The 112,030-nt window shown below is 49.6% G+C and overlaps 12 protein-coding genes and 2 long non-coding RNA genes across 27 annotated transcripts; 5 read left to right on the top strand and 9 right to left on the bottom strand.

The window, feature by feature from the left end:
• Positions 1-23,826: 23,826 nt before the first annotated feature.
• On the bottom strand, positions 23,827-30,670 carry cdk13 (cyclin dependent kinase 13). Its single transcript, XM_011620033.2, is given in 15 exon segments — positions 23,827-25,074; positions 25,196-25,711; positions 25,811-26,007; positions 26,101-26,232; positions 26,304-26,420; positions 26,504-26,581; positions 26,666-26,767; positions 26,853-26,909; positions 26,986-27,175; positions 27,253-27,423; positions 27,501-27,640; positions 27,718-27,876; positions 27,943-27,980; positions 27,982-28,492; positions 28,582-30,670. Coding segments are annotated over 15 exon segments (4,230 nt in total). The 5' UTR covers positions 29,727-30,670; the 3' UTR covers positions 23,827-24,397.
• Positions 30,671-31,285: 615 nt separating this feature from the next.
• On the bottom strand, positions 31,286-35,399 carry ralaa (v-ral simian leukemia viral oncogene homolog Aa (ras related)). Of its 2 annotated transcripts, none has more exons than XM_003978669.3 (6): positions 34,958-35,399; positions 33,809-33,926; positions 33,527-33,735; positions 33,288-33,462; positions 33,086-33,210; positions 31,286-32,994 (listed from the first exon to the last, which is right to left on the bottom strand). In XM_003978669.3, exons 2-5 carry the CDS (start codon positions 33,920-33,922, stop codon positions 33,088-33,090), a joined length of 621 nt encoding a protein of 206 aa, XP_003978718.1. In that variant the 5' UTR covers positions 33,923-33,926; positions 34,958-35,399; the 3' UTR covers positions 31,286-32,994; positions 33,086-33,087. The 2 variants fall into 2 exon arrangements, with proteins under 2 accessions (XP_003978718.1, XP_011618337.1); XM_011620035.2 differs by lacking the exon at positions 34,958-35,399 and adding an exon at positions 34,761-34,904.
• A 1,921-nt stretch (positions 35,400-37,320) lies between these two features.
• On the top strand, positions 37,321-41,139 carry med1l (mediator complex subunit 1-like). 3 transcript variants are annotated; one of them, XR_003889761.1, is made up of 17 exons: positions 37,321-37,562; positions 37,663-37,754; positions 38,326-38,392; positions 38,463-38,517; positions 38,582-38,708; positions 38,768-38,796; positions 38,884-38,955; positions 39,025-39,099; positions 39,194-39,270; positions 39,330-39,392; positions 39,472-39,571; positions 39,642-39,766; positions 39,840-39,946; positions 40,039-40,210; positions 40,328-40,529; positions 40,656-40,758; positions 40,824-40,844. XR_003889761.1 is itself a non-coding variant. In XM_011620038.2 (17 exons), exons 2-17 carry the CDS (start codon positions 37,665-37,667, stop codon positions 40,870-40,872), a joined length of 1,404 nt encoding a protein of 467 aa, XP_011618340.2. In that variant the 5' UTR covers positions 37,337-37,562; positions 37,663-37,664; the 3' UTR covers positions 40,873-41,139. The 3 variants fall into 3 exon arrangements, 2 of the variants coding, with proteins under 2 accessions (XP_011618340.2, XP_029698485.1); XM_011620038.2 differs by having other exon boundaries at positions 37,337-37,562; positions 40,328-40,420; positions 40,824-41,139; XM_029842625.1 differs by lacking the exon at positions 37,663-37,754 and having other exon boundaries at positions 37,338-37,562; positions 40,328-40,420; positions 40,824-41,139.
• Positions 41,140-42,210: 1,071 nt separating this feature from the next.
• LOC101064071 (F-box/LRR-repeat protein 7-like) lies at positions 42,211-56,983 on the top strand. The gene is made up of 4 exons (XM_003978670.3): positions 42,211-42,632; positions 45,358-45,447; positions 54,520-55,140; positions 55,802-56,983. The coding sequence occupies exons 1-4, from the start codon at positions 42,596-42,598 to the stop codon at positions 56,536-56,538; spliced, it is 1,485 nt and encodes a 494-aa protein (XP_003978719.1). The 5' UTR covers positions 42,211-42,595; the 3' UTR covers positions 56,539-56,983.
• On the bottom strand, positions 42,887-44,918 carry LOC115251199 (uncharacterized). The gene is made up of 3 exons (XR_003889762.1): positions 44,387-44,918; positions 44,035-44,169; positions 42,887-42,905 (listed from the first exon to the last, which is right to left on the bottom strand). It is a non-coding gene; the product is annotated as an uncharacterized lncRNA (long non-coding RNA).
• A 462-nt stretch (positions 56,984-57,445) lies between the features above and the next one.
• Positions 57,446-60,714, bottom strand: LOC105418900 (TNFAIP3-interacting protein 3-like). Of its 3 annotated transcripts, none has more exons than XM_029842626.1 (9): positions 60,339-60,709; positions 59,833-59,907; positions 59,516-59,575; positions 59,372-59,437; positions 58,720-58,839; positions 58,534-58,641; positions 58,383-58,451; positions 58,007-58,132; positions 57,446-57,929 (listed from the first exon to the last, which is right to left on the bottom strand). In XM_029842626.1, the coding sequence occupies exons 1-9, from the start codon at positions 60,417-60,419 to the stop codon at positions 57,813-57,815; spliced, it is 822 nt and encodes a 273-aa protein (XP_029698486.1). In that variant the 5' UTR covers positions 60,420-60,709; the 3' UTR covers positions 57,446-57,812. The 3 variants fall into 3 exon arrangements, with proteins under 3 accessions (XP_029698486.1, XP_011618342.1, XP_029698487.1); XM_011620040.2 differs by having other exon boundaries at positions 59,773-59,907; positions 60,339-60,706; XM_029842627.1 differs by having other exon boundaries at positions 57,446-58,132; positions 59,773-59,907; positions 60,339-60,714.
• A 2,781-nt stretch (positions 60,715-63,495) lies between these two features.
• LOC101075059 (ADP-ribosyl cyclase/cyclic ADP-ribose hydrolase 1-like) lies at positions 63,496-66,566 on the bottom strand. Its single transcript, XM_029842992.1, has 8 exons — positions 66,190-66,566; positions 65,804-65,930; positions 65,573-65,708; positions 65,144-65,226; positions 64,218-64,291; positions 64,058-64,144; positions 63,885-63,968; positions 63,496-63,812 (listed from the first exon to the last, which is right to left on the bottom strand). Exons 1-8 carry the CDS (start codon positions 66,345-66,347, stop codon positions 63,758-63,760), a joined length of 804 nt encoding a protein of 267 aa, XP_029698852.1. The 5' UTR covers positions 66,348-66,566; the 3' UTR covers positions 63,496-63,757.
• A 141-nt stretch (positions 66,567-66,707) lies between these two features.
• On the bottom strand, positions 66,708-72,109 carry LOC101074837 (ADP-ribosyl cyclase/cyclic ADP-ribose hydrolase 1-like). 4 transcript variants are annotated; one of them, XR_003889858.1, is made up of 12 exons: positions 72,025-72,082; positions 71,335-71,513; positions 71,207-71,236; positions 70,988-71,111; positions 69,986-70,118; positions 69,760-69,895; positions 69,347-69,429; positions 69,201-69,274; positions 69,046-69,138; positions 68,817-68,903; positions 67,201-67,371; positions 66,708-67,052 (listed from the first exon to the last, which is right to left on the bottom strand). XR_003889858.1 is itself a non-coding variant. In XM_029842989.1 (11 exons), the coding sequence occupies exons 3-11, from the start codon at positions 71,220-71,222 to the stop codon at positions 67,269-67,271; spliced, it is 849 nt and encodes a 282-aa protein (XP_029698849.1). In that variant the 5' UTR covers positions 71,223-71,236; positions 71,335-71,513; positions 72,051-72,106; the 3' UTR covers positions 66,708-67,268. The 4 variants fall into 4 exon arrangements, 3 of the variants coding, with proteins under 3 accessions (XP_029698849.1, XP_029698848.1, XP_003979462.3); XM_029842989.1 differs by having other exon boundaries at positions 66,708-67,371; positions 72,051-72,106; XM_029842988.1 differs by having other exon boundaries at positions 66,708-67,371.
• Positions 72,110-72,360: 251 nt separating this feature from the next.
• On the top strand, positions 72,361-79,308 carry LOC115251287 (uncharacterized). 2 transcript variants are annotated; one of them, XR_003889860.1, is made up of 3 exons: positions 72,361-72,532; positions 72,865-72,947; positions 78,795-79,308. It is a non-coding gene; the product is annotated as an uncharacterized lncRNA (long non-coding RNA). The 2 variants fall into 2 exon arrangements; XR_003889859.1 differs by having other exon boundaries at positions 72,839-72,947.
• Positions 73,674-76,649, bottom strand: LOC105418447 (ADP-ribosyl cyclase/cyclic ADP-ribose hydrolase 1-like). Its single transcript, XM_029842991.1, has 8 exons — positions 75,886-76,649; positions 75,500-75,626; positions 75,269-75,404; positions 74,838-74,929; positions 74,385-74,458; positions 74,225-74,311; positions 74,052-74,135; positions 73,674-73,979 (listed from the first exon to the last, which is right to left on the bottom strand). Exons 1-8 carry the CDS (start codon positions 76,041-76,043, stop codon positions 73,922-73,924), a joined length of 816 nt encoding a protein of 271 aa, XP_029698851.1. The 5' UTR covers positions 76,044-76,649; the 3' UTR covers positions 73,674-73,921.
• Positions 78,997-100,974, bottom strand: LOC115251286 (uncharacterized). Of its 2 annotated transcripts, XM_029842984.1 has the most exons (14): positions 100,841-100,974; positions 92,795-92,868; positions 92,635-92,721; positions 92,464-92,548; positions 88,765-88,838; positions 88,605-88,691; positions 88,434-88,518; positions 84,720-84,793; positions 84,560-84,646; positions 84,389-84,473; positions 80,675-80,748; positions 80,515-80,601; positions 80,344-80,428; positions 78,997-79,125 (listed from the first exon to the last, which is right to left on the bottom strand). In XM_029842984.1, exons 1-14 carry the CDS (start codon positions 100,841-100,843, stop codon positions 79,120-79,122), a joined length of 993 nt encoding a protein of 330 aa, XP_029698844.1. In that variant the 5' UTR covers positions 100,844-100,974; the 3' UTR covers positions 78,997-79,119. The 2 variants fall into 2 exon arrangements, with proteins under 2 accessions (XP_029698844.1, XP_029698843.1); XM_029842983.1 differs by lacking the exon at positions 78,997-79,125 and having other exon boundaries at positions 79,527-80,428.
• On the bottom strand, positions 97,724-98,879 carry tbcc (tubulin folding cofactor C). Its single transcript, XM_003976883.3, has one exon. The coding sequence runs from the start codon at positions 98,862-98,864 to the stop codon at positions 97,791-97,793; it is 1,074 nt and encodes a 357-aa protein (XP_003976932.3). The 5' UTR covers positions 98,865-98,879; the 3' UTR covers positions 97,724-97,790.
• On the top strand, positions 99,048-101,984 carry LOC101071990 (inositol monophosphatase 1-like). 4 transcript variants are annotated; one of them, XM_003976884.3, is made up of 9 exons: positions 99,048-99,170; positions 99,430-99,500; positions 99,838-99,971; positions 100,082-100,186; positions 100,390-100,435; positions 100,526-100,634; positions 100,747-100,855; positions 100,974-101,125; positions 101,329-101,983. In XM_003976884.3, the coding sequence occupies exons 2-9, from the start codon at positions 99,438-99,440 to the stop codon at positions 101,448-101,450; spliced, it is 840 nt and encodes a 279-aa protein (XP_003976933.2). In that variant the 5' UTR covers positions 99,048-99,170; positions 99,430-99,437; the 3' UTR covers positions 101,451-101,983. The 4 variants fall into 4 exon arrangements, with proteins under 4 accessions (XP_003976933.2, XP_029698845.1, XP_029698847.1 ...); XM_029842985.1 differs by having other exon boundaries at positions 99,752-99,971; XM_029842987.1 differs by having other exon boundaries at positions 99,161-99,264; positions 101,329-101,984.
• A 1,234-nt stretch (positions 101,985-103,218) lies between these two features.
• Positions 103,219-105,587, top strand: LOC101071543 (inositol monophosphatase 1-like). Its single transcript, XM_003976882.3, has 9 exons — positions 103,219-103,371; positions 103,832-103,925; positions 103,998-104,137; positions 104,215-104,319; positions 104,405-104,450; positions 104,523-104,631; positions 104,980-105,088; positions 105,193-105,344; positions 105,423-105,587. Exons 2-9 carry the CDS (start codon positions 103,863-103,865, stop codon positions 105,545-105,547), a joined length of 849 nt encoding a protein of 282 aa, XP_003976931.1. The 5' UTR covers positions 103,219-103,371; positions 103,832-103,862; the 3' UTR covers positions 105,548-105,587.
• Positions 105,588-112,030: the final 6,443 nt, after the last annotated feature.

Here is a 112,030-nt window from a genome sequence, read left to right as displayed (position 1 = left end):
AGCTTCCGGCTTCGTTTTTTTGAAGCGCGAGGTCGGGCAAGGTCACGGGAGCGCCAGCCTTTGGAGTTGTCTAATTGGTAGTCGAGGGGGGAACGCCGCATAGACAAACGGCCGTTTTCCTCATTATGCAGTTTCCTCCCGGCTGCAGACGGTTTCGCCAGCTCCGCGTTTGGTTCCGGGTCCAACCGAACGCGTCGGATCAATGGACCGCGAACGCCGCGTCCACGTGCGGCACAAACAAAGCAGCTCCTTCAACTCCTTCCAGATGGAATTCTACATTGTGACACCGGAAAAGGGGAACCGATGGCGAGCGCTGCCTTCCGGGGATTTCCTGTTTCCAAACGCTGGTGAATCAGGAGTTTGCTGACATCAATCTTTAATCAATCTTTATTTATATAGCGTCTTATACAATCAAAATTGTTTCAAGGCGCTTTCCAGAATCCCAGGGCCTGACCCCAGACAAGCAACAGTGGCAAGGAAAAACTCCCCTTTAACAGGAAGAAACCTTGAGCAGGACCAGGCTCATGTAGGGGGACCCTCCTGCTGATGGCCGGCTGGGTAAAGAGAGAGGAGAGGAGGGAGGACAGGTAGAGGATAGAATAGGTAGGAGAGGAGAGGGGTAGAGGAGAGGAGAGGTAGAGTGAAGGGGAGGTAGAGGAGAGGAGAAGGAGGAGGAGGGGAGAGAGGAGAGGAAAGAAGAGGAGAGGGAGAGGAGAGGAGAGGAGAGGAGAGGAGAGGAGAGGAGAGGAGAGGAGAGGAGAGGGAGAGGAGAGGCACAGAGCACAGAAACACACACAAAAAATATACACAATCGCTTCAACGGGGCCGGCGGTCATTATGCAGCTCCGATGGCAGTGATACCTGCAAATAGATAGAGGGGGGGGGGGGGGGGAGAAGAAGCAGAAAAACTACACAAGAATCAGCATAACTAGTCTGCTTGATGAGGAGAGGAAAGGAGAGGAAAGGAGAGGAAACCATGACCCAGTGGAGTGACAGAGGCCTGTCAGGTGATCATGTTTCCGGACCCCCATTCTACTCCTAGAAACTCTGGGAACCACAAGTAGACCAGCATTCTGAGAGCGGAGCGGTCTATTGGGCTGATAGGGTATCACTAGCTCCTCCAGGTAGGATGGAGCTAGGCCTCTGAGGACCTTGTAGGTCAGAAGAAGGGTTTTAAAAGTTATTCTAAATTTAACGGGCAGCCAATGAAGCGACGCCAGTACAGGACTTATGTGATCTCTTTTGTCAATACCTGTCAGAACTCTGGCTGCAGCATTTTGGATCAACTGGAGGCTTCTTAAAGAGTTGTTTGGACACCCTGATAATAAAGAATTACAGTAGTCCAGCCTGGAAGTAACAAATGCATGGACTAACTTTTCAGCATCAGGCTGCATCAGTAGCTTCCTGATCTTTGAGATGTTCCTCAAATGAAAAAAGGCACTTCTAGAGACTAATTTAATGTGTGAGTTGAAGGAGAGATTTTGATCAAAAGTTACTCCTAGATTCCTCACAGAGAGACTAGATGTTAATGAGATACCATCTAGAGTGATCATGTGATCTAATCTATCCCTGAGAGGTTCAGGACCAAACACCATGACCTCAGTTTTTCCTGGGTTAAGGAGGAGGAAATTTGAAGACATCCAGGACTTTATGTCTTTAAGACAGGTCTGGAGCTTCACTAACTTCTCTGTCTCCTCGGGTTTCATGGATAAATAGAGCTGAGTGTCATCAGCATAACAATGAAAATTTATCCCATGCTGCCGAATAATGTTCCCTAAGGGAAGCATGTACAATGTGAAGAGGATTGGTCCGAGTACGGAACCTTGAGGAACTCCATGGCTAACCCTACTGTATGAGGAGGGAACGCCGTGGACATGGGCAAACTGGTATCTATCAGATAAGTATGATCTAAACCAGTCTAGTGCTGTCCCTTTAATCCCAATCACATGTTCCAGTCTCTGTAACAGGATGCTGTGATCAACTGTATCAAAAGCAGCACTGAGGTCCAGCAGAACCAGCATAGAGACCAGTCCATGATCGGAAGCTATGAGAAGATCATTAGTGACTTTAAGAAGTGCTGTTTCTGTGCTGTGGTGAGCTCTAAAGCCTGACTGAAACATCTCAAACAGACTGTTCCTCTGCAGGTGCTCCAGTAACTGAGTCACCACCACCTTCTCTAGAACTTTAGAGATAAAAGGAAGGTTGGATATTGGCCTATAATTTGCCAAGACATCAGGATCCAGTGATGGTTTTTTAAGCAACGGCTTAATCACTGCCACCTTGTAGGACCGGGGTACATAACCTGACACTAAAGAACCATTGATCTGGTCCAGGATAGAACTGCCTATCAGTGGTAGAACATCCTTCAACAGGTGTGTTGGGATGGGATCTAAAAGACACGTAGTGGTCTTGGATTTCTGAATTAGCGATGACGCCTCAGAAAAATATATAGGGCTGAAGGAGCTTAAGGGCTCGTTGGAGACCCTGCATGTTCCCACAGTCGGCACATCTGGTGATGGTCCAGTTGTAGGGATGGCCTGGTTAGCTTTCTCTCTGATAGCTAGAACTTTATCAGTGAAGAAGCTCATGAAGTCTTCACCACTAAGGGAAGAAGGGATACGTGGATCTAAAACACTGTGACTCTTGGTTAATTTGGCCACAGTGCTGAAGAGAAACCTGGGGTTGTTCTTATTTTCCTCAATCAAAGAAGAAAAATAAGCTGTTCTAGCCTTGCGAAGGGCCTTTTTGTATACTAATAGACAGTCTTTCCAGGCTACATGATAGCTGTCTATCTTACAAGAGTGCCACTTCCTTTCCAGTCTTCGCACTTTCTGCTTGAGGGTCCTGATATGTGAATTATACCAGGGGGCACACCTCCTCTGATTTACTATTTTCTTTTTCAGGGGGGCAACAGAATCAAGCGTGATTCTCAGTGAGGTTGCTGCACCTTCAGCAATAGAGTCAACCTCAGCAGGGCTAAGATTATAATGATTGATCCCTGGGGAAACACGCGGTGGTCCTGGGATCAGCACAGGGATCACTTCCTTAAACTTAGCTACAGCATTATCTGAAAGACATCTGCTATAGTAAGACTTTGTTCTGAGCATAGAAGAATCCTTAATCATAAATGTAAAAGTGATCAAAGAGTGGTCTGACAGGACTGGGTTCTGAGGGAACACTGACACATGTTCTACCTCAACACCATAAGTCAGAACTAGATCTAGGGTGTGGTTAAAGCTGTGAGTTGGTTGGTTTATCTGCTGGAGGAAACCAACTGACTCAAGTAATGAAATGAAGCCATTTCTAAAGCTGTCGTTTATAACGTCCATATGGATGTTAAAGTCTCCAATGATAATGACTTTTTCCGTTCTAAGGACCAAGTCAGATAAGAAGTCAGAGAACTCAGACAGGAACTCTGAATGTGGCCCAGCAGGGGGCCGATATACAACTGCAAACAGAAGTGGCTTTTCTGTCCTCCAGTTCAGATGAGTGATGCCAAGAGTCAGGCTTTCAAATGAACTGAAGCTATGTTTTGGTCTGGGATTAATTAATAACTTGGAGTGATAGATTGCTGCCACTCCCCCTCCTCGACCAGTAACCCGTGGAATATGATAATTAAGATGGGTAGGAGGAGTAGATTAATTTAAGCTCACATACTCCTCCTCCTGAAGCCAGGTCTCAGTAAGACAAAATAAATCGATGTGATGATCCGCTATCAGGTCGTGCACTAACAGGGATTTACACAAAAGAGATCTAATATTTAACAGTCCACACTTAATTGTGATATTAGTTTCTCCAACTTGTGCTTCAGTATTAATTTTAATAAGATTTTGGTGATTGACCGCTCCCCTGCTCTGTGCTTGGTGAATTTTTAACCGTGGAACAGAGACTACCTCTATAGTGTTAAATATGTTATTGTTGGTGGGTGAGGGTTCTAAGGAAGCAGCAGAGAGGTGTGTAAGACTACAACTCTGCATCCTGGTCTGGACCCTGGATTGTCAGGTCACTTTGGGTCTAATAAAATTAGCCAGATTACTAGAAATGAGAGAAGCGCCATCTCGAGTGGGATGGACGCCGTCTCTCCTAATCAGACCAGGTTTTCCCCAGAAGGTGCTCCAATTGTCTATAAAGGCCACCTGGTTATCGGGGCACCACCGTGACAGCCAGCGACGAAGCGATGACATGCGGCTAAACATCTCATCGCTGGCCAGATTGGGGAGGGGACCAGAGAATGCTACGGAGTCCGACATCGTTTTTGCGTAGTTACACACCGACTTCAAGTTAATTTTAGTGACCTCCGACTGACGAAGCCGGGTGTCGTTGGCTCCGACGTGAATAATAACTTTACCAAATTTACGATTACGTCTCGCCAGCAGCCATAAATTTGCTTCTATGTCGCCCGCTCTGGCCCCCGGAATGCACTTAACTATGGTCGCTGGAGTCGGCTTCACGTAGCGCAAAACAGAGTCGCCAATTACCAGGGTCGGTTTCTCGGCGGGTGTGTCGCCGAGTGGGGAAAAGCGGTTAGCCACGGGAAGCGGTTGGTGGTGCACCGTGGGCCTTTGTTTTGGGCTACGCTTCCTACGAACCGTCACCCAGCCGCCCTGGCTAGCCGGCTGCTCGGCTGCTGCCGGGGGACCGCTAGCTGTAGCTACGCTAGGCGGCTCCGCAGCAGCTAGCTTACCCTGGCTACATGACGCAACTCCAGCTAACTCCAAGCTGCGGAACCGCGTCTCAAGCTCGCTAAGTCTCGCCTCCATAGCCATAAATAAACTACACTTCTTGCACCTATTCCCTTCACTAAGGGAGGCAGAGGAGTAACTAAACATTTCACACTCTGAACAGACAAAGACACCGGGTGAAACAGACGGTGAGGCCATGCTAACGCTAGTGATCGGCGAAGCCCTGTATTTGTTTAATATGGGTTGTTTCTTACTGTTGATATCAGGTGACTAGAATGTCTCAAGTGTTCAAAATTTTAAGTAAAGTGAATACAACACACCAAGTGTTCAATATTAAGTGAATACAACACACCAAGTGTTCAATATTAAGTGAATACGGCACCCCGTGCACAATGCAACCAACGAACGATAGAAGGGACAGGAAGTGACGCAATACTCACTCACCCAACAATCGAGTGCTGAAGAACTCGGCGCGGTCGGTTTGTAGAAGGAAGGTTTGGAATTATTTCCAGGAATCCAACAACATTCCTAACACAGACGTGTGGAGACCCAGCCCGGGACCCTGCCGGGTTTTCTGACCTATCAGATAGACAGCGTTCCATTTGTACTCAGAGTTCTGAGTTCTTTCCGACAGTGCGGAGGTTCCTGAAATATTCCGGGTTTTAAGACTCCTGACTAGTTATTGTCGGAACACAGACTCCTCATTCCCAGCTACGACTCCCGACCTCTGAGGTAAATGGAACGCAGCATTTCATCCGGGGTTCCCACAGTTTTCTTGCCCGGAAGGGCGGAAATCCCGGCTGGCTGCGGGGCCCTTGAGGACTGGATTCCACCAGGCTGCTGGCTGGAGTTGATGCTACTCAGTTTTCATACGTTGACGCGGAATCGTGTCTAACGAACCCTGAATGCGCCAGATTGAAAAAAGCCAACCGGAAAATGAGGTTTGTGTCGGAATTCTTGATCAGGACAGGAATGACGAGGATCAGACAAATTTGCAACGTTTTCCGGAACCTACTTGATGACTTTTTTTTATAGAAAGGAAAAGAAAAGCGTCTATTTATCAAAAATGCAGATCAGATGGGAGCCGGGCTGACTGGGCAAAGATTAATTCAAGAAGAATCGCCCAGAATTCCCTGGTGCAGCGAGCAGATGGAGGAAATAATCAGGGGTGTGAGCTGACTGATGCTGAGCACTTTGGAAAAAAAGAGAAAAGACGCGACCGTCTGGCAGGGTTATCGGCTTCGATGAGTGAGGGGAGGGGAGGCGGAGCTTAGGGATCCATAGGTGAGGGGAGGCGGAGCTTAGGGATCCGTAGGTGAGGGGAGGCGGAGCTTGGCGATCCGTATTTGAGGGGAGGCGGAGCTTAGCGATCCGTAGGTGAGGGAAGGCGGAGCTTAGCGATCCGTAGGTGAGGGGAGGCGGAGCTTTGCGATCCGTAGGTGCGGGGAGGCGGAGCTTAGCGATCCGTAGGTGAGGGGAGGCGGAGCTTTGCGATCCGTAGGTGCGGGGAGGCGGAGCTTAGGGATCCGTAGGTGAGGGGAGGCGGAGCTTTGCGATCCGTAGGTGAGGGGAGGCCGAGCTTAGGGATCCGTAGGTGAGGGGAGGCGGAGCTTAGGGATCCATAGGTGAGGGGAGGCGGAGCTTAGGGATCCGTAGGTGAGGGGAGGCGGAGCTTAGCGATCCGCAGGTGAGCGGACTGATGACGTCATTGACCTCCCGCTGGCCGCTGTTTATTCTCAGCACAGCCGTCAAATATCGGCACCATTTTCAAAAGATCCTGAGAGTTTTTCCTCTTGAAAGAAGCCGGAAAAACGTTCTCGTTCCACCACAAAGACACAACAAACATGTGACAGTGGTTCCAGGCTAGATGCTAAACACGCATCTCGTGATCCAGAACCGACCTCAACCATCACGGACGTGCGTCCCCCCTCCGGCTGCTCTTCCGGCCCCCACATTTATCCGACCCGCCATGCAAATGAGCCGTTTGCTCCGTTCCCAAACTTTAAAATGATAAATAAATCAGGACACGAGGCTTCCTCGCCTCTTTATACACATATTTTATCTTCTGGTGCCATCAAGCGTGATTACGGGCGCTTGTTGCGAGCATAAACAACAACGGCGGCGACATTAGCGCAGAAATAATGTTGGTGTTCGGCTGCTCTTAACAAACACAGTTACTCAAGCGGCGCCGGTGTAGTTATGACGGTGTCAGGCGCTCGCCGCCGCCCACAGCGCCGGCAGCAAATCTCTCTGCGATTGTATCTGCGGCGTCTCCCGCTCGCCTGTTTCCGGCCGTAGATTTAATTAAACTGTCATTGTTCCACAAGCTATCGCCACGCCATCTCGGTCCCGCCCCACACTTTTAGAAGACCCAAATTCCCGGATCAAAGTCGTTTTCATGCGAGCGGGAGCAGGAGAATCTTCCTACCTTCCTTTCTTTGCTTTAACGGTTTTTTTTTTTACCCGTGAACACGCTGGTTCCGGGTCCAGCTGGGAGGATCTGGGGTGATCCAGCAGGCGACGGATCAGGACCGCGGCCTCTGAATTAGCGGCGCGGCTGCCCAGCGCCAGCTAAAGGTCAGAGTTCAAACAACAGGCTTCAGACATTTATCTGCCAGTGAAGCGGCTCAATAATCTTCCGGAACAACCAGAAATTTCTCTCAAATCTCCCAGAATTCAAAAATGCAGCATGGAAATAATGAAGTTGCTTTCAGAGGCTCTCAGAGGCCGAACGCCGACCCCCTCCTCACAAATGGTACGCTCCGTTAATGTGCGCGGGGACAAAGCGCTGAGTTCCATTTCCTGCTGTTATCACCTGGCTTCGGTTCACCTTCCTTCCTGTTACCATGGCAGCAGCAAAAGGAATCAGCTCGATAACAGTTCCTTTATCAGCTGGGAAAAAAAGAAACCCGTCCGTCATTTAAGCGGCGTCGGCAGATACGACGCGCTGGCTTCACCCCCGGTCGACGCGCATCAGCAGCCATGTTGAAGTGAAATGTTCTGTAATTGATGGCGTCAGTCAGCTGATCTGGATCCCGCCAGATGTCGCCGCGCTAAACTGTTGTTTGGTGAAGATTATCTCCAAAAAAGGCCGCAAATAACCGGGCCAAACAAGAAAAAGGTGCAGTGGGAACTGATTATCTGGATAAATGACAGAAATGTGGTCATTTTTAATATTAAATTGAAGATTTCAATCTGTTTCTATATGGAAACGCACAGCGCTACATGCTAGCTCCAGCCCATACTCTGAGTTTTCACATTAGCTGTTTGCTAACTGCTATTGCATCTATTATTGTTATGATGTCTCAATAGAAAAATAAAAGAAGGAACAAAAATACACAGATAGACGGAGTTTGGCGCCCGAGGACGCCCAACCTAATTTATGTTTAATTTAATTAATCGTGTAGAACATGAAAATCACGGGTGTTAAGCTAAATGATCATTGAGTATTAGACGCTGATTAATTGTGCCATGACTTAGCTTATGGGCATTTTTTTTTTTTTGGTCACAGCAGGGGTGGACAAGTGTTGTGTGTGTGTGTGTGTTTATTTTTCTACACATGTGGGGTCCGACTACATAAAACTCCAAATAGTCAAATGAACTCGTTGGAAGAATGTCTGCAGGAACTATAACTACTGTTGAATCCTGAATTGGTTTCAAGAAAACTCTCCGGGAGGCACTGACATTTTGATTTCCACAAACAGATTTGTGAGACTTGATTTAAAGGTTGGATTTAAATGTTGTGCACCTGGAGCTCCTCGTGGAATCGGCGTGGTAGCTAGAACCAGTAAGGCTGGGAGAATTAAGGGAATTCTGCTCCAGGAGAAGGTCAGAGCTTCTTACCTGAACCCGTTTGACCCCAACGGCATCTGTGGACGCCCTCATCTGCATTCACAGCTGGATCGTTGGTTTATTATTGTTTCTCCCTAAACACGTAAATTCTTTATGCTGACGGATGAGAGCTGGGCGACGTCTCCTGATTTACATCTCCAGGCTGAAGGGACGAGACCATCTCACGCCGGCGTCCCTCCAGTCTTTGACATTTCATGATTTGTGGCCTCCAGCTGGGCGGCTGCTGAAGCTGCGTGGCTGTAAACGCGTCACTTAGCTGTAAATTCGCCCTCCAATCTCCAACCTGAGACGTTTTATCAGATTTCCGGACATTTTCGTCTCTCGTCTCATCTTCGTGACCACTTTATCCGTCGCTTTATCACAGGGAGGGGGGCACATATGGGCAAAGGCTGCGTCCACCCCTGGATGAGCTGCCAGGTCATCGCAGGGTCCTATATGAGCATTTGTGGGTTTGTTACCTTGCTCAAGGGTACCTCGGCAGTGCTCAGCCCAGTTCGCAACAGACTGAGCTCCCACCGCCCATTTTATTGTCTACGATTTAATGTTACATCCTCAAAACCTGTTCAGAAGACCCCATCAGAGCTAGCACGTTCGCTAGCGATTCCGTTTTCACAGTGGCCCTTTACGAAGGATTAGCATCAGCGAGCGTAAGGAAAACCGCCTGTTTCCGTAACTCGGTGGGATCCCTGTCCGTTCAGAGTCCAGCCTCCCCCGATCAACATTTTTATCCAGTTAGCGCTGCGCAGTCGGTGCGTTTGCTAAATAAGCCGATAAACTCAAACGTTTCAATACAGAAAAGAAAACAAAACGCTTTAGCTGCGGCGGCGTGGAAGCGGGTTTTTGTCTGACGGCCATTATCCCGGCCCGATTCAGCCATCCATTATCATTTCTGTCATGTTACAATTCAGTTGATCCTGAATAATTCAGCGCCCGGTGAGGCGCAGCGCACTCGTCAGGAAGATGGAGACAGGCGTCAAACAACGACACGTTTCAGCGCAAACAGTCCGAACAGGTGGACGGAGCGCCTCAGACAGTCGCCTTTGTTGCGTTCTTTGTTATTGCCGCTGTTATTTGGTCTGGAGGCGCTGATGTCGGCGCCCATGTGATCTAAATATGGTGAGAGTCCTTTAAAATACCAGGTTCCGCTCCCTTGATGGTGCATTCGCCTGAGAGACGGGTGCTCTCAAACACTGTAATTACCCACATCATCTCCAACCAGGGGTGTGTGTGTGTGTGTGTGTGTGTGTGTGTGTGTGTGTGTGTGTGTGTGTGTGTTGGGGGGGGGGCTTTGTCGAAATGAGACTCTTCTGTTTCATCTACAAATGGAGACGGGTGTTTGTCCTAACCTACAGCTGGTGGCTCTGTTCTCTCGGAGGTTCCTTTGAAGCGGGAACGCTGGTTTGCTGACCTCGCTCCGGAGTCGCCTTCTGATCTGTAAATGACGTCCTCTCGGCTGAAGGGAGCCCCGGATCTGACAAAAAGGGCCCAGGATATTAGGGTTTTTGATGAATCCAACCATGGCATGTTGAAACTAAACTGTAGAAACACCCAAGAATAAAAAGAAACAACTCTTTCAGGCCTGTTTGTCCTTTCTGGGACAGAAAATGGGCCAAAATCGTGCTGATTAAACAGAAATTGTGTTAAAAAAAAGAGACCAAAATGGGCTACGAGTGAGCCCCAACCCCCTCCTGACCTTTCTGCATCACCTCATCCTCACGTCCAAGCGTCAGAACGGACCCGGCCACCACGTTCCGGTCCACCCAAATCTGGTTAAACTCCTGTAAAGTGGAACGGGCAGAGCTGCCATCGCGACATCACGCCAGGGTGTCAGAAAAAATAAGCAGGAGTCACCGCCGGCAAGGTCTGTCGGCGCCGCCGGGGCTGTGACGGCGGCTAAAACGGGACAACGCGGCAAATGTTTCGCCAGCTCTTCCTGCCAGAACAGAGGGAAGGCGCCACAGGCAGAGCACAGCAGCACAGATGTGGTATTCCATGGAACGTCACAGGCGAACGTTGCCTCTTTTACCCTTGACAGCATAGTAGCTTAGCGACATATCGCTCATACCGTCGCCCAGATGACCTGTACGAACGTAGTCGCAGGTGTTGGAACCAAGTTTGAGGTTCTCGAAACTTGCTCCCTCTTTAAAACAACCGCCGATGGTCTGCGGGCGCGACACATTAGCATTTACGAGCATCACCTGTTCCCCGGAGCCACGAGTCCACGTGAAACTCATTGCCTCTCCTCCCCAGGCCCCGTGCGCAGGTGACAAGCTAAAATGAGGGATAGCTCCATTTTCTTGCTATAGCTAATTGGATTAGCGCTCAAGGCGCTACAATAACGGCTGAATTTTGAGAGGCAGGTCAAAGAAAATGTGGGGTTGTGGAGCTGAGTGGTGGAGCCAATTTTCCAGTGAAATGAGCTTTGCTCCAGGTAAAGAGGGAACTCTCGCCGAGCACGAGCGTGGATGCGTACTGGCTGCTTTTACCGCCAGGCGTGGCGGCATCGGCTGGTGCGTTACGGTGAGCAGAAGTCGTAAACGAGGCGTTTGTGGGGACGGCGGGGGGCAGCCGGTTAATTAGGCGCCGCAGCAGGAGGCGACTCCGTCCTTTTATGTGACGGTCACAAGGAGACGGCGGCTAACTGGTTTATTTATGATGGCGGCGGAAAAATGCTACATCCTCATCAGAAGGAAACGAGCAATCAAAGATGTTCGCTAAGTATCTTTCACGCTTTTACTGAAGCTAAAACCGCTAATGTTGACGTTCCAGAGAGTCGGCGTTGGAAGGCGAGCAGTTAGTGGGCCCAGGTCATAGCGAGCGCTATCTTGACGACGTCGTCCCTTTGAAGCTGGAGTAGATGGAGGACTTCAAGGGCTTTAGTCGCTTTATGTGCCAACACGCCACAGCAGGAGCTGGCGGCAAAACCCTGCCCAAATCCCAGATTCCACGCCTCTCGATCCCCCGAACACGTCCAGCGCGTACGTTCGCTCTCCAATGGCCGTCGATGCTGCGGTGTCCTCCCTCGAACGGCGATCAATGAGCGACAGCGCGGATCAGACGTCCAATGGATTTTTCCTCCGCTCATATCCGGACGTATCGTGGCCTTTTGGGGAGAGGACGGAGAGCCGTAAACAAATGCTAAAGTCGCTATCAGGAAATGGGAAGGTTTATATGAGCGAAACAGAAGACCGCTGAGATGCGCCGATTTGTGGAAGCTCTTCACGCCGGTCTGCTCCGGTCAATACGGACGTCAGCGGCGCTGCCATAAATTCCAGTCAGACGTTCATTACGCAGTAAAGTTCAGCAGATTTGGGGGTGTTGGTGCGGTCGGTGTGTGTTTGTTTGTGCGTCTCCGAGCACGCGTGAGTTCATCTGTCTGAAGCAGCTGCCAATAAACGCCGAGGCCACGAGGCTTTTATGAGCCGCGCTGGTTTGATCAAGCGGAGCCGCACTCTCCTCTCCACGCTCTCGCCGCCCTCGACAAACCTTTATACCTTCACTTTGGGAGAGTTAAAACTTTTCGGTTATTGTCAAACTGATTCCACAATAATCTCAGACACAGTTAATATTTGTTGACTGGTCGGTCCCCATAAGGAAACTGGGTCCCTGTGATGGCAGTAATATGAGATTGCAAACACACACACACACACACACACACACACACACACACACACACATGGAATCGGACCATTAGACCAAAGTCTCCTTTCAGTCCCCATCTGGAGGTGCCGGTCTCTCGTTGTCCACTGTAATAAATCCTAAATAGTGTTGCAGTCCAGGAGGAACACGAGGTGTTTTTTTTAGTCCACGACGGGGGCATCAGAGGGCAGAAAAAGCAATAAAAGAAGTGTGTCTATCCATCAGCACACCACTGAGCACCAAAAATGATCCCAGTCTCAGGTGGACTGGACTTCTGGCAGAGGCCCTCTTAAAGCCGCATGGCTGCCATCTTATTTCCTGGATGACTGGACACTTTGAGTGTGTTAGAACAACTTGAAGAGACTCCAGTCACGTTCGTGTGTTGTTGGTTTTGCACTTGACAGAAATTCTCAGTTTAAAATTGTCTTTATTTATATATTTATATATATATAAATATATAAATATATACATATATATATATATATATATATATATATAATGGAGTGTGTGGCTCCGTTCGATTGGCTAAAATGTGGCTGGTTTTACTTGGCTTATAAAGTTCGTATTTCTGTAACCTGTTGGGTTGTTTCGCGCCTCACTCCGCCGCCTACTGGTCGGTCTCTGCCACTGCAACTACATTTTGTGCCATTATCGATTGGAAATTCCTGGAGAAGTCTCAAATATTTTTTTTGTCTTTAGATTGATGTAACGTGAGTTCGTGAATTATTTAAACCAAAAAAAAAAAATCTTCAACCAGCTGAGGGAAACGTTCCCGTTAATCTTATCTCCCCACTCAGATCCACAACTGTCGTCACCAGGAGTCCGGCCACTCCTGTCGGAACATTCTGGAGTTGCGTGGTTGGCCGAGGAGAGCAGCACGTCCGGCGTAATTAGGGTTTTGCTTGGCAGCGTCTCTGAGGCTCGTCGCCCATGAAGATAATCCGAACAGGCTGCGACACAATGAGCCACAGGGAGGAACTGAGGCCTGATCCTGGAAGCTGGAGGCAATGAATGAACACCCACGTCCACAACATAGCAGACGTCAAGAAAGAGAAGGCTAAGAAAAAAACAGCGACAACAGTTTGTTGTGCCGGGTTCAACGCCGTTCCTCTGTCACCGGAGTGGGAATTCTGTTCCCAACGACGTCCTGCTTTAGCATGTTTTGGCACGACATGTTTAAATCCAGCGCGGCGATTTACAAAAGCGGGACAAAATATCGTTTTTCTGTGATCATCTCCATAAACAAACCCACAGTTGTTCAAGAAATACAGGAAAGCAGTTCAAATCCTAAACAGAGCTAGCTAGCTAGCTTGTTTGACTTCTGACGTTGAGGCCTCGTTTCTAAGATGAATCAGAAATTCATAAATTCTGACTGGTTAATTATTTATTGCAATAGTTCGATTTGAACTTGTAGGACCTCTGAAGACCACGGTGTTTACCCTCCACCTTCCCCTCATTAGTTATCCTTTATATTCCCTCTCCTTTGTTCTTCTCTGCTAAAAATAAAAAATAAAAATCTCATTCCTGCTTCTGCAATTCAGATGTTCTGCATAAATCAGCAGCCGGCACATATAAAGGCAGAGAACCTGTAAGGACTCATCCATTAGAGACGAAACACCCGGCACTTGCCAGCCCAAAAAGTAGTATTTTTCCACCACCCCGAATGCCCCCCTCCCAAAACAAGGATGTTTCACTTGAGATGGACACACTTCCTGCAGTAAACCTGGTGCTCGTGTGCCGTGAACGGGCATATCGTCCAATCCTCCCCCAATATGTTCAGCAGACCCGAGTGTGGGCCTGGCCTAATGGAATCCAGTCGGCGCCACTGATACCATCACCGAGTCGCGCTGCCGAGCCTCGATAACACCGGGCTCCTCCGCCACGGGGCCGTGGCGAGGGTCCTGGAGAGCCCTGCAGGGTTCTACATATTAATACTTCCTGACATTTACTGCTGGATAAGCAGCCCTGGAATAAATATTGCTTCTTCTTTTTTTTTTTTTAATGAAACCACTTCTGCAGAGATTCTTTATAAAAGCTAATCTTTGGTTGCCGCCTCAACACCATGAAAACCAGCGGGTATCTGCTGGTTTTCCGAGGATGAAATCCACCCACCAAGGCTGCAGCCCTCAGCTTTGGAAATACAACGTGTGTGGAGAAATCTCAGGCTTGAATAAGTGTGACTTAAAAAACGATATCTGCCCCCCCTCAATAAGGGGGAAAAAATGGTCCGTTACCATGACAACCTCCCTCAGTTGGCTGAAGTTGCTGCTGCTTTTAGCTAGCGGGCAACAAATCACTATAATCGGCCCAAAATGCATAATTATACCAAATATAGTCGGAGAAAAGTTGAGAGGATGTTGCTCCATAGCAACCAGAACGGGGCTGAGCTCTGTCGCCCCCTGTAACATGTGACCCCCCCCCCCCCCCTTTGGAGAGCTCTCCGCTTTCGCGCCACTTACACACTCGATTGTTTCTGGCGTTTCGGGCTCTCGGATCATGTGGCGCCGAGCCCTGCAGACGCTGGCGACAGACATATGTGTGAGCCTTGCTCAGTCCCTGCATGATTCAGAGCCAACTGTGACACGCCGTGCGAGATGAACGCACGCCAGGCTGATGCCCCCCCCCCCCCCTCGCCCGATGAAAAATTCATGGCGCATCCAATGAGAAACGCAGCGCCGGAGATGCGGAGGTCACAGCTGTCAAGTTCCTAAACGCCGTTGATTCACTGTCTTTTACGTGAAAAACAACCCGATGGTCCGATATTGACTTAAACGTTGACGTGAGGCTGATGTGTTCAAACGTGTGCTAGCGCGCCGCCACGCGAGCTACGAGTCGGGCTGATCGCTTGTCACGGGCTGGCGTAAGAGAACGTGGCATGTGTCGTATCCTGTTTCACAGCCTGACACGGCGTGTTTGTGGGGATGGCTCCTCCCCCTCCGGCTGTGGCGGGTTCCCGCCTGATGCCGTGACGTTGCCTCAATGGAGGTCACCAGGAGGAGGCGCCGCTCGCATCGCTTACCATCCTTCCCAGCATGCACTTTAACCCTCGGCAGGCCACGGATACGCTAGCAGAGCCCCTTACATGTCCGAGTCCTCGGGGCTCCAGAAGCCCGTCGTCACCTAAATAAAAGAAGTCGTAATGAAGGTTTTCTTGGTGCGTTCCGCCGGAGGCTTCAAATAATCAAAACACGTTAATTATTCATCACAGAGAAAAGATTCCTCATCCCTCGTGTGCATCGATGGGATGTCTCACACTTTCCCAGACTCCTTCCAGATTCAGCAGAGCTTCACTTCTTGTCTTTCAGCGGGTGTTTTTTTTTTTTTTTTTTTACTTGTTAAAGAAAAATCGGAAGAGTTGCCCGATCATCAAGTGTGTCTCAGGTTGTTTAAGTGTCGAACTGGAAGACGGAATGGGAATATTTCCGAACCAACGTTGAGTTGTAAGGATTCGCTAAAATCAACAGTTATTTAAAACAGGTGGCTCATATTGGAGGCTAAACCTGTACGTATTTTTGCATAATTTAGGTCTTATCGTGGCTGTGTTGAGAAAGGGCAGAGGTCAACCTTCATCTTAGTCGTGTCACTAATTCAAAACTTTATTTGTTGTATAACAGAGTGAGGACGTGACCGTTTGAGCCGCCGCCGCGGCTTTGCTATGGCTCGGGCGCATGAACAACAGCCAGATAATCAGTTAGGAGAAACGAGGAAGGAGATTTTTAATCCGTCTTCTGCCCCTCTTTTAATGATCGTTCCCTCATTCCAGATGACCGCGTGTCAATTTTCCCGCCATTTAGAGCTCCGTTCTACTGCATCGCAGGCTAGTATCCGTGCAGTTTTGCATCTCTGAGTCAATTTGCAGTCATTTACGCGTCCCACGCGGCGGCGGCGGCGGCAGGATCGGTCACTCCGCTGCCGTCTTGGTGACAGATTTCCTCCCGCCTGTATCCATCTTTCTTACCAGCTTAGGCCACATGGCTTCAGAACCAGGAAGGAAAGGTCACAGCGTTAATGCACAAAGTGACAGCAGATCCATCAACTAAATCTATGGTGACTTTTGCCGATACGATCCCTCTCCACCGCCACCGCCACCGCCACCACGTTCTCCAGTTTCCTGCTGCTCTCTTCTCGTCATGTTAGTGTCCTCAAAAAAACTTCTTTAAAGGGCAGTTAAAGACGTGAACGGTGAGACACTTTGGGTTAATCCTTCCATCCAAAACAAATAACTTTAATTAATTGAATCAAATTTTCCTCTTTTTAAAAAAAAAAAAAAAAAAGACAATTAAAAAAATCCCCTCGGTGGGTTTAACAAGAAAAACAACTTCTCTAGTCTCTAAGAGCTTTACAGTTCAATATCCATAATAATTAAAAAAGATCACAAATTGGGCTGTAAACATTTATCTTCAAATGCAGGAGGATTGATTATTTAATTTTTATTAACCCATCAAGCTAACATTGTAGCTTCTGGACAGTGGGGTCTTAAGGGGGTAGAGTCAATTAATGAAGAGCTTGTTGGATACACGTTGGATTCCAGTGAAAACCAAGAGGGAAACTTGTATGTCGTGAATCGTGCATGTTACAGTAGAGCTAGCTTAAAGCTAATGGATTAGCTGCTTTATCCTCTTTTGGGGTCACAGGGAGGGGCATATATGGGCAAAGATAGGTCCTCCCTTGGATGAGTCTCCAGTTCATCGCAGGGCCCTATGTGAGCATTTGTGGGTTCAGTTCCTGCTCAAGGGTACCTCGGCAGTGCTCTGAAGGTGTTCTGGCACCTTCTCCTACTACCAGAACACCTTTCATGTTTTGTCTGCAAAGGGGCTCAAACCAAGAACCCTCCGCTTCTCGGCACAAACCCCAACAGACGGAGCTGCTACTGCCTATAAAATAGTCAAATAAATAAAACCTGAAATGCCGGCCGAGAAAAGTGACATTTGAAAAGTTGTTAAATATACGGAGAGGCGACTCCGGTGAGCTGGAGCTAATAATAGAAAAAGCAGGGTTCCTGGTTGACCGGCTCCCAGGGCTTTGACGGTAATCAGGAGAATTTCGGCAAGCAGTATGAAGCACCAGATTTCCTTGTCAACAACAAGGAAATCTTCCACATCCACCTTTCCATTTCTTTTGAAGGAAATTCCACTCATGAAACAAAGTTTTCGGAGCATACGCTTGTGTTGCATGACTGACTTTGGGCGGTTTTCCGGCACTTTAAGTCCCCCAAAATTACTGTCATGAGTCACTGAGTGGTCCTTGCAGCAAAGGTGCCAATTTGGGATTGATTTTATGTCATCACGCTTTATTTTACTCGTATCCCTCAAATCAAAGCATGCAGCTTTGATTTGCCGCTGGTGGTGACTGACAGCTGAATATTCATCTCAGAAAAAGATTAAAACGAGGAGTTGGAGGACTCCAGCGGAGCATGGGCGCCTTTGGCGTTCCCAAACGGGCGCGTTTTTGCCGAGTTTTCTGGGAACGTTCAAAACTACGATGCCACTCTGCACTCTGTGATTGATGGCAGCATTCGTGTTTACTCTGGCAGGTTGACGGTGAACGAGGCCGAGGGGCAAACGCCGATTTCTGCTTTTTTTAAACTTGAAGTGTGGAGAAAAATATCTGCCAGGGGGTTGTCCCTGTTCCAGGGGATTCTGAGAGGCCTCCTGGAAGAAAATCCCATGTTCTGTTGTTTTAGTCTCTCCACGAAACTGGATTTTATGTCGACAAAAACAGACATTTTTTATCTTGTGTCCTTTTCCTCTTCCTGAGTGTCCTGATTCCTCATGTGGGCCCCATCTACCCTCACCTGGACCCCCTTTACCCTCACCTAGAATCCTACTACCCTCACCTGGGCCCCCTCTACCCTCACGTGGACCCCCTCTACCCTCACCTGGACCCCCTCTACCCTCACCTGGACCCCCTCTACCCTCAGCTGGACCACCTCTACCCTCAGCTGGACCCCCTTTACCCTCACCTGGGCCCCCACTACCCTCATGTGGACTCCCTTTACCCTCACCTAGGCCCCCCTTACCCTCACCTGGGCCCCCACTACCCTCACCTGGTTCCCCACTACCGTCACCTGGACCCCCTCTACCCTCACCTGGGCCCCCACTACCCTCACCTGGTTCCCCACTACCGTCACCTGGACCCCCTCTACCCTCACCTGGACCCCCTCTACCCACAGCTGGACCACCTCTACCCTCAGCTGGACCCCTACTACCCTCACCTGGACCCCCTCTACCCTCAGCTGGACCCCTACTACCCTCACCTGGTTCCCCTCTACCCTCACCTGGACCCCCTCTACCCTCAACTGGACCCCCTCTACCCTCACCTGGACCCCCTCTACCCTCACGTGGTTCCCCACTACCGTCACCTGGACCCCCTCTACCCTCAGCTGGACCACCTCTACCCTCACCTGGACCCCCCTCTACCCTCAGCTGGACCCCCTCTACCCTCAGCTGGACCACCTCCACCCTCACCTGGACCCCCACTACCCTCACCTGGTTCCCCAATACCCTCACCTGGACCCCCTCTACCCTCAACTGGACCCCCTCCACCCTCACCTGGGCCCCCTCTACACTCACCTGTATATTTATGTGCATGACTGTCTGCTGTGAGTTTACATCTTTGTTGAGCTGTGTTTTGTTTTTCAACTTCAACTTTATTTTTATTCTTTTTCGGGGGATGGGCTGTTTTTCACAAGTGTTGGTCTGAACTGTCAAAAAAAAAATCTTGAAACGGGCCAAATATCCAAATACAAGATGCTCCACCAGAGCAGTCAACCGGTGTTTTACTGGCTGAGACCCTCCGGACCCTCCGGTCAGCCTGAACAGAGGAAGACCAGAACCTTTGTAGTTGTGCCTTGTGAAGCTCTGCAGCTAAAGAAGATAATTGGCTGTTTCCAACTTTGTGTTTCTCGCTAAACTTCGGAACTAAAGATTGTAGAACCGACGAAAAGGAAGAAATTGGGTTTTTTTTTTACATTTTCCGTAGCAAAGTCCTAGCTATTAAATTGGACCCCCAGAGAATCTCTCATCCTTCGTATTTTAAGACCCCTCAATCTTGCACCTACGGGCATGCAAGAGATGCTGCTCACCCCCCCCCCCCACGGATGAAAATCTGTTGTGTTTTTATGTGGATGATCCAATTTAATCATCAGGAGGGGGGAATATCGAAATTCTGGAGATTCCAGGTTGTCGAAGCCAACTGTCCATTGTCTTCTGGACACAGAAAGACGGACCAAAACTCCAGTCGTTGGGGGCAGCTTTTTGGTTTTTTAAGCTTTTTTTAGCTTTGACGCTGGTGCAAGCGGGCGACCACCAGCTCCGAGACCTCCTGGTCATCCCTCTCATTTTGGGTTGACCTATCCAGTGATGTCACTTACTGGCCTATCAGTGTCCTTGGGTGGGCCCGCTTGCCCGTCTTCTTGCTCATTAATCACGGCCGGAGACTCGGCCGACACCTAAATATACAGTTTGTCCTCTCAGCAGTCTGAACAAACTGCTGCTACAGCAGGAAGCCCAGCGGAGACGAGTCGAACGCTGACAGTTTGCTCCTTTATTTTATTATTTTAACCCGGTTACAGAGAAGAGCTGACAAAAGGCTGACTTCTGTTTTTTTTTTTAAATTCTAAACCTTGGAAAGCAGGAGCATCTTCAGGGTCTTACCATCGTGTTTCCAAGGTATGGTTTTCTTTTTTGCCAGGGTTCAGCAAGGTTCTCCTGGTCTGGACGACGAAAACGCTAAACTTTAAATAAGTTAAACTTTCACCTGGGTTTGATGCATGTGGTGTTATCGTCTCTCATCTCTGCCCGGGGCCGGCGGCACACAACGACGGGCGCTAAATCCCCAGGCTGCACAAATGAGAAGCAGGAGACGATTTGAGCTGCCGAGACTCGAGTTTAAACGTCAATTTACAGCATGATAACAAGCTAGTCGAGTAAAATATAAAGTTTAACAGACAGCTGACATCTATTCATCTTAATGCTACACCTAGACTAACTATTCGCTAAGCCCCATCCCGATCTTTAGTGTGCGTTTTCTATACCCTGCTGGGGTTGTGGCTAAATTAGCATGGTGCTACTATCTCTACCAAGAGCTCAGAGCTGGTCACACAATCAACTTCAAAACCTGTGAATGACTAAAGCTTTTCACCTCCTGTTTTATTGTGTCTGAAAAGGAAAGATTAGTGTTGTTTGCAACGACGCTACCTCTTTGGAGTTGAGCTGCACAAGCTCCGGCTTTATAAACGCTCCACTGACAGAACGCTAAAAGCGATAATGACTGACTGCAAACAGCTTTTGCAGGCCTCAGAATAGCAACAGGGCTCTGTCTGTCGCGTGAGGGAGGAGTGCGAGGTAATGTGGCGACGGCATAATCTTTGTCACGCTTGTGAGATTAGATCACAACAGCAGCTGTGATCAGGTTATCAGCGGGCGGAAGAGGAGCTAACGCGAGACAGATTTGAGTCCTGTAACACTGGAACAGTCGGCGATAATGTTGAATGTTTATCGCCGTTCCTGACAGGAGGAAAATGATGCTACTTCCGTCGGAATGCCGATGTTAACAGTTTGTTTGTTTGCAAAGTAGCAGTTATTTGGCGTCGCCCAGGGCTGATATCAGATTCAACATAAAGCCACTGGGGTTGAAGGACTTGCTTAATATGCTAACATCTAATGTTAGCATGCAGCATCTGAGCACAGCGAGCCCTGACGTGCGAGTTCCGTCTTGAACTCACGCGCATGTGCACATCTCTGAGCAGTGCACTGGAAGGACAGTCCTCTGAAGGAGTGGGAAGGGAACACCGTCATGAGAGAATTGTTATGTTCAAAACAGTTACGACCTACTTTTCTTTCTCAAGTCTCTGCGATTTTTAAGCCCAAAAGACCCTGGATCGCAACTACTCGCAGAGCAGAACGTAAATTAGGGCAGAACCCTGCGTTTTTCAGAGTGAAATGGACCCGGCAACACATAAGTCAGCTAATTATTCGGACATGTTGTGTAAAATGTGCGATTGCAGCTGCTGCCCACCTGCCTGCCCGTCATCGTGAGGTAGCGTACCAGTCACGGCCTGCGTGCCCCAGGTTTCCAACCCCTGGGCTCAATGCACGTCAACACGCCTGCAAAAACAGAGCTAATTAGTTAGCTTTGACACATTTCTTAAAACTAAAACAGAAATTTCCGGACCTGAACACTAGAAAAAAAAAACAACCACCAGTTAATGCCTGAAAAGTAAATATACCCGTTGAACAACGGCACCGCAGGAGCTGCATTAATTGGAAAAGGGATGCATTTTTAATGATCCATCCTGGTCTCCAAGGAGGAGAGGAGAATGCGAAGACTTTCCAGCGGAAAATCTGGATCGTGCTTCTCAGAGGAGCAGAAGAAGAGCTGGTTGCAACAGTGGTGGGGAATCCTACAGCGTACCGAAGCTATTTATGAATAAATCACTGAACAAATAAGCTTCTGCTGCGGTGTGTGGAGCTAACATCTCCGACTGACTGCCTCCGAGCGCCTCAGTTCAATTCAACTTTATTTACACAGCGTCCGTCACAATCAAGGTCGATTTGGTTGCCTACCGAAGCCCGGAGCCAGACCCCGGGGCAAGCAAGGAGAAACCTGGACCGAGACCCTTCTTACTTCTTCTGCTGGATGCACACATGCAGGAACATCTTCAAACTCTGCAGAAGCAGGAGAGGAAGCAGCTCCACCTTCCCTTCTGGTGTGAACATAAATATCTGGCCCGGCTGCCAGAGCTGCAGCAGCGGAGGAGACAGAACTGCTGAGCGTGGAGGCTACAGTGTTGGAGTTAGGCCCGATCTATGGAGCAGGCAATGAATCATAAACAAGATGTCTTATTGACTTATCAGCATTTGTACTGGCTGCCCTCTGCCTGCCACACACACACACACACACACACACACCGATGGCTCTGGAGGTCCAGTTGCTATGGCTCGGACAGACCACAGGAAGTTTCCTTCATATAAGGGATGTCAACTCATCCATCTCAGTTTTACCGCAGAGGCCGGATTTTCGGGGAGGAATTAGGGTCGTGATCCTGCTGGAATTATCGTAGACAGGGGTCGATCCACCGAAGTCATTGTTTTGGTCTCTTAAGCTCCCGTTTGGGTCGTTCCTTCAGGGGGTCTCTCTTCGTAATCCCGACAGAGGAGGTAATTAAACACCCAACAACTCCTCCACACTTCCTGCTCGTCTGGAGCCGTCGGTTTTGCCAGCGTGGAAAGTTTTTTGCCAGGCAACACTGTTCCACTTTGACATTTCCCATTTTTAATTAACTGTGACGGCACCCGGAGAGGGGAGGCGGGAGACGTTGAAAAAATAAGATAGAATGTTTAAAAAACACCAGTCTGACGCTTCCGCCGTCTTTCCCTCCATCCGTGAGAGCAAAACAAGTCTCACCGGCGGCCATTAAGCAGCCATTAATTTTCCTGACCGGCCTCTTCAAAGGGCCGCGCGGCCCAGGGCGCCGATGCGCCGGGCGGGGTCACGTGATGGTTCAGCTGCTGCAAAATTCTCAGAGGTTAATTCAAAGTCAGAGCGTTAATTCTTCAGTATTTCAGCCCGAAGTCCCCCCAATTAAATCCCCACCTATTCTGGCAGCAGTCGGAGCAGGTGGCTGCTTCTTCCTGCCCCCCCCCCCGATCAGCCACACGTGGTCGGCTGGTGAATAATGACGGCGGGAGCCCACTTAAGAACCACAGCAGCGAAGCTTCAGTCCAACCCTCATCTAAGTGCGTTTAGAGACGATGTTTGAGAGGAAGACACTTCATCTGGCTCTCTTTTCGTCGCCAGTTGAGCCGCTGAGGACGCCGCTTTTTCACCGTCCTCGGTCCTGCAGCGCCCCGCTGTGGCCGAACGTGGAGGTGCAGGCGAGAGTGGGGCGTTGATGTGGAAAATAAATCTATTTCCACTGGAAATGTCACTTTCTTTTACATTGTGAAAAGTCTGAATTGTGAAGGGGGGTTTCAAAAAACATCCCTGAAACAAATACCCCTAAATTCCTGCCATATCTGGGTCGTAGTTGGCCGCTTCGTGTGTTACATATTGTTTTTATAGATGTGCTGTGTCACATTCTATTGTATTGTGTTGAGGGAACATATCTGTTAATGTGTGTTGCTGCTGTGCTGTGCACTGTTGTGGTGTCAACAGCACAAGCATCCTGCTGTGCACGGAGGCCTGATTTTGTTTATTTTTCGCAGCCGTTTTATCTTTTTTTTTTGCCAATTTTCCTGTCACCCTCGTTGATCCATCCATTCCGCCTTAGTTATCTCTGACACTTTTTTTTTTTTTTCCTGGAGCAGCTTTTAAAAACGCAGACAAAAACAGGGGCAGTTGCACCCATCCCATTTCAGCTCCCATATCACGTTTTTTTTCCCTGACCTCTATTTATTCAACTTCAGAAGAGTTCTTGTGACTTTAAAGTTTGACATGGGATCACCCGACTACACGAGACGTGTTCAGAATAAGGTGGATGTTGGTTTGAAAATGCCGTGTATGTCCAACCGTCCATCATCCACGCCTGGACTGGCTGGGGTCCACCTTCCCCAGTACATCCCAGCAACCTTTGCAGCTTTTGTTAAATAGACAACACCGCCCCCTGGTGGCCAACGCGCAGAACGTCATCGACCGTAAACTTGGACTCATCTTTGTTTGCATTTCTTTAATAAACACTTGCCAAAGGGGGAAAGGGGACAAATCAGTTTAGTACAAAAAAAGACACGGTCTCCTTTTTGTTACATGAGTATCTGTTTTGTTGATCATTTTACAACACCTACGGGTGAAGAGGCGCCTGGAATTCATGGTGCGGACGGCCTCTCGGCACCGAGCGGGGCCCAGTCGGAGCTGAAGGTCAGTCTTATGCCTACGAGCTGAACCGAGGCCATTAAAAAGGAAAAAAAAAAGACGATTCATTTCTGGTCGTAATCCATCCACTGTCACATATCTAAAAATAGTTTACACCTTGTCCCGTCAGTGCAAACGTGAATACTCGTCGCCCTGGAGCGACTGCAGGGAGGCGGAACGTCAGAGGTTTAAAATGTACCCAGCCTGATTAATGTACACTCAAAAAAGGTAAAAGTTTAATTTAAAAGACAGCAAAATAGTTTACAAAAAATATGAAAATGGTACGAGCCATAAAAGCTCCTGTGGCCTGATTCAGCTGTTCCAGACGGAGGATCCCGAAGCTCCGCGGACCTCCACCACGCCCACTTCCTGTCTCAGAAAGGCAGGCCCCGCCCTCTGATTGTAGCCGCCGAGTTCACGTGGGGGACAAAGCCGAGGGGTAGAGGGGGAGCCCCGACCTGAGAGGGGGAGCCCCAGGGCTGGCCCGGAGCGGGGATGGGTGGCGGCCCGCCCTCCTTCTGAGGCAGGCCGTGGTTGTACATGTGGATGGCGCTGGGGTTCGGCTGCCCCTCCACAGGTAGGCTGTGATTGTACTTAAACCGGTGGTCCTTGTCCCCGGAGAACACCATGCTGGGCCCGGAGGCCCCGGCAACCTGAGGGAAGAGATCTGGCTGGGGGGGGGCCAGGACCCCCGCCGCCGACGTCGCTGCAGCCGCCGCCGCCGTGTGGCCTGGTCCGCTAAACACTTCGTTGAGGGCGTGCGGCGGCAGACCCCCGCCCATCATGTGACCCATGTAGCCGTCACTGAACCCTGCGGGGGTGAAGGGCGGAGGAGGGGGGTGATTGTAGTCGCCGCCGTAGCCCTCTGCAGAGGGGAGGGGGGGGTAGTCTGGCTCCGGGGGTCTGCCTCCGTCACCGCCGCCTGCAGACGGCATAGGAGGGGCGTGGCCGGTCTTGGGTTCAGGTGGAGGCTGGCGGTAGTCCAGGTCAGCGTGTGGGGGGGGCTCTGGAGGCTCAGGGGGCCTCTTGTCTGGGGGCAGAATGGTACCAACTTCAGACACAGACAGAAATCAGTCAGTCAGTCAGTCCGTCCGTCCGTCAGTTTTTTTTATTTTAAGAATAAAACCTACTTAAAGCAGAATAAAGGAGTTCTGCCGAACCGATCCGGTTACCTGGCGATATGGGGCTGGGCTCTGGTGGCTGTTTGGCCTCTGGGGGCGGAGGCTGACCCCCTCCTGCCCCTGCTGCGTTCGCGCCGTCCCCCGCGTCCACGCCGTCGGGCCGGTCTGACCTCTGACCCTGCTGGGCCTGGAGGAGCTGGGCCAGCAGCATCGTCATGGCCGTCTGGGTGGCCACCGCGGCCTCGCCTTCGGGGATACCCGGCGGCGCGGACGCCGGCGGCGAGGGGGGCTTTGGCATGGGGGGAGTCCGGGGGACGCCCGAGGGGGCGGCGGGCTGGGGGGGCTTGCTGGGTGTCGACTGAGGAGGGGGGGGAGGAGGAGGAGGGAGGGGATCGGCGGGGTCGGCGGCGGGGGGGTTCTTGAGCTGCGGCGGCGGCTCCTGGGTGACCTTGGCGCTGATGGACTGGACGTACTGGGCCGTGCTGACGGCGCTGGAGGGCTGCCCCAGGAAGTTGAGGAGGACGGCCAGCTGCTCCTGGGTCAGCTGCGAGCTGGAAGCCTTCGGGTCTGTTGGGACAACGCATTCGTTACCACAACACTGATCCAAAACCCCGGGGGGGGGCGTCGATGCACCTCAGCACCAGCAACAGGTGTGAGCAGCTTTACCCAGTAACGCCGGCGCCGCCGCGTTCGGGGCCTTGGCGCCTGTGGCGGGAGGGAAGCCCTGGGGGGTGTTGCTGCGGCTGTCGTCCAGGCCCAGCTCCTTACGCGGCGCCTTGGGGGCCGCCAGCTCCTCGGGGATCTGCTTCTGGCGCCGCCGCTTCTTACTCCACAGCTCGTGGCAGTCCTGCCACAGCGGGAGGCTGCAGGGACAGGAAGTGGAGGTGGCGAGAGGACGTTAAAAGGGTTAATCCACCGTTTCCGACATATAAATAAAACAAAGAGGAGAATCTCACTCTGGCGGGGGCATCTTGTCCGGGTTGACGTCTCGGAGGAACTCGCTGTTGAGGGCCTGCTCGGCCGCGCAGCGTTTGCTGGGGTCCAGGTTCAACATGTGGTCGAAAAGGTCGAGGGCCGACGGAGGGATGCTGGGGGGGGGACAGGAAGGAGTCAGTGCGACGCCCGACGCCCGTTCACGCCCAAAAAAAAGCTCACTCACAAGGCGAACTCCTCCCTCAGGCGCCTCCGGTACTGTTTCTTTGGTTTCATGGTGTGGAAGAAGGGCAGCTTTATCACGTCGGGCCAGACGGCGGGACAGGGGCTCCCACAGATCCGGCTGGGGGGCAGAAACGAGTCGGTTTACGCAGGAAATGAGGTTTACAGTGTATCCTGTGTGGGAGGGGCTTATGGAGATCCCACCTGATGAGCTCCAGCTGGGCCAGCTCCTGGTTGGCTTGAAATATGGGCCTCTTTGTGAACAGCTCTCCCAGAATGCACCTGTGACGCAGGAAACAAGTGAAAAAACTCAACCGGCTGCCTGAAGTGGAACCGACCCGACGAGGCTTCCATCAGGGACCGTACCCGCAGCTCCACACGTCGATGGCGGGCGTGTACCTCTCTTCGCCCAGAAGCAGCTCTGGTGGGCGGTACCACAGCGTGATGACCTTATTAGTGTACGGTCGACTTAGGGGAGACAAAAGGGCAGGGTTGTTAGCGTTAGCATTAGCGCTGGCTCCGGCGAGGCTAATGCGAGATGGCGGCTCCTCACCTCTCCTCAGAGTTATACAGCCGAGCCAGACCAAAGTCTGCCAGCTTTATCTGCCCCCTGAGCGGGAGGAAAAACCAAAGCGGGTCAGGATCGCGTGCTGGAGCGCCTCCAGGTGCGACGCTAGCGCACTCACCTGTTGTTGAGCAGAATGTTGGAGCACTTGATGTCGCGGTGCAGGAAGTTCTTCTTGTGGCAGTAGTCCAGACCCTCCAGCAGCTGCCGCATGAACGACCGGATGTGGTTCTCGTTGAAGTGGACCAGGCCGGACTCCAGCAGCCCCATCAGGTCGTGGTCCATGTACTCAAACACCAGGTAGAAGGCGCCTGCGGAGGAGGAGGGGGGCGAGAAAAGGGTCAGAGAGAGGTCAGAGGGGGGGCCGGTGGAGGGAGGCGGGACGGACCTTTGTCGTTCTTGAAGTCCAGAGCGTCCTCTTTGTCCGTGACGATCTCCTTCATGTTGATGATGCTCTTGTGGTTGAGTTGTCTCAGGATCTTGATCTCTCTGATGGCGGTGATGGGGAAGCCCTCCTTCTCGTTGTCCAGTCGCACCTTCTTCAGCGCCACCATTTCACCTGGACAAGAACCAAGCGGAACCGTTACAGGAACCCTCCCAACGCACCGCCGGCCTTGATGTCCCGTCTCCGCCCACCAGTGTCCTTGTCCTTGGCTTTGTACACCTGCCCGTAGGTGCCTTCGCCCGTGATCCCAATGATCTCAAACTTGTCCACGCATCTTTTGCCCCAGTCGATCTCGGTTTCTTTGAACTCTCCGTACCTCGGGCCGCAGATTCTGGTAAAAAAAAAAAAAGACAGGTAAAAATCGGAGGACGAGCAGAGGCGCCGAATCGGTTGCGCGTCAGGACTCACTTTGGTCTCCTGCGGGCCGCCTGAGTCCTCTTGTCCTCCAGCGGGCTGTGGGGGGAGGACGTGCTGGCGGAGAAGTCGGGGGGCAGAGGCAGGTCGGAGAGGAGCTGACGAGGCTTCCTCTCCGGCTTCTTCTTCCCCGAGAGGTAAGTGTCCTTCAAACTGAGACACACAGAGACAGTTAGGACTCACCAGCGAGGTGCGAGAAGGTAAAGGACCCGTCTGCACCTGTCTCCTTTGTCCACGTGCTCCAGCAGGGTGGGGGGGCAGCGGCAGGGACATCACAGAGTTCTGTGGACCGGCAGGACGCTCCTTGTCTTTCGTCTGTCCGGCTGCAGAGGGTTTCTTGTTGACCGCGTCCTCCTTCACTTTCCCTTCTCTGTCCTTGGAGCTCTGGGGGTCGGAGGTCTTCTTGGACGTCCTGTCAGAGGGGGACTGGGGCTGGCTGCTGGTGGGAGTCTTCGGCCCTCTCTCCGGCGGCGGAGACGGGGGGCGACCTTTCCTCAGGCTGTTGTTCTTTGGGCTGGGCTGAGGAGCAGACGAGGAGCCCTTGGTGGGGGTGGACGTGTTGCTGGACGTCTTGGCCTTGGCGGCGGCCTCGGCGGCCTTGGCCTTCTTCTGCTTGCTGAGCTCTGCCGCCAGGCTGGACTTGAAGGTCAGCGTGCTGGGGGAGAGGCTGGAGGGGCGGCTGCGGGAGCGGGAGTGGCGGTGGCGGCTGCGGGAACGAGAATGTCTGGAGGACGAATACGGACTCCTGCTGCGCGACCTGACGGTTCGCCTGGAATGAAAACGGCGGTTAGTTCGGCGAACATCTCCGTTAACGTAACACGACGGTTGTGGGTGAAAACCCCCAGCAGCAACACTCACCTGACATCCGGGCTGGGGCTCAGCGACTTCCTGTACGGGCTCCTGGACCTCCGCCGGTTCCCGTAGGGACTGGACCCAAAGTCGCCCTGCTCGTACGGGCTGTGGCGGCCGTAGCTCGGAGAGCGGCGCCAGTTGGCTGGGCTGGTGGGCGAGCGCTTCCTCTTGTTGCTGGAGTACGAGCCGGGCGACTTTGGCGCTCCGTACGCCCCGTACACGTCCAGGTCCCGGCTGTAGTAGGTGGTGCTGGGGGACAGTCTCTTGCTCCCGTAGGTGGGGCTTCTCCTGGAGGCGAGCTGGTTGTACCCGGCGGGCGACTGGTAGCTGTAGGAATAGGACGTCCCATAGGGACTTTCACCTTTGAATCCAGGACTTCTCCTGTACGCCCTGAGGTCTTCGCGGTCGTCCCTGTAAGACTGGGGGGCGTCCCTGTACGCCGACGGGGGCTCCTTCTCCGATCTGGTTTTACTCCGGTGCCTCTTTGAGTCCCTTTTCTCGGCGGGCTGCGAGGACTGAGCCGACGGCCGTTTGCCGTTCCCGTCGTTGCTCCTGCTAGTTTCTCTGTGGTTTTTCGGAGCGCTTAAGCTGCTCCTGCTTCTCGGCCTGGAGGAGTCCCTCTCTCGGCTCGGGCGTTCCTTCTTCTTGCCCAACTCCTTCCCTGGCTTGCTTCGCTCCGAATGACCTCTGGCCGGTTCCTTTTTGTTAATGCACGCTTCCTCCCGACCTCTGGGGTGGCTCCTTTCTGGCGAGGATGGTCCGTTATACTCGCCCAGGTCCACGTCGCTGAGCTGGTCGACGGACAGCCTGTCAAGGTGGGGGTCCAGCCGGGGAGAGGGGCTGCCGGAGAAGCGCTCCGACTGGGAGCTCACGTCATCGTACTCCACCAGTGTCCGAAGTTCAGCCTCGTTTTCAAAAGTGCTTTTTCGGTTATTGTCGTGGTCCCCCGCGGCGCCGCTTGGCCACACGCTCCTCTCCTTGGCTCGGCGGCGTTTTCTCCTCCGAGACACCGACGAGCGTCTCTTCTCACGCTGTCTATCCCGCGGAGCGGCCCCGCTCCCCGGTTTGCTACGCCTGTCCTGCCTGTTAGCATTTCTCTGTGCAGAGGGGCTCCGTCCCCGACCTTCGCGAAGCACATCTGAATTAGGCATTTACAAACTTAACGCCACAACCACGTTAAGAATAATTTATAATCGTATTTACGTGTCCCTAAGCCGCTTCCTGGGGTACTGTGGAACAAAACATTGGGTTGTCCCTGTCTCAGGCTAGTTCGCTAACGCAACAGCAAAATCTTAGCAATGACACGGCCGGCCAGCTAGCGAGCTAGCTAGCCAGCTACCTCACAAACACAACACTAGCATGATAAATCTAGCGTCTCTGACGATTAAAAGCGACTAACTCTAAGTGACACTTGGTGCCTACGAGTTCTCTGAGATAAACCCCATCGTGTGGTGTGTTTTTTTTTTTCCTTTTATGAATAACGCGTCTGTCCCGGGATGGACATCTGAAGGCTCTGCTAACAGACGACAGTTGGTTTAGCCAGCTTAGCCCCCAGTAGCTAACTGCCTCCAAGTAGACATTCTATTTCAATACGAAGCACAGGCCCAAGGTGCCGTTAAAAAACAAAATCCAGCTGTGGAGAAACCTCCGTAGTTTGTGCAATCGCGTCGGACCGTCACCCGGATAGTGTTAGAATAGAAGTCAGGCAAATCGGCCGCCCTCTCAAAAACTTCTTCTCACCTTCCATCACACTCCACTGGTGCAACAAGGAAATGAATAGCACGGCCGGATAGCTTTAGCCAGCTAGCTCCCCTTTCTCCTTCCGTTGAGCTCAATGGAACTCAGTCAGGTTGCAAATAGAGCGGCCGAATCAGAAACGGCGCCCGCTTCCTCCGCTTGACCGGCCGAGGGGCCGCCCCATCTCACCGCGTCACGGTTCCGATGCCGCCGGCGAGACCAGCGCGGCGGTTCTTCGATTTTTTTTAATCCCAAATCGCAGCAACTTTGCTCGCAATGTGGCTACTGGTCCGGGCCCCGACGGCGCTCGAGCTGCAGGCCCCGTGCGTGGCCTGCGTGATCCCGTTACGTCACCGCCGAGGGAACCCCCCGCCTTCAGAATAAAACAGCCGTTATCGGGAAACGTCTTCGAACTGCTTTAACCTTGTTCCCCAACGTTGATTTCGTACGTTCGGACGGTTTAACAGAAGGGAAAAGAATTAACAGAAAAACTGATTTTTTTTGGATTTTTTTTTTTAAACTCCGTAGTTCCGGAAATTAACGCGATGTTTACTTCAGGTGCTCGATCTTCAGCTGGGAATTTACAGAATTATGAACTCCCACTTTTCTGCATTTTGGATGTAAATATTACTTGGGGGGGAGAACAGAATTAGTTGATTTATCTTGTGTGTTTTTTTTTAATAGGAAATAAAGGATGGAAGTAGTTTAAAACTGCTCATTGTTTTTTGTTTAAGGGAACTTTACTGTAAAAACTAAAGAGACTAAAAAAGGAAATGCCATCAGATTTATAGTAGTAGTGTTGGTAGTGGTGACCTTTGATTCAGTCGGGAGACCTTTTTTATGCATTACCCTCCCCAACCAACGGCATCTCATCTAGTTAATCTGCATTAAACCACTTCCAGTTTTTGAATCCAACTCGAAGCTGCGGAACAAAACGAGCGTTTGGAAAAAAGAAAGCTGGGAGCATTCGGAGAACGTTATTAGTAATTTCCACTTTATTTGCCATTTCCCCAAGAACCACAAAAATGAAATGTGAGCGTCGCCTCTTGCATTCACACGGACCGGCTACATAATTGGTCATGATCAAAACGAGTAAACAGGAAGTAAACATGTAAATCGATGGCAAATGTACAACCAGAGATCTACTTTTGATTATTACACGGATATTAATGTATAAAAAAAAGGCAAAACAAGTCATAGAGCCGACACACTGTCTGTTTCTGTGTCACCTCTGTTGAACATTTGGGGGCTAGTCGAAGACAAAACCCATAAATAAAATCCACAAATCAAGATGACAACATGTTGAGCAACAGCAGAGAGACTTAACGCATCAGCAATATGGTTCGATCCTGCACGCGCGCGTCCAGCAGGTTTACATTTGTAGCTACTTCCTGTGGCGTTTCAATCACGCGCTAGTCAACAGGAAGTTAGCCCTTAACCACGTTAGCGTTCGCATACTTTTGTAATGTGAGCTCGCAACCTTTGACATTTGCATAGACTCTGGAGTCAGCTGAGGGGACCCTACAGTCAAATAAGCTGCTTTAAATAAGTGCTGGAAACATTTAGCCTATTTTATTGGGGTGGGGGGGGCAGATGTCACATCCTAGTCAATAAATCATCGCTAGCTTTCCGCATTTTGGATGAAACAACGGCGTTACGGTAGCTTTTTAGGAGCGGGCAGCTCGACAGAGAAAGCACACAGAGCGCGAGAGACCTCTAAACACGTTATGGCAGCTGGGGGGGGGGGGGGGCTCACATTCAGCATGGACAGAGAGGCAACAGTGATGAGTTGTACAATGAACGACCACATGAACTCGTTAGGTTCTCCTCCCGCCACCGTCTGATGGTGTCGCTGCCTTTGCTGAGAATCGGCACTTGTTTGAACTAGCTAGCTCGTTTCTTTGGTGACTGAAAGCAACCTTTGCGCGCAGGTGCTACACCCCCCCCCTTCCCCAAAAGCCTGCTTTACATCCTTAAATTCATCGATCTCCACTTTCACCCCAATTGAAACATTTTTTTAAAAGGGTAAAAATTAAGTTAAATTAGGCGGAAAACGCAGTGGAAGATGCTAACGTAGTGTTATGTATCGCTCAGGGCACCGGCAGGTGCTTTAGCTGGGCAATAAAAGGCAAAAGAAGCCTGATAAATGAGGTAAAACTCTTAAAATGATGAAGCGGAGAAATGGAAAAAAAATATTCAAGTGTTCTAAAATCTTTGTGCATTTAAGACGATCTGAAGGGGGGAGCAAAGATCCAGATTAGTGCTTTAATGGTGGCTGAGAAAGAGCTGACAGGTATCAGGTAGAAGAGCCCAAACGGGTCAATTTCCAGGTCAGGTTTGGTCAGATGAAATGCTTCAGAGATGCACCAGTGCAGGAACAACCCTCCTGGGGGGCACCGAGGCAATCTGGGCTCCGGTTCCTGCCTCCGTTCCTGCCCTGAACCTTCCGGTTGCGCAGTAAACCCAACAAATTCGTACACATCGAACTTCACGACGACACGTTTCGCGACGCTCCGAGGGTCGTTTCTGGAGCTCGGGCCTAAATTAAAAAACGGATTATTACGGTCTGTCACGTTGTCAGTGGAGAGGAGAAGTACATAAATTATCTGGAGTGTCAGCATGTAAAAAGATAAGAGCTAGAGGTGGTGTCAGGAGGGCCTCCGCACCACCGCCTGACACGTCCTGTTGGCCGGGAACAGAAAGTCACGGTCAGGAATGGGCACAAAACCAATGTCTGAAATGTGCACGTGCGTCAGCAGCTGCCCGCTCTTACCACTATAAAATACAGCATCGCTCTCTAATCCGCTTGGCCAGACTTTTGCTCTTCTTCTTCCCGTTCTTCTCTTTGCTGTCCTCCATCTTCCTCGCCCGGATCTCTCGCATCAGATCGAAGAACACCTGCGAGCGACGGGAGAAGAGGTTCGTGCTTCTGTTGGATCCACGCCCCGGCGGGGAGGACGTGTCTCGGAACGCACCTTGTCCACGTTGGCGCGGGTCTTGGCCGACGTCTCCACGTAGCACACGCCCCACTGCTCGGCGCGCGCCTTCGCCTCGTCCGCGCTGACCTGCCGCCGGTCGTCCAGGTCCGACTTGTTGCCCACCAGGAGGAAGGGCACGTTCTCGTCCTCCTTCACCCTCAGGATCTGCTCTCTGGACACCAGGAGACATCGTCAAACGGGACAACTTCTCAGGCGGCCTCGGGCAGAAACGCTACCTGAAGTCCATCGTCGCCGCGAACGACTCCAGTTCTGTGATGGAGAAGACGCAGAGGAAGCCCTCGCCGCTGCGGAAGTAGTTGTCTCGTATGGCCGCGTAGTCCTCCTGTCCCGCCGTGTCCAGGATGTCGATCTGGACCTCCTCGCCGTCCAGCACCACCTTCTTCCTGTAACTGTCGGCTTTGGTGGGCTCGTAGTCCTCCACGAACTGCGGGGAGGAGAAACACATGAACCAAACGCAGCAACACGCTCAACCCCGGCCGCGGCGTGACGTGTCCCACCTCGTCATACATGAACTGGAGCGTGAGGGCCGACTTCCCCACCCCTCCGCTGCCCACCATGATCACTTTGTGCAGGGCCAGAGAGTTCTGGCCTTTCGGCTTCGCGGCTGCCATGGCTCTGCAGACGGACAGACAGACAGACGTGAGCGTCAGGAAAGATTCCAGCATAAAGAACATCCTGGATTCATGACAGACTGAAGATTAAGTCTCCGTTTCTGCAGCTGCATTACGTCATCAAACAGCTAGTTCTTATTTTAATCACTCTTTGATCAGACAACATGAAAGAAGGTGGCTAAAAAGTTTATATCCAATAAGGAGGCTGGAACCACAGCGTGCACGGCATCATGTTACCAGGTGAACAGAAGGCAGATGCACCTGATCCTGGAGGATCAGGACCGTTTTTTGGGGGGTAGGGGGGGATTGTTTCAAATAAAAGATGTTCAGAAGCTTCTGCATCCATCAGGAGATGCTGGAGCTTTTTGGTGCTCAGTTTTGAATCTCCGTGTCCTTAACAGGTCCACAAACACCACAGAGATCAGGGCTGAAGGTGGAGAACCGGCACCACACATACCGACGACGGAAGGGCTGATTTGGGATCTTCACACGTTAGATTCACGAGTCCGACGGATCGTGTGTGTTAATCACGGCGATGATCCGCCTGACAGGCTGATATGATGGTGATCACCGACAGATTATAACCGACAGCCTCGGCCAGTCCCTGGAACAGCCCGCTGACAACGCAAACAGAACCGGGCGTGACGATGAGATAATAACGTCGATTTACGATGGGTTCCACATCCAGGTGAACTAAGCTAGCAGGTTAATCACCTCGGGCGCTTGCGGCTAACAAGCTACCAACCACACCGAACAAGTTAACGTCACCTGGGCGTTAATTAGGAGACGGACCGGTCAAAAACGCCGGAATGGACAGAAAAGAGACACGAAAAACCACCTCGATCCCAGCAACAGATGTTCGCTCGATCCTTCCAAACTCAGCTTCTTCGTTAGCCAGCTAGGCGGCTAGTCACACTGGCAAGAAACGGCTGGCAATGGATAACAAGCTACTAACTACCCTCTGATGCCGCATTAATTTATAACACGACCGGTAAATACGTCCGGAGCAGCAGCAGTTGGAATAAAAACACTCACCCCTGAATTAAACAGTGCTCGCCTCGAAACGACGTTTGACAGAGGTTGAAAATGGGGGGGGCAAATAAGGGCTGCGCTAGGCGCTCGTTAGCTCATGGCTAGCTCCGCGGCTAACTCCACAGACCGGGCTGGTGGCTGTCAGCGGGCGGACTGGACGTCCTGTGGGCTTGGCTGGCAACGCCCGCCCGGGAGAACAAACACGGCGCTTGTATGAGTCAAACCAAGATCCGTACAGTTTAGAGAGTTACACCCACAAATGTCTGGGTTTTCTCTTCTTGATTATTAAATAAACGTAGGACGCGCCGGTTAATTGACTCATTAGCTGATCTGATTAAATGTTGATCAGTTGATTCGTTTGTGGAGTGATGGTGATTCCAAAGTATCTTTAAACACAAGATAATATTTGATGTCCGCTCATTAGCTGAACACTTTTTAGGATGAACGCAACCTTCATTAGCTACTAATAATTTTTAACTATTATTATTTAACTCCAGTTAACGGTCCCTGGCGGTTACGCATGGATAGTTTTTGGTTGCCCCGTGGTTGCAGGTGATGTTATTTTTGGTTCTTTATTTGTTTAATTGGCATTCCCACAAACCTCACAAATAGTTATCTTGATATTTAAAAGTAATTACTGGTAGCTGTCTGCACATGAGCTTGCCACTAAGTGAAGAGGCACATTCTTGCAGGACCTTTTTTTTTTTTAGTGCTAATGCATTACATAGAGAAAAAAAAAAGTAAAACACAAACTAAAACTAAGATGCAACAAAAGACACTTTGAAGCCACACTTTTTTGATGCAGTGGGTGCCTTCATTCTTTCTTAGCTGGCATACAAAGAACAAGATGAATACCACACCTAATTGACTCAATGTATTCCAAAATATTTAGTCCTTGCTATGTCTTTACTTTGTGACTCTCTAAACTGTTCATATCTTCAATTGACGACTGACTAGAACATTCTTTGTCATAAGCTCTGCTTACTGCTCAAAAACAAGATATCAGTCAAGGACAAGGTCAGGTCAGGGTAGCAGAGTCCGTACCGGAAGTTCATATAAAGTAACAAACGCTAGCACAGGATGCTTCACAAATTGTGCTACATACAAGTTTTCCCTTACAGTCACATCATTTTTACCCTTACAAAGTCAAAGTTGAACACAAACATCAGAGCGTCAGATAAGGTCCTCATAAAACTGTTGCAATCACCACTTGCCTCATTTTTAATCAGTAAAATGTAGTTCAATGTGGCATATGGCGAATGGTTGCCCCAATATTTGCACTGTCTACTGTGCCAAGAAATATAATTATACCATGGAGATGAATGGGGAGAGCTTATACAAGCAGTTATGAGATTTTACTTTAATGTCCTCCTGCAGAACAGCCTGAGGATGTCCTTGCTGTGACAGGCAACCTCCAACGCAACAATCCACCTCATTAGGCAGGGGAGGTGTGCTCCAATGATGACGGGACATAAGGGTGATTGAGCAATTCAAAGAGCCTTTTGGCCTCTGGAATTAAAGGTCTTCTTCCACATCCAGGTATTCAAAGGTTTCTGCTTCATCTGTTAAATGGAGCAGGGCATTAGTCTCAATGAGCCGCTGCCGTACAGCTCTGCCGCATTCATAACAAAATTCACCATCAAACTGCGGTCTAGCTGTGCGCCACAATGGGAGAAACCAAAATAGTGCAACACTGAAAGCCACAAAATGCTGATATAGTGGCTTGGACAGAATGTCCTTTAGCACAGTTTCTGCCTGTACTCTTTCTTCTACCTGTCCTCCCCCCTCTCCTCTCTCTCAACCCAGCCGGCCATCAGCAGGAGCCCCCCCAAGCCTGGTCCTGCTCAAGGTTTCTTCCTGTTAGAGGGGAGTTTTTTCTTTTTTTCATCCCAGGCCCTGGGATGATTTTGATTGTACCAGATGCTATATAAATACAGTATGGATGGATGGATGGATGGATGGATGGATGGATGGATGGATGGATGGATGGATGGATGGATGGATCTCGTCTTCCTTCACTCTCAGGATCTGCTCTCTGGACACCAGATAGGCGGCTAATAGCATATGCAAGACATGGCTAGGATAGCAAGCTACTAACTACCAGCTGATGCAGCATTAATGAGTCAATATGACCAATATAGATCTGGAACAACAGCAGCTGGAATAAAACCACTTACCTTTAAAATGTATTAATGTACGTGCTCTCAAACATAGTTCTGGACATGTTTTTGTGTTTGTAAATATTGTTTTCTTATTTCGTCGTCACGTTGTCGTGCGGTCACGTGACCTGCTGATTGACAGGTGCGTTTTAAAAGGCCACGTCGTCGATTGTTTTTGGGTTCAATTGTTTGACGACTGTCGTCGGAATTCAACAGTGTTCGCTTCGAAACGACGTTTGACAGAGGTTTAAAATGGGGGAATAAAGTCGGTGTTCGGTCCCCGTTAGCTCCCGGCTAGCTCCGCGGCTAACGCCCGTGAGCACAAACACGGCGCTTAAAACACGGTTAAAATAAACGCGGGGCGTTGAATGCGCCGGTTAATTGATTAATTATCTAATCTGCTTCAATGTTGATTCGTTTGTGGGGCGAAGCGGAGTCTTAACAACCAGGTAATGGTGATTCTGAAGCATCTTTAAACCCCAAATATTCAGTTTTGTCCGTTGTTATTTAACCGAGCCCGTTTTTTTTGTGTTTGTTTTAACGCTTCAGGGATGAACGCAAACTTAATTCTCGAGAATCTGCATCTAAAGTTTGCTAATAAAACCTGGAATGAAACGTTTAATCTTGTCCGAACTTGCACGGTAAGGCAACAACAAACCCCCTCCCTGTCCATCCTTTCATGCAGGGTTTATTAGAGAAAAGAGTGAAATTATTTTTGGCTAGCTCCGTTCGGTGTAAATTAATCATGCTGCTGTCCTCAGAAGTGGCCTCATTGTGCAGCTTCTGAGCAGGAGCTGGTGGTGATGAGCAGGGAATGAGCTCACCTCTGCTGGAACACACCAGCCTTTGTTGAGGAATAAGCGTGGATTCTCCTCAAGTGATGTTTCGGTTGTTTGGTGGCTGCACAATCTGGCAGGGGGCCCGGGTTGCATCAGACATGTGCAGCAGTCACCCGGCCAGAATCTGCCTCCATTCTTTGGATGGATGTCGGTTATCCTGCAGATGTGAATCACTACGATTCATGATGGTTTCAAAGTGTCCCTCAGCTGCTTCGGTCCCTCTGGACTGAGGCAGCCAGGACCACCGGTCTTTGTCCCTCAGCTCTACTGAGGAGAACCTTCAGGTGTGAGGGTGTGTGTCCCCCCCCCCCCCCCCCCCCCCCAGTAGAGCCGGCATCCCAGCTGCACACTCACTCCATTTGTCTCCCTGTAGGAAAAACCCATGGAATGGTCCAAGCCCTTGTGCAGCGCATTGGAAAGGCTCCAGGAAGTGCTGAATGGTAAACAGATGTTAATGGTGGCCTTCCTGCACTGGTTGTTGGTTTAACTCCGTCTGTCTGTACGGTTCAGCCTCCTCCACCGACCTTATAAGGCATCACCTGCAACGGATGGCCAGACAACAAGGGTACGTCTTGATTGTCGCCCCCCCATCCCACAGCAGCTGGATTCCTGTGTTCTATCCTCTCCAGGATGGACTTCCACATCAGCGAGGCGACCTGCTGCTTGACGGCCGACCTGTTCCGCCTGGAGGTGGCGCTGCTGCCGTGCGGCGGGGTGGAGAATGTGAAGCTGACCCCGCACGCCGGATTTCCTATTGTATGTAAATGCACCGTTCACGGCTTCAGCTCAGGTAGTAATCAGAGACTCTGTTGCAGCACTGCGAGTCGCTCCTGCAGCTGCTCAGGTAAGAAGGTGAAGGACGACACCGACGTCGGCGCTATCAAACGCTGACCAGGCCTTTTATTTTTTCTTTTTTTTTACGTCCCCAAAGGGCGGAAAACTTCTCCGAGTTCTCCGCGAAGTTGACAGACTTGTTGAGCCAGTACAACATCCCCGGAGACAAGTAACATCCCGGCAGCTTTTAGTCTTTCTCTTATTTTAACGTCTTTGACTCATTTATGTTTGATTTCAGAGAGACCAAGCTCAGATTGTTTGAATCTCTACAGCTGCTTTCACAGGACCTGCAGTGCATGTCCAGTTTGCCCAGGTGAGATGATGGACGTGGTTGAACTGGTCTGATCTTCAGCTGGGTGGGTTGTAGCCTACTAGCATGAAGGCTAATCCACATAGTCGTTTTCCAGGGTGCAGCTGGACTCTGAAGCCCAGATACAGCTGATTAATGACGGCTTGATGGGCTGCCTGAAGGCTGCTAATGCAGGTACCAAACACACCGTCGGCTAAATCTGGCATCGTTTCTTTGGCTGTTTGTGGTTCCAGATCACCCGCTGACCATCCAGTTCTACTCCGTCCCCGCTCCAGGATCAAATGCCTCAGACTTGTGTAAGACTACCACCGAGGTTTGGGTGTGATTGTGTCCCATCGAGGCAGTTTTTTCTTTCTTTCTTAAACAAATTCACAGTTGTCCAGGGAGCTCAGGTGACCATCGGCGCCAGCGATGCGATGCACAAGCTCCAGTTAGCATCTGCGCTCATAGAGCCTGCAGTGACGGAGGACCAGCGGTATGTAGCATCCTATAATGGGCATCAATTGAAGAGTCTTGTCCTCATTTATCTCTTTTTATGCAATCAGAACCCCTGTTTTCCTGCCTCTGAGCGAGGTGCCGCACCAGAGTCTGCCGGGCTGTTTTCTCCTTCGACTGCAGCCGCCGATGCCGCTCATCTTGTCTTTTATCACAAAAATCAGCAGTATAACAGGTTAGTTTGCATCTCCTTTTAAATCTTGAGGGTGTTTTATTTTCAGACTCACATTATCGTCTGCGTCACATAGGTGTCCTACCGGATGTTGACCTGCAGGGGGAGCCGTTGCCCAAAGTTCTAACATCAGGGTACGCAAAGAGCCATAAAGAAGATGAGAAGGACGCTGTTTTTTCTGAGGTTTGTGTATTTTACTGTAACATGAGCACAAAAGTGTGTCTGGGTTGAGGAAAACGGACGTAAGGTTTTGTCTTGATGCCGGTGCGACGCAGGGTTTCATCCTCCCCGGAGCTGCGTGGGACGTGCCGGCCCAGAGGGCCGCTGTGGTGGACCACATTCCCTTCACCCACCCCTCTCACGTCCCAGCCCTGCTGGAGATCCTGCGCCATCAGAGCGCCATCAACGCCCTGCTGAGGAGCTGTGTGGCGAAGGCAGCGGCCGAATGTGATTCACGATTTACGTTCTCTGCTGCTCGAAACATCAGAAAATCGACTTTTGCCGCACAGTTTCAGTTTGTTTGCGTACCAAACGTGGGCAGAATCCTTCTTTGGTTGCTTCCAGATCCCGTTTCTGATCTCTACGAGCTGCTGCCGGAGTCGGAGACCAGCTTCTCCGTGACGTTCCAGCGCCGCGACGCCGACTCGCTGGCCGTCTGTGAGCGTTTCCATCAAAAACTTTACAAAACCAAAGCATCTCTGAGCTGTCGGAGCCTGAGGGCCTCGACATGAGAACAATTACAACCTTTTTGGGAGCAGCAACAATGGTCTATATTTATCGAATTTGGTCTGGGCTCTTTTTTTAGTTGTGGGCTGTATAATTTTAAGATAATGACATAGAAACTCGTATGACTTGTGGTGTGGGTTTTTTTTTGTTGTTTTTTATGCCGCAGTGCTGGTGAATATAACCGATTCTCGTCAGATCAGCTGTAAGTTGTTCGGAGCAGGAACTCGGGATCCCTCTTTGGTTGAAATGCTTTCCTCTGTCCTGACGCGGTAAGACAATGGGTCTGGGACTGATCTATTTTAGCGTTACTTCACTGATGTTTGCATCCCCTCAGGTCCATGTCAGTTCCTCTCACCCTGATGGCCTTACACAGCCAGCGGTAGAAGCTCCCCCAACATAGGCCACTGAGTTCCAGATCGTCCAGCCAACGGCACGCCGTCCTCCCAGAGTGCGTTTGTTCCAGAGGACTGATTCACTGTTTCAAGTCCAGCCTCCTGAATCAGCTTCTTCCTGAGATAAAAACCTCCATTCAGCTTTACCCTGGATGGCCAATAACAGCCACATGTTGTAAACTAGCATGAAACTTACCCTAGTCAAGAGTTTTGTCTTGTTTTTAATGAAAAAATGAATAAATGTTGAGGGGGAAAAAAGGGCGGCCCTCTGGTCATTTGTTGTAAATACTGAGGCGGGGTCCCCCTCCATGGAGGTGGGCTTGTTTCTATGGTAACCCGGAAGGGGAAAACTTTTTTGCAACGCTTTAATTGTGCTGGTTTGAATCAAATCTGTGTTTTACAACTAAAGGTGCTAATCAATATTCGAGGAACCAAGTTAAAGGGAATCTATCATGACAGAATAGTGTTTGAATATCACCAGAACCTTAAATCCAGTCCTGCTACGTCCCTCTGACAAAGTCGGGATTTGGTAAACGCCGTATAATCAGGTCTGCTCCAGCATGGCAGCGACTGTTGGCTGCAGCCCGCTGAGGTTTGGCCTGTGATAGCCGTGAACCCAGTTGATTGGTACCGTGCGAGCCAAGTACACGATGGCTTCTGCAGGGAGCAAAGCAGAGCGCTACAGACCCGCCACAGACCCGCAGGTCTGTAGTGGCGACAACTGTGATGCTTAATGGTCCCTCTGACTGGAAGCACCAGAGCGCCTGCGACCCGCAGGTGGAACAGTGTTTGGAAAAGGCATTTCAGTCCATTATGGGTCAGCAGCCATCGTCTGGCTTTACCCCGCGTCTTTTTTAGGAGGTGTCTAGTGACCTGAATGTCTGCTATTCATAGAAACGTTCCAGCATGTGCTGCTAAACCTGCTTTCAGTGCCTCTTTGATGGAGCTCATGTGTCTTTAAGTGTCTGGACGCCTTCAGGTTCTTGCAGAAATGTTCAAGCTTGATGCAAACACTCGCAGGGAAAATACAAACTTTTGAACTACATCGAGTTTAAATCGCATGGGGAGGCATCACTAGTCGTCTCCATGGTCCTGCTCGTGGTTTCTTCCTGTTAAAAGGCCGTTTCTTCTGCCTGTTGCACGATTCTCTGGCTTTTCCTCGATTGTAACAGATGCTTGATAAATAAATTTAAAAAAAAAAAAAGAGTATCCCCACAATGACAGTAACATTAAGCCTAATTTCTATTTCTAATGGCGGTATGAGGATTTGGGGGGCGGCTGGTCGGGCTTTGTTTTGAATTTTGGAGGTTTCCTCTCTGGTCTGCGGTCTCTTTAAATCCAGAACCTGGTCCGAGAGCCGCCGCCGCTGCGCCCTGTCGAACTTCCCCGGCCCACACTGGCCCCGACGACCAGCTGCTCGCCCTTCACGCCACTAAAACTGCTGCTCCAAACTCCTCCGAGCGGGGTTTTCGGCCCTTTTTCTGCGTGTTTGTGCGTGTGAGCGCCGGGCCGGCTGGGTGGGGGAGACCCAGACAATCTGCACCGCTGGAGGCTGGAGTCCGGAGCTCGGGCGTGCGCTCCTCAACATCTGGATTAACTATTTGGAGTCGGAGCTAACGGGCCGAGCTTTCTTCATGGAAACGGACCTTTTCCTGCGGAATTTAACTCCTTTTGATGAAAGCGAGCCCCGCGCGTAGATTATGTATTCTTTAAAATGGGTGCGAACAATGGAAAACTGTATGGAAGCGAGGGTAAGTGGCTTTTTAGAACACTTTTAAACGACTAATATTTGAACTCTGCTCGGAGGGAGGAGGTTTTTTTCTCCGTCTGGTCCCCTCTGTCGTCAAATGTCCCTCATTTAAAGCCCAAATCATCGGAGGGTTTTAAAAAATGCCAGTTTCCTTGACTTTGAGCTAGCTCCAAATTAGCATTATAACTGTAAATCTTTCATGATGGACGCCAACCTTCTCATGCCTGCGTGGAATTATGTGCTCAGTTATCCCTCTGTAAGATTTGGAATGCACCTAAACAGAGATAAAAACAGAAAGTCGCCTTTAAAAATCGATTTTAGACTTATTTCTGGCGTCCAGCATCTGTATCTTTATACATCTATGAGAGAGTGACGCCTGGTGGTCAGATTTTAACCCTTAAATGATTCAAATCAACAGATAACTGCTCCCTTAAATCATTCGGTGCTATTTTTATAGTTATATCCCTTCATATGCGATGAATACCAGCCATACAGGAAGGTTAAATGACATATAGTCGTAAATAACATCCATCAAACACAGAATCGCTCAATTTATGACAGATTTAGGGGTGTATTTTAACAGATTTAGCACAAATAAGTCAAAGGATACAATACTGGGACGTTCTTAACTTCCAGAGGGTCACTTTTGTCCTGAACCTGCTATTGTTTGACCATTTTTACATCCATTAATCAAACGTGACGCTGAGCCACATCAGGACAATGATACAGGAAGCGCTGATCCAGCCTCTGGAGGGAATCTCGCCATGTCCAACCAATGCTCCAGACAACTCAAGGTCCTAGCCCTGGTTAAAACCAGTTCCCAGTAGTGTTGCATCCTGCTGGGGGAACCACCGCCATGCTGGGGGCAGGAGGAAGTTTACCCCCAAACAATGCTTGGAGAGGGTACTTCCAGGTCAGATAACATCCAGATGAAGCACAGCAGGATGCCGGGCTGCAGGATCATCTGTTCTACCCACTTCCACTGTCAGTGGCGTGAGGGATCGGTGCGCGACCCTCGTGTAAACAGACGCAGGCTGAAAGCAGCCTCCCTTCAGATGCTTCATGGAGGCTGACACATGAAACGTTCTAATTATCTGATCTCTATTGAATCATCTGAGGCTGATGTTGTCTTGGGGTGGAGTCGAAGATGTGTCCCTTCACAGCAGAGGTTCTGGTCATAACCCGCCTCCGTATCGATGCTTTAGCGACGTGCAGCTAGCATTAAACATGTCGTAATATCAGCCCTCTTCCCGACTGTGGGATCAAGACTCCTTATTACATCTGTCTCTGGAGCGACGGTGTTTGTATAAATAACATTCCAATCTGCTCTCTTCCCAAGTCAATAACGGCAGGAAAAAGATTGGAACTCGTGATGTTAAAAATAACAAATGGACCAGCTCCACCTCGGATTCCAGCCCGCCGAGCAGATCGTATCACAGAGTCCTCCCTGAGACGTGTCAGCTCTTTATTCAGCCCTGTAGACCACGTTTAAACTTCGGGACGTGCCGTCATCAAACCCGCCTCCATCTGACCTCCTCCTGATCAGAACCATTGACAGAAACAGAACACATTATTTGACCGCACTAGAACCTCAGGAGTCGTATTAAGCTAACAAATTACAGCACAGGAACAATCAAAATGGGTTATTCTAATGCTGTTGAGTCGATTGGCCCACCAGAAAACATGCAAGATCCTCAAGATGGTAGTAAATCTAGAAGATCCAGTCCAATATCAGCAATACATCTCAAATCAAACCTGTCTTTCTGATCACATATGTCTCTTTGGGCCCCTCTCAAAGACCCCTTTCAATGGACAGATGGCAAATGCTTGAAATATTTTGAGTTACAGGCCCAAATGTGCATACTCGATCCTGATTTCCAGTAAAGAATCCTTGTAAAACAGGGTTGGATTCCTTCAGAATCGTATTGAATCGTTGCTGCTTTTGATGTTCATGGACTACATGAACATCAAAGCAGTTTCAGATGAAAGCAGAGCTGCAGTTTCTAGATTTTGACCTCTAAATTAGGAAGTAAAGAGGTCTAATTCCTCTGGGATTACTATCGCTGATGTTTGAAGCATCAAACATTTGACTATTTATTCAGTTTTTGCACAGCATATTTCTTCTCTGCGTCATGGCCGATGGCGTCCAGCGCCCGTATTCGGTTACTAGTGTAGGACTCTGCAGTCGCTCCGTCCACATCTGTCCTCAAAGGGCGACTCGGCGATGAAATACACGGTGGTCGCGGGTCCATCCGGGTGGCCGGAGAGCTTTCGGAAAAGTTGTTTTCCCACCAAAGCAGCGGATTGAGCGGGAAGAGAATGCCGATATGAAAGAGGCTTCGGGGGATGGGTTTTCCCTCTGGACACGTGCATCTCAGCGCCCCCCATGAGATCACTTTTGGGGACGGGAGGACCAGATGTGCTCGGTGATGTCACCATAACATCATCGTGGTGCAGGAGCCGCATCAGTTTATGTGCACAAGTTCGTCTCGCAGGTGCACGGGGACCTACTCCCAGGCACGTTTAGGTGGCCCTGACTGGGCCGGCGTCGTTAGCCTGAGGACGGCCACATTTATGACCTGAGATGCCACAAACAGGCAGTCCGGGGCCGCCTCCACGCCCGCGGTGGCGGCGGCGCCGGCCGCTGGCGACACCCTTACATGGCCGCAGATCTTTGTAAAGACGTCTTAAATATAAACCTGCTTTCCTTCCCGCTCCCCCTGCAGGTAAAGGCAGCTCCAGCATCTCCTCTGACATAAGTTCAAGCACAGATCACACACCAACCAGAGCTCCAAAGAATGTGGCTACCAGCGAAGGTAAGGCATCTGGTGCTCATTACCCACAGTCCCCTCCTCTTCCCCCCCCTTCCCACCCTTCCCTCTCTTCCCTCCACATCTTCTCTCTGCCTATTTTTGGAGAGAGACCTGCGTGTTCCGGGGATAACCCTAAATTGAAAACAAACCCGCGGCCCGGCATCAGGATCCACAAACCCAAAGCATTTCTGGGCTCTTTGTTTGAGAAGAGAGGGAGGGGAAAACACCCACTTCTGGTTTGTCATTGTGGAAGAATGCTTATCTAAACTGTGGCGGTATCAGGCTCAGAGCGTTGCTAGGGAGGGAGGGAAGGAGGTGCGTGTGTTGTTGGAGGTGCCAGAGCTTCACCTTCCGCTCCTTCCAGCCTCCCAAACCTCCTTCTCCCAGACCATCCATCACCGCCCCCCCCCCAGAACCTCCTGCATGTGTCAGGAGTATGAACCGTATGTTCCACCTAATGGTACAGAAATACTCTGCAGCTGACAGATGCCGTTGATCTCCTGTCAACAGCCGTCTCTTCCATTTTTAGCAATCTGTCAATTCCTGCTAGCTTAAACGGCGGCTAAGTGCTAGCGTCCATCTCCAGGGTCTTTTAAATGTGCTAAATCTTGTACTCCCCAAGAATGTGACTTGTTTTCCATCACTTTCTTGAACCGGAGAATATACAAATCAGTCCAGCTTTATTTATGTAGTGTCTGTTATGGTCAAAACTGTCTCTAGGAGCTTTAGAGAAACCCAGAGCAAGATCCCCAAAACCTCCCTTTAACAGGGAGAAACCCTGAGTAGGACCAGGCTCATGTCGGGGGCCATGCTGGTGGGTAAAAGAGGGGGGGGGGGGGGATAGAAGCAGAACAGACACATAAACCATACATGCAGGTACAGTAACGATACAGAACATCCTGAACGACAGTGGAGTGGATCAGTGGGGTCAGAGGTCAGCAGGTCAGGGGTCGCGTCGCCACCTCTGACAGGAAGTGGTGGGTCTCCCCGAGCTTCTACCCAGGAAGAATAAAAAAAATTCTGTTTATTCAACCACTGAGCCCCGGCCCGATGGGAGAGTCACCAGAACACTGCGGGGGGGCAGGGTGCGAGGAGGGGGGTGGGGGGGGGGGGGGGGGCACACGTGACACATACTCGATATCGGCCCTTCGACAACCGTTTAACAGTCACGGGAGGTTTAAGAGTGTCGACCCGGATAATGAATCAGCCACGCGGTTCAGCTCTGATGGAGGTGCTGACACGGTTGGGTCGGTCCATTAAGGGGCCGGAAGAAAAAAGGGTAATTGTCTTTAAAGTACCCCTGAGAATGAACCTGAATGGGCAGGAACACGAGGAGGACGTGCCCAGAAGCTCCTCGCCCATATCTCTCCTGTGTTATGACTGAGGTTATTATTACTCTCCTCCACGCTAAGTGGGTGTAATTACACAGTGTGGAACCACTGAGGCCACAGACCCCCCCCCCACACACACACACATATGTTCTGCAGTGGCAGATCACGCCATCGTCCGGCCCACTAAGCTAATCAGGAAGTAGTCTGGGCTGCTTCCACCGCCACACACTGGGAGCATTCATATCACCGACCAACTGGATCCTGTGTGACGTCGCTGCCGCATTAATAACGTTAGCTTAACTGGATCAGCTCCCCCACGACATGGACCAAACGTGGCGTACGCGTGACGCAGCTCCTCGCTGGTTATTATTGGGACGGTTACGTTATTATTGAGACGGATGCGTTATTATTGGGACGGTAGCGTTATTATTGAGACGTTTGCTTTATTATTGAGACAGTTGCGATATTATTGGGACGGTTGCGTTATTATTGAGACGGTTGCGTTATTATTGGGACGGTTGCATTATTATTGGGACGGTTGCGTTATTATTGGGACGGTAGCGTTATTATTGAGACGGTTGTGTTATTATTGGGACGGTTGCATTATTATTGGGACGGTAGCGTTATTATTGAGACGGTTGCGTTATTATTGGGACGGTTGCGTTATTATTGGGACGGTAGTGTTATTATCAAGACGGCTGCGTTATTATTGGGACGGTTGCGTTATTATTAAGGCGGTTGCGTTATTATTGGGACGGTTGCGTTGTTATTGGGACGGTTGCGTGTTATTAAGACGGTTGCGTTATTATTGGGACGGTTGCGTTATTATTAAGGCGGTTGCGTTATTATTGAGACGGTTGCGTTATTATTGAGGCGGTTGCGTTATTATTGAGACGGTTGCGTTATTATTGGGACGGTTGCGTTGTTATTGGGACGGTTGCGTGTTATTAAGACGGTTGCGTTATTATTGGGACGGTTGCGTTATTATTGAGACGGTTGCGTTATTATTGAGACGGTTGCGTTATTATTGGGACGGTTGCGTTATTATTGGGACGGTAGCGTTATTATTGAGATGGTTGCGTTATTATTACGACGGTTGCGTTATTATTGGGACGGTTGCGTTATTATTGGGACGGTAGCGTTATTATTGAGACGGTTGCGTTATTATTGAGATGGATGCGTTATTATTGAGATGGTTGCGTTATTATTACGACGGTTGCGTTATTATTGGGATGGTTGCGTTATTATTACGACGGTTGCGTTATTATTGAGACGGTTGCGTGTTATTGGGACGGTTGCGTTATTATTGAGATGGATGCGTTATTATTGAGATGGTTGCGTTATTATTACGACGGTTGCGTTATTATTGGGATGGTTGCGTTATTATTACGACGGTTGCGTTATTATTGAGACGGTTGCGTGTTATTGGGACGGTTGCGTGTTATTGAGACGGTTGCGTTATTATTGGGACGGTAGCGTTATTATTGAGACGGTTGCGTTATTATTGAGACGGTTGCGTTATTATTGAGACGGTTGCGTTATTATTGAGGCAGTTGCGTTATTATTGAGGCGGTTGCGTTATTATTGGGACGGTTGCGTTATTATCAAGACGGTTGCGTTATTATCGAGACGGTTGCATTATTATTAAGGCGGTTGCGTTATTATTGAGACAGTTGCGTTATTATTAAGGCGGTTGCGTTAATATTGAGACGGTTGCGTTATTATTGAGACGGTTGCGTTATTATTAAGGCGGTTGCGTTATTATTGAGACGGTTGCGTTATTATTAAGGCGGTTGCGTTATTATTGGGACGGTTGCGTGTTATTGGGCGGGATAAACCCAAACACGTGCTGGGATCGGCGGCATTAATCACTTGTCTCCTCAGTTGTGGTGTAACTTGACCGTACAGCGGCATTAAAAACCGCCGCAGCATTTTTGCGATGAAAGCGCGAGCAGATGTTGGGAATAACAGTAGCCGGACTCCTAAGCGCGGCTGAAGACAAATTCCGCCGATTCTGACTGCGATTTGTGCGATTCTGCGGAAGGAATGTGCAGATAAACGCTGGCGAGGCGTCAGAATTCGTCAGAATTCCACTCTGGCTCTGTAAGGTTGCGCTGCTAAACGTCTCGGAACGTCTCCGGAGGCTTCACGCCGTTTGAAACCCATGAAGTCAAGTGCTTAATTCATGGTCCGGCTCATCTTCCAGCGGGCTCCAGCCAGCCGTTCTCCTGATTCTGGCAGGTCCCGGAGACCCGTCGCTGTTTTCATTTATCATCTGCTTGCTGTGGTCTGACCCAGTTCGGCTGCTTATTAAGTGCAGACTGGGAGGCACAGGGCAGCCAGCCACTGAGCAGTAAATCCTTCCTGTGGGATGAAACTCAGTATCTCCCAGCAGGGGTTACGCCTCGACCCCGTCTGAGCCTCCGGGGTTTGCTTTGGCCCGGCCCGGACTCGGCGTACCTCTGGAATGCGATCCCGGACTCTACAGGAGCGGCACTAACGGCGCCCTGAGACGTTCCGTCTCTGCGTCGCAGCTCCAACGGGCCAGTTGGATCCCACAACCTGCTGCCGCCGATGTAACAGACCCGTGTGGGCGTCGGTTCCGTCAGAGCCGGCGTTCTTTGCGGTCCGGTCCTTCGGCCTTTTATGATGGCAGCGGGCTAACAGGGAACGGTGGGAACGAGGAGCATGCCGACTTCCTTTCTGACGGACCAAACAAACTGTGATAAGAGTCGGGAACGTCTCTGCTCAGCCTCAGCAGACGCAGTGTAAATACTTCCCGTCCTGAATATATATGTTTTCCAGGATCTCTGAGTGATTTATGCTTTTTATTTTTTTTTCCTGGAGATGTTTTCACTGTGCAAGGAGCTAATGTTAGCATTAGACCACACACCATCAGGCCTAATATGGTTCCACCAGGAGCGCCCAAGAACTTTTCTCTTCCTGTGATATTTTGCATGTACAGATAGCTCTATAACAGCGATTAGCATAATGGCATGTTGGATGCTAGGCTAATTCAGGCTAATTGCACCATCTTTTTTTTTTTGGCTTGATTAAAGTAATGGGACCCTTCGGGGCCTTTCTCCTCTGACTGATGTGGTGACGGAGTGTATAGTTTAACTGAATTTGTTCCTATTCAGAGAGCCTGTTCTGTTGTGGTCAGAACCAGACCCTGCTGCAGGTCTAACCGCACCCAGCTGATGATGTCACAGCGCTCATGCATGTGCGCGTCACTTTGATTGAAGCGGATTAGTCTGCATTCCATCTTTTTTCTGCTAGCGCGCGGCTAACGCTAGCCCAAAAGAAAGCTCCGCTTCTCTGCAACGACTGGCGTCAGGTTTGGACGCAGACCGGGCTGACCGGGCCCAGGTCAGCTGTGCAGTCTAAACACTCCCCTAGAAAGCTTCTGTCTCCAACATGTTCATATTTTCACTCTCCAAAAGGCAACAAATCCCTCACACTCCATCTGTAAACCAACCCAAACGGAGACCCATTTACTCCTGTTTACACAGGCAGATATATCACGTTACACTGATATTTCTTGAGGATGAGAAAGGCCGCGAATGTGCAGTAAATGTCACTCTCCCGCAGCTGTGGCTGCGGCGTATCTTTAAAAAAACCAAACAAGCGGGGACAAATCGCGACACGGCGCCTCAGACGCGTCCCTCTGAGAGGCCCGACCGTCTGTGCTGCGTTTACGCGGCGCCTCCAGCTGTGTTGGAAGTCCTCAGACATCAGTTTAGACAAAGAAGCGTCTGTTCTTGGGAGCGTTGGGCATCTGATTGACCCTGTAAGTGTCCAAAACCTGAACCCAGATTGGTTAAAATCCTACAAAACTCAGGAGGGGAAGCAGAGAGAAGTCAGAACCCTCCTCCCCGGCCTGTTGTCCTGAAGCCTGGATCACATTCTGCAGCCTCCACCACGGGTGCGTGTTTGACAGCAGTTGGGAGAGGCGCCACCTGGCTGGGACCCTGGCCTGCTTCCTGTAAGAGTTTAGCCCGCGAGGGATGATTTTACAGCGCCACACCTGGGCCTACTGCGTCCATATGGGTCGGGGTTAGCCCAACCCTCTCCAAACTGACACATCATCCCCTCTCCAGACTGCGGTTTGGGTCATGACGTCAGCTCTGAAGCAGCAGCGGCAGGAACGAGCCTTTGACGGATGAGTCCGTCCGTGTTTTGGTACACGAAGAACAGCAAAATTACTTTGCGGTCCAGCATTCCCCCCGCTTTCATAGGGAGGAAGGAGATCTTAGAGGTTTCCATGGGTGGAGAAACCGTTCCATCTTCGGTTTTTGAGCCGTTTGGATCCTGGAAGTGGATCACAGGAACTTTTAGAGTCCAGGCAGCCATTAAAAAAGTGAGATTTCAGAACCGCAGGGCAGATATTAAAGGAGGCATGTGAAAAATGTCAACAGCTGTAGCTTAGCATTGTGTAGCTAAGGTGGTGCTGGCTATTTCTGACACTCATTATTGGATGGTCTGAGTCAGTAAATTAAAAGTAAAACCTCATTGAGAAGGAACGATCGGACGTCAGAGCCCAAACAGGAAGGCGGGAATTGTTTCAAGCTAAATTTAATAATTTAAACTCTTTTTGTGCTAGCTGCACTAGCTACACCTCTCTGTGGGTTCAGCCCTGGGAGGTCATCACAGCCGAGCTGCGTACGTAGCAGCTAGCCTGCTGGGTAATCCCACGTGAGCGTCCCTGCACCTGAACGACCTGTCACGCCGCCACCAAGAGAGACGGAGGACCTAAGCGTTCTGCAAAATGTGACATCTTGAATTCCACTCAAGATTTGGCGGCGAACTGAAGCGTCGGCCGCGGCTGCACGCTCGGCGGCCTTTTATTGTCTTTGAGACGTGGCGGAGGAGGACGTGTAAAGTGAAAGGCGGCAGAAAAACAAGGAGACATTTGTGGAAATATCAGCGCGGCGAAGCCGCTCGCGCCGTGTGAGAAGGCTGTGGTTCCTGGCACGTGATTGGCTGAACAGAAACAGCTCCAGTCCAGGGTTGGGGCAGCTGCAGGGGGGTTGTAGGGCCATTTCCTGCCCAAGTGGAAGAGTCCTTTGTCTCCAGTGACGTAGGACCTTCCTGTAATGAAGGTTTCTCTGATAGTTTTGGCCGCTCCGCTCTTCACACTAATATCAACTTCCACAAATTCATCAAAAACAGATTGTTTTCGTATTATTGGGACGGATATTAGAGCAAATGAATCCAAACTGCTGGTTAACGCTGCGATTCAGCGTTTCCTGCTGTGCGAGGACCACGAGGAAGCTCCTGAAGGATGGTGATCCATTAGTGATCCATTAGTGATCAACTCCTAATGTTCAATAGTCGCGTCTCTTTGCTTCGGAGCGGTACCTGATGCCAGAGGACGTCTGCGTGCGCACCTGAGCTGCGGCTCCGCGGAAGCATTTAGGAAGTGTTTCAGCAGAAACGCCGTTAACTCAAGCAGCTGCTGCGTCCTGTTTTATATTTCGGTCCGACTGCAGCGCCGTCATTAACAGGACAAACACCGAGCAGCTGTAGAAGCGCTCGCGGCGGCGGCGGCGGCGGCGCAGATGGTAGAGAAGTCAGCCCGCTTCAGGAAATCAAAGGAGAAACGGTGGAACATCTGGCTCGAGGCTCGCGCTTTCGGAGCGCGCCCGCGCCCGCGGCCACAGCGGGGCGCGCTTGGCTCCGTTCATTCGCCGCTAATCGCCGACTCTGCGCAGCAGGAAGTGATTAAAGACCAGCTCGCACATCTGGAGCCAGACTCCAAAGAGGGCAATCAATCGAAGTGATCGCCGACGAGATGAGAGTAATAAAGTTTGGATGGCGAAAAAACGGATTCCGCTGGATGAATCGGGGCTTCGGGATCACGTCTGAGACCCTGAGCATGCGTGGCTAATGCTAATGCTAGTGCTGCTTCCTGCAAAGTCTGACAGGTGTTTTTCACCTGTTTCTGACAAAAGAACCCATTAAAGTGGGTGATTAGACAAAAAATGTCCACTAGGCAGGTTTTTTTTTATGGAATTGTGGCATCACGTGCTTCATTTTTAGGTGTGCGGATGCATGTTTACAGAGCAAATGTGATCTAGATTTGAAGGAGCGTTTCTGTCCCTCGCTGGGCTGCAGAAGTGCGGCCTTTTCTGATGCCTGGCAGAGTTTTTTCCATTTATATTTTTACACGCCACAGCTCTTTTTTAAAGCGTCTGGTCCTCACACACGCACGCACGGAGCTTCAAAACCATCTGCTTGTTTCACAAAAACAGGGAAGTGACACACAGTTGGAAACCATCACGGTTTCCAGGAGCGACCGTTGAATATTCTGGCCCGTGCTGGATCCAACACTGGGAGTTCGGATCCTGGTCTCGGCTGGACGACAAATGAACGAATGGAAGTCTGACAGAGGGAGCAGGAAGGGCTGGACCAGTGTAACCAGTGCGCCGTGACCTGGATGAGTTCTGGAAGAGACAGAAACGTCTGATTCATCCCCCAAAACATCTGGAGCCACATTTACTGAGAGAACGGAGCTGTTGGAAACATGCTGGTTTCCACTTGTTTGTCTAGTTCAAGTGCTCGGTATTAGCGCAGGAATCCGGCAATATTTGCAGCGGACTGGAATCGGTGCGGATCCTGCGCAGCACTGTTGTGGTGTTTACACAGGTGGGCGAAATCTGAAGGAGACGGGGTGTTTAAATCCATGGAATAAAGCTAAAGAGCGCAGGGCGGACCACCCAACGGAAGGTCAACTGGATCCCAGTGAAAGATCCAACAAACTGAGATAACTGAGCCTTTAAGGGCGAAAATGGTGGAAGATCTGGGCTCAGCTGCCCGTAGCAGGCCGCCGGTTAGCAGTCGGAGAGGGACATTGGCTAACAGCTAGCGTAGCAACCGAAACTTGATAAGGAGACTGGGGCAGCTTTCCGTGATCCTGGCGTAAAAACTGAGATGTGAGTGAGTCCAAACGCTCCAGTGGATCCGACAGTGTGTGTGTGTGTGTGTGTGCGTGCGTGCGTGTGTTGGACGGTAACAGGCTTCATACTGCCTGTTGAGGGTATTGATGAAACGTTCTGTCTGGCTAATCCCAATAACGGGCCGTGATTCATCACGATTAACCGGATTCAGTTTGACCTCGTTTGTAGATTCGCATTAGAAGATCCAGTGACGGTGAAAAACCTTCCACGGGCGACTTATTCCCAGATTTTCCTTCATCTCTGTTTTGAAAGATGATATTCCCTCATATTTTGGCCGACATCTGGAAGTGACATCATCCTCTTGACTCCTGACCAGCGATCGTTATCACGAGGAGACCACGATAGCATCGGGGACGAGCGTCCCCGTGCGGCGGGTCACGGTCCACCGGGACGTTATCCTGACTGTGAGTCACACGAGAGGAATGTCCCGGCTAACGGGTGGACAAAAATGGCGGCTCAGAAACCGCTGAGGAAACAAACGAGCGGAGGGTGCTGAGTCACCATTTCAGGTCGGAGGTTGATCCGCCTGATTCGCCTGGTTCTGCTTCTGTCAAGCTGCTTTTCATTAAAAGTCCGGGCGTGTCGAATCAATAAAGGCGGGAGGGCTTAGCGGCGCGACCTGGCCGGCAGTCATCAATAAAGGACAACTGATATTTAATATCTGAGGTATTTTCACACACGTCGGATGTTTTACCGGCTAATGGCTGACTGGTTCCAGCCTGTCGCGTCGGATTTAATGTTCCCTCACACTGATCCGCTGGTTTTCTTGTGGTCCGGCTCTCCAGGTTTAGACTCCAGCACTCGGACCCTCAGCACCCCCAGCCCCGGTCTCATTCTGCCGTCCAAGTCCTCCTCTCTGTCCTCGCCTGCCCTCTCCAGTAACGGCCATGAGACCAACTCCTCTTCCTCCTCTTCGGCGCCCCCTGACACCGTCGCCGTGGTCCACCCTCAGCCCGGCGCCCACACGCGCTCCCGCCAGTCCAAAGCGCACCACCACCACCCCCCCATCGACGTCCTCCCTGACCACACCCTGCTGCAGATCCTCTCCCACCTCCCGACCAATCAGCTGTGCCGCTGCGCCAGAGTCTGCCGCCGCTGGTACAACCTGGCCTGGGACCCCAGGCTGTGGGCCACCATCCGGCTGACGGGGGAGCTGCTCCACGTGGACCGGGCCATCAGGGTCCTGACCCACCGGCTGTGTCAGGACACGCCCAACGTGTGCCTGACCCTGGAGACCGTGATGGTGAACGGCTGCAAGCGGCTCACGGACCGGGCGCTGTACGTGTTGGCGCAGTGCTGCCCGGAACTGCGCCGCCTGGAGGTGGCCGGCTGCTACAACATCTCCAACGAGGCCGTGTTTGAGGTGGTGTCCCGCTGCCCCAACCTGGAACACCTCAACCTGTCAGGTAAAAAAGGAACGGCCAGCAGATTTAACTGGCACTAGCTTCCATTTGCTTCCACTTCAGTCATCCGCCTTCCTACTAGATTTTAGGACCTTTGTTAATGTGGATTTTTCCACATCTCATATTCTTCCTTGCTCACACGTGCGACTTTCCCTCAGAGAAGCGCTCATCTCGTTCCATGTCTGTCGTTCCTAGTCAGGCTGGTAAAATCGTTAGCGGAGCGGCAGAAGCTCTGCCAACCTCTGCCCGAGAAGAAAGACTCTCTTTAGCTGCGAGCAGAGGTGACCTCAGCAGCAGAGGAGAGCGGTCTGCTGCTTTCATTAAGGAAGCGACACCAATAACAGTGACTTGGACACGAGTGCCGTAGCGGGGCGGCGTCCATGTTATTAGCGCTGGCATATAAGCTCTTTGTTGCCAGCAGAGCCTCTTTAAAAACCCTGCGGCTTTTGTTTAAGTGCAAAATAACAAAATCGACTCAAAAGACATCAGCCTTTAATTTCCGTTTCCATGACAACTCACCACAAATTTGGCTCTCGGCTGGATGTTTTGACTTTAAACTGGTCCAACCCCAGTTGATAGAGAGCGACAGAGATGGCGTTGCTCTGGCTCCCTCTGGTGGACACCGGCAGTAATTCAGATAATCACCACCTCCTTCTTTTTCCAGGCTGCTCCAAGGTGACGTGCATCAGCCTCACCCAGGAAGCGTCTCTCCAGCTCTCCCCTCTACACGGCCAGCAGATTTCCATTCACTTCCTGGACATGACGGATTGTTTCTCCCTCGAGGACGAGGGCTTGCGGACTATCGCCTCCCACTGCCCCCGCCTGACACACCTGTACTTGCGGCGCTGCACCAGACTGACGGACGAGGCCCTGCGCCATCTGGCCCACCACTGCCCCTCCATCAAGGAGCTGAGCCTCAGCGACTGCCGCCTGGTCGGGGATTTCGGGCTGCGCGAGGTCGCCCGTCTCGAGGGCTGCCTGCGCTACCTGAGCGTGGCCCACTGCACCCGCATCACCGACGTGGGCGTCCGCTACGTGGCGCGCTACTGCCCGAGGCTGCGCTACTTGAACGCGAGGGGTTGCGAGGGACTGACGGACCACGGGCTGAGCCACTTGGCCAGGAGCTGCCCCAAACTGAAGTCCCTGGACGTGGGCAAGTGCCCGCTGGTGTCGGACAGCGGTCTGGAGCAGCTGGCCATGTACTGCCAGGGTTTGAGACGGGTGAGCCTGCGGGCCTGCGAGAGCGTGACGGGGAGGGGGCTGAAAGCTCTGGCGGCCAACTGCTGCGAGCTGCAGCTGCTGAACGTGCAGGACTGCGAGGTGTCACCGGAGGCGCTGCGGTTCGTGCGACGCCACTGCCGGCGCTGCATCATCGAGCACACCAACCCCGCCTTCTACTGAAGCGGGAAGAGGACGTTCCGGCGTGCAATCCCGACCACAGATCCTTTAACAATGCTTCCTCAGAATGTATTTAACGTATTTATCTACAAAAAAAGGAGCGCAGTATTCATCTATTCCAGTCACATCGCAGGATCATCTATTTATATACAGCAGATCACACATCAACCCATGAAGAATGTAGCAAAAAACCCACAACCACCGATGATTTTCTGATATTTTCTTTTTTTTTATTGCGTGCAAATGCACTTTATGCAATTATGCTGACAATCATTTGACCTGAGCTCAAAGTTGCTGATGGTTTATCAACCGGTTCGCTGTAAAATAGCTGAAATTAGCCTGAACTGTTCTTTTTTTTTACTGCCAATGGATGATCGTACCAAACAAGGACACGTCGCTGCTACCACTGTGCCAATAAAGTTCTTCAAAATTCCCAACTGGGAGCGTCTTCGCAGCGTTCCGCTCTGACCGGTCTGTCCTGGCTTTTATTGCAACTTGGTCACGCGGGACGACCGTCCCACCACGGCGACCACAAACCACCTGATGAATGTTCACGTGCTGATTCCAGGCTTCAGCCTGTGGTTGATCAGGAACTGAGACAAACTCCATCAACTGTGTGCCTTCGTGTGTGTGAGGTGTTAGCATGCTAACACAACAAACGGAACATGAGTGACTGTCCTCCAGGACCTTTGACAGCTTGTTTAGATATAGAATGTGCTGCAAATCCAAAAGAATTGTTAATTTTGAGCTGTAACTGCCAGAAAATGTCATAACCAGGCTGCTGCTGGTCTTCTGTTAGGTGAATTATAGTTTCTTAAAATTCCAGTAATGTAAAAATCACACCACAGGTGGACTCCCCACTGGCGTTTTTGGCCATCGTGGTCAATAAAAAAGTCGCTTCAAGCTGAAATCAGCAATATAACACTGTATTTTTTATTTTATTTACAATACACATGCAAGCTAATTCAATCAATCATAAATACTATCCATATTTGCTTTTCCAACAAGCAGTTCAGTCCAAAATCCACTTGCGTTCTGTCGTTTTGACATCAGTCTGTCACTAGAGGTCACTGTTGTCCCTGAGAATACACCCCCCCCCCCCCCCCCCTAAAGCTATAACCTGAAAAGTCCATGATTTTTGTAAAAAGGTAATTGTGTCTATAGTGTTATTTGGCATCACGATGTAAAGTGGCGTCCGCTGTCCGCTTGTTTCTAGACTAAATTTTTGTTCCAGTTGTCCTCAGAACCTTCCACCCTGTCATAATCTAGCTTTGATGTCAGTGATGCGTAAAGTTCAATGCATGCGTGGGTCTGTGCGTAGGTTGCTCCGTTGGGTTCCGAGATCTGCCATGATTTCTGCACCTGCAGTCAACAATGGGTTTGGTGGGCGGAGCCTGTAGAACAGGAAACTGCTGTGTTGAAAGCTTTGATCTTCTCAGAAAACATAAAGCATTCATAAGTGGAAGTAGACCTGAGGCTTGAGGGCTCGAAGCTCATAACAGACTTTTCTGTACTTCTCTTCGAGGTCCAGGTACCTTCCGTGGAGCTTCTCCCTGTCGCTGCGCTCCTTCAGGAAGTCCTCCCTGTAGACCTCGGCCTACAAACGGACAGCAAAGAAACATGATGTAACAGTTCAAAGGGGATCAGGGTGTGAAATGACCCCCTTTTAGAGGGAAATATTTCTGGAGCTTGGCTAGCAACCTCGTACAAAAAAGTTAGCTTTCAACTAACCCAGGCTCATCGTGTAGTCTAAAAATAGAAATGTGATTGGACGAAATCCCCGACTAGATATCTGGTACTGGTTGTAAGTACTAATTAGGAAGGGTATGAGGACGACTGGGTCTCACCTGATGTTTCCAGACATCCTGTAGCGACGCACGTCTAACGTCGTCGGACCCAAGCACGACCTGAAGCGCCTGAACCAGCGTAGAACAAGAGACGGCTTTAGATGTCACTGAACCCTCAGACAAGTCTGACCCGCCCTGAAAGTCCACTCACCTCATTCAGTCTCCTGATCTCCTGCATCTGATGCTGCCCTCTCCTGGTCAGAAAGCTGTTCTGCCCCCGTAACTCCGCTGCTTCGTCTCCAGAGCGGCTAACTTCAGCCTGCGTGGGTTATTTTGGAGCATTAATATTGAAGAGGACTGAGACTATCTGGACTTGGATCATCGTCTCTTGAATCACCTTGGCGCTGTCCTCGTCTTGGACCTTCTTCCCAAATGTGATGTTCTTTTCTCCTTCTTCGCACCTGTTGTCTTCAGTGTGAGAGAAGTCCCCCTGAAGTATGCTCCTCAATTCTCGGACCTGTCCCGGAACAACAGAGATGTTAAATGGTTTTCCAACAGCGGCGGACTCAGGGTGTCTGAGGATCAGGGGCCAAGGGGCCGAGGACCCAAGGGGGGCATCATATTTAGCTCATCAGAAGGAACAGCTCCAAAAAACTAGTACTTGGCAGGTCATCCTAGAGGTCATGTTTCAGCTGAAGGAGAAGGAATACCCCAAAGGCCATATTTTTCCAGACACTGCTCGGTCACCCAGAGGCCATGGCATTGGATTTCCCCCACAAAGGGCACTTTATCAGGGAGGTGACTATTGATGGGGCATTCAAATAATAAATAAAATAATAATAAAAATGAATAAACCCTCAGGGTATCTGGGAGGACACTGTTAGGTCACCTAGAGGGCACATCAAACTATTTCTCCCTCAAAATGCACTTTATCAAGGTTTATCCACTGAGACGATCCTTATCATGACCTATAAACCCTCTGGGTATCCAAGAGGGCACTTTGACAGCCTGAGGGCCCTCAGCAGAACTGTGGTTCTTTCTAGCTGTACCTTCTTGCTGTAGAACTGCTTCATGGTCCGGTACTCTCTGGCCCATTTCTCATTAATGAGAAGAAGCTGAGAAAAAGAGATGAAAGCGTTGAGACCCAAAGCATTTGGAAGCGAATCCCAACATTTTTTCTGATGTTCGCTCACCTCTTTCTTCTGCTCCTCCAAGATGAGAATCTGAGCTGCGAGTGTGGTGTCACTGTCTGCCTGAATAAATTAAGAAAAAAAAGATATTTTAAGGGAAGTATGGAAATGTGGAAGGTGGGAATTATGCAACTGGATCCGTTAACTTCCTTTTTACGCATTTTGGGATTTTTTTTTAGTCTATGATGTTTCCAGTAACAAACACGCTCATTTCCTGGTGGCCTATGAAACGTATCTTCCAGGTTTGCGTAAGTTCGCACCTGAGTGTCTGTGCTGCGGCTCTGGAGGCGATGAGCAGCGGCTCCCTCTAGCATGCTAACCTCATGTCTGTCCACCTTTGGGAGCGATGGATAAAGCCTGCAGGAGCGCTTCCTGTCCACAGACACAGCTTCAGCCTGGAAACCCACAGAAGTAGAGAAAATACCAGATGATACCATAAGCAACAAGTGACAGATCATTAAAACATTGTGGATAGTGATTATATATGAAAAATGTGATCATAAACAACACAAGTCACATTGGTTGTGATATTTCTGCAGTTTCTGACAAACAGTTGCAATGAAATTTCCAATCGGTCGATTCAAAAATGATTGTAATCACCTGCATATCACCATAAAGTATGTTTACTTCTGCACAATTCAGAGGTTTGTCATTAACTGCCATTTTAATTGGCCAAATACGTCTGTAGCTATTAGCATTACATTCTAATATAAATACATTTTATACTTAAATATTTTTTATTTTTTTTAAATCACACACTTATTTACAAGAAATTCAACATATGTGCACGATTTCAGTGTTAAACTGTAGCAGAACTTGTTCTCACCGAACTCTTCACGTCCTCCATCCTTTCGCTTCGGTTCTGGCTCGTGTTGGACCCGCTCCGCGCGCCATTTATACCCGCCATCCCCACTGACGCGTAAAAACCAGCGTTGTCCAATCAGCGGAAGGGATTCCCTCCTCGCGACCGCATCAATGGAAAGGAAAGTACAAAAGTTCGATCAGCGGCGCGAGCGGTAAATAGTGACACGAGCGATGACTCAGAAATAAAAATCTCTACACTGCAAGAAATGTCCTGACCTGCAAAGTCAACGGGTCGCCACGAAAGCAGGTTAAAATATAGACTTTAGTCTTCAAAAATGATGCTAGTAATGAGTAGCGAAGTAACTAACCTAACCCTAACCCAACATGTGATATATATGTAGCCTAAATAATTCCCTCTGACCTGAATAAATGCAGTGACTTTATAATTAAATAGTGGTAAAATAAAATGCATGATTATCTGTATTAACCTTTACTTTAATACGTTTTGTTTTTTTTTAAAAATGAAGCCGGTAAAAATGAAACACAAACGTCGCATTTTAACATTTGTGTTTCATTTTTAACCAGGTAGTTAAACCTCTTCAAAAGTCAACAAACTAATGAATAAATTCTAACAAAGGTTATATTTAGAAAAAGCCCTTACTTAACTCCAGCTTTATTTAATTTTGCTGATTAACAGGAAGTCGGCAGTAAGTGTCAGATATGTTCATGTTATCTCAGACGTTTCCTGTCTTGTTTTTGTTTGTTTGTTTGTGGGATTTTTTTTTTTTAGCACTGTGCGGTCACGTGGCCTTGACGAAAGTCGTGCGCTCGTGAATGCAGGGAACGGCGTGGAAACCGGAAACGAGTGTCGAGATGAAACTATACGAAGAAAAGCCGAAAAGTTGCCATGTCGAAGTTGTTCTCAAAAGCGTTGAGTCACTGCTTCAGGGAAGGGGTTAGTGGTGTGTGTGTGTGTGTGTGTGTGGGGGGGGGGGGGGGGGGGGGGGTGTTAAGAAACCTAATAATACCCACAACTCCCACTGTAGCCTACGCACATTAATTTACGGTAGCTGGCGGCAGCTGCTCAGGAGGAGGCCTCACACACCACAGGGCCACCAGATGTGAGGCTGAGGCCTATAAACAGGCCCTCATCAGGGGCCACCACTCAGGGGCACCTGGTGCCATCAGGTACATGCTACACACCTGAGGAAACACCGTGGCAACCAAGAAAAGACTGGTTGAAGCAGGAGAGAAAGGCAGCAGTTTAACCATCCGGGGACACTTGTTTTGTTATAATGGTGTGTAATACTTTATTTAGGAGGTGGTGTTTAACGGGTCGGCCATTTTGATTTCAGCCCTGATATCAGCAATAAGGCCAACTATACCTGTTCAACTGTTACCCCAGAGAGGTAAGAGTGTTGAGGGTCTTTTGGAAGAGATTATTTTAAAGATGTTTTTAAGGCAGCCTTTAAAAAGGTATATAGTTTATGTTGCCCCTGAAAATGTTGTTTATCATTGTGTTATAGGCCTATGTTAAATAAATCTGTAACAAGCTAGACAATTAAAATAAATTAAACTAAACTAAATACAAGCCTAGAGAATCTTTGCATTGCATTTCGAAATGCTGTTGTTTTTTGTTTCCCCCCCAAATGTCAACATGTTTTAGATGTTTTTGGAGAAAATGTGTATGATGTTTTCTTTTACTGGAAGTGTAAGTGTTTCCTGATACTAGTAGTTTCTGTTTACGTGTGTGTGTGTGTGTGCGTGTGTGTGGGGGTTCTAAGTGCGTCCACATCAGCCAGCTACACGCTGAAACCCAGGAAGGAAATACTGTTGAATGTCGTTAAACCAACTGGCATCTGCAGTGACATGCATCCAATATAATTTTATATTTCCCCCTTGTGAATTGGAACTTCAGCAAAACTTTTGCAGCATCTTAGGGCGGCTATTTTGGATTTAAAACAGGTGTAACTTGTTTTTTATCTCCCCGTCAGATGGAGGAGTTTGTCAGGCGAAGGTGGGTCTGATCACAATGCTGCGTTTCGTTGATTAAGTTAACAGTCAACGGCGGACTTGCTCCACTTTAGTCACCATTTGCAAAGCTAATGAGTCAATAACACAGCAGAGCAGGTTGCATGAACACACTGATGCTTCCTGATCATCTTTTATTATTATTTAAGAAAATAAGGAAAATTGAGTCAGTCTGAGCAGTAAAATGTGTCATTGGACAATAAAAGAGAAAAAAAATGCTTAAAATAATGCTCGCAACACATCAAGCTGCAGCTAGCACAGTGTTAGCGTCAATCTTCAGGAAACAGGAAGTGCATTCATGCACATGGTGGTTGTTAAAACGAAACCTGAAAAAGCTGGCACTTCTGTTATGAACAGGCCACCTGCGGTGAATTCCAACACAACCATTTCTGAGATTTAAAAAAAAAATGGTTTAGCAAAGTTGGTGCTTTTCCATTTTTTGCCGCCCTCCTTACCGCACCAGGACAGATGGTCCAAAAACCTGACCCCAACATGTTTCCTCCACTGTCGTTTCTTATTAAAGATCGAAAGCAAAGATGGTTCCAGCTTTATTTGGATTCAGCAGTGATGAAATGACTGCATAAAATGTGCACGTTCCCCATTAGCCTGTGTGTTTGTTTACCTGCAGGAAAACCCGTCTAATTTGGAGCGCGCCTACAGCCGATCCGCAGCCCCATTCAGGCCATTAATTTGGACAGTATTCAGTCCTCTAGTTTACCTTGCGGAGCACTGACAACCTGACATAAACTTGTGTAGAGACCACCAGGCGAGGGCGACGAGCACCAGAACCGCGATTTTAAGGCAGAGCTTTATCCGAATCCTCCGTGGACCCCCCGTTGATCAGCACTATTTATATCGCTCGGCTCCCGTGACGTAAGCACCCTCCGCCGTCGAGCCTCCAATGCTGATAAAACCACGTGGGTCTGTTTCGGCGAACAACAACAAACGACTAAATAAAGAGTAGTCTCTCGTTTTTTTTAGTCAGGTGAGACACTAACGTGGTTCTGATCATAATCCCGTGATCCGTTAGTCCAGTTTACCACCCAAAACACCGGCTGGGACCTCTGACACAGATTTAGCTAGTGTTCGCTAAAGCTAAAACTCTGAATATGAACAGGAGCAAATGCAGCACACAGATGTTTCAAAGCTGATTTCACACATTTCAGAATTTTATTATTAAAAAAAAAAAAAAGAAGGCAGGTAATGTTAGCAGGGGTGCATAATAATAAAGGACTGATATCTGACCTGTTTGTGTCAGTGATTACGGTTCTAACAGTCTAAATTTATGAAACACATCACATTTACAATCCGGTAATACAACCCTGAAAAAGTACTTTAGCTAGCTTCGGACACGTGCACCACAATGGTGCAGCACGTCCAATATGGCTGTATTGGTGCTGGAGCAGGACTTCACCAGCAGTTCGTGCAGGAGACGTCGTTGGAGGCACATTCACTAATGCGAGTTCTGCAGAGAGACACGAGACAGTCAGAACAGTGGGCTGGGGAACGGCTCCTCTGAAGCTGCCCGTATACTTACTCGCTCACTTCCTTGCATTCGTAGCCGATTTTACTATCCAGTTTCTGCCTTAATTCATTTAAAGACTCGTTTGAGCAGTCGGACCTGAGCAGACCCAGAGCAGAACTTCAGGTTCTGGACATTTACATGGCAACAACCTCAAACTGGTGACAGGAGAGAACCTAGAACCTTACACGGGTGTCGTCGCTGTGACAAGGACGACGGTCAACTTCCTGACCTTGGCGGAGTTCAACTTCGGAACCTCGACGCTCCCAAAAACACTGAAAACAACAGGACACATGTCAGAAAACACCATCTCCACCCATAAACGTGGAAGGTAGCGGAGGGACTGACCTCGAATTGTCAAAGGGGGTGGCGATGTTTCCGTTCAGCATCACCGTGGCGTCACCACAGGCAGCCTCTGCAAACTGTACACAGATGAGGCCTTGAGAATTTTAGAGGAAACCATCCGTCTGCCTTCACCATGAGAAACATTTAAACAACCGAACGGCCCCATTTTGAGATGATCTTTTCACGCCTGGTTAGTTAATCATGCCTTTGCATCTCCATCTTTAGCAACAGATGTGAACGACTGTATTACTACCCACATGCAGGTGTTTATAAGCCTCACACGGTGTGTCGTACATGTTCTAGTACTCAGCCGGCCTCAGAGCGAGAGTTAGGACAAAAATAGGTGGACCTGTCTGTACTTGCATGATCACATACTTGGGAAACATACTTACTTCCCGGGTACTGTTCCTATTCTATGCATTACTCCTGCCAGCTATGCTCCAAGTTTCCCAGGAGTGTTGTTGCTCTTCCCATTGGATTAAGTATGCATCAGATGTCCCCTGTCTGCTGGCGGGACACTTGGGTATCCCACAAAGAATTTCACCCCTGTCAGCAGCACCACTGGCAGAAAGTATGTGCTTTAAAGTACGAACTAAGTACTAAGTATAGATTCAGGAACTTGACCACTCGCACCACACCAGAAGGGAGGGTCTAGATAGCCCTGGGAGCATGAGCTAATTTCTGTTATATAGAATCATCCTCAAGTATTCCTTATTCACCCCCTCATTTGTTCAACTTTGTCCCTCCATCCGTGGGTTGCTGCAGCTCGCTCAGGAGAGCACCATGTGACTCCATGGCGACCGGCACAAAGCCTCATTGAGGACCCAGACCAAGAGACCATTTTAGCATTCAGCCAGGATTTGTTTTGACTCTCGAGCACTGGAAACATTGTCAAATTGTTTTTATAAAATCACCAATCCTTCACTTACTTTAGTTGATCCTTGAGTCCAGAAGGAGCGAACCGGGTTGTCTTTGCAGGCATTCCAGTCAGGGCAGCCGCTGGTGAACGTTTCTAGGTGACATCAGCAGATCAGCGTCACGTCAAAGGGATATAAATAAAATAAAACATTTCGAGTTGGGATAAAGCCTCGGCCTAATGTAATCACTCAGACTCTAAAATTCCCTGATGCCAAATCAGTTAGTTAATATTAACAATTAAAGTCATATTCGTGCACAGCGCCAGCTCTCTACACAAACAGGCAGCCGGTTCAAAGGACTCAGGCTCTGATGTGCCGATAAATGAGTCAAGTTAGAACTTGTCCTGTAAGTGCACCACAGCATCCTTCTGCTGTGTTACACATGTTAATAGCAGCTGAGAAACCTTCTGGTTTGGCTAATAATGAAGTTCTTGGTCTTACTATTGCTGCCCTCTTTTCCACACCAGATTAGGTTGTCCAACACCGACCCCAGCAGGGTGTCCTCCATCGTAACAAAACACTTGGTGTTCTCATTGTAGGCATGGACCACATCCTTCGTTTTGCTCCAGAACATGGCCTAAACACCCCGCCAAAATGAAAGGTTATATTTTGCCATGAGCGATCTGAGAGCTGCCACAGGTGGGTAACAGACAGGTGAGGAATCGAGGTTACCTTGCCGCATGTCATTGTGATGGGGGCCACCTGAAACAGGGGATTGTAGGCATCTGTGGGAATTTTACAGGGGTCCCGCCCCACATACGCTTGCTCAAACGTGCTCCATATTGTTTCACAGTCGCTCCTGCAGGGAATAAAAGATCTTCCTTATCTTTAAGACCCCGTTAACAGCTCCCACTGGAACTTCTTTCCATATTTTTAAGTTTGTCTACAGATTTATACTCAACACTCAATTGTGTAACTACTAAAACTGCTCGTGTGAGTATTTAAACCATGCAGCGCTCACATTAAACAGTCCACCTGCAGAAAGCTCAGAATAAAAGGCCTCTTGTGTGATTTTCTGCAGGTCTGCGGTGTATTCTGTGATCCCAGTCTTGACTTACCCTTTGTACTGGCCTTTTATCGCCAGGTGACACCTGGCGATAAAAGTCTCTTTAAACGTCTGTTGGGGTGGTTTCCGCCTGAGTGTCACTCCCAATGTGATCGCGACCACCAGCACCAGCAGCAGCACCACAGCCGCGATGCAGACCCCTCGCTTCATCCCTCTCTTCTGCCGACTCACTCCGGAAGTCCGCCTCGGCTGCTGCTAAGACGCAGTCCGCCTTCTGTCACCCGAGCGCTCGCGCAAGCTGTCTTATATGCGGCACCCCCCGCCGTGACGTCACTGCCCCAACGCTCCCGCCGCTCGCGCTGCGCTCCTCGGGCGTTACGTTCGACGGGAAAGTCGGACCATTAACCGTGTGACATTAAAGTGAAACCAAAGTTAATAAGATTACTGGAACCACGCTGCACTCTTGGTTGCAACAGAGTGGCGAGAACCTTTCGGGCTCTTTAGTTACTTATGCAAAAAATAAATAAAAGGTTGAGACCTTTATCTAAACTGCTGCTGTTGAACACACCCTTGCTGACGTTCCTTTTAATCCTTTTTAAGAATTAAGGCTATCGATGAAGAAAAGAAAGTGAATTGCGTGCATGAGTTTATCATTAACAGGTTAAAAGTGCAGGAAACGGAAGTTTAGCAGGTTTTAGCTCGTGTCTTTTTTGTATTAAATGCATCGTGTATAATAACTTAATAATTGAACATGTTGAATACACATCTGCCCTGAAAGTGAGAGTGACCCACAGCCAAAACCTCAGTCCTGACACCTCGGGGGTCTTTTTTTTTTGTTTGATGCACGACTGAACTGCACAGTATAAAAGACTTTTGGGGCTTCCTGTTGAATTTTGGTCTCATAAACCTTGAAACCTGTGAGATAACAACAAAGTTGAACACACTGATTGTGATATCGCATCAGTCACTCATGTTCTCACTCATATGTTACAGAAACACCACAGTTGGATCAACACAAGTGAGAAACGTGACCTTTGAGTCTATTATCAAGGAGCATATTTACTTTGAAAGTTCTGCCGTAGGTGGGATCTGTAAAGGTCAGAGACTCCTGTTCCGACATGCTCAGGATTTTCAAGTTAGCATGAGGATCCTTCCAGCCTTTCCCAGGCTGTGTGCATCTGTTTGGCAGGATGATTGTTCGGAGTTCCAGATCCACTGTAGGATCATCTGTGTCCTGTAGACAGATATGATATCCTTTACCCAAGGGTCCCTTCACTGGAAAATCCCACAAACAACATCGGTGTGGAGCTCCTGTTTCTACCAAGTCCTTCCATCTACTTTACTTCTTTACAAATGTTTGTATGAGTTTTAGGCGTTAAAAGTTTAGAACTGCATCAAAAAAACAGACAGCCTTTTTTCGCAATATACATAACGTATTTTCACGACCATAAGGCGCACTGTAATAAAAGGCGCAGTCTCAGTTATGGGTGCTATTTCTGTATTTAAAACATACATAAGGCGCACCGTATTATTAGGCGCATGCTGAAACATACAGTAAAAAATGACAAGTAAGACAGTGAGTTTCGACACATTTATTGAACAAAATATTCATTCTTCCACCACAAAACCATCAAAGTTTTCATCTTCTGTATCTGAAATAAACAGCTGCGCTATTTCAATGTCAAAGATCCCGAATTCCTCTTCTTCATCACCTGAATCGGACTCACCGACCGGTTCTGCTTCAGCGTTGATGCCGGCTTTTGTAAAAGCTCTTCCAATACATGAAGACGGTATCATAGCCCATGCGTCTACAATCCACCCACATATGGTGGCATAACTTGCCCGCCGCTGCCTCATAGATGTGGCTGGGCGCGGTTATCTTGTCGCGGCAGTAGGTGCGGAAGATGGCCGCCCTCTCCTGGTAATCCGCGGGCAGCCGCTGCGCAACAGCTGTCCTTGCGCGTATGAAGAGATGCCGCCTCCTCATAAAGTGAAAACACCAAGACGGACCTCCTTGGAAGTGCTCAATGTCCATTTCTTCAGCAATCGCTTTGACCTTTGGTGACAGTAGAGACGCCCCTTCCGGTTGTTCGCTGTTCCACAACCAACTGTTCCACTCGGTCTTCCAGCTCGGGCCACCTTGCTTTGTTCACGCGGAAACTCAGCTTCGTCTTCCTCACTTTCGTTCACTTTCTTGTTTTCTCCACTTTCTGACCATGGACTCATTTACATTAAAATGTCTCGCAGCTGCTCGATTGCCATTTTCAGCCGCATATTCGATGGCCTGCAGTTTAAAGTAAGCCTCATATTCTCTCTTGACCGGCGCCATTTTAGGGGATCCTTACGCGGAGGTGTGCCGCTAATCGATTGGCAGAGCCTTTACCGTAGTGCACCTACCAAAGGCACACAGCAGATTTTGGAACTCAGTCCACACACAAGGCGCTCCATATTATAAGGCGCACTGTCGATTTTTGAGAAAATCTCAATGTTTTAGGTGCGCCTTATAGTCGTGAAAATACGGTACAAGAAACCAAAAGAACTCTTGAGTGTCTCTGTTTCCAATGTTGCCATTGCTGTGGTTCAGGGCCACCATCAGTTTAACACTATCTTATGCAAAGCATTATGGGATACATGGAGTGCTCCGAATAGGGTACAGCACTGACACTGATTTTGGCTCACCGGTCGTTGTCTGCGCACGTCCAGCGGAAACCTCGAGTCCGAAGGATTTCGATCAGGTCTAAGACGGATCCTCGACTACAGGATTCCCTGAGATGGAAAAACAACTCCTCACTCCTCTTTAGCTCCAGCAAATGTATTCAGAATCAGCCTCTTGGCATCCCAAAGTTTGGTGTTTTAGTCCTCAGGGGATGAGTAACCTGATGAGTTTCATTTATGACTGTTTCCTTACATGAAGGGTCCCTCCCGATCGGTCACCACCTTTATGTTGACATGATCCACCCTGCAGGGGTCCAGACTGTCCAGCTCAACACTTCCAAACATGCTGCGAGAACAAAACACAATCATTTCTGATCAAACACATTCGCCACAGATGTGCTTCGGTACCTTTCCCTATTGAAGGCGTCGACGACGGAGCCGTTGAGCAGCACGGTGACGTTCCCACAGGCCATTTCTGCAAACTGAGACATGAGGGACATCATGTGAGGCCAACGTTTCACTCTGGCATGCGCGAATAACGGCCGGACGCTCACGTTTTGGGAAGCTCGGCGCCACAGAGAGTACACTGGATGGCGTTCACAGGCTGACCAGCCGGGACAGGAACCAAAGTCAAAGCCTGTGAGAAGCATCGACATTAGTAACGATGTCGTTCTTTTTGTAAATCAGGCATCATTGAAGACGTGGCAGTGGTGCGTTGACGTGTTGGAAAGTTATTCAAAACTACATTCACAGTAAATCCTTGAGGAGCACAGCTGCAGCTTCCTGAGCGATGGTTGAATTGGGCGTACACGTAAAAAACAAATCCCTTGTGGCGTGTCTGTGTGCTAGTTTGTTAGCCAGCAAAGATTTTTTAGCGTTTGAGGTTGCATCTCTGCAGCAGGCCATCAGATTCTGGTTAATTTGAACATCAGCAGCATCCCAGATGTGCTATAATGTGTTTTTCTACCGTCGTTGTCTTCTTGTCCACACCACAGGAGGTCATTGAACATGTAGCCGGCTAGCGTGTCCTCTAGCGTCCAGAAGTACCGTAAAGCTGCTACAAAGGTCTGCACGAAGGTCTTGGTCTTACTCCAGAAGAGGAACTAAACAGAACAGAAGAAAAGCCCTCATTTACAGATAGTTAGCCTGATGGTGTGTCAGTAATTCAGACCTTAAGCAGAACTCTTGCTCACCCGACCACAGGGAAGAGCCCAGGCTTGTGCCATAGCGTAAAACATGTGTCGATAATCCTCCACCGTTGTGTTACAAGGAGTCTGACAGCAGACGGCCTCCTCAAAGTGTCTCCAGATGCTCTCGCAGTCATATCTGCGTGTAAAGTTAAGTTATATTCCTCATCACAGCTGTTTTAATACCTCACAATGTGGGTAAAATGGGGGTATTTGCTTTGGTTTCTTTGATGGCACGTAGACTCAAGTTTAGTCGTTGTTAGGGTTCAGACTCTTTAAAGTTTCCTTCTGGAAAGAACCAGATTTGATGACTATGCTGTGCATTTAAGTGTGTTTTGTCTGAAAAATCTCTGTATATGTGGCATCTACAGCAGGTCTGTCCATCCCAGGGAGAGGAGCCCTCATCTGTGGCTCTCCTGGTTTCTTCTTTCTCCCTAAATGGGGATTATTTAAGTGTTTCTGAGCCATTTCAAGGGTCTAAGGACAGAGGGTGTCACAACTGTAGAGCCCTCCGAGGCAGCAAAGATGGTGATTTGGGGCTCTAAATAAACTTGACTTGAAGGAGATGTGTTGCAGTGGTTTAGGTAAATGGTCCCCCCTCCCTTCTATAATAATAATCGTGCTGTCTGATCAGCCACACCTGTGGGCTGCATGGATGAACAAAGGAGAAGGTCTCGCGAACACATACTTGGCCAGATTAGGGAGCAACATTCGAGTGAAACACGCCTTTTGTGAATTTAAAAGAAGCCCTCAGATCTTTGGGTTCGGCTCATGGAAATGGGAGAAAAAACAAAAGCCCTGGCTCGTTCAGACGGGGAAGCTTCCTCTTGAACAGGTGCTTGTGGGAACTACAGCTGCACAACGGGAAGTCAATCATTACGAAAGTCAATCATTTGAACCGTTCCTCTATCTGCTGCCCTGTAAGCGCATTAACTCCTCGACTTCTGCTCAAAACCAACACTTCCTGTTTCAACTGCTGCTGTTTAAGCCCCGGTAATCCCTCGTTACCTCACACCGGGGTTCACCAGGGTGCTGTACTCGTAGCACCTTCCCATCACAATGTGCTTAATGTTGGGAGTGGTGCCGAGCTCGGCCCCGGGGCGGCCAGCGCAGAGCAAGAGCACGGCGAGCCCTTTGAGAGTGGACACAATGATGGAAGAAAGAGTGATAATACGATATTAGGGAGCAGCACAGCAAATAAAAGAGCGGAAGGGATGGGAAACTTACAGACAACAGAGATCATCACAAAGGCCTCAACTGAAAGCAAAAGCAACTCACATCAGTTCGGCGGCTTCAGATGATTATCTCAAGAACTTTTCCTCTAAGTTAAGGACGGAGGCGTGTAAAATACTCACCCCAGCCACGACGCCAAAAGCCCCTCCGCCCTAGCACAGCTTCGTCCTGAACTGAAACTTAAAGGACAGAGGAAGGTTTTCCAAGCGGCCCTCCTCCCATCCAGACCCCATGACTCCCATTAGGTGGTGAGACGTTGCTGTTGTCAGCTGCCACGATGGCCTGAGGGGCACCGCGTTGCCTTTGATGGACACGTAAGTGTTTATGAAATGTAAAGGAAGGGGACAGTTTGCACAGAGATGTACTCGCAGAATGTGGAAGAAGCATCAGAAAACTGGTGGAAACTTCACACACACTCAAGTGCTCCCTTTGACAGGTCAAACAAAGACCAGTGGGCTAATTTGGAGCAACACCCTCTTTATATCCTTACATTTCTTAGCTTGTTATGCTGTCCAAAATTGTCAGACGGGGACTATGACCCCCGCAACCCCGTTAAGGGAAGAGCAGAAGCGGTTTGTGATCAGTTTAATCGACCCTCATCTCTGATCAGAAGCGCCTGGGCGATGCTGCCATCTTCCGGCAGGAGGGGGTATTACGTGTGTTTACGTCTAGATTATTAAAATTCAGGGTGACGATACAAATTTAACAATATCTCTTACAATCTTAATAGCTAACTCACTAAAGTTGTTACATTGCTAATACAGTGGTTATAACATGAAATCATGCTGTGTAAATAGACGATTTGTGTTTACCGGTCGATCTACGTCCCAGTCCTCACCTATGGCCATCAACGCTGGGTGATGACCGAAAGAACGAGATCGCGGATACAAGCGGCTGAAATGAGTCTCCTCCGCAGGGTGGCCGGGCTCAGCCTTAGAGATAGGGTGAGAAGCTCGGATATCTGGGAGGAGCTCGGAGTAGAACCGCTGCTCCTCCACATCGAGAGGAGTCAGTTGGGGAGGCTCGGGCATCTGGCTAGGATGCCTTCCGGACGCCTCCCTTTAGGAGTGTTCCGGACATGTCCCACCGGGAGGCGGCCCCGTGGCCGGCCCAGGACGAGGGGGAGAGATTACATCTCTCGCCTGGCTTGGGAGCGGCTGGGGGTTCCCCCCGGAGGAGCTGATGGAAGTGGCCGGGGAGAGGGCTGTCTGGGCATCCCTCCTGAAGCTGCTGCCCCCGCGACCCGGATCCGGATAAGCGGCAGAAAACGAATAACAGCAATAAGGCCAACTATACCTGTTCAACTGTTACCCCAGAGAGGTAAGAGCGTTGAGTGTCTTTTGGAAGAGATTATTTTAAAGATGTTTTTAAGGCAGCCTTTAAAAAGGTATATAGTTTATGTTGCCCCTGAAAATGTTGTTTTCAACTGTCAGCAACACCTGAGTTATCATTGTGTTATAGGCCTATGTTAAATAAATCTGTAACAAACTAGACAATTAAAATAAATTAAATTAATTCCTATAAACTCTTAGGAAATACAAGCCTATAGAATCTTTGCAGTTGTGCATTTTGAAATGCTGTTTTTTTTTTGTTTTCCCCCAAACTTCAACATGTGTTGTGATCCAGGATTCCCAGTTGTGTTTGTCCTGCAGGGGGCGTGGTGGAGCCATGCTCCGGCCACCTGTTGGCGCACCTGCAGGACATCAGTGATCAGCAGTTTTCTTTTACTCGAAGTGTAAGTGTTTCCTGATACTAGTTTTGTGTGTGTGTGTGTGTGTGTGTGTGTGTGTGTGTGTGTGGGGGGGGGGGGGTTCTAAGTGCGTCCACATCAGCCAGCTACACGCTGAAACCCAGGAAGGAAATACTGTTGAATGTTGTTAAACCAACTGGCATCTGCAGTGACGTGCATCCAATATAATTTTATATTTCCCCCTTGTGAATTGGAACTTCAGCAAAACTTTTGCAGCCCCATTCAGGCCATTAATTTGGACAGTATTCAGTCCTCTAGTTTACCTTGCGGAGCACTGACAACCTGACATAAACTTGTTTAGAGACCACCAGGCGAGGGCGACGAGCACCAGAACCGCGATTTTAAGGCAGAGTTTTATCCGAATCCTCCGTGGACCCCCCCCCCCCCCCCCCCCTCCGTTGATCCGCTCTATTTATATCGCTCGGCTCCCGTGACGTAAGCACCCTCCGCCATCGAGCCTCCAATGCTGATAAAACCACGTGGGTCTGTTTCGGCGAACAACAACAAACGACTTAATAAAGAGTAATCTCTCGTTTTTTTTAGTCAGGTGAGACACTAACGTGGTTCTGATCATAATCCCGTGATCCGTTAGTCCAGTTTACCCCCCAAAACACCGGCTGCGGACCTCTGACACAGATTTAGCTAGTGTTCGCTAACGCTAAAACTCTGAATATGAACAGGAGCAAATGCAGCACACAGATGTTTCAAAGCTGATTTCACACATTTCAGAATTTTATTATTAAAACAAAAATGAAGGCAGGTAATGTTAGCAGGGGTGCATAATAATAAAGGACTGATATCTGAGGGTGATTACGGTTCTAACAGTCTAAATTTATGAAACACATCACATTTACAACCCGGTGATACAAGCCTGAAAAAGTACTTTAGCTAGCTTCGGACACGTGCACCCCAATGGTGCAGCACGTCCAATATGGCTGTATTGGTGCTGGAGCAGGACTTCACCAGCAGTCCGTGCAGGAGATGTTATTGTTGGAGGCACATTCATTAATGCGAGTTCTGCAGAGAGACACGAGACAGTCAGAACAGTGGGCTGGGGAACGGCTCCTCTGAAGCTGCCCGTATACTTACTCGCTCACTTCCTTGCATTCGTAGATGATATTACTGTCCAGTTTGCGCCTTAATTCATCTAAAGACTCGTTTGCGCATTCGGACCTGAGCAGACCCAGAGCAGAACTTCAGGTTCTGGACATTTACATGGCAACAACCTCAAACTGGTGACAGGAGAGGACCTAGAAACTTACACGGGTGTCGTCGCTGTGACAAGGACGACGGTCAACTTCCTGACCTTGGCGGAGTTCAAATTCGGAACCTCGTACATCGCGAAAAAACTGAAAACAACAGGACACATGTCAGAAAACACCATCTCCACCCATAAACTCGGAAGGTAGCGGAGGGACTGACCTCGATGTGTTGAAGGGGGTGGCGATGGATCCGTCCAGCATCACCGTGGCGTCACCACAGGCAGCCTCTGCAAACTGTACACAGATGAGGCCGTGAGAATTTTAGAGGAAACCATCCGTCTGCCTTCACCATGACAAACATTTAAACAACCGAACGGCCCCATTTTGAGATGATCTTTTCACGCCTGGTTAGTTAATCATGTCTTTGCATCGCCATCTTTAGCAACAGATGTGCACAACTGTATTACTACCCACATCAACTTTGTCCCTCCATCCGTGGGTTGCTGCAGCTCGCTCAGGAGAGCACCATGTGACTCCATGGCGACCGGCACAAAGCCTCATTGAGGACCCAGACCAAGAGACCATTTTAGCATTCAGCCAGGATTTGTTTTGACTCTCGAGCACTGGAAACATTGTCAAATTGTTTTTATAAAATCACCAATCCTTCACTTACTTTAGCTGATCCTTGGGTCCAGAAGGAGCGAACCGGGTTGTATTTGTTGTCTTTGCAGGCATTCCAGTCAGGGCAGCCGCTGGTGAACGTTTCTAGGTGACATCAGCAGATCAGCGTCACGTCAAAGGGATATAAATAAAATAAAATATTTCGAGTTGGGATAAAGCCTCAGCCTAATGCACTTGAAAAAAGTTCCCTGATGCCAAATCAGTCAGTTAATATTAACAATTAAAGTCATATTCGTGCACAGCGCCAGCTCTCTACACAAACAGGCAGCCGGTTCAAAGGACTCAGGCTCTGATGTGCCGATAAATGAGTCAAGTTAGAACTCGTCCTGTAAGCGCACCACAGCATCCTTCTGCTGTGTTACACATGTTAATAGCAGCTGAGAAACCTTCTGGCTTGGCTAATAATGAAGTTCTTGGTCTTACCACTGCTGCCCTCTTTTCCACACCAGCTTAGGTTGTTCAACACCGACCCCAGCAGGGTGTCCTCCATCGTAACAAAACACTTTGTCTTATCATTGTAGGCATGGACCACGCGCTCCGTTTTGCTCCAGAACATGGTCTAAACACCCCGCCAAAATGAAAGGTTATATTTTACCATGAGCGATCTGAGAGCTGCCACAGGTGGGTAACAGACAGGTGACAAATCGAGGTTACCTTGTCGCGTGGCGTTGTGATGGGGGCCACCTGAAACAGGGGATTGTAGGCATCTTTGGGAATTTTACGGGGGTCCCGTCCCACATACGCTTGCTCAAACGTGCTCCATATTGTTTCACAGTCGCTCCTGCAGGGAATAAAAGATCTTCCTTATCTTTAAGACCCCGTTAACAGTTCCCACTGGAACTTCTTTCCGTATTTTTAAGTTTGTCTACAGATTTATACTCAACACTCAATTGTGTAACTACTAAAACTGCTTGTTTGAGTATTTAAACCATGCAGCGCTCACATTAAACAGTCCACCTGCAGAAAGCTCAGAATAAAAGGCCTCTTGTGTGATTTTCTGCAGGTCTGCGGTGATCCCAGTGATCCCAGTCTTGACTTACCCTTTGTACTGGTCTTTTATCGCCAGGTGACACCTGGCGATAAAAGTCTCTTTAAACGTCTGTTGGGGTGGTTTCCGACTGAGTGTCGCTCCCAACGTGTTTTCGACCACCAGCACCAGCAGCAGCACCACAGCCGCGATACAGACCCCTCGCTTCATCCCTCTCTTCTGCCGACTCACTCCGGAAGTCGCCTCAGCTGTTGGCAAGACGCAGTCCGCCTTCTGTCACCCGAGCGCTCGCGCACGCTGTCTTATATGCGGCCCCCCCCACGCCGTGACGTCACTGCCCCAACGCTCCCGCCGCTCGCGCTGCGCTCCTCGGGCGTTACGTTCGACGGGAAAGTCGGACCATTAACCGTGTGACATTTAAGTGAAACTAAAGTTAATAAGATTACTGGAACCACGCTGCACTCTTGGTTGCAACAGAGTGGCGAGAACCTTTCGTGTTCTTTAATTACTTATGCAAAAGATAAATAAAAGGTTGAGACATTTATCTAAACTGCTGCTGTTGAACACACCCTTACTGACGTTTCCTTTTAATCCTTTTTAAGAATTAAGGCTATCGATGAAGAAAAGAAGTTGAATTGCGTGCATGAGTTTATCATTAACAGGTTAAAAGTGAAGAAAACGGTAGTTTAGCAGGTTTTAGCTCGTGTCTTTTTTGTATTAAATGCATCGTGTATAACTTAATAATTGAAAATGTTGAATACACATCTGGCCTGAAAATGAGAATAACCCACAGCCAAAACCTCAGTCCTGACACCTCCGGTTGTGTTGCATGTTCTCACTCATATGTTACAGAAACACCACGGTTGGATTAACACGTTTCACAAGTGAGAAACGTGACCTTTGAGTCGATTATTAAGCAGCATATTTACTTTGAAAGTTCTGCCGTAGGTGGGATCTGTAAAGGTCAGAAACTCCTGTTCCGACGTGCTCAGGATTTTCAAGTTAGCGTGAGGACCTCTTCCTCTTCTTCATCATCTGAATCAGGCTCACGGACCGGTTCTGCTTCAGCGTTGATGCCGGCTTTTGTGAAAGCTCTTACAATACATGAAGACGGTATCATAGCCCATGCGTCTACAATCCACCCACATATGGTGGCCTAACTTGCCCGCCGCTGCCTCATAGATGTGGCTGGGCGCGGTTATCTTGTCGCGGCAGTAGGTGCGGAAGATGGCCGCCCTCTCCTGGTCATCCGCGGACAGCCGCTACGCAACAGTTGTCCTTGTGCGTATGAAGAGATGCTGCCTCCTCATAAAGCAAAAACACCAAGACGGACCTCCTTGGAAGTGCTCAATGTCCATTTCTTCAGCAATCGCTTTGGCCTTTGGTGACAGTAGAGACGCCCCTTCCGGTTGTTCACTGTTCCACAACAAACTGTTCCACTCGGTCTTCCAGCTCGGGCCACCTTGCTTTGTTCCCGCGGAAACTCAGCTTTGTCTTCCTCACTTTCGTTCACTTTCTTGTTTTCTCCACTTTCTGACCATGGACTCATTTACATTAAAATGTCTCGCAGCTGCTCGATTGCCATTTTCAGCCAAATATTCAATGGCCTGCAGTTTAAAGTAAGCCTCATATTCTCTCTTGACCCGCGCCATTTTAGGGGATCCTTACGTGGAGGTGTGCCGCTAATCGATTGGCAGAGCCTTTACCGTAGTGCACCTACCAAAGGCGCACAGCAGATTTTGGAACTCATTCCACACACAAGGCGCTCCATGTTATAAGGCGCACTGTCGATTTTTGAGAAAATCTCAGTGTTTTAGGTGCGCCTTATAGTCGTGAAAATACGGTACAAGAAACCAAAAGAACTCTTGAGTGTCTCTGTTTCCAATGTTGCCATTGCTGTGATGCAGGGCCACCATCAGTTTAACACTATCTTATGCAAAGCATTATGGGATACATGGAGTGCTCCGAAAGGGTACAGCACTGACACTGATTTTGGCTCACCGGTCGTTGTCTGCGGAAACCTCGAGACCGGAGGATTTCGATCAGGTCTAAGACGGATCCTCGACTACAGGATTTCCTGAGATGGAAAAACAACTCCTCACTCCTCTTTAGCTCCAGCAAATGTATTCAGAATCAGCCTCTTGGCATCCCAAAGTTTGGCATTTTAGTCCTCAGGGGATGAGTAACCTGATGAGTTTCATTTATGACTGTTTCCTTACATGAAGGGTCCGTCCCGATCGGTCACCACCTTTATGTTGACATGATCCACCCTGCAGGGGTCCAGACTGTCCAGCTCAACACTTCCAAACATGCTGCGAGAACAAAACACAATCATTTCTGATCAAACACATTCGCCACAGATGTGCTTCGGTACCTTTCCCTATTGAAGGCGTCGACGACAGAGCCGTTGAGCAGCACGGTGACGTTCCCACAGGCCATTTCTGCAAACTGAGACATGAGGGACATCATGTGAGGCCAACGTTTCACTCTGGCATGCGCGAATAACGGCCGGACGCTCACGTTTTGGGAAGCTCGGCACCACAGAGAGTACACTGGATGGCGTTCACAGGCTGACCAGCCGGGACAGGAACCAAAGTCAAAGCCTGTGAGAAGCATCGACATCAGTAACGATGTCGTTTTTTTTGTAAATCAGGCATCATTGAAGACGTGGCAGTGGTGCGTTGACGTGTTGGAAAGTTATTCAAAACTACATTCACAGTAAATCCTTGAGGAGCACAGCTGCAGCTTCCTGAGCGATGGTTGAATTGGGCGTACGCGTAAAAAACAAATCCCTTGTGGCGTGTCTGTGTGCTAGTTTGTTAGCCAGCAAAGATTTTTTAGCGTTTGAGGTTGCATCTCTGCAGCAGGCCATCAGATTCTGGTTAATTTGAACATCAGCAGCATCCCAGATGTGCTATAATGTGTTTTTCTACCGTCACTGTCTTCTTGTCCACACCACAGGAGGTCATTGAACATGTAGCCGGCTAGCGTGTCCTCTAGCGTCCAGAAGTACCGTAAAGCTGCTACAAAGGTCTGCACGAAGGTCTTGGTCTTACTCCAGAAGAGGAACTAAACAGAACAGAAGAAAAGCCCTCATTTACAGATAGTTAGCCTGATGGTGTGTCAGTAATTCAGACCTTAAGCAGAACTCTTGCTCACCCGACCACAGGGAAGAGCCCAGGCTTGTGCCATAGCGTAAAACATGTGTCGATAATCCTCCACGGTTGTGTTACAAGGAGTCTGACGGCAGACGGCCTCCTCAAAGTGTCTCCAGATGCTCTCGCAGTCATATCTGCGTGTAAAGTTAAGTTATATTCCTCATCACAGCTGTTTTAATACCTCACAATGTGGGTAAAATGTGGCTATTTGCTTTGGTTTCTTTGATGGCGCGTAGACTCTAGTTTAGTCGTTGTTAGGGTTCAGACTCTTTAAAGTTTCCTTCTGGAAAGAACCAGATTTGATGATTATGCTGTGCATTTAAGTGTGTTTTGTCTGAAAAATCTACTCTCACATAAATGCACCTATTACTGATGCAGCATTTCTCAAGTCTTCCTGATCCATAGGGTCCATCAAGACCTGAAGGTTGAGGTCAGAGCTCCGTACGAGGCTGCACCTGGGTTAGGGGTTAACCCTAACCCTAACCCTAACCCTAACCCTAACCCTAACCCATGGACGTGTTTTCTAATCCCATCGACGCCTTCTAACGTAGAGCAACTTTAGACCAGTTCCAATATGGCTATAATAACCTGTATATTACTGATGCTCTCTGTATATGTGGCATCTGCTGCAGGTCTGTCCATCCCAGGGAGAGGAGCCCTCATCTGTGGCTCTCCTGGTTTCTTCTTTCTCCCTAAATGGGGATTATTTAATTGTTTCTGAGCCATTTCAAGGGTCTAAGGACAGAGGGTGTCACAACTGTAGAGCCCTCCGAGGCAGCAAAGATGGTGATTTGGGGCTCTGAATAAACTTGACTTGAAGGAGATGTGTTGCAGTGGTTTAGGTAAATGGTCCCCCCTCCCTTCTATAATAATAATCGTGCTGTCTAATCAGCCACACCTGTGGGCTGGATGGATTAACAAAGGAGAAGGTCTCGCGAACACACACTTGGCCAGATTAGGGAGCAACATTCGAGTGAAACACGCCTTTTGTGAATGTAAAAGAAGATTTTTGTGGCTCCATGCTGGAGCTCGTTGTGTGCATCCGGGGAAATAACTGTAGCTGTAGTCCAGGAGGACTGGCCTTTTGTGTTTGTTTAATAAAACCAATTTTTGGACCTTTCATCACTACGTCTTGCCTGCGTTCGGGTCCTAAACAACCACGAACCGTAACAACATGTTTTAGAGGTTTTTGGAGAAAATGTGTATGATGTTTTCTTTTCCTGGAAGTGTAAGTGTTTGCTGATACTCGTAGAATGTGAGTGTGAGTGTAAGTGTTTGCTGATGTAAGTGTGTGTGTGTGTGTGTGTGTGTGAGTGTGAGAGAGAGCTGCCTGAAGCTGCCCGTATACTTACTCGCTCACTTCCTTGCATTCGTAGATGATAAGACTGTCCAGTTTCTGCCTTAATTTTTTGTAAAGACTCGTTTGAGCAGTCTGACCTGAGCAGACCCAGAGCAGAACTTCAGGTTCTGGACATTTATCTGGCAACAACCTCAAACTGGTGACAGGAAACCTAGAACCTTACACGGGTGTCGTTGCTGTGACAAGGACGACGGTCAACTTCCTGACCTTGGTGGAGTTCAACTTCAGAACCTCGACGCTCCCAAAAACACTGAAAACAACAGGACACATGTCAGAAAACACCATCTCCACCCATAAACGTGGAAGGTAGCGGAGGGACTGACCTCGATGTGTCGAAGGGGGTGGCGATGGATCCGTTCAGCATCACCGTGGCGTCACCACAGGCAGCCTCTGCAAACTGTACACAGATGAGGCCTTGAGAATTTTAGAGGAAACCATCCGTCTGCCTTCACCATGACAAACATTTAAACAACCGAACGGCCCCATTTTGAGATGATCTTTTCACGCCTGGTTAGTTAATCATGTCTTTGCATCGCCATCTTTAGCAACAGATGTGAACAACTGTATTACTACCCACATGCAGGTGTTTATAAGCCTCACACGGTGTGTCGTACATGTTCTAGTACTTCCTCACAGCCTTGGCCGGCCTCAGAGCGAGAGTTAGGACTTCGGACCAGATGAAAAAATAGGTGGACCTGTCCGTACTTGCATGATCACATACTTATGAAACATACTTACTTCCTGGATACTGTTCCTATTCTATGCATTACTCCTGCCAGCTATGCTCCAAGTTTCCCAGGAGTGTTGTTGCTCTTCCCATTGGATTAAGTATGCATCAGATGTCCCCTGTCTGCTGGCGGGACACTTGGGTATCCCACAAAGAATTTCACCCCCGTCAGCAGCACCACTGGCAGAAAGTATGTGCTTTAAAGTACGAACTACCAAGTATAGATTCAGGAACTTGACCACTCGCACCAGACCAGAAGGGAGGGTCCAGATCAGCCCTGGGAGCATGAGCTAATTTCTGTTATATAGAATCATCCTGAAGTATTCCTTATTCACCCCCTCAGTTATATTCCTCATCACAGCTGTTTTAATACCTCAAACAACAGAAATTCTTTTTTGGGTGTAAAATTTGGCTATTTGCTTTGGTTTCTTTGATGGCACGAAGATTCTTGTTTAGTCGTTGTTGTTAGGGTTCAAACTTCTCCAAGTTTCCTTCTTTAAATATGAGTAACCTCCCCAACTGGAAAGAACCAAATCTGATGACTATGCTGCAGACTGTGTGGCGTTTGCCATGGTTTAGGCAGTGGCATATCACGTGTCGACCACTCAGGATGCTGCAACGCCGGGCTGTCAGTCACTAGCAAGAAGGTAACGGCTTACACGTTCCTCAACCTGGCCGGCCCAGAGGCTCTGGATAAACTCGACACATTCGACTCCGAGAGGGAAGAGGATCGCGAAGACCTCGACGTCCTCGTTCAGAAGTTTGACCAGCTCTGCCTGCCAGTGAAAAATGTAATTATGGACAGACATGCATTCAACACAACCAACCAGAAACAACAGGAGTCTGTCCAGTCTTATGTTGCCACGCTGAAGGTAATGGCCAAGAAATGTGACTTCGGTGCGCTACATGATGAACTGGTTAGGGACCGTCTGGTCTGCGGCATCCACGATGACACGGTCCGCGCCCAGCTCTTAAAACAGAAAACGCTGACACTGAACGCGGCCATTGAAATCTGCATGCTGCATGAACGGTCGGAGAGGGCCAACAGAGAAATAAAGAAGGAAGCGGAGATGTGCATGGTCCACTTCAACCAGTGTACAAACTGCGGTGGTCAACATGCACCCCAGCGCAGCAAATGTCCTGCTTTTAACAAGCGCTGTAACGTCTGCAGAAAACCCAACCACTTTTCGAGATGCTGCAGATCAGGAAAACCACTGGGCACCATCAGACCAGCACGGCCCCTGTCCCCCACTGCACGCAAGGGCTGATACACGTTCGTGCGTGAGCTTGACGCGCAGCCGACACAAGCGCCAGCTGATGTGTTTCACACTGAGAGCGTGGAAATGTTTTACTGCGAAAACATAGACCAACCACAGGATGTGTGTGACCGAGATGAAAGGTTTGCTAAGCTATCCGCATTCAACACGGGCAGGCAGCTACGTGTAAAGATTGACACTGGGGCCAAATGTAACGTAATATCCAGGGCGCTCCTGCAGCACACTGACCTCACTGCCCGCATTAATCCCAACAAGAAGGCAAATCTTGTTGCCTACGGGGGTCACATTATTCAGACTCTTGGTGCAGCAGATGTGAATTTAACCTGTGGCCTACTACAATTTCAAATTGTGGACAGAAACATCAAGCCCTTGCTGGGTCTCAGAGACAGTGTCAGACTGGGTTTTGTGACTTTTGGTCCGGAAGTGCATGCCCTCACCCAGCAGGAACCACCTGGGCTATTGGAATACAAAGACCTGTTCAACAATGACACCATTGGCAAACTGCCTGTAGTGTACCACATGCGCCTTGATCACTCCGTGCCCCCCACCATATGTGCCCCGAGGCAGGTGCCACTGGCCATGAGGGACAAAATCATGGCAGAACTGCAGAGAATGACTAACATGGGGGTCATCACACCAATCCAGGAACACACTGAATGGGTTTCAGCAATGGTGGCCGCGAAGAAAAAAGACGGCACCATCAGACTATGCATTGACCCTGTCAACCTTAACAAGGCCCTCCTCTGGCCCCATCACCCCCTGAAGACTGTGGAGGAGGTGATCGCTGACATGCCAGATGCCAAAATGTTCAGCATTCTGGATGCAAAGTGTGGCTACTGGCAGGTGCCACTCAGCGAGGAATCCTCAAGACTCACCACCTTTATGACCCCAGTGGGCTGCTACACCTTCCTACGCATGCCCTATGGCATCACCACGGGCAGTGAGGTCTTCCAAAGGTGCATGGAGCAGCTATTTGAGGGACAGTCATGTGGGATCGAGATTGACGACATCCTCGTGTGGGGCCGCGCTAGGGAGGATGCTGTGCATTTAAGTGTGTTTTGTCTGAAAAATCTACTCTCACATAAATGCACATATTACTGATGCAGCATTTCTCAAGTCTTCCTGATCCATAGGGTCCATCGAGACCTGAAGGTTGAGGTCAGAGCTCCGTACGAGGCTGCACCTGGGCCCATGGACGTGTTTTCTAATCCCATCGACGCCTTCTAACGTAGAGCAACTTTAGACCAGTTCCAATATGGCTATAATAACCTGTATATTACTGATGCTCTCTGTATATGTGGCATCTGCTGCAGGTCTGTCCATCCCAGGGAGAGGAGCCCTCATCTGTGGCTCTCCTGGTTTCTTCTTTCTCCCTAAATGGGGATTATTTAATTGTTTCTGAGCCATTTCAAGGGTCTAAGGACAGAGGGTGTCACAACTGTAGAGCCCTCCGAGGCAGCAAAGATGGTGATTTGGGGCTCTGAATAAACTTGACTTGAAGGAGATGTGTTGCAGTGGTTTAGGTAAATGGTCCCCCCTCCCTTCTATAATAATAATCGTGCTGTCTGATCAGCCACACCTGTGGGCTGGATGGATTAACAAAGGAGAAGGTCTCGCGAACACACACTTGGCCAGATTAGGGAGCAACATTCGAGTGAAACACGCCTTTTGTGAATGTAAAAGAAGATTTTTGTGGCTCCATGCTGGAGCTCGTTGTGTGCATCCGGGGAAATAACTGTAGCTGTAGTCCAGGAGGACTGGCCTTTTGTGTTTGTTTAATAAAACCAATTTTTGGACCTTTCATCACTACGTCTTGCCTGCGTTCGGGTCCTAAACAACCACGAACCGTAACAACATGTTTTAGAGGTTTTTGGAGAAAATGTGTATGATGTTTTCTTTTCCTGGAAGTGTAAGTGTTTGCTGATACTCGTAGAATGTGAGTGTGAGTGTAAGTGTTTGCTGATGTAAGTGTGTGTGTGTGTGTGTGTGTGTGAGTGTGAGAGAGAGCTGCCTGAAGCTGCCCGTATACTTACTCGCTCACTTCCTTGCATTCGTAGATGATAAGACTGTCCAGTTTCTGCCTTAATTTTTTGTAAAGACTCGTTTGAGCAGTCTGACCTGAGCAGACCCAGAGCAGAACTTCAGGTTCTGGACATTTATCTGGCAACAACCTCAAACTGGTGACAGGAAACCTAGAACCTTACACGGGTGTCGTTGCTGTGACAAGGACGACGGTCAACTTCCTGACCTTGGTGGAGTTCAACTTCAGAACCTCGACGCTCCCAAAAACACTGAAAACAACAGGACACATGTCAGAAAACACCATCTCCACCCATAAACGTGGAAGGTAGCGGAGGGACTGACCTCGATGTGTCGAAGGGGGTGGCGATGGATCCGTTCAGCATCACCGTGGCGTCACCACAGGCAGCCTCTGCAAACTGTACACAGATGAGGCCTTGAGAATTTTAGAGGAAACCATCCGTCTGCCTTCACCATGACAAACATTTAAACAACCGAACGGCCCCATTTTGAGATGATCTTTTCACGCCTGGTTAGTTAATCATGTCTTTGCATCGCCATCTTTAGCAACAGATGTGAACAACTGTATTACTACCCACATGCAGGTGTTTATAAGCCTCACACGGTGTGTCGTACATGTTCTAGTACTTCCTCACAGCCTTGGCCGGCCTCAGAGCGAGAGTTAGGACTTCGGACCAGATGAAAAAATAGGTGGACCTGTCCGTACTTGCATGATCACATACTTATGAAACATACTTACTTCCTGGATACTGTTCCTATTCTATGCATTACTCCTGCCAGCTATGCTCCAAGTTTCCCAGGAGTGTTGTTGCTCTTCCCATTGGATTAAGTATGCATCAGATGTCCCCTGTCTGCTGGCGGGACACTTGGGTATCCCACAAAGAATTTCACCCCCGTCAGCAGCACCACTGGCAGAAAGTATGTGCTTTAAAGTACGAACTACCAAGTATAGATTCAGGAACTTGACCACTCGCACCAGACCAGAAGGGAGGGTCCAGATCAGCCCTGGGAGCATGAGCTAATTTCTGTTATATAGAATCATCCTGAAGTATTCCTTATTCACCCCCTCAGTTATATTCCTCATCACAGCTGTTTTAATACCTCAAACAACAGAAATTCTTTTTTGGGTGTAAAATTTGGCTATTTGCTTTGGTTTCTTTGATGGCACGAAGATTCTTGTTTAGTCGTTGTTGTTAGGGTTCAAACTTCTCCAAGTTTCCTTCTTTAAATATGAGTAACCTCCCCAACTGGAAAGAACCAAATCTGATGACTATGCTGCAGACTGTGTGGCGTTTGCCATGGTTTAGGCAGTGGCATATCACGTGTCGACCACTCAGGATGCTGCAACGCCGGGCTGTCGGTCACTAGCAAGAAGGTAACGGCTTACACGTTCCTCAACCTGGCCGGCCCAGAGGCTCTGGATAAACTCGACACATTCGACTCCGAGAGGGAAGAGGATCGCGAAGACCTCGACGTCCTCGTTCAGAAGTTTGACCAGCTCTGCCTGCCAGTGAAAAATGTAATTATGGACAGACATGCATTCAACACAACCAACCAGAAACAACAGGAGTCTGTCCAGTCTTATGTTGCCATGCTGAAGGTAATGGCCAAGAAATGTGACTTCGGTGCGCTACATGATGAACTGGTTAGGGACCGTCTGGTCTGCGGCATCCACGATGACACGGTCCGCGCCCAGCTCTTAAAACAGAAAACGCTGATACTGAACGCGGCCACTGAAATCTGCATGCTGCATGAACGGTCGGAGAGGGCCAACAGAGAAATAAAGAAGGAAGCGGAGGTGTGCATGGTCCACTTCAACCAGTGTACAAACTGCGGTGGTCAACATGCACCCCAGCGCAGCAAATGTCCTGCTTTTAACAAGCGCTGTAACGTCTGCAGAAAACCCAACCACTTTTCGAGATGCTGCAGATCAGGAAAACCACTGGGCACCATCAGACCAGCACGGCCCCTGTCCCCCACTGCACGCAAGGGCTGATACATGTACATGAGTGAGCTTGACGCGCAGCCGACACAAGAGCCAGCTGATGTGTTTCACACTGAGAGCGTGGAAATGTTTTACTGCGAAAGCATAGACCAACCACAGGATGTGTGTGACCGAGATGAAAGGTTTGCTAAGCTATCTGCATGCAACACGGGCAGGCAGCTACGTGTAAAGATTGACACTGGGGCCAAATGTAACGTAATATCCAGGGCGCTCCTGCAGCACACTGACCCCACTGCCTGCATTAATCCCGACAAGAAGGCAAATCTTGTTGCCTACGGGGGTCACAATATTCAGACTCTTGGTGCAGCAGATGTGAATTTAACCTGTGGCCTACTGCAATTTCAAATTGTGGACAGAAACACCAAGCCCTTGCTGGGTCTCAGAGACAGTGTCAGACTGGTTTTTCTGACTTTTGGTCCGGAAGTGCATGCCCTCACCCAACAGGAACCACCTGAGCTATTGGAATACAAAGACCTGTTCAACAATGACACCATCGGCAAACTGCCTGTAGTGTACCACATGCGCCTTGATCACTCCGTGCCCCCCACCATATGTGCCCCGAGGCGGGTGCCACTGGCCATGAGGGACAAAATCGTGGCAGAACTGCAGAGAATGACTAACATGGGGGTCATCACACCAATCCAGGAACACACTGAATGGGTTTCAGCAATGGTGGCCGCGAAGAAAAAAGACGGCACCATCAGACTATGCATTGACCCTGTCAACCTTAACAAGGCCCTCCTCTGGCCCCATCACCCCCTGAAGACTGTGGAGGAGGTGATCGCTGACATGCCAGATGCCAAAATGTTCAGCATTCTGGATGCAAAGTGTGGCTACTGGCAGGTGCCACTCAGCGAGGAATCCTCAAGACTCACCACCTTTATGACCCCAGTGGGCTGCTACACCTTCCTACGCATGCCCTATGGCATCACCACGGGCAGTGAGGTCTTCCAAAGGTGCATGGAGCAGCTATTTGAGGGACAGTCATGTGGGATCGAGATTGACGACATCCTCGTGTGGGGCCGCGCTAGGGAGGATGCTGTGCATTTAAGTGTGTTTTGTCTGAAAAATCTACTCTCACATAAATGCACATATTACTGATGCAGCATTTCTCAAGTCTTCCTGATCCATAGGGTCCATCGAGACCTGAAGGTTGAGGTCAGAGCTCCGTACGAGGCTGCACCTGGGCCCATGGACGTGTTTTCTAATCCCATCCACGCCTTCTAACGTAGAGCAACTTTAGACCAGTTCCAATATGGCTATAATAACCTGTATATTACTGATGCTCTCTGTATATGTGGCATCTACTGCAGGTCTGTCCATCCCAGGGAGAGGAGCCCTCATCTGTGGCTCTCCTGGTTTCTTCTTTCTCCCTAAATGGGGATTATTTAATTGTTTCTGAGCCATTTCAAGGGTCTAAGGACAGAGGGTGTCACAACTGTAGAGCCCTCCGAGGCAGCAAAGATGGTGATTTGGGGCTCTGAATAAACTTGACTTGAAGGAGATGTGTTGCAGTGGTTTAGGTAAATGGTCCCCCCTCCCTTCTATAATAATAATCGTGCTGTCTGATCAGCCACACCTGTGGGCTGGATGGATTAACAAAGGAGAAGGTCTCGCGAACACACACTTGGCCAGATTAGGGAGCAACATTCGAGTGAAACACGCCTTTTGTGAATGTAAAAGAAGATTTTTGTGGCTCCATGCTGGAGCTCGTTGTGTGCATCCGGGGAAATAACTGTAGCTGTAGTCCAGGAGGACTGGCCTTTTGTGTTTGTTTAATAAAACCAATTTTTGGACCTTTCATCACTACGTCTTGCCTGCGTTCGGGTCCTAAACAACCACGAACCGTAACAACATGTTTTAGAGGTTTTTGGAGAAAATGTGTATGATGTTTTCTTTTCCTGGAAGTGTAAGTGTTTGCTGATACTCGTAGAATGTGAGTGTGAGTGTAAGTGTTTGCTGATGTAAGTGTGTGTGTGTGTGTGTGTGTGTGAGTGTGAGAGAGAGCTGCCTGAAGCTGCCCGTATACTTACTCGCTCACTTCCTTGCATTCGTAGATGATAAGACTGTCCAGTTTCTGCCTTAATTTTTTGTAAAGACTCGTTTGAGCAGTCTGACCTGAGCAGACCCAGAGCAGAACTTCAGGTTCTGGACATTTATCTGGCAACAACCTCAAACTGGTGACAGGAAACCTAGAACCTTACACGGGTGTCGTTGCTGTGACAAGGACGACGGTCAACTTCCTGACCTTGGTGGAGTTCAACTTCAGAACCTCGACGCTCCCAAAAACACTGAAAACAACAGGACACATGTCAGAAAACACCATCTCCACCCATAAACTTGGAAGGTAGCGGAGGGACTGACCTCGATGTGTCGAAGGGGGTGGCGATGGATCCGTTCAGCATCACCGTGGCGTCACCACAGGCAGCCTCTGCAAACTGTACACAGATGAGGCCTTGAGAATTTTAGAGGAAACCATCCGTCTGCCTTCACCATGACAAACATTTAAACAACCGAACGGCCCCATTTTGAGATGATCTTTTCACGCCTGGTTAGTTAATCATGTCTTTGCATCTCCATCTTTAGCAACAGATGTGCACAACTGTATTACTACCCACATGCAGGTGTTTATAAGCCTCACACGGTGTGTCGTACATGTTGTAGTACTTCCTCACAGCCTTGGCCGGCCTCAGAGCGAGAGTTAGGACAAAAATAGGTGGACCTGTCCGTACTTGCATGATCACATACTTATGAAACATACTTACTTCCTGGATACTGTTCCTATTCTATGCATTACTCCTGCCAGCTATGCTCCAAGTTTCCCAGGAGTGTTGTTGCTCTTCCCATTGGATTAAGTATGCATCAGATGTCCCCTGTCTGCTGGCGGGACACTTGGGTATCCCACAAAGAATTTCACCCCCGTCAGCAGCGCCACTGGCAGAAAGTATGTGCTTTAAAGTACGAACTACCAAGTATAGATTCAGGAACTTGACCACTCGCACCAGACCAGAAGGGGGGGTCCAGATCAGCCCTGGGAGCATGAGCTAATTTCTGTTATATAGAATCATCCTGAAGTATTCCTTATTCACCCCCTCAGTTATATTCCTCATCACAGCTGTTTTAATACCTCAAACAACAGAAATTCTTTTTTGGGTGTAAAATTTGGCTATTTGCTTTGGTTTCTTTGATGGCACGAAGATTCTTGTTTAGTCGTTGTTGTTAGGGTTCAAACTTCTCCAAGTTTCCTTCTTTAAATATGAGTAACCTCCCCAACTGGAAAGAACCAAATCTGATGACTATGCTGCAGACTGTGTGGCGTTTGCCATGGTTTAGGCAGTGGCATATCACGTGTCGACCACTCAGGATGCTGCAACGCCGGGCTGTCAGTCACTAGCAAGAAGGTAACGGCTTACACGTTCCTCAACCTGGCCGGCCCAGAGGCTCTGGATAAACTCGACACATTCGACTCCGAGAGGGAAGAGGATCGCGAAGACCTCGACGTCCTCGTTCAGAAGTTTGACCAGCTCTGCCTGCCAGTGAAAAATGTAATTATGGACAGACATGCATTCAACACAACCAACCAGAAACAACAGGAGTCTGTCCAGTCTTATGTTGCCACGCTGAAGGTAATGGCCAAGAAATGTGACTTCGGTGCGCTACATGATGAACTGGTTAGGGACCGTCTGGTCTGCGGCATCCACGATGACACGGTCCGCGCCCAGCTCTTAAAACAGAAAACGCTGACACTGAACGCGGCCATTGAAATCTGCATGCTGCATGAACGGTCGGAGAGGGCCAACAGAGAAATAAAGAAGGAAGCGGAGATGTGCATGGTCCACTTCAACCAGTGTACAAACTGCGGTGGTCAACATGCACCCCAGCGCAGCAAATGTCCTGCTTTTAACAAGCGCTGTAACGTCTGCAGAAAACCCAACCACTTTTCGAGATGCTGCAGATCAGGAAAACCACTGGGCACCATCAGACCAGCACGGCCCCTGTCCCCCACTGCACGCAAGGGCTGATACACGTTCGTGCGTGAGCTTGACGCGCAGCCGACACAAGCGCCAGCTGATGTGTTTCACACTGAGAGCGTGGAAATGTTTTACTGCGAAAACATAGACCAACCACAGGATGTGTGTGACCGAGATGAAAGGTTTGCTAAGCTATCCGCATTCAACACGGGCAGGCAGCTACGTGTAAAGATTGACACTGGGGCCAAATGTAACGTAATATCCAGGGCGCTCCTGCAGCACACTGACCTCACTGCCCGCATTAATCCCAACAAGAAGGCAAATCTTGTTGCCTACGGGGGTCACATTATTCAGACTCTTGGTGCAGCAGATGTGAATTTAACCTGTGGCCTACTACAATTTCAAATTGTGGACAGAAACATCAAGCCCTTGCTGGGTCTCAGAGACAGTGTCAGACTGGGTTTTGTGACTTTTGGTCCGGAAGTGCATGCCCTCACCCAGCAGGAACCACCTGGGCTATTGGAATACAAAGACCTGTTCAACAATGACACCATTGGCAAACTGCCTGTAGTGTACCACATGCGCCTTGATCACTCCGTGCCCCCCACCATATGTGCCCCGAGGCAGGTGCCACTGGCCATGAGGGACAAAATCATGGCAGAACTGCAGAGAATGACTAACATGGGGGTCATCACACCAATCCAGGAACACACTGAATGGGTTTCAGCAATGGTGGCCGCGAAGAAAAAAGACGGCACCATCAGACTATGCATTGACCCTGTCAACCTTAACAAGGCCCTCCTCTGGCCCCATCACCCCCTGAAGACTGTGGAGGAGGTGATCGCTGACATGCCAGATGCCAAAATGTTCAGCATTCTGGATGCAAAGTGTGGCTACTGGCAGGTGCCACTCAGCGAGGAATCCTCAAGACTCACCACCTTTATGACCCCAGTGGGCTGCTACACCTTCCTACGCATGCCCTATGGCATCACCACGGGCAGTGAGGTCTTCCAAAGGTGCATGGAGCAGCTATTTGAGGGACAGTCATGTGGGATCGAGATTGACGACATCCTCGTGTGGGGCCGCGCTAGGGAGGATGCTGTGCATTTAAGTGTGTTTTGTCTGAAAAATCTACTCTCACATAAATGCACATATTACTGATGCAGCATTTCTCAAGTCTTCCTGATCCATAGGGTCCATCGAGACCTGAAGGTTGAGGTCAGAGCTCCGTACGAGGCTGCACCTGGGCCCATGGACGTGTTTTCTAATCCCATCGACGCCTTCTAACGTAGAGCAACTTTAGACCAGTTCCAATATGGCTATAATAACCTGTATATTACTGATGCTCTCTGTATATGTGGCATCTGCTGCAGGTCTGTCCATCCCAGGGAGAGGAGCCCTCATCTGTGGCTCTCCTGGTTTCTTCTTTCTCCCTAAATGGGGATTATTTAATTGTTTCTGAGCCATTTCAAGGGTCTAAGGACAGAGGGTGTCACAACTGTAGAGCCCTCCGAGGCAGCAAAGATGGTGATTTGGGGCTCTGAATAAACTTGACTTGAAGGAGATGTGTTGCAGTGGTTTAGGTAAATGGTCCCCCCTCCCTTCTATAATAATAATCGTGCTGTCTGATCAGCCACACCTGTGGGCTGGATGGATTAACAAAGGAGAAGGTCTCGCGAACACACACTTGGCCAGATTAGGGAGCAACATTCGAGTGAAACACGCCTTTTGTGAATGTAAAGAAGATTTTTGTGGCTCCATGCTGGAGCTCGTTGTGTGCATCCGGGGAAATAACTGTAGCTGTAGTCCAGGAGGACTGGCCTTTTGTGTTTGTTTAATAAAACCAATTTTTGGACCTTTCATCACTACGTCTTGCCTGCGTTCGGGTCCTAAACAACCACGAACCGTAACAACATGTTTTAGAGGTTTTTGGAGAAAATGTGTATGATGTTTTCTTTTCCTGGAAGTGTAAGTGTTTGCTGATACTCGTAGAATGTGAGTGTGAGTGTAAGTGTTTGCTGATGTAAGTGTGTGTGTGTGTGTGTGTGTGTGAGTGTGAGAGAGAGCTGCCTGAAGCTGCCCGTATACTTACTCGCTCACTTCCTTGCATTCGTAGATGATAAGACTGTCCAGTTTCTGCCTTAATTTTTTGTAAAGACTCGTTTGAGCAGTCTGACCTGAGCAGACCCAGAGCAGAACTTCAGGTTCTGGACATTTATCTGGCAACAACCTCAAACTGGTGACAGGAAACCTAGAACCTTACACGGGTGTCGTTGCTGTGACAAGGACGACGGTCAACTTCCTGACCTTGGTGGAGTTCAACTTCAGAACCTCGACGCTCCCAAAAACACTGAAAACAACAGGACACATGTCAGAAAACACCATCTCCACCCATAAACTTGGAAGGTAGCGGAGGGACTGACCTCGATGTGTCGAAGGGGGTGGCGATGGATCCGTTCAGCATCACCGTGGCGTCACCACAGGCAGCCTCTGCAAACTGTACACAGATGAGGCCTTGAGAATTTTAGAGGAAACCATCCGTCTGCCTTCACCATGACAAACATTTAAACAACCGAACGGCCCCATTTTGAGATGATCTTTTCACGCCTGGTTAGTTAATCATGTCTTTGCATCGCCATCTTTAGCAACAGATGTGAACAACTGTATTACTACCCACATGCAGGTGTTTATAAGCCTCACACGGTGTGTCGTACATGTTCTAGTACTTCCTCACAGCCTTGGCCGGCCTCAGAGCGAGAGTTAGGACTTCGGACCAGATGAAAAAATAGGTGGACCTGTCCGTACTTGCATGATCACATACTTATGAAACATACTTACTTCCTGGATACTGTTCCTATTCTATGCATTACTCCTGCCAGCTATGCTCCAAGTTTCCCAGGAGTGTTGTTGCTCTTCCCATTGGATTAAGTATGCATCAGATGTCCCCTGTCTGCTGGCGGGACACTTGGGTATCCCACAAAGAATTTCACCCCCGTCAGCAGCACCACTGGCAGAAAGTATGTGCTTTAAAGTACGAACTACCAAGTATAGATTCAGGAACTTGACCACTCGCACCAGACCAGAAGGGAGGGTCCAGATCAGCCCTGGGAGCATGAGCTAATTTCTGTTATATAGAATCATCCTGAAGTATTCCTTATTCACCCCCTCAGTTATATTCCTCATCACAGCTGTTTTAATACCTCAAACAACAGAAATTCTTTTTTGGGTGTAAAATTTGGCTATTTGCTTTGGTTTCTTTGATGGCACGAAGATTCTTGTTTAGTCGTTGTTGTTAGGGTTCAAACTTCTCCAAGTTTCCTTCTTTAAATATGAGTAACCTCCCCAACTGGAAAGAACCAAATCTGATGACTATGCTGCAGACTGTGTGGCGTTTGCCATGGTTTAGGCAGTGGCATATCACGTGTCGACCACTCAGGATGCTGCAACGCCGGGCTGTCGGTCACTAGCAAGAAGGTAACGGCTTACACGTTCCTCAACCTGGCCGGCCCAGAGGCTCTGGATAAACTCGACACATTCGACTCCGAGAGGGAAGAGGATCGCGAAGACCTCGACGTCCTCGTTCAGAAGTTTGACCAGCTCTGCCTGCCAGTGAAAAATGTAATTATGGACAGACATGCATTCAACACAACCAACCAGAAACAACAGGAGTCTGTCCAGTCTTATGTTGCCATGCTGAAGGTAATGGCCAAGAAATGTGACTTCGGTGCGCTACATGATGAACTGGTTAGGGACCGTCTGGTCTGCGGCATCCACGATGACACGGTCCGCGCCCAGCTCTTAAAACAGAAAACGCTGATACTGAACGCGGCCACTGAAATCTGCATGCTGCATGAACGGTCGGAGAGGGCCAACAGAGAAATAAAGAAGGAAGCGGAGGTGTGCATGGTCCACTTCAACCAGTGTACAAACTGCGGTGGTCAACATGCACCCCAGCGCAGCAAATGTCCTGCTTTTAACAAGCGCTGTAACGTCTGCAGAAAACCCAACCACTTTTCGAGATGCTGCAGATCAGGAAAACCACTGGGCACCATCAGACCAGCACGGCCCCTGTCCCCCACTGCACGCAAGGGCTGATACATGTACATGAGTGAGCTTGACGCGCAGCCGACACAAGAGCCAGCTGATGTGTTTCACACTGAGAGCGTGGAAATGTTTTACTGCGAAAGCATAGACCAACCACAGGATGTGTGTGACCGAGATGAAAGGTTTGCTAAGCTATCTGCATGCAACACGGGCAGGCAGCTACGTGTAAAGATTGACACTGGGGCCAAATGTAACGTAATATCCAGGGCGCTCCTGCAGCACACTGACCCCACTGCCTGCATTAATCCCGACAAGAAGGCAAATCTTGTTGCCTACGGGGGTCACAATATTCAGACTCTTGGTGCAGCAGATGTGAATTTAACCTGTGGCCTACTGCAATTTCAAATTGTGGACAGAAACACCAAGCCCTTGCTGGGTCTCAGAGACAGTGTCAGACTGGTTTTTCTGACTTTTGGTCCGGAAGTGCATGCCCTCACCCAACAGGAACCACCTGAGCTATTGGAATACAAAGACCTGTTCAACAATGACACCATCGGCAAACTGCCTGTAGTGTACCACATGCGCCTTGATCACTCCGTGCCCCCCACCATATGTGCCCCGAGGCGGGTGCCACTGGCCATGAGGGACAAAATCGTGGCAGAACTGCAGAGAATGACTAACATGGGGGTCATCACACCAATCCAGGAACACACTGAATGGGTTTCAGCAATGGTGGCCGCGAAGAAAAAAGACGGCACCATCAGACTATGCATTGACCCTGTCAACCTTAACAAGGCCCTCCTCTGGCCCCATCACCCCCTGAAGACTGTGGAGGAGGTGATCGCTGACATGCCAGATGCCAAAATGTTCAGCATTCTGGATGCAAAGTGTGGCTACTGGCAGGTGCCACTCAGCGAGGAATCCTCAAGACTCACCACCTTTATGACCCCAGTGGGCTGCTACACCTTCCTACGCATGCCCTATGGCATCACCACGGGCAGTGAGGTCTTCCAAAGGTGCATGGAGCAGCTATTTGAGGGACAGTCATGTGGGATCGAGATTGACGACATCCTCGTGTGGGGCCGCGCTAGGGAGGATGCTGTGCATTTAAGTGTGTTTTGTCTGAAAAATCTACTCTCACATAAATGCACATATTACTGATGCAGCATTTCTCAAGTCTTCCTGATCCATAGGGTCCATCGAGACCTGAAGGTTGAGGTCAGAGCTCCATACGAGGCTGCACCTGGGCCCATGGACGTGTTTTCTAATCCCATCCACGCCTTCTAACGTAGAGCAACTTTAGACCAGTTCCAATATGGCTATAATAACCTGTATATTACTGATGCTCTCTGTATATGTGGCATCTACTGCAGGTCTGTCCACAGGGAGAGGAGCCCTCATCTGTGGCTCTCCCGGTTTCTTCTTTCTCCCTAAATGGGGATTATTTAAGTGTTTCTGAGCCATTTCAAGGGTCTAAGGACAGAGGGTGTCACAACTGTCGAGCCCTCCAGCAAAGATGGTGATTTGGGGCTCTAAATAAACTTGACTTGAAGGAGATGTGTTGTGGTTTAGGTAAATGGTCCCCCCTCCCTTCTATAATAATAATCGTGCTGTCTGATCGGCCACACCTGTGGGCTGGATGGATGAACAAAGGAGAAGGTCTCGCGAACACACACTTGGCCAGATTAGGGAGCAACATTCGAGTGAAACACGCCTTTTGTGAATTTAAAAGAAGCCCTCAGATCTTTGGGTTCGGCTCATGGAAATGGGAGAAAAAACATGAAATGGAATTTGATTGTGGAATGTAAATTGTATACAAAAGGAGGAAATTGAAATGGTATTCTATTGTGAAATGTAAATTGAGAACAAAAGGAAGGGTGTGATGGAGACTGGGAGAGCAGACGGAATCCATTTGGTTCCTCATTCATTTACATGGAAACAAAGGTTGAAGGAAGACCAGCGTCAAAGGACTGAGGGGGGACATCCTCAGGCATTCAACTTCTTGTGCCAGCCGGAACACCCGCTGTGAAGGCACCAAACTCCTGAGGTGCATACAGTGCACACCTACTGTGTTGGCGTCCTGTGTCCTGTGTATGCAGCAAACACATGCTGTGAAGACGTCTGCACCTCAGGGGCGGGCCTTCAACTATATAAGATCAGAACTGTATACATTGAGCAGAGATCTCTCCGCATGCTTCCGTGTGTGTATCCTGACCGACTGACTGGATTAAAACCATCTCCTACGCAGTAACTTAGATTAATAGTTTTTCTTCTCCAAACGGCTAAAAATTCCACGACAAACAAAAGCCCTGGCTCGTTCGCACGGCTCGTTCACACGGGGAAGCTTCCTCTTGAGCAGGTGCTTGTGGGAACTACAGCTACACAGCGGGGAGTCAATCATTACGAAAGTCACGTTCCTCTATCTGCTGCCCTGTAAGCACATTAACTCCTCGACTTCTGCTGAAAACCAACACTTCCTGTTTCAACTGCTGCTGTTTAAGCCCCAGTAGAGATCATCACAAAGGCCTCAACTGAAAGCAAAAAGCAACTCACATCAGTTCGGCGGCTTCAGATGATTATCTCAAGAACTTTTCCTCTAAGTTAAGGACAGAGGCGTGTAAAATACTCACCCCAGCCACGACGCCAAAAGCCCCTCCACTCTAGCACAGCTTCGTCCTGAACCGAAGCTTAAAGGACAGAGGAAGGTTTTCCAAGCGGCCCTCCTCCCATCCAGACCCCATGACTCCCATTAGGTGGTGAGACGTTGCTGTTGTCAGCTGCCACGATGGCACTTAAGTGTTTATGAAATGAAAAGGAAGGACACAAAGATGTACTCGCAGAATGTGGAAGAACCATCAGAAAACTGGTGGAAACTTCACACACACTCAAGTGCTCCCTTTGACAGGTCAAACAAAGACCAGTGGGCTAATTTGGAGCATCGTCCTCTTTATATCCTTACATTTCTTAGCTTGTTATGCTGTCCACAAATGTCAGACGGGGGCTATGACCCCCGCGACCCCGTTAAGGGAAGAGCAGAAGCGGTTTGTGATCAGTTTAATCGACCCTCATCTCTGATCAGAAGCGCCTGGGCGATGCTTCCATCTTCCGGCAGGAGGGGGTATTACGTGTGTTTACGTCTAGATTATTAAAATTCAGGGTGACGATACAAATTTAACAATCTCTTACAATTTTAATAGCTAACTCACTAAAGTTGTTACATTGGTAATACCGTGGTTATTACATATAATCATGCTGTGTAAATAGACGATTTGTGTTTAATAGCAGTATGCAATAAATAAACCAAAGACTTGTTTTAAGTCATTTATTCAACATAAATAAGAGCTCATTTGGAAGGATTCAAACACTTTGCACATTCTAAAGGTCCCAGTCGGTTCTCCTGTCTGCTTCTGGAATGACAGTCCAGTTCGGGGAAGGTGTCCCTGCAGCCAGCCAGTTAAAATCATCCACCTGGTTCCAGTTGTTCCTGCTCCTGTCAAGCCCAGACACCGTGAAGTCCTCGTCGAGGCTGGGGTAGGACCAAGAGAACGGGGCGAAGGCGACCCCGCTGCAGTCCTCCACGATGGCCCGGCTGGTCACATGCAGGTACACCCGGGTGTCGGTGGTGTTGTGGGTCCGCAGCTGCTGGCAGGGAAAGGCCAGTGTGCTGTTGCTGCACTGGTCGACGAACACCGAGCTGGACACGGGCCCACACAGGACCTCACAGCCGCGGATGTGTTTCAGGTGCAGCGTGCTGGGAGAACCGAACAGACGGACCCTGCAGTCGGTCAAGTGACTGAGCAACACGTCTCGCTTCTGGATCTCCTCCGCAGTCTTTGTCAGATGCATCCCGTCCATGTTGGAAAAGCCGCACCCCTCCGGGTTTGCGGCTCTGTCCACCTTGCTCGCTGGGGCCGGTGAAGGCGTGTCTGGGACGGGTGCGGGGGCTTTGTCTGCGGCTTTAGCGCGAGCTCGGAAGCCGAACTTCTTCTTGGGCAGACACTCCTCCCTGGTGTCAGCGAGCGAGGTTTGGAGCTCCCGGAGAGCGGCCTGGGCTCGACTCAGGTCGTATGAGGTCAGAAAGGCGACGCTGTCGTTGAGGAACTTCTGCAGCTGCAGGGTCCTGGAGGTGGCCTCCTCCAGCCGCTCGGACGCCGCGGCCCGGTCAGCCCCGCTGCAGCTGGACAGCAGCCCGTCGATGGACGCCCGCTCCGCGTTGAACGCGGCGGAGAAATATTCGCCCTTTTCCTCAGCGACAGTCTCGCTCTCTTTAGCTTCCCTCCTCCGCTCGGCATCATCCGTCCTCATCTGGTGGCGTTTCTGGAGCCGCTCGTGGACTCTAGCTGCGCCGCTTTCTCCAGAAAACTCCATCGCTGAACTAACCCCCGAGACTTCATCCATCTTTCGCCGCTGACTCTGACGCAGGCTCGGATTCGCTCGGGCGCGGTGCATGTCGGGTAGACTTTTTTTGGTTACGCAACTTTATTGACACCGTTGCCAACTACAGATTTCACGAAAATCTATTTAGAAATAATCTAAATTATCATTCAAGTGTGAACCTCTGAAAGTAGATTATAGACTATAATTCTAAGAAATTAATTTACGTAAAATTTACTCGTATAGGTCCGCACATTTGATGAGAGCCTTCTAGCTAATGAGAAGAGGGGACTGACCGTAGCCGGCAGATATTGACCAATCAGAGCAGGTGTTACTGTTAGCCCCTCCCACCCGCCGTGAATTCTGATCTTGCGGATGCTGGTGAGTTTAACTCCGCTCAAACCGTTTATTCTCCAGACTTTTTACACGTTATACACCACTAACCACATTTTAAACCACTGATAAACACCAAATCGTAAGTGTGACGTTTCATCTGCACTTCTCACTATATGTGATCGGCGTCAAAAGTTGACTAGCGCAGTGAGCTAAAAGCTACACGGAACCGAGAGATTCTGTAATTCAAATTAATTCAAGCTGCATCAGATATATCCAAATATAACTTGTGGTTTCTCCATAACAGGGTCAGCGATGGCTGATGTTTGGAAAGAATGTACGGATTATTGTGTGGAGGTAGTCAAACATGCTGGACAGGTGACGACTTTTGTATTCACATTTTGAAATCATCAGTGTTTGAATCCGAGAATCATTAATGTCATTCCTTAAAAGTCACTTTTGGGTGGGGATGTTCATAAATTCGGGTCATAAATTCGGTTTACTTGTAAAGTTTATGAAATCACGTCTAACCGAATCTCAGGACAAATTACTCGGATGTGAAGTGAACTGTAAAAATGGGCTAACAGCCCTCACTTAACTCCTGTCTGACTCTGTTGCCACAAATGTAGAATCTGTTGCCGTTAGACACCTGAAGGGTGAGAGTGTATTAAAGGAAAAGATGCAGCCAGCCGTTAAACTGGCGTGTTCCTGCCAGGTGATCCGTGAGGCGCTCCAGAAAGACATCAACGTCATGGAGAAGAGCTCGCCGGTCGACCTGGTCACCGAGACGGACCAGAGAGTGGAACAACTCATTATATCCTCCATTAAAGAGAAGTTCCCCACTCACAGGTGCCCTGGAGATGTAGATTCTGATCCGAGTCCTGTTGTAGCGCACACCGAGTCCCAGTTATTTGTTGCTGCGATAACGACCCCTTTGTTTGATTCCTGTGGCTTTGTAGCTTCATCGGTGAGGAATCTGTAGCCGCCGGTGCCCCCAGTGTTCTAACAGACAATCCCACTTGGATCATTGACCCGATTGATGGGACCACCAACTTTGTTCACAGGTACTGACCTGCTGGCATAAGAAATGGAACCATTTAGGCTGGTTTTTCCCATTTATTTATTTAATCTTTGCTGGTTTGCTATTTTTATCTTTTAATTACGTCCTGCCCTTGACTCTCTGTCAGGATAATTAGACTGATCTGATAATAGAGTCGGTACCTGCAGGAAGTTCACTGAGTTTAATATTGGAACTTCCTCTGCGCAGGTTCCCCTTTGTGTCCGTATCCGTCGGCTTTGCCGTGAAGAAAGAGGCGGGTTGTGTTTCTTTTCCGTATTCAAACATGAATTGTAAGAGGAAAAACCCAACACAACAGTGAACGCGCTCTTCTCCCCCATCTCAGATAGAGTTCGGGATCGTTTACAGCTGCGCGGAGGACAAAATGTACACGGCGCGCAGAGGCGGGGGCGCCTTCTGCAACGGCGAGCCCATCAACGTGTCCCAACAGGAAGGTGAGCCAGCTTGTGTGCGCGCCAGCAGGTGGCGCCAGCACCACCCCGGTCCCCTCTGAGCGAACCCTCGCCGACTCCTTCCTCCCCTCCCTGCTGTACTTTTCCATTCCAGACATCAGCCAATCACTGGTCCTGACAGAGATGGGCTTCAAGAAGAATCCGGAGCATTTCAAAACAATGTTGCGCAACATCAACGCCATCCTTACCATTCCTGTCCACGGGTGCGTGTACGACCATACGCTGGCGGTGACTCATGCTAACACTCCCCGGCGTGGATGTGTGTCCTCCCCCGGACAGATGCAGAAACTGATCAGTTTGTCATTCTGGGTCCCTCCCCAGCATCCGTTGTCCAGGCAGCGCCGCCATCAACATGTGTCTGGTGGCGTGCGGGTCGGCTGACGCTTACTACCACATGGGCATCCACTGCTGGGACATGGCCGGAGGGGCCGTGATCGTCACCGAAGCGGGCGGAGTCGTCATGGACGTCTCCGGTGAGGCGTTCGTCTCCGCAGCTGCATTAGTTCCAGACTCTGTTGCGCCACTGCAGCAGCTTTGAGGGGAAATTGCTAAACATTATGTCGCTGATGCTCTGGGTGACTACGAAAACGTGGACCGGCCTCAATACCGGGGAGCTCATTTCATGCTAAGCTACTGCAGCAAAACGCTGATGGCTCGTCTGTTCTTCCCCATCCAGGCGGCCCGTTCGACCTGATGTCCCGGAGGCTGATCGTGGCCAGCAGCAGGAAGATAGCAGAGCGCATCTCTAAAGAGATAAAAGAGTTTGAGGTCGGCAGGGACGACGCAGGCGGCCAGTGAACGGCTGCTCGCGCTGAGTTACGTACCTGTTTGAGTCCAGTAATTAGTTAACGTTCTTTCATTGATGATAATCTGTTTTTATCATATTTATTGTTTAGATTTTACTTCTTTAAAAATCAAGTAATCAACCAGTCAAGTCTGGTGATCGCACCACCGCTATCTAAGACAAATATCCAATGAAAAAGCCTGAAACTTGGTTCTCTTAGGAATAATTTGTGATTTATTATATATATATTCATGTATGTGTTCATGTTGCTGTAATATCTGCACCTTAAGTGGAGATCAGGATTTTCTTTGATCCAGTTTCCATTTTAGAACTTCAAAGCAGCTCATACAAGCACCGTAACTCTTGAGAAACTCATGGCACTTGTGTAATCGCTACCTGACGATTCCTGTACGTTAAAATCAGACGCCTGAAGGAAGCCAGGCTCCACCTAGCACGCTAGCTGAGCTAGCCGCCCTTTAACAGAGACGAGGTCTGCTGGAGCGTGTGGGATAAAAAAACCAATTAAAGCTTGTGTGTTTCTTCATGACGCTCTGCCGGTGCCAAATCATCCTTTAGCCGCACGGTTAGCATTTCCCTGCTAGCAGAATATTCCCTCTAAATCACCAATAACACTGCAGAAGCTTGTAAACCAACGCAGTATTTCTGAGGTCTCCTCCCAGGTTGGGCCACTGCAGGATTCTGGTGCCACTACAGCTTCTTCTGCAGCTTTTAAACGTTCTGGCCTCCCAGCCGTGACCTGACCCCCCCCCCCCCCCCCACCGCCTCTCCATTAAGCCTTGACCTCAAGAAACCGGTTTTCCTTGTAAAAGGTAAAATCCGGAGGAACAAAGGTGGCTCGTAAAAGCCGGGGTGGGAAAACGGAGTGCTGTCGTCGGGGCTTTCACCACCATCCCTCCACGAGCTCCTCTGCCCTCCACCAGGCCGCCCCCGACAGGTCATCTGGGGGCATTTTCTGCGCCTCCCTGTATCCTCACAACCAGCCGTGTTTTTCAAAAGTGGTTCTCGATCATCATCGGTGCCGCCGGATGCGCTCAAAGGAAGCGGCAACATTGTTGCGTTTTCCTGCTGCTCGGGAGCAGAAAATGTTCTTTTCCTTTCTTTGATTTCATTACACTCGCCTGTTTGGGGAGAAGCCAAACTGACGTTGTTGTTGCCACCGCTCTCCCCTGGAAGACATATTTGATGGGTATCATCTCTACATCCTCTCCCACCTGTCCAACAGGTTGTTGGTTTATTTGTGCCGCTGCGACACCACCACTCCTGTATCCTCAGCAGGTAAACTGCCTGAACCTGTTTGGGGTATTCTAACACGGGTAATAAAGTTATGCAGGGGTGGGGCGATGAGCATCGTGTCCCGACGAGCCTCGGCAGACAGATCCGGACACCTCTGCGCCTTTCAGCCCTGCACGCAACCCCAAAACGCCGTTTTCTACGTGTGGGGTAATAAAATTTGCTGTAAGACGCCTTTCCGCAAGTTGAACAACCGGGCTTGCGACAGGGCCAAGTTGCCCCACACCAGACCTGGGCGGCGCCCCACCAGAAAGGGGTCTGAGCCTGGGAAACCGCAGGGGGGGGGGAGCAATTGTTTGGAATGGTCACACTAAAGGTGGTCCCTAAAGCCCGCACCTGGGCTGCGACTCGTCGGGAGCCGCGACTTGAGGGGGCTCTGGAGGAGGGCTCCTCTCTGGTTGAGGGGGCTCTGGAGGAGGGCTCCTCTCTGGCACCGAGTCGCTGCAGGTCCGCCTGATGGGTGGAGGATGTCCTCCTCCACCCTCTGCACCCGCAGGGCACAGAAAGGAGGGCGGGCCTGGTAATTTTCCCCGTGCGTCATCTCAGGTTGCCTCAGAGTTTTTAAGAGAACTTGCTGAGGCGTCTCGGAGTCACACCTCCAGCAGCCTCCCGTGACTCCACAAGGTAAGACTCCCCCAAACCGGCTGGAAGCAGCTGGGTTTTCTTCACGTAAATGCTCGCGCCTCCCGCTTTGATGCTACCCGCTTCAGTCTTCTCTTTACTTCGGAGCTTCTCATGAATAATAGTGACTGTAAATCACGGCCGCGGCCTCTTCCAGAGGTAAATAAAGCTGACAAATGCAGCGATGATTGCAATTCTCCAACTCGGTATTTTATTTTCGGAAAGTTTTTTTTTTTCTGATCCGGAAAGTGCGCGTGTGTAGCGTGCACCACACCCACCCCAGCTGTTTCCCTCTGTAATGGTGACAGCTCGATGTTCTACCTCTGAGAGGTGATGTGCAATAATGCAGCAGGAACGGGCAACCGGGGCGTCGTTACGCAACCCGGTCTTTTGTAAGCGCTCGAGGAGGTGGGGGCTCTGACACCTTCTGCTTGCTTCTTCCTGTTTGTCTCCTCTCACACAGTTTCCCAGTTAGCTCCTAGTCTGTAAAGGAAATGGAAGATCCCTGGCAGAAGGCCTACGACTTCGCAGTCGAGGTGGCGAGAATCGCCGGAGAGGTGGGTAAAGTCCGGGTTCCAGGATGGAAGTGGGTTCCCTTGTACATTTTGTTCCCATCTGGACTCGTTTAGGAGATCAGGAAAGCCGGAGAGAGCGAGATTAAGGTCCAGACCAAGAGCTCGGCCGTGGATCTGGTCACCAAGACCGACGAGAGGGTGGAGAAGATCATCATCGGGTCCCTGAAGAAGGAATTCGGAGAGGGGACGCACTGGTGAGACGCGCCCGCAGGCGCCGAAATTCCCGCTGCCGCTTTTTCCACGTTGAACTTTTCCCGCGTCTTTGCCGCAGCTTCATCGGGGAGGAGTCGGTGGCCAACGGGCAGGCCTGCATCTTAACGGACAAACCCACCTGGATCATCGACCCCGTGGATGGAACCACCAACTTTGTCCACGGGTAAGACCCGCTCACCCACAGCGCCGGCGTTCACGAGACCAGAACCCGAACCCGGCTCAGTGACGGTGCCGCTTGTCGTTCGCAGATTCCCGTTCGTGGCCGTGTCGATCGCCTTCGCCGTCAACAAGCAGGTGCCGCTCACTCACATTTTAGATGTTTTCCCCACGTGAAATATCCGAAAATTCAACGTCGCCTGCTTCCAGTTGGAGTTCGGGGTGGTGTACAGCTGCTTGGAGGACAAGATGTACAAGGCCCGGAAGGGGAAAGGAGCTTTCTGCAACGACGAGAAGATCCAGGTCTCCGATGTGCAAGGCGAGTTAGCCCGTTTCCTCTTAACTGCTGCAGCTAGTTAGCCTCCTCTGCTGCTAACTCCAGACACAAGTCCATCAGACACGATCGTTGTGACAAAAACCCCGACTTTCGTCCGACCATCGTGGCTTTGAAACTGAAATCCAATATTTGGAAGGCTGATCCGGAAGGTTAGAACAGATGGTTTTCCGATAACAATAACACATTCCGGCTAAATGAATAAATAGAAAGGTTCAGTGACATTCGGTGGCGGGACTCTTTGACTGGTGCGGTATGAGTAATAGCATCTTTGCGTCTATAATTAAACCTGTCGGAGCGTAATAATAATCCCCAGGCGTGCTTCCATTGCAGAAATCAGGAAGTCCATTATCATCTCTGAGCACGGGACCGACAGGCGCAAGGAGGTAGTCAGCAAGATCTTCAGCTCCATGCAGAAGATCCTCTGCATCCCGGTGCACGGGTAACTCCTCAAGCTATACCAGCTTTAGCATGTCTGATTGATTAGCTAGCACGGCTAATGGCTGTGTGTCCCCCTTCCATGATGGATTAATGTTGTCCCGGCAGGCTGCGCGGGTCTGGGACCGCCGCCACTAACATGTGTCTAGTAGCAACGGGGGCTGTGGAGGCCTTCTTCGAGATCGGGATCCACTGCTGGGACATCGCCGCCGGGGCGGTCATCGTTACCGAAGCGGGGGGAGTCCTGATGGATGTGAACGGTGCGTTCGGGCCGGCGCCTGCCGCTCCATTCCACCTTTAAACAGCATCAGTGCTAAAACGGGTCATTTTTCTCTCAGGGGGACCCTTCGATCTGATGTCCCGACGGATGATTTGCGCAAACGAAAAAATCATCGCCGACCGGATCATCAAGGAAATAGAAATTTTTGACGTAACGAGGGATGACGTGCAGACAAAGAAATGAGACCCGAGAGCCTCAATAAAGGCACTGTGCTGATCACATCGGATCTCTGAGTCTTGATTTATTTTTTTTGATCAACAGGAACGAGCTGTAATTTAGCCGCCCGCCACGGTTCTGGCAGGAAGCGGTGAAAACCCGCTGGCGTCAGGACCAGAGTTGCAATCTATAGTCAGTTAATCAATATGATCAAGTGCGGAGTGGCCGGTTATTCCTGGCCGCCAGAGGGCAGTAGCGAGCTGCAAATGACCCACTCTGACTTTACCTTTGTGGTTGAACTTGATGCCATTTTATTTCATGATATGTTTGTTTTATATCATCAAACAAAAAAAAAAAGTGTTTCTTTTTTTTTTGTTTGTTTGTTCTCTCGTATCTTCAAATTAGCAGCAGCGGCGCGACGTTAGAAGGTGGCGGAGCTGAGGAAGGAGCAGCGATGCGAGCGGCGGGGGGGCAACAATAGCAGCGCCAACAAAAGCAGCGGGTGGTTGAGTGGGGGGGCTGTGTGTCTGTGGACATGTTGCCTTTCAGACACAAATCTTTTCTTTGGCGGTTTACGCCACCATTCATCCTAAACCATTTAGCGCGGTGAAGTCAGGTGTGAGGCGCCGATAAAATTGTCTTCTCCGCTGCAAAATAATTGCGGAGCACTTTGAGCCGATGTGAGCGACAGACAGCAAGAATCTACCTGGCAGAGCGACTCAAATACCGGGCGGGTTCGTCTGAAACGAGGCGGAATGCCTTAAAGGTGAGGAGCTGGTCGTCAATCAGGTGATTAAAGGCGATTAGGCCTCGTCAATCCCTGGTTATCTGTTAATCCATCATTTACGGGAGCTTTAATTAGGCTGATTTAGAGTCATAAAAGCAAAGCAACCTCACCAAGGCGCCGAGCTTCGCAGGCTGGACTGTGAGGGCCCGTCGATTTTCCTTAATAGCTAATGAGGTAGCAACGGTGTCAAGTACACGCCGACTGCAGAGGTGTTTGTAATGTGACGTTTGTTCAACAAAAGGGAGGAGAGGAAGGTAGCAGATGATGCTAAATCGGGGTAGATTTAGCCACCAGGTTGTTGCTTCCTAGCATAAGTTTGTGGATCCCTGCACAGAAAAGAAAAACAAGGCGTTAGCTAGCATGAACACGTCACCTCTGTCCAAATTTAGCTCAATCCGCCACTTCCCGTTAGCTTAAATCAAAGCAGGAAGTGGAGCTGAACTGTCCTGAGAGGAACCAGCAGCCGTTTATACCTCAAAAATTGGCGTCCATCTACGTCCGATTTCAAGAAAAACGTGCTCACAGTTAGCGTGACTCTAATGTTCTAAAGTATTGACAAGTGAACAGTTTTAAGTAAGGGATCGACTCCTCCGTGGTGCTTATTTTTGTGCCAAGCGGCAGAAATGGTGTGTTAGCAATTATAATGTTTGTGTTGGGGATCAATAACGCCGTATATTATAGTCTGCGATCAATAGCGGGGGAGCGGTGCAATGGTCTGAGATAGCGCCGCGGCTTGATTTCCTAATTTCACCCAGTTAATGTATAGAAGCGTGTCAGTAAGTGGAACATAATTGAAGACACAGAAAATCCCCCCCAGATCTCCTCCGAGAGCCCATCGTTTCTGCTTCAGCGGAGCCAGAAAAAGAGGCCGAAGGGGGCGGAGCCTGATGCTGCGGGTCTACGGCGAGGCGAAAAGGACCCCAATGTAAGCGCAGCCGCGAGGTCAAAGATTTTCCACGTTTCTCTGCTTCACTCCGGCGATGCGGAACGCTTGACGCTCAGCCAGAGAAATTAGCCGCTCCTGGCCGGCAGCCATATTGACTCGGGGTCTCCTGGTCCCTGTTTTTTTTTTCTGACAGCGTGAATAAACAAATAAGCAGAAGAGAAAGACGGGGAAAAACAAACGGCGAGCGCCTTCTGGATCCGTACCCAGAACCCTCCTCAAAGATGTTGTCCGGGACGGAGGCATCCATTAAAATCTGCTCAAAGCTACGAGTCAATAGCAACGTTAGCACACACAGGCTGATAGGGACCAAATCAATAGCGATAATCCAAAATAATGGCCCATCCAGGCATCCTTACATTCACTTTACCAGGCTTTTTTTGTCCCCTGACATATTAATTGCTCGCTTAAGTGCACTATTTCTCAAGCACTTGGATTCGTCATCTTTGTCTCGTATCTCCATCATTATCGATCCATTAAAGACGCTCTTAATCTTTGCTTTTTAATACGGGGGATTTAATTACATCAGCCGGGCTTTGCCTTTTCCTATAAGCCAGCTAATTTCTCGCGCCGACCATTTATCAGATCTGCCCTTTTTCAAAGCTAGCACGCCGGCTCAACCGTGTGCACAGCTGCTAGCTGTGTCCCCCCCCCACCCCCGGTGTCTCTGAGGGGGCGGAGGCGTTTGTGATGGGCGTATTAGAGATCGATACCCCTGTTGGTGGTGGAGGCGTCGGAAATTAGCGCATCCAGCTGCAGCTGGCACGCAAATATCTGGTTGACCTCAGTGTGTTGAGGGAGGTCCGGAACGTTAATTCCTTATTTTCCTCCGTACAGTTTAAAAGTGTCCGAAGCCTCTTTGATCCTGTCGGCTTTGATCGCCTTCTGCAATCCCAGACAGACGAAATAACAACAACTGGAAGAACGCTGGCAGGATTTGGCATCTGAAGCCGCCGCTCTTCCCCGGACGAGCCATCCATCACCTGGAATTCCAAAAGCGGGACGTCACGCGGCCACTCGTGCGTCGGGAGCCGGCGTGGGCGGCCCACCGGCGTTGCCGCCTCTGAAATCAGTCATCGCTCCTCCGACTCTGAAGGTGGAGGGGCGGCGGGGGGGGGGGGGGTATTACACACGGGGGAGCGAACGCGGCCCGGCAGCGGGGCGACCCCGGAGGGCGGAGCGTCCACGCATCTGAATAATCTCCACACATCTGCATACGTGGGCACCTCCGAGTCCCTGGGCACCAGTGATTCACCGTCTGGACCGCGCCGGGCCCGCGCTCGCCCGTCTCCATGTTTGCTCGGGAAGGCCGCCGCAAGAGGAAAAGAATTCCCTTTGTGGCGAAGTTCCGAGGAGAAACTTCGGCTCTTAATTGTGAAGGCTGACACGTGTGAAGCCGCTGTGCAGCCGAGCGGCGCCGCGGCGCTCTCTGCCTTTTACACCCCTCTCATGGACGCTGTAATGGAGAGCGCCTCAGAAGGGTTCCGGGCTGCCCGGACCTCACCTCTTAAAGCAGAACGTGTCAGTCTGTCCGCCGCGGAGGACTTCCCCGCTGCGAGCTAATAATGTCGGGGTTAGCTGGGATATTTGTTGCTCTTCAGCGCCGCGCACGCCTGAGACGCAGCGGAAAAAGTAATTAAATCCGTACTCTGACCTTTGGCGGCGTTTTGACAGCTCCGGGTTCGGGAGCGCGCCGACATCCACCGGCACGCGGCGTGGCGAGGAAGCCGTCTGGTCACGCACCCGGGCTGTTGTCTGAGGAGGAGGAAGGGAGCGCGGAGGAGCCGCAGGAGCCAAAGATGTTCGTCTGCCAGTTTGTCACAAAGGCAGCGGCTCCTGTGTGACAGGCTGGCAGACCATGCTAGCTCAGTGTCCCCGGGGACGCCGGCTACTGCCTCCGACTCGCCGTTTCTCCTCCCTCGTCTCATTTTCTGAAGAACACGCGATGGAAGGGCAGCTTCTGCTCCAGCCTCGTTAGGCCGCCGGTGCCTGCGAAGCTTTATGGCCCGTGTCCAGCAGAAAGTCCACAATCAACCAGGATAACCCCTCCAAAAGAGTGGCGCCGGGTGAAATCCGCTCAGGGCGTCGTGACAGAGCTCCACACTTTTACTTCAGTATTTTTCGAAGCGCGTCCTGGAGGCTCTTGGGAACCCGACGCAATGCTAACAATTAGCTCTTTCAACAGCAGCAACTCTGAAAATAGTCCTCAGTTTTAGCTTCATCCATCCAGTTTATATTAAAGCACGAGGAGCTACGCTTCATTATCCTAACAGGATGAGGTCGCCCGTGTCCCTCGTGACCACATACAATTAGCAAAAAGCTAGTCCGGCTCTAGCTATAGGCACACGTGACCTATCTGTATGGGTTTGAACACCATCGACTGTGCGAGTCCCCCAGGAGACAATCAAGTCACCACCGGCGTTATTTCATCGTCGTTACTTACCCGTGCTAGCTAATGTTCTTAAACCGATGAGGCCGCCAACATCGGCATCACTGACCAACCCCCGAACGGACCCTCTTTTGTCTTGAGCTCTCGGAGCCCTTTACGAACACCTTTCCTGTTCTATCTTAGCTTATAAATATTCACACTTGCTTTATCACCTTTGGGGAATTTCCAGTCGCCAATTAACCTGACCTGCATGACTTTGGTCTGTGGGAGGAAACCCACGCAGATCCAGGGAGAAGGTGAAGAAAACAAACTCAGGACCAGCTCACCATTAGGCTGAAACACAACAGCCATGAGCTAGCTTTCATTCCGCCCAAACCAGCTAACATGAGGGAACGAGGAGAGTTCTCTCCTGGTCCCGTTTGCGCTGGAACAGCCAGTTCTGCTGCCCTGAAACCAGCAGTGGAACAGTCAGGTGAGGGGACATGGGAACGCGTGTTTTCTTTTTAAACCGAGCTACCACACACAAGCTACAACCTGAATATCGTAGTCCGGATGCGTGTCTGTTAATCTGCGGCGAGAACAGCCTCGGCGCGGCCGCAGGGAGATGCTCCCGTTCAGCCGTAAGAGCATTAGCGAGGCCAAAGGTTAGAGGAGAGCACTGGGGCTCGTAGTTGGCGTTCCGCTTCCACCACCCGTGCTGGAAGGTCAGCGCTCTGAGCTGGAGAGGGAAACTCAGCACAGGATTTGGTAAACGAGTCTTCCCACAGACGGTTGCTGCAACATTTAAGGTTTCTAACGGCGCTAACGGGGGCAGCGACGCCGTTGCGGTTTGTTTGGAAGAGAGGCTGCGGCCCGGTTGGGTTCTGCGTCCGTCCGAAGCCAGCGCTTCGCTCCTGATGGCCGCTAGCAGCTCGTGACAAATGTGGCGTCTGAAACCAGGCCTGAAACACGCCGAGGGTGTGAAGTGAGAGCGGGACGGTGGCCAAACGGCGGCAACAGGAGCAGGATGGCGCCCGGCTAATTCCGCGCAGCGCCCCGTCGCTGTTGCTTGGATACCGCGTGATGCTAATTAACAGTTTGGTGATCTGCTGCTAACTATGTTTTCTTTTAGACTCTCTCAGCCGTGTCGGTTTAAAAAGCCACAATTGGTGCGAAACTGCAGACGAACCTCAGTTCCTCAGCAGCCAGAGGGGCCGTCGTTAGCATGCACGCGCCGTCGGTGGGCGGAGCCTCCTTTCCGGGTCACCGAGTAACACCCCCTCCGCGCCTGCTGCGTTTCTCTTTTTTACATCATAGCGCCATGATTGGACGAACTCGCCCGGCGTTCCCTTCGCCGTCTTTGGTCGAAAAACAATAAAAACTCGTTTATATTTCCCCAAAGCCTGAGCAGGACCCCCGGGACGGGAGCTATTAGAGATTAGGATGGCTGAACTCTCACAGAGTCTGCTCTTCGAATTAAGTCCCCCCCCCCCCCCCCCCGGCAGGCCTCTCTCCGGGCCCATCTCGCAGGCTAATTGGCCTCCGGGTTGACGTTGGGTGTTTACCAGCCGTCCCCTGGGAGCCGGATGAAGCGGTGGAGAGGAAAGAGGTGCTGCGGCTCCCCTACCATCAGCACTGGCTTAAGGCACGGCCCGCTAGTCTTCATAGCCGTCCCCCGCGGCGTCCGGTCAGGACCCGGGCTTGTGATAAACTGGAAATTCTTCTGGGTTCACGCTAGGTGACTTAAGCGCTCGCAGGAAACGTATAAACAGAGATAAACCCCCCGAACCGCTGATTGCAGAGCGCCGAAATGAATTATGGAGAAGCTACATTTCATTTCTAACCCTTCTCAAAAATAACATTATCATGAAATTGCAAAGTCACGGCGCTCGGCTGGCGTCGAACCCCGCGAAGAGTGGGTCCAATCAACGGGAAATCAAGGGGCTTGACATGATGCGGATGCTCTATAAACAAGACCGAGAGCGCCGCTGAGCAAATGGACGTTAGCACGAGGCCAGAAAAGAGGAGAAAACTGCACATTTTCCATCTGGAGTGAACAGAAATGAACGTTGTTGTTTGAGGATGATGAAAAAAAAAAAACAACAAAGAAAAATGAATAAATTACCCGTAAAATGTTGTATTAAAAACACAGCGCCGCCGCCCCTCCCCCGCCCGGCCCACGCAGCTTAAAAGGCCCAAATATTAAAAACACGCACAAATGGGATTGATAGATTATCTCTTCTGCTTCGTTCCGTGACGCCGACTCAGCAGATTAAGGCTCCTCTCCAGCACCAGCGCTGCTCACCAGAGAAACACCAACATTTTACACGTTTAATCACTTTTAATGACGGATGCCAGTATTGTCATTAGATCCCGGACGTGTGACCCCCTCCTGAGGCTCCCGGGTCACAC

Source organism: Takifugu rubripes, chromosome 10, assembly GCF_901000725.2.
Source record: "Takifugu rubripes chromosome 10, fTakRub1.2, whole genome shotgun sequence".
NCBI classification, from domain to species: Eukaryota; Metazoa; Chordata; class Actinopteri; order Tetraodontiformes; family Tetraodontidae; genus Takifugu; species Takifugu rubripes.
Note: the sequence above shows the minus strand (reverse complement) of the source record. Positions and strands in the feature narration are given on the sequence as shown.

Bases quoted from the DNA above. Each gene is read 5' to 3' on its own strand.
- ralaa (XM_003978669.3), bottom strand. From the start codon at position 33,922: ATGGCAGCCGCGAAGCCGAAAGGCCAGAACTCTCTGGCCCTGCACAAA. The intron at 33,463-33,526 runs GTAGCGTTTCTG...CCTGGTGTCCAG, and splicing joins GCGGCGACGATGGACTTCAG to AGAGCAGATCCTGAGGGTGA. The intron at 33,211-33,287 runs GTGCGTTCCGAG...CGTCGCTCGCAG, and splicing joins CCCGCGCCAACGTGGACAAG to GTGTTCTTCGATCTGATGCG.
- med1l (XM_011620038.2), top strand. From the start codon at position 37,665: ATGAACGCAAACTTAATTCTCGAGAATCTGCATCTAAAGTTTGCTAAT. The intron at 39,947-40,038 runs GTTTGTGTATTT...GGTGCGACGCAG, and splicing joins AGGACGCTGTTTTTTCTGAG to GGTTTCATCCTCCCCGGAGC. The intron at 40,421-40,655 runs GTGAGCGTTTCC...TTTATGCCGCAG, and splicing joins CGCCGACTCGCTGGCCGTCT to TGCTGGTGAATATAACCGAT.
- LOC101064071 (XM_003978670.3), top strand. From the start codon at position 42,596: ATGGGTGCGAACAATGGAAAACTGTATGGAAGCGAGG. The intron at 42,633-45,357 runs GTAAGTGGCTTT...CTCCCCCTGCAG, and splicing joins AAAACTGTATGGAAGCGAGG to GTAAAGGCAGCTCCAGCATC. The intron at 45,448-54,519 runs GTAAGGCATCTG...CCGGCTCTCCAG, and splicing joins GAATGTGGCTACCAGCGAAG to GTTTAGACTCCAGCACTCGG.
- LOC105418900 (XM_011620040.2), bottom strand. From the start codon at position 60,419: ATGGCGGGTATAAATGGCGCGCGGAGCGGGTCCAACACGAGCCAGAAC. The intron at 59,576-59,772 runs GTGCGAACTTAC...TAATTTATTCAG, and splicing joins GCCGCAGCACAGACACTCAG to GCAGACAGTGACACCACACT. The intron at 58,642-58,719 runs GTGATTCAAGAG...TAACCCACGCAG, and splicing joins AAGACGAGGACAGCGCCAAG to GCTGAAGTTAGCCGCTCTGG.
- LOC101075059 (XM_029842992.1), bottom strand. From the start codon at position 66,347: ATGAAGCGAGGGGTCTGCATCGCGGCTGTGGTGCTGCTGCTGGTGCTG. The intron at 65,931-66,189 runs GTAAGTCAAGAC...TATTCCCTGCAG, and splicing joins ATAAAAGGCCAGTACAAAGG to GAGCGACTGTGAAACAATAT. The intron at 64,145-64,217 runs GTCAGTCCCTCC...TGTTGTTTTCAG, and splicing joins ACCCCCTTTGACAATTCGAG to TGTTTTTGGGAGCGTCGAGG.
- LOC101074837 (XM_003979413.3), bottom strand. The intron at 69,896-69,985 runs GTGAGCAAGAGT...TGTTCTGTTTAG, and splicing joins GGGCTCTTCCCTGTGGTCGG to TTCCTCTTCTGGAGTAAGAC. The intron at 67,372-68,816 runs GTGAGCCAAAAT...ATCTGTCTACAG, and splicing joins ACGTGCGCAGACAACGACCG to GACACAGATGATCCTACAGT.
- LOC105418447 (XM_029842991.1), bottom strand. From the start codon at position 76,043: ATGAAGCGAGGGGTCTGTATCGCGGCTGTGGTGCTGCTGCTGGTGCTG. The intron at 75,627-75,885 runs GTAAGTCAAGAC...TATTCCCTGCAG, and splicing joins ATAAAAGACCAGTACAAAGG to GAGCGACTGTGAAACAATAT. The intron at 74,136-74,224 runs GTAAGTTTCTAG...GGGTCTGCTCAG, and splicing joins GTCACAGCGACGACACCCGT to GTCCGAATGCGCAAACGAGT.
- tbcc (XM_003976883.3), bottom strand. From the start codon at position 98,864: ATGCACCGCGCCCGAGCGAATCCGAGCCTGCGTCAGAGTCAGCGGCGA.
- LOC101071990 (XM_029842986.1), top strand. From the start codon at position 99,458: ATGTACGGATTATTGTGTGGAGGTAGTCAAACATGCTGGACAG. The intron at 100,856-100,973 runs GTGCGTGTACGA...GTCCCTCCCCAG, and splicing joins CTTACCATTCCTGTCCACGG to CATCCGTTGTCCAGGCAGCG. The intron at 101,126-101,328 runs GTGAGGCGTTCG...TTCCCCATCCAG, and splicing joins AGTCGTCATGGACGTCTCCG to GCGGCCCGTTCGACCTGATG.
- LOC115251286 (XM_029842983.1), bottom strand. The intron at 88,692-88,764 runs GTCAGTCCCTCC...TGTTGTTTTCAG, and splicing joins ACCCCCTTCGACACATCGAG to TGTTTTTGGGAGCGTCGAGG. The intron at 80,749-84,388 runs GTAAGTATACGG...ATCTGTGTACAG, and splicing joins GAATGCAAGGAAGTGAGCGA to TTTGCAGAGGCTGCCTGTGG.
- LOC101071543 (XM_003976882.3), top strand. From the start codon at position 103,863: ATGGAAGATCCCTGGCAGAAGGCCTACGACTTCGCAGTCGAGGTGGCG. The intron at 104,451-104,522 runs GTGCCGCTCACT...GCCTGCTTCCAG, and splicing joins CCTTCGCCGTCAACAAGCAG to TTGGAGTTCGGGGTGGTGTA. The intron at 104,632-104,979 runs GCGAGTTAGCCC...CTTCCATTGCAG, and splicing joins CCAGGTCTCCGATGTGCAAG to AAATCAGGAAGTCCATTATC.